At 42.1% G+C, this 144,179-nt stretch overlaps 5 protein-coding genes across 9 annotated transcripts in view; 3 read left to right on the top strand and 2 right to left on the bottom strand.

Moving 5' to 3' along the window:
• Positions 1 to 36,609: 36,609 nt before the first annotated feature.
• Positions 36,610 to 48,251, bottom strand: LOC116504427 (butyrophilin subfamily 1 member A1-like). Its single transcript, XM_032211424.1, has 4 exons — positions 48,150 to 48,251; positions 41,296 to 41,382; positions 38,942 to 39,016; positions 36,610 to 37,310 (listed from the first exon to the last, which is right to left on the bottom strand). The coding sequence occupies exons 1-4, from the start codon at positions 48,226 to 48,228 to the stop codon at positions 36,787 to 36,789; spliced, it is 765 nt and encodes a 254-aa protein (XP_032067315.1). The 5' UTR covers positions 48,229 to 48,251; the 3' UTR covers positions 36,610 to 36,786.
• Positions 48,252 to 54,967: 6,716 nt separating this feature from the next.
• Positions 54,968 to 75,871, top strand: LOC116524062 (E3 ubiquitin-protein ligase TRIM7-like). The gene is made up of 5 exons (XM_032239162.1): positions 54,968 to 55,108; positions 55,286 to 55,370; positions 69,969 to 70,055; positions 72,210 to 72,284; positions 74,821 to 75,871. The coding sequence occupies exons 1-5, from the start codon at positions 54,968 to 54,970 to the stop codon at positions 75,342 to 75,344; spliced, it is 912 nt and encodes a 303-aa protein (XP_032095053.1). The 3' UTR covers positions 75,345 to 75,871.
• Positions 75,872 to 83,176: 7,305 nt separating this feature from the next.
• LOC116502829 (16 kDa beta-galactoside-binding lectin-like) lies at positions 83,177 to 93,465 on the top strand. 3 transcript variants are annotated; one of them, XM_032208775.1, is made up of 4 exons: positions 83,177 to 83,259; positions 87,855 to 87,934; positions 89,763 to 89,934; positions 93,232 to 93,465. In XM_032208775.1, the coding sequence occupies exons 2-4, from the start codon at positions 87,858 to 87,860 to the stop codon at positions 93,382 to 93,384; spliced, it is 402 nt and encodes a 133-aa protein (XP_032064666.1). In that variant the 5' UTR covers positions 83,177 to 83,259; positions 87,855 to 87,857; the 3' UTR covers positions 93,385 to 93,465. The 3 variants fall into 3 exon arrangements, with proteins under 3 accessions (XP_032064666.1, XP_032064667.1, XP_032064665.1); XM_032208776.1 differs by lacking the exon at positions 83,177 to 83,259 and adding an exon at positions 87,111 to 87,145; XM_032208774.1 differs by lacking the exon at positions 83,177 to 83,259 and adding an exon at positions 87,230 to 87,688.
• Positions 93,466 to 116,289: 22,824 nt separating this feature from the next.
• On the bottom strand, positions 116,290 to 126,063 carry LOC116502866. Of its 3 annotated transcripts, XM_032208839.1 has the most exons (4): positions 125,922 to 126,063; positions 124,968 to 125,043; positions 123,594 to 123,714; positions 116,290 to 118,167 (listed from the first exon to the last, which is right to left on the bottom strand). In XM_032208839.1, exons 1-4 carry the CDS (start codon positions 126,034 to 126,036, stop codon positions 118,132 to 118,134), a joined length of 348 nt encoding a protein of 115 aa, XP_032064730.1. In that variant the 5' UTR covers positions 126,037 to 126,063; the 3' UTR covers positions 116,290 to 118,131. The 3 variants fall into 3 exon arrangements, with proteins under 3 accessions (XP_032064730.1, XP_032064728.1, XP_032064729.1); XM_032208837.1 differs by lacking the exon at positions 125,922 to 126,063 and having other exon boundaries at positions 124,968 to 125,044; XM_032208838.1 differs by lacking the exons at positions 123,594 to 123,714; positions 125,922 to 126,063 and having other exon boundaries at positions 124,968 to 125,044.
• Positions 126,064 to 141,859: 15,796 nt separating this feature from the next.
• LOC116502844 overlaps positions 141,860 to 144,179 on the top strand; it is a 6,588-nt gene continuing 4,268 nt past the window's right edge. The window contains exon 1 of the mRNA XM_032208799.1: positions 141,860 to 142,138. The gene's annotated coding sequence lies outside the window, so the exon portion shown is untranslated. The remainder of the gene's footprint in view (positions 142,139 to 144,179) is intronic.

Here is a 144,179-nt window from a genome sequence, read left to right as displayed (position 1 = left end):
AGCCTCCTGATTGTGATGTGAGAGCTCCAGTAAAGCCCAGTTTACATTATTTGAGAATGAACATAAGAAAGATTATGGGGATAAATCTTTCCAACTGTCTGTGCTGTTTTGAGATGCTTTAATGACAGAGATAGCTGTATGGTGATAAAGCTATTTTCCCCATTTGCAAATTAAATAAGCATCAGGATTCTCCAGCAATCCTCAGCCTTTTCCCTTGAGCACACTTGCTGCTCTTGTGCATTTGCTAAACCAAGGACTTAGTTCTGACTGTTCTGATCTTTGACCTACATATCTTGTAGGTCTCATCTCTTTTTACATTCTGATTTGCCTTGGCCAACACTCTTGGGCTTCTTTTGTTGCATTTATTAGTCCAGTTCCTGTCTTCTTAAGCCAATGCTCTTAATTCTAGACTCCTTATACTCATTATAATCTACCTTTTATCGAAATACCTCTCTTCTACATCTACTCCAAACTATACCTCCAAATTGTTGAATCATTATACCTACATATTTCTCTATTGTTCACTTCTCTATCTCCCCATTTCTATAGCATCAATGTCTACATTCCTAGGTGTGTGTGTGTGTGTGTGTTTCTGTGTGTTTGTGTGTAAAGGGGATATCTATTCTGATTTCCAACCACAGTCACTCTCTTTTATCTCTTTGGAATTCCTCTTTTCTTCTGCTCCATCAAACACTCCACTTTTCCTACAATGACCTAAAGAATAGAATAGAAAAGAAAAGAAAAAAATAGAATAGAATAGAATAGACTAGAATAGAATAGAATAGACTTCTTCATTGGCCAAGTGTGATTGGACACGCAAGGAATTTGGTGCATATGCTCTCAGTACATATGCTCTCAGCTAAAGGTGGGTCTTTGGGATCCTTCTTTGTTCACGGTTGAAGTACTTTGGGCTTCAGGAAGGCTCCCATTTGGTGCTCTCTGGCTCACCTTTTTCACAAGTCACTTGGATATCCATCAGCTGGCAGGTTTTTTTGTCATTTCTCCTGGATACTATGACAAGCCTTCTTGTTTCTCCCACTAACTCCACACTACAGCTTCCATGCAATTGCTCACCCTTCACCATCTCTCTCTCTCTCTCTCTCTCTCTCTCTCTCTCTCTATCCATCCATGTGTGTATGAACACACATATATACACAAAGATTTTATTAATAAATTAAAGTAGAATAAATTGTAAAAGTATTATGCAGTATCACAGGAAAACATTTGGATTTAATGTGATATAGTTTCAATTTCAGCTATATGTGCTTTTATTTTTTGTTAAAATTCTTATGCTAAACTATGATTTGGTAGGATAACTGAAGAAGGAGGGAGAGAGGTTTCTCATAAATTTCTGAATCATCTCCTTGCAGACCAAAGTGCTGAGCTAAAGAGGTTGAATTATTCAGTGCACTTCCAATCCAGAATAGCAGTCAGAAAACATTGGATAAAGGCTCAAAGGGGAATAGCTAACCTGCACAGGTATTTTTTTTCCTATGTCTTTGCAGCTTCCACAGAAGCTAAGACACTTCCAGCTTCATAATATTTCCAGAGATGCAGTTTATTTGGATGAAAATGGAGTTCCTGTGGCTGACTTTGATATCATGCACTGGAGAATGTTTCCCAATGCGTCGGTTGTTGGTGTGAAAGTTGGGAGCGTAGAAAGAGAAACAGCCTCTGAAGTCAAGGTGTTCAACAATCAGAATGCCATTATATGGCCAACATCATTTAACAAGGTAGCTGATGTTGCTTAGTTTTCCTATTATCTCTCCACATGCAAACACTTCTGTTCTGAAATAATTTTCATTGCGGACAATCAAGGTAACTTTCAAATAAGGAAAGATAAGACCCCATTAATTCATTAGATACCATGATTCTTTAGAACTTTCAGTAATCAAAGTGGAATCTGCCACACCAATAATTGTGTTAGCTCTTTACAGTCTACATTATTAAATGGGAATATGGTATCCTACTCAATTGTTGTGGTCCTCCAGCAGCCAGCAGAGCAAACTCAGACAGTGAGGAGGTTGGGGAGGAACATGGGCCAGTCCTGGAGTCTGAGGAAGGCTCTGATGAGGGCTCTGTATCGGAGGCAGAGATGGGGCTAGTGCATCTGACAGTTATCTGATAGTTATCAGCTACCTTCGGAGTCACATATCAGTGGGGCAGAAGAACAGCTGGAGCCTGTTCCCAGGGTGCACATGAGCAGAGCTGCCAGGAGAAGGGAACAGCTAAGGAACAAGGGCCGACTCTGGAGTAAAGGCATAGGTGGAGGGTGAATGGGTCCTCCGATGGGGAATAAAGAGGAGGGAAAGGGGAGAGGAGTTTGCAGGAGACAATTAGTTCAATTTATTAGAGTGAAGATCTGTTCCTGATTTCTTGCCAAGTAATTGCTGCTACAGAGTGGCATTTGAAAGATATCGGCCTGGCAGCTCTCCAAGCCTGATAATGGTCTGTAGTTGTGAAATCTCTTGAAAGACTGTTGGCCGGGACTTTGCTGGAGAGGAATTCCCTTTAACCTAAATAAAAGGGGTTTTATTGGGATGAGGAGTCGGCTTCATGCGTTTGGGAAGCCTAGGTCATAGCATCAATAATCTATCTTATTTTCAGAAGAGAAAAGCCAAAATTTCAAGGGAAGAGCACACATGAGAGAAAGATATCAAGTTAATAATGCAGTGAAGGAAATTAGGGCAGTTTTTTTAAAAAAGACATTTTCTTGATGCAACGTTCCATTGCAGGAGAGAAACTTTTGTCACACTGACAAAGAAAGCCAAGTTTTGGAGATTTCCTGCCAAAGCAAAGATGGAAAGTAAACTACAAGATGTAGCATTCCCACACTTGCCTAAAGAAAAATACATTTTTCAATGGAACTACTTTCCTTTACAATGGAGAATAATAGAAATAAAATGTTTCTGGATTGCCAATAGATGTGATAGAGAAATCTATCTCTTTCACTTGTTGCTTGTCTGCAGACTCCATTCCCATAAAAGGTGAATGTTAGATGGTACCCCCAATGGTTAGAAATTGAAAGTTGAAGGTTTGCTATGCTAGTACTCCTTGGTTGAGTTGATTAAATATGCTCTTTGTCATCCAGAAACCAATTGATTAAAATATTCATATATTGCCCGGGTTGATCTTGATTTTTGTATTTAGATGGCACCTTCTTCCAGATGTACAGAAAGTTGTTACCCAGGACATGCCAAACTCATTAGAGAAGGTGCCCCAATTTGCTGCTATGACTGTTCTCTTTGTATGGAGGGAACATTTTCTGTGCAAGAAGGTAGGTGGCTATGGAGACAAAAAAGAATTGAGAATGCAATCAAAATTCCTGTTTTTTTGGGAAACATTTCTAAAAATGTCCCAAAAGTACTTTTTTCAAAAGGCAACTGGGCTTTGTTTTTCCTTGAGGATGTTTCGCTTCTCATCCAAGAAGCTTCTTCAGCTCTGATGCAAGAAGAAGCTTCTTGGATGAGGAGCAAAATGTCCTCAAAGAAAACCAAAGTCCAGTTGCCTTTTGAAAAAAGCACTTTTGGGGCAACCGTAACCTGGATGACTAAGAACCTCCACAGATATCTCTAAAATTTCTTTCCACAGACATTTCTTTCCTGTTGGTTATATACCTAATGGCTAGCATGGTTTCTTTTACAATTACACAAAGTAAGAAAAAAGTTCATAAACTTTTCAAGGATTTGGTAACATGTTGCCTGATGATGGGGCCATTAAAATAAATAATGAAAGGTTGCTGCAATCTCTCAACTTGTTGCCCTCTTACTGGTTTCAGTAAAGAAGATAAGTCTTATGAATGTTGATGATCACATTTTTCTTCAGCCTTTAAAAAAAAACCTGTGTCAGGGTTCCAAGTGACACCCACAACAAAAAAAAGACTCCAAGGCTTGAGTTTCCTCAAAGTTTCATTTTATTAGAGATGCCATATTGGCACATCTGGGAAAACCTGAATCTGAAAGTTTCCAGCCACCCCCCCCCCAATGAAAGTCCATGTCCCTGCCCAGCACCCTCATGCCCATCACATGATCCATTCAGGCACCATCCAAAACAGGAGATGCCTCCCAGTTACATCATCGCAGCTGCAGTCCCAGATGTCCTTGACACTCTGAGAAAGGAATGTTATTTTGACTATATATCTCCCATACTCCATATAATCCCGCTCCCATTTTTCCACAACATTATATGCGGCAGGCCTGAAGTCCCAATTCAAAAGATGGCTTCCAGGTCTGACAACCTGATGATTATTTCTAATTAATGTTGGGTGCTTTGAATATACAGTAGAACCTCCAGTCATGACCATAATTCATTCCATAACTTTGGTCGGAGCCCAATTTGGCCGTTACCTGAAATTTGGTGTTTACCAAAATGCAGAAGGGGAAATTGGCTGCATTTGATCACCACCTGAGTATGTGTTCACGACCAGATTCAAATCTTTTATTAATTTTTTGGTTGGAACCAGATTTGGATGTGGTCAGAAGCGTTTGTGATCAGAAGTTCTACTGTATCTGGTATCTATCTCTGAGTTCCAGTATGGGTTGTTTTTTCCGTCACAGGCCAGACTTAATGTGCTAAGAGCCACACTCCCTAATAACAATGGAGAGAATACAAATCTGTACTTTACTTAAATTAATGAATGATTTCAATTAATACCATTTCAGCTCATACTTCCAACTATTTTTTCCTCTTGTGAAATAGAGACCCCTGGTGGCACAATGTTTAGAATGCAGTATTGCAGGCTAACTCTGCCCACTGACAGGAGTTTGATCCTGTCAGGGTTTGAGGTTGACTCCATTTTCCATCCTTCTGAGGATAGTAAAATGGGGACCCAGATTGTTTGGGGAAAAATGCTAACATTGTAAACTGCCCAGAGAGTAAAGCACTATATGGGGCTGCATTGTTGGAGCAATCCAGTGAGTGAATTTAATATAAGTACCCCAAAAGCATCCCTTTCCATTAAAATATGAGGAAGGCAACAACACAACAACATCCAAATAGTAATTAAGCCATTTAAAGCCAACATTCCAGATTTCTGCCCATCTGATGCCTCCTGTAGAATTCAAAACACAATGTTGCACAACACTTTTACATTTCAGGTGATATTCAGGCCTATGTTCCATACGATTTCTTCAGTATTACTTGTTCATTTATCTTTCATGAATATGTTTTCACACCATCCAACATGGTGTGAAATAATAACTAATAATAACTACAGTGGGAAAGTATTTTCTGATATGTTCTCATCTCAACCTTCTCCAATATCCTCTCTCACTCCATCACATTTAAAGAATAGTAATGTTCATGATTCCACAACTGCAGAAATAGATACATGCTGGCAAATGTTTTTCAGATGCAGCCCATTGCAGCAAGTGTCCAGATGACCAGTATTCCAATCAGAAGCGAAATCAGTGTGTCCCCAAAAATATAAGCTTTTTGTCTTATGAAGAAATTTTGGGTCTTATCCTGGCTTTCTTTGCTCTTGCTTTGTCCCTTACCACTATCTTTGTCCTGGGAATCTTCATTAAATATCGAGAAACTCCCATAGTCAGAGCCAACAATCGGGACCTCACCTATATTCTCCTGGTGTCCCTCCTCTTTTCCTTCTTGACATCCCTTCTATTTATTGGTCATCCCAAGAAAGTGACTTGTTTTGTTCGACAAACCATTTTCAGTGTTGTCTTTTCTGTTGCTGTGTCTTCCTTGCTGGCCAAGACTGTCATGGTGGTTGTAGCATTCCTTGCCACAAAGCCAGGCAGTAGGATGAGGAAGTGGCTTCGGAGGAGTCTGGCAAACTCCATTGTCTTATTGTGCTCTGGTGTTCAGGTATGCATTTGTATCATATGGCTGGGAATCTTCCCCCCATTCCCAGATTCTGACTTTTACTCCCAACCAAGACATATCTTGATGCAATGCAATGAAGGCTCTGTCACCATGTTCTACTCTGCCCTTGGCTACATGGGCTTTCTGGCTGCCATCTGCTTCTTGGTGGCTTTCCTGGCCCGAAAGCTACCAGGAACTTTTAATGAAGCCAAGTTGATCACCTTCAGCATGTTGGTTTTCTGTAGTGTTTGGATCTCCTTTGTCCCCACTTACCTGAGCACCAAAGGGAAATACATGGTGGCTGTGCAGATCTTTTCCATCCTGGCCTCCAGCCTGGGTTTACTAGGCTGCATCTTTGCCCCCAAATGCTATATTATTATTCTGAGACCTTCCATGAACACCAAAGAGCATATGATGCTGAAAAACAATGAGAGATCCTGATAATGGTGTTTTTTAAAAAAAATAGTGTATAGGTAGTGAAATAATGTATCTTGGAAGTAATTTTTTATGTGTTGTAGCTTATCTTTCTTCATTCCATGTGAATTTTGAATGATGATAATTGACTAATAAAGTTGCTGAAACAACTCAAATTGCTTTCAAGTTCTTATATTCTTTACCTTTTGCTGTCATAATTCATGTTAAATTATTTCCATTACTGAAATTAAGCCAGATAAACTTTTATCAGAGATGCTCTGCATGATGTAGCTTTAGAGGAAGTCATTGGCTATGGCTAATGGTGATGACTGTTTTTGTTACTATATTTTGAGGTTATATTTTATTTGCTTGAAATTTATTCTGAGATTTTAAAATTTCTATTAGTTTCAAATATATATTTGGCTGAAGGATGGGTAACAGGGTTGCAGGAAACAACTCTCACTGGGAATGCAACAGACAATATTCTTCTCATCTTTTTTTTATCCAGTAATATCCAGTAATATTCTCCAGTTTATCTTTTTTGTTTACATTGGCTAATAGGCACATCTTAAACTGATTTCTGCAAATTTCCTTGGTACCGCTATGTACTCCACTCTACATCTGTACTTTAGAGCTGAGTTTCTGAATCCAGACCCTCATATCTGACAGCCTCCAGTTGATTTGAATGTTCCTTAGCCATGTCACATCTGAAGTTGCCAAATAGTCTTTAAAGAAACATTCACGTACAGTGCTTTGAAATAGTCCAAGCAAGTCTATGGAGATTTTCAGTCATCCAGGTCATGATCATCCTGAATGTGCTTTTTCAAAAGGCAACTGGACTTTGCTTTTCCTTGAAGACGTTTCACTTCTCATCCAAGAAGCTTCTTCTTGTGTCAGATCTAAAGAAGCTTCTTGGATGAGAAGCAAAACATCCCGTCAGGCCTGGGGTTAAAGATTATAATCCGTCCCCTCCCGAATGATGAATGAATGTTGCTTATATTTTAATTACGTACTGTTTTTATATGTCATTGTGTGTACTCCCTTCCCTATACGTTGTAAGCCGCCCTGAGTCCCCTCAGGGAAAAGGGCGGCCTATAAATAAATTTATCTACAATTTATCTACAATTAACAAAGTCCAGTTTTTGAAAAAGCACTTTGGGGACATTTTTAGAAATGTTTCCTGGAAAACCAGGAATGAATTTTGATTACATTCATTAGACTAGACACACATTGGGTGTGTCTAGTCTAATGAAAAGAAGGACTAGCGGAGACATGATAACAGTGTTCCAATATTTGAGAGGCTGCCACAAAGATGAGGAATGTGTTTGTCAACCTATTTTCCAGAAAGCAAGACAAAAACAATGGATGGAAGTGGCTTGGTATGGTATCGGATTGGTAAGATCCCAAATCTTTGTAATTTTAGCTGACAAGGGAAAAAATAATATTAGATTGTTTCAAAGTCCTCAGTAAAAAAAATCTTCTTAGTACACAGTATTGCATAAAAATAAAACTTCAGGTATTAAAATATCTTTAAATTACAAATTTCCCATATCATTCACTGAACTTGACTTTGAAAGAAACAATTTCGCTTATTCTCTTGTTTCTCATTAATTGTCTGAGAAGTGAATTTGAGGCATAAATAATTATGAATGAAAGAAATTTGTAGTGCAATAAATTGAGTAAACGTTTAACTGATCAATGATTTTTTTTATTGCTACAAGAGAATATCACAGCTTCCTACTAGTAATCAGGTCCAGGTTCTCTGTCCATGTAAAAAAGACAATTCTTCCAAACTTCATATAAACCACCATATGTTGGGGGTGGTGCCTTCATGTCAGCATTTTGTTTTCAAATTAACAATTGAAATTGTATACATGATCTGTAAGAATTTCTTTTTAAATAATGGCTTCTTGGTACCTCAATTTCATTTATTAGGTCTAAATCAAAGCTGACATAGAAGAAAGAGAGACTTCCTTGTAGATTCTGGTGACAAACTAGCTTATTTTATACCCTGTTTCTCCAAAAATAGGCCCTCCCCAGATAATAAAATCAATCAGACATTGAGCACATGCACTAAAATAGGCTCTCCCCCAAAAATAATCCCTCCCTGAAAATATTGCAACACAGCAACAGCCATGAGGTGCATCTCAAAAATAATTAGGCCAAGCACTTATTTAGAGGGTCAACACAGTATTTCTAAAGCTTCTCTCCCCCTCTCAATGAAACATCAAAATCATGAAGCCTCCTAGTTTTTCATCATCAGATGTGTCTTCGAATTCAGATCAGGGCTAAGAATGATGATATAACATTTGGGGACAAAGATGCAGCTCAGTAAACCCAGACTGGAGGCTAGGATGGAGAAGATCTGCACAGCTACTGTGTATTTCCCTTTGGTGCTCAGATAAGTGGGGACAAAGGAGACCCAAACACTGCAAAAAACCAACATGCTGAAGGTGATCCACTTGGCTTCATTGAAGGTCCCTGGCAACTTTCGGGCAAGGAAAGCTGCAAAGAAGCAAATGGCAGCCAGAAAGCCCAAATAGCCAAGGGCAGAATAGAACATGGTGACAGAGCCTACATTGCATTGCAGCAGGATCTGTCCTGGTTGGGAATGAAAGTCAGAATCTGGGAATGGGGGAAAGATTCCCAGCCATATAAGGCAGATAACTACCTGAACTCCAGAGCAAGACATGACAATGGAGTTGGCCAGAGTTTTCCCTAGCCATTTCTTCATTCTACTGCCTGGCTTTGTGGCTAGAAAAGCCACGATCACCAGAACGGTCTTAGCCAGCAAGCAAGATATGGCAATTGAGAACAGTATATTGAAAGAGATTTGTTGAAGAAGGCAGGTCACTTTCTTGGGGCGGCCAATGAATAGAAGGATGGTCAAGAAGGAAAGCAAGAGAGCCATCAAGAGTATGTAGGTGAGGTCCCGATTATTGGCTTTGACTATGGGAGTTTCTTGGTATTGAATGAAGATTGCCAGAACAAAAGCTGTAGTTGCAGATAAGACAATGGCAAAGATGGCCAGGATGAGACCCAGCATTTCTTTGTAGGACAGGAAAGTTACATTTTTGGGGATACATTTGTCTCGCTTCTTATTGGAATGCTGATCACTTGGACACTTTTCACAATGAACTACATCTGAAAAACATAAGCAACCAATGAAGTTAGTAACACTTATCACTTTACGACCAAGCAACCACAATGTTGGAGTGTGACACAGCTAGGATATTAATTATTTATTTTAACTGTCTCATTGCCTGGACTTTTCTTACAAGACTGGTTGAGTTTTTTGCTTCACTAATCATTGCATATATCTGATTTCCCCACTCAGGAGTGCTTGAACATATCTCCAGTCCAAAAGTCTGTTTTGTGAGGCATTTTGTGGGAGAGGAAACTGGCAAGAGAGTAGCAACTGAGGTTCTTCAGAACATGGAAGTCTTTAACAGGTTTAGATTCAAAGCAGGATGAGACTTGATATGGCCATGATGGCGAACCTATGACACGCATGCAACAAGTGGCATACAGACCCCGCTCTGTGGGCATGCAAGTGATCACCCCAGCTCACCTCCACTGTGCATATGCCTCATGTGTAAATAAAACCAGCCAGCTGATTTTCATGTCTATACCCACATTTGTTGGGGGGGGATACATGTGGGAGATGCACATGCATGTGTGGGAGTGGGGGGAGCACAGGAGGGTCATGCACACATACACAAGGGGTGGGGCGTGCAGGGGGTGTCATGCACACATAGCATTATGTGCTTTTGGCACATGATGACAAAAAGGTTATGTGGTATGGATTTGTATAGTGCTCCTTCTTTACTCCTGAGCTACCTACCTTCCTTGATGGAGATAGTTCCTTCCAAACATGGAGAACAGTCATAGCAGCAAACTGGTGCTCCTTCTCTCAGGAGTTTGTTGTATCCTGGGAGACAACTTGGAGTACATCTAGAAATTGGCACCTTTGTAAATAAAGAATATCCTGGATAAGCAATTTTAGGGGTTTATTATATATCACATTTGGAAACTGCCCAAATCTCACACTCAGAATGTCTGGGTTCCAGTTAAATGAATGGAAATTACTTAATGGCCTGGTTAAGAAACAGTGCTAAACCAATGGTGAAATTCTAATTTTTTACTACCAATTCTGTGGGTGTGGCTTGGTGGGCATGGCAGGGGAAGGATACTGCAAAATCTCCATTCCCACCCCACTCTGGGGACAGCCAGAGGTGGCATTTGCCGGTTCTCTGAACTACTCAAAATTTCTGCTACTGGTTCTCCAGAACCTGCTGGATTTCACCCCTGTGCTAAACCATAGTTTCCTTAGATGGGAACATAAGCATTACACACATTACACACATTTACAAAACCCAATATACGCAGTTAGAAAGTCATTTGAGCTAAAAAGTAATCAAATCTAAAAAAGGCTTAATAGAGTGAATGAAGGAGCATTGAGCAGAATAAGAGTTGTACTGAACTTGGTTCTTAGCAGAAATCAAGGTCTTCCAAGAATTGTAAATTTTCTTAACTCAGAATGGTACTGTATCTAAACTTGTTAAATGTTGGAATTCTGCATGTCCACTTGACTTATATTTTGAAAATATGGTGTTTTCCCCCCCCAAAAAATAATTTTCTTCTTTTTCTAAAGAATACCCAGAAGTAGACCTATTTTAGCAGGATTTGACTCTAGAATTGGCTCAACATTCATATACAGCAGGGATCTTTAGCTTTCTGTTCGAAGATGATGTGATTTGGATATCAAATCCCATCATCGCTGCCCACTTCTAACATCTATCTCTTAAATATCTATTGCTATTTGTAATGCATGCTCTAATTCAGACAAAGTCTCCATTAAGACACTATACAGCTAGTTCATCCTCCTTGAAAGAGATTTGCTGAATGTCGCATTTCCCTAAAGGCTGCAAGAAAGGCTGCAAGAAACAGAAAAATTCATCTTACAAGACTGGTTGAGTTTTTTGCTAATCAGCGCCCATCAACCTGAGTGATGTTGAGTTGGCCATGCCCACCCAGTCACATGACCACCAAGCCCTGTCTACCCAGTTGGTCATTATGGCAGAGAACCGGTTGTTAAATTATTTGAATCCCACCACTGGAGAGCCCTGCTCTAAATAATCAGCCCAATTTACCGGGTTAAATGACGTTGGCCATGTGATGGCATTGCGGTCAATGGAGAGCTTGGTTTTCAAAGAGGTATCTCTTTCTGTATTTCCAATCTTCACCCCAAAAGAGGACTTGTTAGGAAATACTGCCCAGTTCATTATATCAAACTGAGCAACAGGAATTCCATTTTCATCCAAAGAAACACCATCCTCGGAAAGATTGTAAAGCTGGAAATGTCTGAGAATAAGATGAAGCTAAAGCACAAACACACACACACAAACACATTAAAAATCAAGAAAATTACCCCTGTACCCTCCCTGTTCCCACTTGAAACTTAGTCTGCAAATATTGGGTGGTGGATTGAAGTTAACTATGTGCCCCCACTCCCTCCCTCCCTTCCTCACCTTCTTTCATTGTTTCTCATGCTGCAGATCTGCTACTTCTAAGATCCTAGAGGTAATGCTGTCAGAACTCCCTATATCTACTATTCTGTTGTGATTGCAGAATATTTTCCCACTGGCCAACAATGCACAAAAATGACAGATAGTAGAAATGGAGAATTTGCTTCCATTCTGACCCATTATATCTGTGATGATGAGCCTATGGCACGCATGCCACAGGTGACACGCAGAATCCACTCTTTGGGCACACGAGCCATTGCCCCAGGTCAGCTCCACCGCGCATGTGCCAGCTGATTTTTGGGTCTCTGCTGCACATATGGAGGGGGGGTGCACCCCACCCCATGGCCCGTTTTTGCTCCCAGGAGGCTGCAGGGAGGCCTATCTACTAGGCTCAAAATAGGGCAATGTGGGTGGCCATGTACACATGTGCAGGGGGAAAGGGGATTGGTGGGGGGTGGAGCATGTGGGGGGTTGCATGTGAATTGCATTATGGGTGCTGGTGTGCGTGGGTGCTGTGACACGTACATGCATGTGCTTTTGGCATGCATAACAAAAAGGTTAGCCATCACTGCATTAGGTGTGCATAAGAGCACAAGGCCTTTTGGAAGAACTTAAAAAACAATGGCAATACATTTCATGCCTGTGCATTTTTCCCATCTCCTGGGTTCTGAAGTTTCAATTCCTCATTGCTTTATGAAATCAACTGATGGTGCTGGGAAATAGAAGGGGTGGAGGAGTTGATGGGGTACCACATTCTAGATTTTTATTTGTAATGGAGGGAAGTAGGAAAGAGCCTTGGGACTTGATTCTCCATGTTCAGGGCCGGATTTTCCTATAGGTTAACTAGGCTTCAGCCTAGGGCCTCAAGATCAAGAGGGGCCTACATTCAAATTGTTAGCAAAATTAAAATTACACTATTCTAAAAACAGTGAACACTAAAACACTAAACCGAAAATAAGGAGAAATTCTACACATATAACTAATAAACAAACATAAAAATGTATTGGTTAAGATCGTTCCAGCGCCACGGCAGTTGGGGAGCCCACCCACATTCCTGGCACCGGCGGTCGGGAGAGAGGCACAGCCGCTCCCAGTAGCCGCCCCGTCGATGCAGAGCCCACCAGCGGCCAGTCAGGTGAGGGCGAGGGGGCCGAGCTGGGCAGCTGAGCGCAGCAGGGGAGGCGGCTGGCCTCACTGCCTTTGCCGCAGAGCAGAGCCGCCCTCCGTTGGGAGGCCAGCTATATATATTGATATATATTGATATATATCACAGTAATGATGTATTTTATTGTCTCTCATGTAATTTACAAACTTAAAAATGGGAGGTGAAAGGGCCTCATAAGTGGAATAGCCTAGGGCCTCTTTTCATCTAAATCCGGCCCTGTCCATGTTGATTTCTCCATGGTAAATTTCTGCTTATTTCCAAGTTGAATCTCTCCTTTATTCCTTCTCCGGCCTTCAGGTGTTTTGTAAAATAGCTTGACTTCCTCCTCTCTGTGGTAGCCCTTCAAATATTGGAATACAGCTATTGTGTCTCCCCTGGTCCTTCTCTTCACTGCACAGTTCCAGCAACCATTCATTGTATGTTTTAGCCATTATTCAGCAACAGCCTTTCCTTCATATTCTCGTTCTCTAAGCATGTTGAGAACTAACACTAGAGACTGGATAACTGCTTTTCGGCATAGCCACCCCTACTTCCCTACTCCAAGAGATAAGGAAGGAACTGAAGGGGTTCTATCAGAGGAACTTCAAAGGGGGAAGCTCACCTGCCATGGTTGTACTTCCAGAGATATCCAATGGTTTCCAACCCTCTTTCTTCTCCTGTTCAATTGGGAGGAAGAGGCAACACTAAGGACGTGGGAGATAACCTGGATCGCAGTGGAAATGCTAGAGCCATCCTGAGCCAGGATACTTGCAACCATATCCTGGGATAGGTTTTTCCACTTCTCTCGTTCAATGAATCTTACCCAAATCTTTTTAGATAACATGGGTTTTGAATGGAAGACCTGAAATGATGAAATCGCGAACTGTTTTATAGGATGAAAAGATGTTTTTAAATTGTAATTTTGTGCTCTTCTTTTTGCCTGGGATAAGAAAGATAATAGAAGGTGTTTATGCTGCAAGTTAACGAATTTGTAAAAATATCTCACGCTTCGGTCACTCAGAACGGAGGCAATCCACACTTTCTTCCCAAACACTTTAGGAGTCTGGTCAAATTTTGATATTGCCGTGGTTAGAATCATTGCAGATTTTAAATCCAAATGACATACAATAACTTTCACTTCCTTGGGGATAAAATGAAGACTTTTCCTCATTTGTTCCTCTTCATCATTCTGTGGGATGTTTTCTGAGAAAGCAACACAAACCCCTTCCTTTATAGCTGCAACCACAAAGGAGTTTCTGAACTTTTCCCCGTTTTCATTGTCCGGAACAAAGAGGCCGATCCATGTCCATCAGAAATACAGGAGCAGTTTAACCATTGCCAAGGGAGGAGGTTCTTGTTTTGGACTCAACCGATAGAAAAAAGGGAAATGATCTTTCTGCTCAGGAATGTGGCTGATGGTCCCATAGCTGATCTAGAAAGAAACAGAGAAGACAGTTGGTTTCTCTTACAGACAAAAAGGAGTATTAAAACCTGTGAGTCCCTTGGACTGCAAGCCAATCAAAGCAGTCAGTCCTAGAGGAAATCAACCCTGACTGCTCTTTAGAAAGCCAGATCCTGAAGATGAAACTCAAGTACTTTGGCCACCTAATGAGAAGGAAGGACTCACTGGAGAAGAGCCTAATGCTGGGAAAGATGTAAGGCAAGAGAAAAGGGGGACGACAGAGAATGAGGTGGCTGGATGGAATCACTGAAGCAGTAGGTGTGAGCTTAAATGGACTCCAGAGGATGGTAAAGGACAGGAAGGCCTGAAGAAACTTTATCCATGGGGTCACAATGGGTCGGACACAACTTCACAATTAACAACAACAAAATCTGAAAATCTTTTCCTCTAAACAGCGAAATTATTTTTATCTTCCCTTGATTTTCAACCACGACTTGTGGTCTCTCTGCTTTAAGAACTTTTCTGTGTTAATAATCTTAACCTCTCATCTGATTTGCCTCCATGTTGAAGGAAGGGGAAACATAATATTTTAAAAACATCTTAAATTTACATTTTGATTGTGTGGGAAGAACAGACAAGATACTATGGCCATGATGGGAAACCTATGGCATGCGTACCACAGGTAGCGTATGGAGCCATTTGTTAGGGCACGTGAGCCATTGCTCTGTCAGCTCTAGCACATATGCATGCACTGGCCAGCTGACTTTGGCCTTCATTTGGGAGGGTCGCACACATAGCATTATGGGTGTGGCATGCCCACACACGACCCCCCTGCACTTCCCCCTCTTTTGGCACGGGAGCCAAAAAAGGTTAGTCATACTATGGTAACATCTCTCGATTTAGCCATGTCTCTTCTGGATTGGACATGATGTAACAGAAAACAATATGGTTTAAATGTTTTTAGCTGATAGAGGGAAAAGATTCACTAATATTTTCCCCATCAGCTTAGGCTTGCTTGTGCTTCGCTGCTATCTGACTGCCATGAGCTGAAATGGGGTGCTAAAGTGGGGAATACCTAGGGAAACAAATGTAAGTGTTGCATCTCGAGATGCTGCCTCAAGGTAATCCACCTGGAAGAAAGTGAGGGCCGCATACCAAATTGATTTGGATTGACCATTATGAAAACATTTTGCATGAACCAAAAATGCTTTTTCAAAAAGCAACTGGACTTTTTGGGTTTTCTCTGAAGATGTTTCATTTTTCATCAAAGAAGCTTCTTCAACTCTGACAGGATGGTGGGGAATACTCCTTGCAGAAAGTCCAGATGCCTCTTGAAAAAGCATCTTTGAGACAATCTGGATGACTGATGCATAGGGATCTTGCCTGAACTGCTTGGTTACACTATGGTGAGCAATGAGAGACAGTTAAGGGAGGGGAAAGTAGAACTTAGGAATTTTGCCATGCAATTTTCAGTTCTGGCTTTGCAATGGTGCAATACACTTGATCTCTAATAAAGCTATTCCTTCGCATCAAATGGAGCCAAGGATCATTTTTATTTAAAGGTTCAAGCTGTGGGTAATCTGACAGTCCCCTTTTCAACTTATTGAGTCTTTCTTTAAATCTGGATGGATTTTGATAAATAATTCTTTGGTCTTAGAAAGAAGTCAGAGGATTGCAGTGACTGGAAAACTAAAAGAAGAGACAGGAGAAGGATAGCCGAGTAGGATGGGTATTTCATTCAGAGATTGGGTTCCAGTGATTCTCCTCAGGCTTAGCTTGAATGCAATTCAACAGCAAAAAAATGAGGAATTTGCAAAACAAATATAATTTCAAAAACAGTGCTGTAAACTGATACCACAAGGAATGTGCACAAATGGATAGACTAGTACTTAAAGTTAAGGAAAAGAAAGACACTGAATATTTTTTAACATGGGTTTCATTTTATCAATGGTTAGCCAATAAAAAGAGAAGTTAGAAACATGGAAATATAAGGAAAAAACTAATGCTATAAGGAAGGATTGTTAAAATGGATATGCAAATCTTATTATTATTATTATGTGGTTAATCTTTGGTGAGATTCACAGCCTTTGGGGCTGGTTGGTGGCTCAACAGCTCGAGTCCTAACCAAGGACCTAGGAACTGTAAAGGTAATGTCAGAGGATATAAGCTGTCCCAAGTAGGGTGGTTTTTTGTAGAATCAGAATGTTCAAGTCTGATAAATTTAGAATTTCCAAATAGTGAGGTAGCCCTTTAGGTATTGCTCCAAGGGCTCCAATTACAATCGGGACAACACCCAATTTCTTTTTCCACAGTCGCTCAACTTCAATTTGCAAGTCCTGGTACTTTGTGATTTTTTTTCTTGCTGTTTATCTTCAATTCGTGCATCTCCAGGTATTGCAATGTCAATGAACCATACTTTTTTTTCTTTTCAACTATTGTTATGTCAGGTGTGTTGTGGGCCAAGTGCCTGTCAGTCTGAATTCTGAAGTCCCACAAGATCTTGACTTTCTCATTCTCTAAAACCTTCTCAACCTGATGGTCCCAGTGGTTTTTGCTATACTCAAATCCAAACTTTTGGCACAATTTCCAGTGAATGATCTTAGCAAAGTGGTCATGGCATTGTAGGTAGTCAGTTTGTAAAATTTTGCTGCACCCACTGATCAAGTGGTCGACTGTCTCGTCTTTCTCATTACAGAGGCGACATTTGCTGTTAGTGGTAACATGTTGAATTTTTGCCTTCATGCAGTTTGTGGCTAAGGTTTGTTCTTGAGCTGCCAAAATAAAGCCTTCTGTTTCTTTTTTCTTTATTATTGTTTCATTATTATTATTATTATTATTATTATTATTATTATTAGTAGTAGTAGTAGTAGTAGTAGTAGTATTTGATTAATATCAATATAATGATTATCATTTTAAACATTATGGTTGTGATTTCTTAAAATTATTTGTACCCAGACAACATACTGTTCACTTAGAAATTGAATTTGTATATGCAATAAAATAAAATAACATTATTAAAAAAAGAAATAAAGAATTATTTGGATGCATAATAGGAAAAGCCCCAATTATGATTCTTTTTTAACTTCTGACATATCAGTTTATTTCTTTATCTTTACCATAGTCACCGTTTAGAATATCCAGAGAATGTGCCCAGTGAAATTAGCATAAAACCTCTATTCATACCTGTGGGATTTTGTAGATACCCAGCATAGTTGAAACATGGTTAAAGAGCACAGAATCAGTTCCTTCAAGCACAGCCAAAAGATGTTTTTGTCCTCCACATCTGTAATTTGGGATAGTCTCATTCCCCGTAGAAGGAAAATCCAACATGGACTCGTATGTCATTCTTCCATTGAAAAAATTATCATAGATGTTGTAGCCCAGTGTGATATTTGGTAACAGCCTTGGATTCCGATTGATCTCACGAATGGCAAAAAAGAAAGGCAGGACATGCCACCAGGTTTGAAATTCACTGCAAGGTACAAAAAATTAATAGGCCTTGGTTTGGATTTTCATCTTAGTTTCTAAATTCTTTTTTGTCCCATTCCCTGAAGGGAATTTATAACTCACAGGTTGCATTTCTATCTTTTGACTACATCTGTGATGGTTAAGACATCTTAGTCTGATGTCAGTGGATGTGTGAGGGAATCAATCGTTTAAATCAAGGGTGTCAAACTCAAGGCCCAGGGGCCGGATTTGGCCCGCGGGTCCTTAGATCTGGTCAGTGGGACTGCCATGGAAACTGCAAAAGACTGGCCCACAGTGCCTCTGCCAGTGAAAACAGAGCTCCATTTTCACTGGCAGAGGGTTGTAGGACGCCATCGCAGAAAATGGAGCACAGGAGCCTGCTTTCACTGGCAGAGTGCTTAGGTGACCACAGGTGCCCAGAACATGAGTGACGTTGAGCTGGCCACGCCCACCCTGTCCACCACCACCACCACCCTGAGGTCAAACACAACCCTAATACAGCCCTCAATGAAATTGAGTTTGACACCCCTGTTCTAAAAGGTGGAAACAAATCTGGATGGTCTCTTGAATGGTACAAAAAGACAGAATCTCATTCTTATCAAATTGCAATGTTAGAGTTATTGCCTGCGTAAGCGGGGAACTTTAAAGGACATGCCAGTCTTTTGTTCCCAGAGTTGTTCCATTGGGTTTTGAGTTAGAAGAATTTGGGGTGCCTTTTTTGAGAGGGTTGGCTAGAAACTAAATAGCTGTGGTTAGAATTCTGATAGGGCTTTTTAAAATTTTATCTCTATCTCTCTGTTGTGTGTTTAACATTTATTGCTTAATTAAAAACTACATTATTTTTGAATCATTTATTTACAGGACCTGTCCAGAGTGATGGACTTTCCTCTCAGAATGGAAAGTCCCATTTACCCCCAAGGGAAGTTGTGTCCAAAAGGCACATGAGGAACTTTTTCTTTAGGAATTTTTTTTCTGAATGATGACTTAGTACAATTGCCTTCAAATGTGGCATGAGGACCCTTATTGTCTTGCACATTTAGCTATATCCTACAGGTCATTTTTTCTACATTCAGACATCTCTGCAATGTTCCCTCTCATTTAAGCTGCTGATTTTGCTCTACACCCTAAACCACAATGTTCCTGAATGGACTGCACCAAATTTTCTTTTTAATAAATGTGTACCTAATCTCCATAAAACTAAAAAAAACAAACAGATAAAGGATAGATCATCCTAGAGAAGGGCAATCTGTGGTTGTCATGCCTGGAAGGCATCTTTTGAATTGGGCCTTCAGGCCTGCCACATTCCATGCTGAGGGAAAATGGGAGGGGGATTATATGGAGTTTGGGAGATATACAGTCATAATGACATTCCTTTCTCAGAAAGTCAAGGACATGTTGCCTTGCATCTTGAGGGGTGTGACTGGGGGTAATTTGAATTTTCTTGCAAATGTGATGGAACTTTCATAGTGTCAGGATATTGGATCACCCATGGCCACCCTCCCTCTCAAATTCTACCTTTAAAAAAATGCATGGAAAACCCTTTTTCCTAAAAGAAATAAGGAGAAAAACTGGGACATGATCAACAACAGCAAAGAACCAGGAAATGGGAATCTTTCTCTGCTAAAAAGAAGACAGTGGAAAAGATAAACACCAGAGTTAAATACCTTGCATATCTGTGGAAGGGAGTCCGGATGAAAATATATGGTGCATAATTTCTAGCCGATGTAGATATTATTCCGTTTATCAGGAAATCTCCTGGTTTGTAGAAATTGGAAAAGTAGTTCTCTTTTAACATACTGAATCGGCAATTCATCATCAACTTCGTACAAGGAAAATAAGACACAAGGAGAAGCAACAGCAGCAGCATTTGACACATCATGAGGAGATTTTCTGCCGCAGTTCTCTTACACAGGTGCCACTGTCTTTCTTCTCAGATGTTGCCTTATGGAGAAGCACAATTCTCTCGCCAAAGAGCACAGCCACACTAACTCTGTCAAGGGAGATTAAATGCAGTCTGGTACATTAAAGGTACAGCATTAAATTTCAGACTTACATCATCTGGGCTATAGGATTCTGATCATATGGCCATCAGAGAGCTGAAGGTATTTTGGAATTTTGGTTAACATGAAGTGTTGTCAAATATATATCATGTTTGTTTGGTTGGAAAAGTATAAGCATTCTTTGCATTGGTTACCAAGATGATTGGGGAGGGAGGTGGAGGGACAGCCCATATGCCTCTGCTCTGTGTAAATAAAGTAAATCACTGTAATTTTGATAATCATCTCTACAAGTGCAACTGGAGAAAGAAAGTTTTGTGACCAGAGTCATAATTCCAGTTGAAGTGATTAATAATTCCATCAAGGAACCAATTCCAGAAAATTTATCTTTTACTCACCAAATGTGTTCTTGAGATACTAAAAGTGATAATGAGGTAAAGAAAACTGAGTAGGTTGCCAGTGGGATGTTCTGAATTCTTTCCCACTCTGTCTGCAAACACCTACCAATGTTCAGATGAGATGCCCCAAAACAATCATATCCAAGTGATAATATTTCTTTTTTTTCCAATCTTTTATTTTTATTTTTAAACATAAAAATAAAAAAACAATATTTAAAAAATGCTCTCATCCATTACATACAGCATGTCGTTTGGTTACAAGTGTTTTTGCATCCATATTCTCAAATACATTTACAATCACAGATTTTTCATCTAGTATAACTAAATACCTCACTTTCATTGTACAACGTATATTCAATTTCAATTAATATTATTATTTTTTCAATAAACCTAATTCCCTTACCTTCTTGATTGTCTATTTAATAACAGTATACCTTTATATAATCACAGATCCCAACATGAAAGAGATTTACCAACCATTTATATTTGTATATCACTGTTTTCAATTATGTATAATTCTACCAATCAACTATCAAATATGCTTATGTTCATTATTGTCCTTGTACATCATATATTCAAACAAAGATGTTATTCCTTCATTTTTCAACAAGGTATTCTAAATAGTCACTTCATATATATACCAATTTTTAATTACTTCCTTATTAAAATTATTTATCAACTACAAGATATTTTTGTAATATATTCTTAGGGTTATACATTATATCACCAATCCTCTATCAAGTATACATAAATTCATTGTTATCCTTATCCATTTTAAAACAAAAAGTTCTAAGGTATTCAATTCATATATTATCAGTTTTTCATTGTATCATTGTTAATCTATTTCACAGCATGATTGTATTATCACTTAATTCCTTCAGTTAAAACATAAGTAAAACATTTTTCATTTCCAGGTTTTTTCCCACTGGAATAACAATTTAATATTTCTTTTTGACTATGAAAGGCAACTGTTCAAAAGTTATTTTCACCAGTTTTTGCTTCTGTCAAGCCTGAAGCCGACCTGGCTGTGGCCCATTTTCTTTCTGTGGGGAGGGGGTGTCTTCTTTCCTATCGAGGTGCTTACCACAAGGTTTCAGGTTGACACAATTTGGAGCTGTGTAGAGACAGGTGTGGGGTAGTACTCAAAACAACATAGCTCTCTGATGTGTCAAGGACATTCTAAGGGCTGGCTGGCCAGAAGAAGAGGAGAAATGTAACCAGGCAACCAGCTAGTATCCAGTTTGGACAATGTGATTTATTGTTTTCGGAAAACAGGAAAGTTTTTCTTTTAATGTGGTGGAAAGCGTGGGAATATTTAGAGCTGGCTTTCCACCAGTTGTGCCAAGATGGTGTCTCTTAATAAATCTGTTCTTTGAGGAATCAACCTGCCTCGGAGTTCTGTCTATAATGTGGTTATTACTTGGAACACTGACAATTTTGTTTTCTTTTTCTTTTCTTTTTTTGAGTTTTGTATTTTAACTGTTTGAATAAAAAGGTTGATAGCAAAAAAAAAAACCAACCCTTCTTCTGATTTCTGCAGATCAAAAACCAGTCATCCTCATGTCTATAGTTAGCATGGACATCTGCCCCATTTCCAGAAGTGTTGATATGTAGCACAGAGTCCCTCAGAGGGGGTCTTCATTCGACTCATTGGGCAAATTGAAAGCTTGTGAAGGCCATTACAAAATGGCTGCTTTGGAAGACATGGGCAGTCAAAAACATGGCTGGACTTTTATTACGAGCCATGGTGGCACAGTGGTTAGAGTGCAGTACTGCAGACTACTTCTGCTGCCTGCAGTTTGGCAGTTGAAATCTCACCAGGCTCAAGGTTGACTCAGCCTTCCATCCTTCTGAGGTGGGTAAAATAAGGTGACCAGATTTTAACATTGGTAAAGAGGGACACCATTGACCAGGGGGGGGGGGTGATTAAAAAATATATTTTTTCACTTAACAAATGTGGCAAGAAAAATTGTAAAATGGGGCAAAACTCAATAAATTTCTCACTTAACAGCATAAATTTTGGGCTCAATTGTGGTCGTGCATTGAGAACTACCTGCACTTATCTTCAGTGTTACTTCATTCTGCTATAGCATTAAATTTCATCTAGAACAAGCTTGTTCTTTCAGAATTGTGGAATTATTATATAACTGTCTACCTTTAGAAAAGTTTCTCTTGAGTTAAACTCAGCTCCTATAATTTTATTGATGTCTCGTAATTTTCGTAGCAGTAGTATGGAAATTGTCATTGTTGCTTTTGGACAATTTTTAATATTTTCCTATTAAATATACAGCACTGAAATTCCCAGGTGGATTCCCCTCCAATTATTAGCCAGGTTCAACCCTGCTCATCTTTTTAAGAGCAGGCAAAAACAGCGAGGTTACATCCCTACAAATTGAAAGCTCTCTCCCTCCCTCTCTATCTCTCTGCCCTCCCTTCCTCTCTCTCTGTCACTCTGTGTGTATATGTGTGTGTGTGTCTGTCTGTCTCTCACTCACTCACTCACTTAATCACTCACTCTGTGTGTGTCTCTCTCTGTCTCTCTCCCTCCCTCTCTCTCTATCTCTCTCTCTCTCCCCTCCCTTCCTCTCTCTCTGTCACTCTGTGTGTATATGTGTGTGTGTGTATGTGTGTGTGTGTCTGTCTGTCTGTCTCTCACTCACTCACTCACTTAATCACTCACTTTGTGTGGATCTCTCTCTGTCTCCCTCCCTCCCTCTCTCTCTATCTCTCTATCTCTCTCCCCTCCCTTCCTCTCTCTCTGTCACTCTGTGTGTATATACCAGCCCATCCGGGAAGATGAGTAACATGAGGACGATCCCTCATGTTACTCAGACCAGCTGAGCCTCCCTGGACGTCGCAGCAGCAGAAGCCCCAAGTGCGCCGATCTCGGCATTTTTCACATCGGGGCGTGCTGCAAGAAGAGGGAGTGAGTGAAGACCTTTTCTAGCCAGCGCAAAGGACTTCCCCAGACTTGCTTTGCAGCAAACCAGAAAAGGTCTTCACTCACTCCCTCTTGCAGCCCGCCCCAGGCGAAAAGCGCTGAGATGTTAAGCAAGGGAAACATCTGTTGCTTCAGTTGGAAAGGAAAGCAACTTGAGAGCTACGGCTGGTGTCTGGCTGGCAAAGGCTTCCCACTGACCTCCCCACCACCACCTCTGAGTTCCTGATAGATGGAATTATTTCAGCAACATCTCCCCCCACCACGGCACCCCGCCCCACCCCCTCGCACGTCACCTCCGCTCCGTTCTCCAGCAAGCCTCATGGGGTTTTTTTGCCTTTAGGAATAAGAATGTTTAAAAGGCTTTTTAAAAACATTTGGGAAAAAAAGATGATGCAGGTTCTGCAAGAGCAAATCTCCATCGCACGGCTACGTTTTTTTCTTCCTCCAAGTAATGGTCACTGCTTATTGTAGCGAGTCAGCCTCCTAACTTCAATCCAGGCTCTGCAATTACCTTCTCTCCCCCCCCAAACCCGCAGAAACAGGAGGGAATTAGTCATTATCATTAGCACTCTCTCCCACGCCTAGCCTCCCCTTCGGAAGTAAGGGGTGGGGAAGAGCAGATCTCCCAGAGACACAAATATTCCCCAAGTGGCCACCACCTGCTTCTTATAGCTCCCCCCCCCCCCGAAAATGGGAGAGGAGTGAAATAATGTTATGCTTTGGAAACGCGGATCTCCAACACCAGGTCCATGCCAGGAGGTTCGGGGCTTCCCTCCAGGCCACCTGCACAGCCAGCAGTCGTGTCCACAGGCTCCATGGGGAAAGGCAGGTCATGGGAAAGGGGAGCAAGTGCGCTCCCCGCCTGCCCGCTCCAATCTCGCCCGCCCAGTTCCCAAACCCTCTCTTTGGAAAGAGTTCTCCAGCACCCTCTGGCAAGGTGTTTTCTCCACCCCACTCGGGCCGAAAGCAAATAAAGCAAATAAAATATAAAATGCTGGTTTACCTTTCTCTGCTGCTTCTCTCCCAGGCTGCAGCCGAGAGGCGATCCTTGTCCTAGTCTTCCTGCTGCCCTCATGGCATGGGGAAAACGGACGGTACTTTGTCCCTTCTGTCACCCCGTTGCTCAGAAAAGCAACTCTGGGAAGGTCCTTTGGTGGCGGCAGGCGTCCTAGAACCTGCCTGCTAGCAAAGGACCTTCCCAGAGTTGCTTTTCTGAGCAACGGGGAGACAGAAGGGACAAAATACCGGCCAGCTGGGATGGGTATACAGGGCTGGGGGCAAAGCAGGCTTACTTCCGGGTCCGGTCACAAAAATCGGGACTTTTTAAGACACAACCCCCCACCCGGGACACAGGACAAATTGTGCAAAAGCGTGACTGTCCCGTGAAAATCGGGACGTTTGGTCACCTTAGTAAAGACAAAGAAATAAACTGATATGTCAGAAGTTAAAAAAGAATAATAATTGGGGCTTTTCCTATTATGCATCCAAATAATTCTTTATTTCTTTTTTTAATAATGTTATTTTACTTTATTGCATATAAAAATTCAATTTCTAAGTGAGCAGTATGTTGTCTGGGTACAAATAATTTTAAGAAATCACAACCATAATGTTTAAAATGATATTCATTATATTGATATTAAGCAAATACTACTACTACTACTACTACTACTACTACTACTACTACTACTAATAATAATAATAATAATAATAATAATAATAATAATAATAATAATAAAACAGAAACAATAATAAAGAAAAAAGAAACAGGAGGCTTTATTTTGGCAGCTCAAGAGCAAGCCTTAGCCACAAACTGCATGAAGGCAAAAATTCAACATGTTACCACCAACAGCAAATGTCGCCTCTGTAATGAGAAAGACAAGACAGTCGACCACTTGATCAGTGGGTGCAGCAAAATTTTCAAACTGACTACCTACAATGCCATGACCACGTTGCTAAGATCATTCACTGGAAATTGTGCCAAAAGTTTGGATTTGAGTACAGCAAAAACCACTGGGAACATCAGGTTGAGAAGGTTTTAGAGAATGAGAAAGTCAAGATCTTGTGGGACTTCAGAATTCAGACTGACAGGGACTTGGCCCACAACACACCTGACATAACAATAGTTGAAAAGAAAAAAGTATGGTTCATTGACATTGCAATACCTGGAGATGCACGAATTAAAGATAAACAGCAAGTAAAAATCACAAAGTACCGGGACTTGCAAACTGAAGTTGAGCGACTGTGGAAAAAGAAATCATGTGTTGTCCCGATTGTAATTGGAGCCCTTGGAGCAATACCTAAAGGGCTACCTCGCTATTTGGAAATTCTAAATTTATCAGACTTGAACATTCTGATTCTACAAAAAACCACCCTACTTGGAACAGCTTATATCCAGCCTCTCAAATATTGGAACACTGCTATCATGTCTCCGCTAGTCCTTCTTTTCATTAGACTAGACACACACAATGTGTGTCTAGTCTAATGAATGTAATCAAAATTCATTCCTGGTTTTCCAAGAAACATTTCTAATTGGAACTTCATGTATGGTTCTGGACTTTTATGCCTAACAAAAGGGAAGGTACAAGTCAAGTGTAGAACAAGGAAGAAAAGCCATTAAAAGAAAAGAAGATAGATGTGATCCATGTGTTTTTCAGTGATATTTTTGAGCAGGAACTTGTAAGTGACTCATTGGATATTCTTATAATTTTCTTTCTACAATACACATACTTATCCTTTATTTAAATCAGCCTTAATTCTGAGTTTGCACTGAAATCTAAACTAGGCAAGCTGGTTTATTCTGCACAACATGCTCAGTGGCTAATACGCTGAGCTTGTCGATCTGAAAGGTTGGCAGTTTGAATCCCTAGCGCAGTGTAACGGAGTGAGCTCCTGTTACGTGTCCCAGGTTCTGCCAAACTACCTGTTTCGAAAGCACATAAAAATGCAAGTAGAAAAATAGGGACCATCTTTGGTGGGAAGGTTCCATGTGCCTTCATCATCTAGTCATGCCAGCCACATGACCATGGAGACGTCTTCAGACAGTGCTGGCTCTTTGGCTTTGAATTGAAGATGAGCACCGCCCCTAGAGTTGGAACAACTAGCACATATGTGCAAGGGGAACCTTTACCTTTACCTAATGGTTAGTACTTTAGGCCAACCCAGCCAGTGGCAGGTCTTTCTGTGTTTTGTGGCATTTATTCCCAAGTTTATAGTCCTTAATCTGGAGCTCTGTTCTAAAAGCTTTTTCAACCAGGTGGACTTCCACCTATACTAGGACAACTGTTTCCCAACTTCCCAGCCAGCAAAGCAAATGATCATGTAAGTTCTAGGAGTTTGCCCCCCCCCCCCCAATATCTGGTGAGATGCCTTATTGGGGAAAGATGCTAAATCAATGGGATTTACTTTTGAAAGACAAATGAAGGATTGTGGTGTTATTCCATATTCATATGTTTACACTGAGCCATGTTTTTGTTAACACATGGTTTTCTGTCTAAATCAGAATTGTCTGGGTTCTGATGCAGCCTTAAGCTGTAAATCCAAATTGATGCAAATGTCAATAGGTAGTTCAGCCAAACTATTAAACCATATGTTGGTTTATTAGGCTGCAGGAATCAGGTATAATAGTGGTCAATGGTGGATTCAAAATTTTTTACTACTGTTTCTGTGGGCGTGGCTTGGTAGACATGGCATGGCTTGGTGGGCATGGCAGGGTAAGGTTACTGCAACATCCCCATCCCCTCCCAAACAGCTGGGACTCAGCTGGGAGGCAGAGAATAGGTGGGGGCAGGGCCAGTCAAAGGTGGTATTTATCTGTTCTCCAAACTACTCAAAATTTCAGCTACTGGTTCCCCAGAACTGGTCAGAACCTGCTGAATAGCACCTCTCTTGCTACTATGGCTCAAGACTGGGAGTCATGGGACTGCCTTTTCCAAAATGTTTCTGTCTATTCTATCTGAAAGGGAGCACTGGCTATAGGTCTCTATCAAAAGGTGCAAGAAAAGAAGCTCTATGTCAGGGTTCCAAATAACATCCAAAAGTAAATCAGAGTCCGAGGCAAAATATTCCTCAAAGTTCCAATTTATTAAGAGAGCCATGTTGGCACATCTGGGGAAACCCAAATCTGAAAGCTTCCCGGTTTTCCCATCCAGTTGAAAGTTCAAGATCTTGCCCCCACACCAGTGGTGGGATTCAGCCAGTTCACACCACTTCGGGAGAACCGGTTGTTAACTTTCTGAACAGTTCGGTGAGCTGGTTGTTGGAAGAAATCATTAGGGCAGAGAACCGGTTGTTAAATTATTTGAATCCCACCACTGCCGCACACCCACAAGTCCATCACATGGTCCAATCTTCCACTGCTATGCTGGCAGTTCCACCCATCAGTTCTGGCCAGGTGCAGAGACAAAGGATGACCTTGGAAAGAATTTTGTTATGGCTACATATCATCCAACTGCATATAATCCCCCCCTCCCATTTTCCCACAATAGAAAATGCATAGTAGAATAATAGAAAGTGTGGCAGGCCTGAGATCCAAAAGAAAAGGTGGCTGCCAGCCTGACACCCTAATGGTGACTCTTCCATCACAGTTCTCCTCCTCTGGGACAGTTTTTGTCCCCTGACACAAGGACAGCCTTTCTGGACTTCTAGAAAGAAGTAAAAACATAGCTGCGATAGAAGGACTTTGATTAACTACAACCAAGAGTACCAAATTCTATCAAATGAATTTTAGCTGGTGGCTTTTACTAGTTTCAGTTTCAGTTTAATAGAATTTTTATGCCGCCCACTCCCATAGGGACTCTGGGTGGCTCACAAGCAAGATAAAAAAAAACATTTAAAAAATTTAAGAAAATATACAATTATTAAAATAATACACCATCCATTCAGTCTAAGTGGGGCTGGATATAATCAACAGCCCCAGGCCTGCCGGAACAGCCAGGTCTTGATCGCTTTACAGAAGGCCGGGAGAGTAATAAGGGTCTGGATCTCTACGGGTAGATCGTTCTACAGGGATGGTGCAGCTACAGAGAAGGCCCTCCCTCGGGGGGCCGCCAGCCGACATTGTCCAGTCGACGGCACCCGAAGGAGGCCCAACCTGTGCGATCTTATTGGTCATTGGGAGGTAAATGGCAGGAGGCGGTCTCTCAGGTAGCCAGGTCCTATACCATGTACGGCTTTAAAAGTAACGACTAGCACCTTGAAGCACGTCCGGAGGCCAATGGGGAGCCAGTGCAGCTCGCGGAGGATAGGTGTAACATGGGTGTATTTAGGTACACCCATTATCGCTCGCCCAGCTGCGTTCTGGACCAACTGTAGTCTTAATTAATTTAACAGCCAATTAGACTGGAGTTCTTATTTTAATTATTATGTTGTTTTTGTAGTGTATTTTATATGACAGCTGCTAAATAAAACAGCAGGCAAATCTCATAAATAAAGCACAGGCGGTCCTCAACTTAGGACCACATTTGGGACCAGACCCAAAGGTGCTTTTTCAAGAGGCAACTGGACTTTCTTGTTTTTTTTTCTTTTGAAGACGTTTCGCTTCTCATCCAAGAAGCTTCTTCAGCTCTGACAGGACAACCTTGTCCTGGATGACTGAGAATCTCTACAGATTTTTAGCTATACAATTTGGGATGAACGCCCTTTAAATGGTGCGGGAGTAGGAATGGATTTCCAGAGAACAAAACTGCAGGCTACAGGAACCATTTGCACTACTCAAGTGACTCTTAGGACACAGATCAACCTCCAAGCGCTTCAAGGACCCTCTAAATGGATGCAACTAACCAGCTGTCTGCAAGGAATATAAATCCTTCCATTCCCCCACCATCCTGTCAGAGCTGAAGAAGCTTCTTGGATGAGAAGTGAAATGTCTTCAAAGAAAAAACAAGGAAGTCCAGTTGCCTCCCGAAAAAAGCATCTTTGGGACAAAACCATGACCTAAATGACTGAGAATCTCTAGACATTTGGTATCAGAATTTCTAAGCAAGGTGAGTTGAGTTGAGCCCCGTTCTGCGATCTTTTTTTGTCATGGTTGATAAGTGAATCGTGTGGTCATTAAATGAGTCTGGATTCCTCCGCTGATTTTAATGAGAATTAATGAAAATTAATGAGGAAGTCAGATCCACTTGTAGGAAGTTAGCACCCACCCCTCTCCTAGGAAAATGAGATATTTTAGGAAATATTAAAAGGGCAGAATATTTCCCCTAAAATGGAGGCAGACACTCAGCCCTCCCTCTTTGTCAATGGGCCCTTAAGGCCTGGGCCAGTCTATTCTACATAACATAGATCTACCTCCTTCTGGCAGAGCCATAATAGGAATCCCAAAGCCCTTTCATTACATCATCACCCTTCACAGGATGTGTATCAAAGTTATAATACAAATACAAATACAATAGCAGAGTTGGAAGGGACCTTGGAGGTCTTCTAGTCCAACCCCCTGCCTAGGCAGGAAACCCTATACCATTTCAGACAAATGCTTATCCAACATCTTCTTAAAAACTTCCAGTGTTGGAGCATCTACAACTTCTGGAGGCAAGCTGTTCCACTGATTAATTGTTCTACCTGTCAGGAAATTTCTCCTCAGTTCTAAGTTGCTTCTCTCCTTGATTAGTTTCCACCCATTGAAGTGTCTTTCTCCCCACTTGGAACTGAATCCAGATGGACATTTCTTTCAACACATTCAACAATTGTGTTACTAACTTAACAACTGCAATGATTCACTTAACAACCTCACCTCCACTAGACCAATTAGATCCCACAGATTAGGCCTTCTCCGAATTCCATCCGCCGGCCAGTGTCGACTGGCAACTACCCGGAGGAGAGCCTTCTCTGTGGCTGCTCCGACCCTCTGGAACGAACTCCCCGTGGAGATTCGAACCCTCACCACCCTCCAGACCTTCATCAAAGCCCTCAAAACCTGGCTGTTCCGACAGGCCTGGGGCTAAAGAGCTGTTGCCCCCGTCTGGAATGGTATGACTGTTGTGTGTTTTTAAATTATGCATTGTTATGTTTCGTTTTTTTATTTTTTGTCTGTACCCCCCTTCCCTGATTTGAATTGTGAGCCGCCCTGAGTCCCCTTCGGGGGAAAAGGGCGACATATAAATATAATAAAATCAAATCAAATCAATCAGATCAAATCAAATCAATTGTGGAAAGGTCATAAAATGGAGGTAAAATTCACTAAATTGGCCGTCTCACTCTGCAACAGATATGTCCGGCTCAGTTATGGTTGTAAGGCAAGGACTACCTGTACTGCAATGGCTTGGGGTCCACAGCATAGGCTAAAACCAAACTTTCTTCTTTTTTTTTTCTGGTAGTGGGAATGAACTCCAAAAAGCAGTACGAGCAGGATAAATATTTACTGTAATTTAGTTTTAAAAATTACAGTTCAACAGGAATTTTTGGAGGCCCCTTGAGGAATTCCCCAACTCTTTCAGGGATTGCATGCAACTTCAAAGAGATAAATAAATCCATTGTGATTCTCAATATTTTCTGTTTACGATTGTTATTATTTTACTCCAGTACAAAGAAGTGTGCCCTTTGATGTAGTTTCTGGAGTAGACCAGCAGGAGACACAATTGAGCATCCATAGATTTCCCAGGCAGATCTGATTGGCGCCAAGGGGAACAAAATACCTGTCTTTTCAGAGATCCATCCCTATATTTCTTATAATTATGCCAACCTGATTGTGCAATTACAAACTATTAACAAACTATATTAACAAACTATATTAACAAAAGTTGAGCAAGCACTGATCAGGTGTTTTAAGTAAGGTGACCAGACGTCCCGCTTTTGGCGGGACACCCCCGCTTTCCAATGCATTTTCCCGCGTCCCGCACGCTTTTTTAAAAAGCACCCTTTTTTTGGCGCTCGCAACTCCCGCCCATCAGCTGCTAGCTTGCTGGGCTGGCTCATCGTTCTGTTCTCTATCCTACCAGATGAGCCAGCCCAGCAAGCTAGCAGCTGATGGGCGGGAGCGGCGAGCGCCAAAAAAAGCGTGCTTTTAGCCTTTTACCTACTACAAATTTAAGCCAGCCCAGCCTCCCGCTCACTGATTGGATTGGCCTGGACTCCAGCCAATTAGTGAGCTGGCTGGGATGGAAAATTTTCAGCACGCCACGTGCTGAAAATTTTCCATCCCAACCAGCTCACTGATTGGCTGGACTCCTTAGCTGAGCACGCCTGGGCGAGTCTCCCATTTCATTTCGTCTTTGTTTTGAGGTTGCAGCTGCGCTTACTCACTGGTGAGTAAATCATGTTCATGTTATGATTTGGTACCGGTGGGAATCGGGAGGTGCTGGGGGGAGGAGACAGCCCTCGTCTCCTCCTTCTCCCCCTTTGCGGAGTTCACAGCCAGCCCCTGTGCTGCGCTGGCATGGGCAGCAAAGCTCTGGAACCGAGTGGAAGTTCTTGGGCGGCTGCTCCCTTGCTCTCCTGCCGTGGAGTCCGTTTGGAGTCCGTTTCAGTCGTCAAGATAACTTCTACTCGCTTCCCGGGCTTGTGCCGCCCGGCAGAAGCCCCGAGACCCAGTGGAAATTCGCTGCGCGAGGTGAAACGGCCGGCAGCAGCCTCGCTCTCCTGCCGCGGCTTCTGTTTCAGTCGCGCAGAAAACTTCCATTCGCTTCCCGGGCTTGTGCCGCCCGGCAGAAGCCCCGGGACCCAGTGGAAATTCGCTGCGCGAGGTGAAACGGCCGGCAGCAGCCTCGCTCTCCTGCCGCGGCTTCTGTTTCAGTCGCGCAGAAAACTTCCATTCGCTTCCCGGGCTTGTGCCGCCCGGCAGAAGCCCCGGGACCCAGTGGAAATTCGCTGCGCGAGGTGAAACGGCCGGCAGCAGCCTCGCTCTCCTGCCGCGGCTTCTGTTTCAGTAGGGAAGAAAACTTCCATTCGCTTCCCGGGCTTGTGCCGCCCGGCAGAAGCCCCGGGACCCAGTGGAAATTCTCTGCGCGAGGTGAAACGGCCGGCAGCAGCCTCGCTCTCCTGCTGCGGCTTCTGTTTCAGTAGGGAAGAAAACTTCCATTCGCTTCCCGGGCTTGTGCCGCCCGGCAGAAGCCCCGGGACCCAGTGGAAATTCTCTGCGCGAGGTGAAACGGCCGGCAGCAGCCTCGCTCTCCTGCTGCGGCTTCTGTTTCAGTAGGGAAGAAAACTTCCATTCGCTTCCCGGGCTTGTGCCGCCCGGTAGAAGCCCCGGGACCCAGTGGAAATTCTCTGCGCGAGGTGAAATGGCCGGCAGCAGCCTCGCTCTCCTGCCGCGGTTTCTGTTTCAGTAGGGAAGAAAACTTCCATTCGCTTCCTGGGGTTGTGCCGCCCGGCAGAAGCCCCGGGACCCAGTGGAAATTCGCTGCGCGAGGTGAAACGGCCGGCAGCAGCCTCGCTCTCCTGCTGCGGCTTCTGTTTCAGTAGGGAAGAAAACTTCCATTCGCTTCCTGGGCTTGTGCCGCCCGGCAGAAGCCCCGGGACCCAGTGCAAATTCGCTGTGCGAGGTGAAACGGCCGGCAGCAGCCTCGCTCTCCTGCCGCGGCTTCTGTTTCAGTCACGCAGAAAACTTCCATTCGCTTCCCGGGCTTGTGCCGCCCGGCAGAAGCCCCGGGACCCAGTGGAAATTCGCTGCGCGAGGTGAAACGGCCGGCAGCAGCCTCGCTCTCCTGCTGCGGCTTCTGTTTCAGTAGGGAAGAAAACTTCCATTCGCTTCCTGGGCTTGTGCCGCCCGGCAGAAGCCCCGGGACCCAGTGCAAATTCGCTGCGCGAGGTGAAACGGCTGGCAGCAGCCTTGCTCTCCTGCGGCCAGCGTCCGTTTCAGTCGCTTCCCTTGTCCATCTTGATTGCTGGAAGCAGTAACAAACGGCGCGTCCGCTCCGCAGCGCCCTGACAACCACCCCAGCCGGCGGCTACCGGGCCTCGCTGGAGTCAATTGCAAAACTGCGTTCAGCGCTTTGAGGACCTGAGGCATCTTGGGAAATGTAGTTCCCTATCAGAAAGAATGGAGTAGCTGCGAATTTGTAACAACATAATATAACTTGGTGCTTCGCAGGTTACAAAAATCTCGTTTGATTTGCACACTGTTTTTTAAAAGTTAGATAAAGAAATTATGCTGTGAAAGCGACTAGATAGCCCCCCCTCCCCTTCCTGTGTGCGAGAAAGGGAAGGAGAGGAAGGAAGGAGGGAGGGGGGAGGAAAAGAAGAAGGGAGGGGGGGAGAAGATGCAAGGAGAAAAGATGGATGGAAGTAGAAAGAATGGAAGGAGAAGGAGGAAGATGGAAGAAGAAAGGAAGAAAAAGAAGAAGGGAGGGAGAAGGAAGGAGGTAGGAAGAAAAGGGGAAGAGAGGGAAAGAGCAGAAAGACAAAGAGGATGAAGTTGATAGGCAAGAGGAAGGGGGAAGGAAGGGAAAAAAAGAGGGAGAGAGGAAAGAAGAAAGGATGGAACTAGAAAGGAAAGAAGGGAAGGAGGGAGGAAAGGGGAAGACAGGGAAAGAGCAGAAAGACAGAGAAGGTGAAGGTAGATAGGCAGAAGGAAGGAAGAAGCAAGAAATAGGAAAGGAGGGAAGGAGAAAGGAACAGAAGCGAAGAGGAAGGGAGAAATGGAAAGAGCAGAAAGACAGAGAAGGTAGATAGGCAAAAGAAATGAAGCTGAAAGAATGGAAGGAGGAAGGAAGAGAAAAAAGGAGGAAGGGAGTGAGTGAGGAAAGGAGATGATGGAAGGAGAAAGGAAGGAAGAGAGGGAAAGAGCAGAAGATGGATATGTTGGCATGAAAGGGATCCGGGCACAATCTCACCTGTTCCAAGTAAAGTTGCCTTTTGCAATTGGCTACCGGTAATCCTCGACTTACGACCAGGATTGATCCCCCAATTTCTGTTGCTAAGGGAGACGTTTGTTAAATGATTTTTGCCTCATTTTGCGACCTTTTATTGCCACGTTAAGTGAATCATGGTGGTTGTTAAGTCAGGAACATGGCTGTTTAGTGACCAAAATTACAATGGCATTGAAAAAAGTGACTGATGACCATTTTTCACACTTAGCGACCATTTTCACACTTAGCGACCGTTGTGGCATCCTCATGGTTACGCGATCAAAATGTTGATGTTTGGCAACAGATTCGTATTTCTGATGATAGTTTGAAATGGTGACAGTATAAATTATTGCTGGTGTAATACTTAACAATGGTTTTTAAGGATTTCTTTTATTTATAGAATACCTTTTTTATTATTTTGGGGGGATTTTTACTTTTAAATTGTTTATAAAATGTATTTACTACAAGAAATGTTCCTTTTTGCAAATGTGATCTTTGCAAATCTTTGTGATGCAATATGTTCAGACCAGGTTTATGTGTCTCAAAGTGGCTGCTATTCTATGGGCAGGCCAGGTTGGTGCAAGGCAGCTTTGCCAGATTTTGTGTATTTCACCCTCATTGAATTTTATATCGTATAAAGAATGGAAGGAGGAAGGAAGAGAAAAAAGGAGGAAGGGAGTGAGTGAGGAAAGAAGAGGATGGAAGGAGGGAGGAAGGAAGGAAGAGAGGGAAAGAGCAGAAGACAGATAAGGTGAAGGTAGATAAGCAAGAGGAATGAAGGAAGAAGTGAGGAGTCTCGAGGAAGGGGAAAACATTTAGTGACCAAAGTTACAATGGCATTGAAAAAAGTGACTGATGACCATTTTTCACACTTAGCGACCGTTGTGACCATTTTTCACACTTAGCGACCGTTGCAACCATTTTTCACACTTAGCGACCGTTGCAGCATCCTCATGGTCACGTGATCAAAATTTTGTTTGGCAACAGATTCGTATTTATTCTGGTTTCAGTGTCCTGGGGTGACCTTTTGACAAAAAAATTTTTTTTAATCAAGTCTCCCCCCCCCCCCCCCCGGTCAAGGGTGTCCCTCTTTTCCAATCTGAAAATCTGGTCACCTTAGTTTTAAGGCCTTTAAAAAATAATGAAGATCCTCATTCTGCATTTGTGAATTCTGTGCTCTCAAACTGACATTCCCCCGGGGTGACTCGGACTGCAGTAATTTCCTTTGACACCTGCAGTAATGACAATATAATGACCGAAATGAAGAACCTGGTGCTTAAGTCAATCCCTGGGGGCCCCAGCGGCTTTCAAAGTTGCCAAGGGCAGCTGATTGCTTTGTTCTTTTCCAACTTTCTTTCATTCTCCCTGAGAAAGTTGAGACACTTATAATCATAATAATTAAGTGATTGGGTTTGTTTCTTTTTTTGATTCTCCATACTCCTCCTTCTAAGGCACATAGAGTTTTTAATAAGCTGTGAGAGGTAGTGACACAAAGTGTAAGGGGAATATGGCTGAAATTAAAATAAATAATGGCAAGGGGCCAAGCATTTCACATTGCACAACAGATAAATTGCCTTGTCTTCCTTGCTACACAGATGGTGAGGTATCAGCAATTAGATGAAATACAATACACGCTTAGGCCTGTCTGCGAGCAGCTGCTTTGCACGCTAATGTTAAGAAATGACTTATCAAATGAATTTATTGTATAGACTTCATTGGTGATTGCCACCTGCTTCAATGAAATGCAATGTCAGTGAGGCACACAAAACTGTATACAACTGAGACTTGGATTCAATGAATCTCATTTAAAGGACTTTGGATGCAGCAGACCAAACCATTTTTGTATCCTCTTGTAATAGTAAGAGGCCTGCTGCATGCCAAGTAGTGAAGTGTTAATACCAATTTATAATGCCTTGGTAAGGCCACCTTTGGGATACTGCATCCAGTTTTGGTTGCCATGAGGTAAAAAGGATGTGGAGACTCTAGAAAGAGTGCAGAGAAGAGCAACAAAGATGATCAGGGGACTGGAGGCTAAAACATATGAAGAACGGTTGCAGGAACTGGGCATGCCTAGTTTGATGAAAAGAAGGACTAGGGGAGACGTGATAGCAGTGTTCCAATATCTCAGAGGTTGTCACAAAGAAGAGGGAGTCAAGTTCAAGCTACTGAAATCACTGGAATAAGAGAACATGGTCGAATTCACGAATCACCTAAGTCATGATATGGTTTATTTCATTTTGGCGTAGGTAAAATGTACTTCAAATACATATCTGCCCAACTTTAAGAAAGATTAGACGTGGCTCATAGCATTAGGAATCTTCAAACAACACTTAAGATTCAAAGATGGAATTCTATCTTGACTACTCAAGGTGCTGAAAATTGAATAGTTGGCAATTTCTAACCCTTTTTCTTTATGCAAACTTTAACCTTCTCACAAATTGTTACATAAGCAAGTTGGTAGTGTAATACCCACTATTGCACGGATCTCATGGGAACATAAAATATTTATGCTCTACTGAAATCTTGAACAATTCTGCCAAAATATCGTGAGATTTCAACCACCGTTTTCGCCACAACCAACCTGTGTGATTATCATGGACCATAGAGGGGCAGGGCCAGTGGTGGGATTCAATTTTTTTTTACTACTGGTTCTCTGGGCATGGCTTTGTGGGTGTGGTGTGGCTTTATGGATGTGGTAGGGGAAGGATACTGCAAAATCCCCATTCCCTTCACACCCCATTAACCTGCTTTACAGCTCCGTTCTCCTGTTCACAATCCCAAGTAGTGCATCCTACAGGGCCACCTTCCAAATGTGTGAGACCACACAGCTCGCCCACCGTGCCCAGCCAGCAGGGTTGCTCGAGAAGGAGCTCCCTTTTCCATGAAGGGCTGGGCATTAGGGATGAAGGGCCAGCTCAGTTCCATCCCAAACCCGGAACCAGGGGTAGATTCTTTCTCCCGAGAAGGATGCGTTTGGGAAGAAGAACATGGTAGCTTTCGTTTCTATGTTGAAAAATTCTACCTGTTGATAGATGTAATCCACAAACACACGAATCCTCCAGGGCTTCTTTCCAAAAGGAAGTCTGGTGTGTTGTGGTTCAGTAAAAGCTATGTAATTTTCTCTCCCCCCATATGCTCCAATGGCCCAGATGCCTTCTTGGGGGCTAAAAGCAGTCAATCCTTTTCTCTTCACTGACCCCCTGGCAACTCCCACACCCCATTCTCCATTGTGTTTTATTTCTACCTCCCAACAGTGTTTTCCTGACTGAAACGCATTCTGGCCCAGAACCCACACCCGTCTGTCAAATCTTTTATCGCTATCTGGAAGTGGTCGTTCTTCCGCTCCCCATGACGCAGTTTTCCGATTGCTGGAAATGATAAGGCGGCGATGAGCAGTGTCTGGGTCAAAGGTCACAGAATCTACAAGATAAAAGCAAAATGGCGAAACTTATTTGCAGTCCTTCGGTACATTTTTCCTTTCAAAATCTGCATGATACAATCTCGGTTCTTCAGCTCTCTTTTCAGCAGACTCTGGAGGCTGCAGACAATATTTGGGCGGGCTCTCCAACTGCTTGGTGGCGCAGTGGTTAGAGGGCAGTACTGCAGACTACTTCTGCTGACTGCTGGCTGCCTGCAATTTGGCTGTTCAAAACCCACCAGGCTCAAGTTTGACTCAGCCTTCCAGCCTTCTGAGGTGGGCAAAATGAGGATTGTTGGGGGCAATATGCTGATTCTGTAAACCGCTTAGAGAGAGTTGTAAAGCACTGTAAAGTGGTATATAAGTCAAAGTGCTATTGCTATTGCTCAAAAAGTTTATTGTTTTCATAGCTGTTGAGCCAGTTAATTTTGAGGGGGGGGGAGTGCATCATCTGTCATTGATGTAAATTATATCAATTTCCACAAATGATGCAATTTCATGCAGATAAATGCAATTTCAATTATAATGGGCATTGGACATTCCTGGATATCCTTCCCCTACATGTTCAAGTCTTGTTGCATTATTTACATTTAAATAATGCAAGTGTCAGGTTTTATTGGCTTCTAAGAGAAAAGCTACAAATAGTGTTCATAAAAATAAATCCAAGATTTGAAAGTATTTGATGAAAATGATTTATATTTTGCTTTTTTAAGTGAGTTTATTAAAAAAGCAAAACAGTCTCAATGAGTATTTGACAGAAAATGATCTTAGGAATGTTAAGCAAACAAAAATAACTGTTAAAATTCTAAGACTGTTTTATTGTATGTACAGATTAAATTATGATCTATGGTATTAGAAAGGTTTATTTCTTGTCCAGCTCTAATAATCCCAAGGAAATCATTGTATTTATGGGGACAAGGGCATGTCACAAATCCATTTATCATTCTTGGGATCATGATATCTCAGAGTTCACAGAACCTCTGCATGATACCCCAATGTGAATGTTTGGATTGGCGTGCATTGTGTAAAATTAAAAATTAGGGTAGCTGAGTAAAATAATGTGTAATGTGTCGTGTTACTACAGTTTTTTACTACAGTATTGTAAAGGATAAGTTGCTGCAATTGTCTTTCCCAGGGCATTCAGAGAGATCTGGACCAGTTCTATATCAGCGGTGTCAAAATGGGTTTGATACCACATCAGGGTTGTGTTTGACTTTGGGGGGGACAGTGTGGGCATGGACAGGGTGGGCATGGACAGCTCAACATTACTCATGTCGAGGCGCCTGTGGGGACCTTGAGCACTCAGCAGCGAAAAAAGGCTCCCGAGCTCCATTTTCAGCTACGACTGCAACCCTCTGTCAGCGAAAACAGAGCTCATGATGGCCGCAATCCGCCCTTTTGAGCTCTGTTTTTGCTGGCAGAGGCACTTCAGGCCAGTCCTTTGCTGTTTCCAGGGCAGCCCCGCAGGTCAGATATAAGCATCCTATGGGACGGATTACGACCCTTGGGCCATGAGTGTGACCCCCTTGTTCTATATTATGAACAACTTTGATTGATTTGCTTTGGTTCTCAGTATTGTAAATCCTGATTTCCAAAAATTAACTCCCCCCCCAAATAAATAATTTAAAATTACCTGTTGCACTACCTGGGATCAATTCGCATGCATTGGTTGAAGTTGATGGGTTCAAAACACTTTTTGCCTGAAATACTTTTTTAAAAAAGCTCAGGTTATTCGATAGGAAATGCTATACATGCAATTGTTATTTCGGTTCAGAAGTAGAGCATAAATCATTCCATTTGCATATAAAAGGAAAATACAGAACAGAAGTTTGGTTTGCAAGATTACCAAAAATGCCCAATCATAAAAAAGGATTTTATAAATCTGAAATCGATGCCAATAAAGGTAATTGAAAAAGTAAAAAAAAAAAATCAATTGCAGCCCAGACTTGGTAGCTAATAAACAGAGGGGAATATTAGTAAGGAATGGTCAGATAAAGAAATCTAAATCCCAGGCATAAATGCAATTTGAGAAAACATCTCAGACAGGAAGGACCCTTCCTATTTCTTATGAAAATAAAGGGAGGAAAGGGAGAAAGCACATTCAGTTTTGCAGGGTTCTGTTACTGTAATCATATAATAAAAGTAATGTTAGGATTCCAAATTTTCGGTTTTCTGTTCTGCTCTACCTTAAAGGGCCAATGATTGGTTTCCCCCAAACCTTCAAGGAAATACAATCTTCCTGGCTATAGGAACTTAATGAAAAGATATGAGCAGGGAAAGTGGTAGCTACCTAGTGGGAATCAACCAGTGGTATCAGAAGGGAAGGGGAAGAGGGAGAGATATTAATAAAAAACAATGTTAGGGGTATCTCGTTGGGAGATAGAAAGTAGTGCAGCGGAATGTACAGCTAGAGAGAAAGAATGTTGCTAGTAGAAAAACACATGAATAGAGTTTCAGACACTGCTAGTAAAAACAAGTAGCTTTACTACTGATAATTGCTTCATAAGCAGTGATAGTAGTTATTAGTCCAAATACACTTCAAAGAACAAACAATAGCTTACGGTTGCAGTTCACATTCAAGTCATCAAGCATAGGAAAAGCAGAGAGAGTGAGCTCTCTTGACTCCTTCTTATAGTAAAGTTAATTACACTTGATAAGTACGTCCACTCATTTAAAACAACAACAACCATTTGTTATTGTATATAGATATATATTACCTATCCAACACTAGTATACTCCCAACAAACAACATTGTGCCATTACATTGTACGTAAATGCTGTCCACTTTGTACAGACAGTGTGTCATCAGCAGTGTCATCAGCAGTTTGTGTAAAAGAGGTGGAGCTCAAGGCACAGTTACACAACACTGCTTTTGTCGAAAACAGCAAGATACTATGAGGGAAATGCCAACTAGTGGAATCAGTTTAACATCCTACCTTAAAGGGCCAATGATTGGTTTCCTCCAAACCTTCAAGGAAATACAATCTTCCTGGCTATAGGAACTTAATAAAAAGATATGAGCAGGGAAAGTGGTAACTTTCTATGAAGCATCGTTGATGGTCAATCATTAATGGTCAAAGCTTCAACTATCGTCTTTTGAGAAACTAAAGAACTACGGCCATGATGGCGAACCTATGGCACACGTGCCACAGGTGGTACATGGAGTCCTCTCTGCCGGCACACAAGCTGTCTCCCAGCTCAGTTCCACCATGCATGCGTGCGCCCCTCCTGCCATCCATCTGATTTTCAGGTGTCTGCTGTGCCTGCGGGAGACACACACACATGTGTGTGTGTGTGGGGGGGGTGTTGTGCCAGCATGCATTGGGGGGCGGAGATCACACAATTATGCATGCGGGCGTGGGGGACCATGGGAGGCGGTGTTCCCCCCTCACCCTTTTTTGGTTTCAAGAGGCTTCAGGGAGGCCTGCTAGGCCCAAAATGGGTGCTGGGGTGGTGGAGGTTACACGCATGTGTGGGGAAAGCAGAGAGGGGCCACGTGCATGCGCAGGGGGAGTGCAGGGGGGGTCGTGTGCATGCACGGGGGCAGGGTGCATTGCATTATGAGTGTGGGCATGTACGTGCAATTTCAGCATGCAAGGAGAAAAGGGTTAGCCATCATTGGACTAAGGGATTGGATCAGGAACAGTTTTGGAGCTAATGAGGCCCACATGAGGTTTCCCCAGATTTTATTCCCACAATGCCAGTGGTGGGTTTCAAAAAATTTGGGAACCTCTTCTGTAGGTGTGGCCTGCTTTCCGGGTCCACTGGTGGAACCTCTTCTAACCGGTCTGGTAGATTTGATGAACCGGTTCTACCGAATAGGTGCGAACTGGTAGGAACCCACCTCTGCACAATGCCAACTCTGGGAAGTGGATTTGGTGGAAAGAGAGGGGCTGGTCTCTAGGGCTTAGCCGAGATTTGAACTTTTATCTCCCCAGTTGAAATCCATCTCCGTAACTCATTCCCCTCTTGACCTCAGATACTTACCTATCAGAAGAACTATTAGGGCCACATTCAAAGCAATGCTAACTCCCAGTATGATCCAGAGTGTGATTCGGCAGCATTTCGAAGGACCTGTGAAATTAACCTTTCGTTATGGACTTTCTGCCAAAGATTTGCAAGGTTACAAAGAATGAAAAACAGTCATAAAATCTCCCAGTCACCATGTTCTCACCGTTCTTTCCTGAAGCCTGGGGAGGGTGAAAATGCCCTCCCCTGGCCCTCTGGAAGGCTGGAAATCAGCTGCATGGAGCATGCATGTGCGCCAGAGCCAACAGCTCGCCTGCCAGCAAATATGGCTCCGCGTATCACCTGTGGCATGCGTGCCATAGGTTCGCCCTCATGGTGCTAAGTGAAAGCCAAGGAACAATGGCTCTTGCCTAATCTCTTTGCAGTTTATTAAAATAGGTTAAGGTTGTGCACACAAAGAGTTAGGAGACACCTGGCGATTGTGGCTATATTGGTGAAAATATTCTCTAATTGAGTAATGTTGGTGGTTGGCACTTATCTTCACAGTTCCTGCCTGCCAGCCAATTCTATCCATTGTACCACTCTGGGTGCATACAGACACTACTGTAACTGACCCCAATTGTTTTGTTAAAGACTGAATGCCTGAAGCTTATGATCTGCACTATATATTTCTATCCCTGTCACAAGCCCAAAACATTATGTTGTGGTTTTGCTACTATGTAAAAGTACGATGCTTATTTAAGAATTAATATAACAATTGGAAATATTGCTGTTGGGGGGGGAGGGGAAAACATCTCTATTTGTTCAATCTGTTATTCATTTTGATGAGGCAGTGTGGTGGTTGAGCACTTAAGATGCTGGGCTTGTCAGTTGGAAAGCCGGCAGCCCAGGTTCAAGACCCGAGTGCCACATGATGGGGTGAGCTCCCGTCCTTGCTCCACCTCCTGCCAACCTAGCAGTTTGAAAACATACAAATTTAAGTACTGTATTTTTCGGACTATAAGACGCACCGGTGTATAAGATCCACCAATATTTCAAAGAGGTAAGTAAGAAAAAAAAGTGTTTGCCTTCTCTCAGCCCCCAGCAGGCTTCAGCAGTGTTATGTCCCTGTTTTTGCCTTGCCCCAGCCCTGCTGAAGCCTGCAGAGTGCTGTCTTCCCTGGTACCATCACCTCTCTAAGTATTTTCTGCAGCTTCCTTGCCTTCCATTCAATCCCCAAGGAAGCCATCAGGTAGAAATCCTCCTATGGAAATCTAATTTACTGAACCTACTGTATTTTTCGGAGTATAAGACGCTCTGGAGTATAAGATTTTGGAGAGGCAAATTTTTAAAAAAAGTTTTTGTGCTCTGCAGACCTAAAAACGTCTCGTTTTTCTCAAAAAGAGGTCTTTTTTTTAAAAGGGCATGAATAGCCTTTAGAAGGCTTGTAGACTGCTCCTGGGGAATGCAGTAAACAGTCTGTTTTTCATGAAAATGGGCCCATTTTTGTCAAAAAATGGCATGCATAGCCTTTAGGAGGCTTATAGAGTGCTCTTGAGGGCTGGGGGGGGGCAATATATATATATATATATATATATATATATATATATATATATATATATACATATATATATATATATATATATATATATATACATATATATATATATATATATATATATATATATATATATATATATATATATATATATATATATATGAGAATAAATTAAAGAAAAGTATTCATCTCCTTGAAACTTAGCTTTAAAAAGCAGAAACATCTCCTATAAAGGAAGGAAAGGAACCTAAATTGATTACTCAATGAAGAAATTGTTTTGACAAAATCATTTCGGGTTTGGCAGACTTTCAAGTTTCTCTCGGCTGGCGACCCCTCGGGGGAGGGCCTTCTCTGTTCCTGCCCCGGCCTTATGGAATGATCTCCCCGTTGAGATCCGGCCCCTCACTACTCTTCCGGCCTTCCGTAAGGCCACGAAGACCCGGCTGTTCCGGCAGGCCTGGGGCCGTTGAATTGGCATCCAGCCCCATTTTAAGTAGTATGTATGTTGTGGTATTTTAAATTGTTGTATTTCTATTTTAATTTTATATATTCCCTTGTTTGTCTGTAAGCCGCCCAGAGTCCCTAGGGAGTGGGCGGCATACAAATGTCAATAAACTTCCAAACTTCCAAACTCTTAACATTGTGTAACTGGATACGTTTCTTCCTGGAAAGTTAGGCAAGAAGAGGATGCAGCTATGAAGACACTTTTCTCAAACCTTTGACATAGTTCTGAGTGTCTATTTTGGCATTTTTTGTCAAAAAGACAAAGAGAGCACTGTGTCATTTCACCACAAACTCTGCAAATACAAGAGGCATAGAACTTGTGCTCCAACAGTCTGACATTCTTTCATCAGATCCTGCTCTTTCCTGGCCACTCCTTTGCCTCCATCCAATTCCTCCTTGCCCACATAATTCACAACTATACCCTTTCTGGTTTGCTGCTGCTATCTCTGAGCTATTTATTCAGAACAGTACAGAAAAAACAGCTGGAAGGGACCCTGGAGGCTTTCTAGTCCAACCCCCTGCTCAAGCAGGAGAACCTATGCCTTTCCAGACCAGTGGTTGTCCAGTCTCTTCTTAAAAACCTCTAGTGTTGAAGCACCCACAATTTCTGGAGGCAAGTCCTTCTACTAATTAACCGTTCTCACTGTGAGGAAAATTATCCCTAGTTCTAGATTGTTTCTCTCCTTGTTTAGTTTCCTCTCATTGTTTCTTAGAATAGAATAGAATAGAATAGAATAAAATAGAATAAAATAAAATAAAATAAAATAACAGAGTTGGAAGGGACCTTGGAGGTCTTTTAGTCCAAGCCCCTGCTTAGGCGGGAAACCCTACACCACTTTAGGCAAATGGTTATCCAACATATTAAAAATGTTGGACAATTCACAACTTCTGAAGGCAAATTGTTCCACTGATTAATTGTTCTAACTGTCAGGAAATTTCTCCTTATTTCTGGGTTGCTTCTCTCCTTGATTAGTTTCCATCCATTGTTTCTTCTCCTGCCCTCAGGTACTTAGGAGAATAGCCTGATCCTTTCTTCTTTGTGGAAGCCCCTGAGATATGGGAACACTGCTATCATGTTACCTACCTCTAGTCCTTTTCATTAAAATAGACATAGATGTTAAAATAGACATTCATTGTTCATCTCAAGGGTTGCCGCAAAGAAGAGGGAGTCAAACTATTCTCCAAGGCACCTGAGTGTAGAACAAGAAGCAATGGGTGGAAACTAATCAAGGAGAGAAGCAACTTAGAACTGAGGAGAAATTTCCTGACAGTTAGAACAATTAATCGGTGGAACAGCTTGCCTCCAGAAGTTGTGAATGCCCCAACACTGGAAGTCTTTAAGAAGATGTTGGATTGCCATTTGTCTGAAACGGTATAGGGTTTCCTGCGTAGGCAGGGGGTTGGACTAGAAGACCTCTAAGGTCACTTCCAACTCTGCTATTGTATTGCATTGTATTGTTCTAACTGTCAGGAAGATTCTCCTTCGTTTCCAAGTTGTTTCTCTCCTTGATTAGTTTCCACCCATTGCTTCTTGTCCTACCCTCAGGTATCTTGTCTTGCTTTTATTTTATTCACCTCTATTTATTTATTTTATTTACTTTATTTTATTCACCATTTTGAAAGTTTGCGGTTTTTTTAAAAAAAAGTTTCCCACTCTTTCCCACCCCTCACTCCAATAAATTGTCGTAGTAATCTCTCTCATGAGCAAGGAGGACCGGAATATCAGCAAGAGCCAAATTTGCTTTGAACCTTGTAGTGAAGGATATTATGAAGAAGTTCAAAAATAACAATGTGGATTACCTAAAAACAGTGGAACAATATAACACAACCAAAATATACATAAAAAATTTCCCCGTCCATTTTGGGGTGGCAGCTTAAATGGAGACACAGAATAACATGCTACAGCAGTATTTCTTAACGGAGGCAACTTTGAGGTGGTAAATTCTGGGAACCGGACTCTACATGTTTTAAAGTTGCCAACGTTGTGAAACACAGTGCTGTAGCAGTAAACTATAAGTCATCGTTTACAAACCACAACGGCTACCTTCCCAGAATATTCGCAGTTAATAAAACAATAAGCCACAATATTATGTGCTTTGTGGTTTGTTATGGTTATAACACACAATATATATAAACCCTAAAAATAGAAGGGTGATTATTCTGAGTACAGAGTAATTAAGGGACTGTACCTGCATTCTGTACTTCTGTACAGGTAGTGCTCAATTTAACAATAGTTTGTTTAGTGACTGTTCAAAGACCCATGGTGGTGCAGTGGTTAGAATAGAATAGAAAAACAGAGTTGGAAGGGACCTTGGAGGTCTTCTTGGAACCACCTGCTCATGCAGGAAACCCTACACCACTTCAAACAAATGGTTATCTAATCTCTTCTTAAAAACTTCCAGTGTTGGAGCATTTACCACTTCTGGAGGCAACTTATTCCACTGATAGTTTTAAGAAGATAGTTTCTTCTTAGTTCTAAGTTGCTTCTCTCCTTTATTACCTCTTTACTCCTTTATTACTTTCCACCCAATGCTTCTTGTCCTACAATCAGGTGTTTTGGAGAATAGCTTGACCAGCTGGCTGGCACGTGTAGGCCTGTTTATTGGCCATTTTTGACCATTTGGGGGGCTGTTTTCAGGCTGTTTTTCAGGCCTTTTTTGGCCTGAAAAATGGCTTGAAAATGGCCCTAAAAATGTCCTGTTGGAGCCCTGTGTTGGAGCTTTCACAGCTACCAAAGACAAGCCGTTCCACTGGTTGATTGTTCTAACTGTCATGAAATTTCTCCTCAGTTCTATAAGTTGCTCCTCTCCTTCATTAGTTTCCACCCATTGCTTCTTGTTCTACCCTCAGGTGCTTTGGAGAATAGCTTGACTTCCTCTTTGTGGAAATCCCTGAAACATTGGAACACTGCTATCATGTCTCCCCTAGTTTTTCTTTTCATTAAACTAGACATACCTAGTTCCAGCAACCTTCATCATATGTTTTAGCCTCCAATCCCCTAACCATCTTTGTTGCTTTTCTTTGCATTCTTTCTAGAGTCCAAACATCTAGAACAGAATGCAGTACTGCAGGCTACTTCTGCAGTTTGGCAGTTCGGGTATTACCAGGCTCAAGGTTGACTCAGCCTTCCATCCTTCTGAGGTGGGTAAAATGAGGACCCCAATTGTTGGGGGCAATAGGCTGACTCTGTAAAACCACTTAGACAGTGTAAAAGCACTGTGAAGCAGTATATAATTCTAAGGGCTATTGATACAATGGCACTGAAAAAAGTGACTTTTGACCATTTTTCTCAGTTATGGCCTTTCCAACATCCCCATTATCAAGTGATCAAAATTCAGATGCTTGGCAGCTGGTTCATATTTGTGACCATTGCTGTGTCACAAGTTCATGTGATCCCCTTTTGCAACCTTCTGATAAGCAAAGTCAATGGGGGAAGCCAGATTCACTTAACAACTAACATCAACTGCAGTGATTCACTTAACAGTTCAGGCCAGAGAGGTCATACAATGGGACAAAACTCACTTAACAACAGAAATTTTGGGCTCAGTTGTGGTTGTAAGTTGAAGACTACCTGTACTTAGCACACTAAGAGATCATGTGGCTTCTTGTTGGCAGCCAAGGTAGTTTGTAAACTATGGTTTGTGGGTTTAGTTTGCAAGGCGAAGATGTATTGCAAAGTATTTTTTGTCAGAAGGTAACATGTGGGAAACCCTAAACTAAATCTAGCATAGGAAGAGGTAACTGACTTTGACTGCCTTTCATTTCACCAAAAAAAAGCTTAAGTTGGAATGATTTTTGGCAATTCTGCAAGTTCTGGAAAGATTTGAAATGACCTAATTTTAAATCTACCTGAAAAGGTATTGAGTATTGAGTATTGAGTAGTTTATTTATATGCCGCCCTTTTCCCTGGGGGGACTCAGGGCGGCTTACAATTCGAAAGGAGGGGAAAACAAACAAATTAACACATAAGACAGTACATTATTAAAAGCACAACATTCATACAATTCGGGTGGGTTACGGTCTTTAACCCCTGGCCTGACGGGATAGCCAGATTTTAAGGGCTGTGCGGAAGGTCTGGAGGGTGGTGAGGGTACGAATCTCCACGGGGAGATCGTTCCATAGGGTCGGAGCTGCCACCGAGAAGGCTCTCCTCCGCGTGGTTGCCAGTCGACATTGACCGGCAGATGCAACTCGGAGGAGGCCTAATCTATGGGATCTAATTGGTCGGGTGGAGGTAATTGGCAGTAGGCGGTCTCTCAAGGTGAATGATATTCTATCAATAAAGTGAATACATCAGACTAAGCACATCTTCATTTAATAACACTCAACCATGTTTTAAATTTCTGAATTCTAGAAGACTAAGAGCAGCGTAATCATTTCCTAGCCATTAACCTGGGATCCGATAACATACCAGACTATGGCTAAGATAAGATAAACATTAACAAACCACAATTATGGATTGTGATTAAGGCTTCACTCCATGGTAGTCTAATGTAAGCTTCAGACTATTTGATAAACTGATCCACAGCCCTACCATGTAACTCCAGTCACCAATCTGCTTCATTACATTGCTTGTATAATTTAGTGCTGCTTACAGAATTAGCATAAGATGAGCATCATGAATTTGCATTTTCATAATTTTATTCAAACTCTAATCCACCCTGTCCACATTCCAGAGTCATACTGTAATCACAACATACCCAGAAGGAAATTAAATAAATTGAAAAGGCTTCTGTAACTCTTCATCCCAAGTGAGCTCTCTTTATTAAGATCTATAACCAGCACTATCATTAAATAGCAAACGAAAGCCATCAGAAACTTCAATCATTACCTTCCATCTTCTTGGATAAAGCGTCCATGTAGGTATGTCTGGAAGGTTCTATTACCATGTAACCCTCTGCATCTTCCATTGCAATCTAAGCAATGCACAGGAAGCAAGCCAAACAAATGAGATACTTCCTGAACGTTAAACTGAAACACTAGTTTTTAGTTCCTCTTCAGTGGAACTGCCCCCAAATGAGTGGGTGCTTATCCTTCCCTGCTAAAACCAAAGTTTCAGTGCCATCTGGCAAAGAATTTTAAATTGGTCCTACCTTCTTCTTAACTGGCGAATGATGAAGACCCAGATTGTTGGGGGACAATATGCTGACTCTGTAAACCACTTAGAGAGGGCTGTAAAGCACTGTGAAGTGGTATATAAGTCTAAGTGCTATTGTCATTGCTATTGCTATGTCTTTAATGAAGAAAAGGCCGATAGTAAAAACAGTTTAGGAATAAAACCAACGGCCTAGGCAATAACTGAAGGAAGATGTTGCATTCAGTCATGTGTTTTTCTGTCAAACAGAGAGTTAATTTAGATGGCTCTCCATGGTTTCTCATAGTTCCATGGAAATTATAACTGTAGTATTCCAAAACGTATTCATTTGAAGAAAGTACTGGCTCAAAGTTTCAGATGGTCTGCACTGGAGATATTATCTGGTTGTCTTAAGATCCTCACCTTGTGCTTAGGATCAATATCTTTTCTTTTTCTCTTTATTAAAATTTTATTGATTTTTTTTATTAATTACATTTCTTAGTGCTTAATAAACATTATGTTGTCTGGATATTTAATTTGCTTAATAATACTGATTATATTCTTAATTTCCACCCCTTTTTTCCCCAACCACTGGTAAAATAAATTCCATGTTTGATAGTATTCTTCTTTCTGCTTAATTTTCAGTGACCATCTATCCATTTCCGCATAGTCTAGTATCTTCTTAATTATATCTTCATCTCGCAGTGTTTCTTCATTTTTCCAATGTTGTGTGAATATAATCCTCACTGCTGTTAGAATATGTAATATTAAATGCATACTTTTCTATTTTTTTCTGATGTTATACCTAATAAAAACAGTTCAGGTTTAAAATCTACATGTTTCCCTGTCATCTTTTCTAGACACCCGTGTATCTTTGCCCAACTTTTTTGTTTTGTTTTCAGTGTATCTTTTCTGAGTGGTTCTTCAGCATTTTTATTTCTTTCCCTCTAAATATGATGAGATCTGACCATAGCAGAAACTTAGAAGGAAAGAAAAACAAAAGACTTGATGAAGTTGATCACAGCATTCTGCAATGTCATCTTCGTTATTTTCAAAGTGTTCACATTAACCTTATCTGGAAGTCTCCAGATTACAATCCCATCCTTTCTCTGAAAGCACAATGGAAACTGTAGCCAGGTGCATCATGAAAACACTAGTCTGTACAATAAATAGTGCTTTTCAAAAACATCCTCCTTTTCTTGGCAAAAAAACAAATTAGCCCCGGAAAAGAGAGAGGAGTAAACAGGAAAATAGCGTATGATCACTGCAGTTACATAAAGGTATATGTAAATGGTAGTAGATAGTGAGAAGATTGTTCAGGGAAGAATTAAGAATGAAAGTGAGAGGGGCACTTCTCAGGCTGATCACAAACACACACACACACCAAGATGAACTTTGTAGAGTAACTACCGGTAGCTGGGCCAAAGGAAGACCTTGATATATTAACTCATCTCTCCTTATCATCATCCAGCTAGAGTACTGTAATATACTCTTCTCAGGACTGCCCTTAAAAACTACTCTCTTTTTGGGGCATTGCATACCAGAACAACTAGACACAAGGACAGTTTCTCTCTCCCCCAACACATACACCATGCCATCACTCTGCTAAATAACTAATTCCCACAACACTGTCAAACTATTTCCTAAGACCATATTACTATTATTCCTATTACCTGTTTCTTTTTCTATTTATGACTATAACTTTATTGCTTGTATTTTTATGATTTATATTGCTTTATTTAGTTTCTTAGTATGATTTATGTTGATTACTTATATAGTATCCTATGACTATCACTAAGTGTTGTATCTTATGATTCACGATGAATGTATTTATGATGACTATGTTCATGGTTTATCACTTATATCTTTTATGTACACCAAGAGCTTATGTATAGAAGACAAATTCCTTGTGTGTCCAATCACATTTCGCCAATAAAGAATTCTATTCTATTCTATTCTACATCTGGCAAACAAATCAATGGGGAAGCCAGATTCACTTAATATTATTAATTTAAGAACTGCACGGATTTGCTTAAAAACTGTGGTAAGAAAGGTCATAAAATGGGCTTAACAAATGTTTTACTTAGCAACATAAACGTTGGACTCAATTGTGGTTGTAAACTGAGGGCTACATGTATTAGTTCTTACTATGCGGATCCTGCATTGGCTACTGATTGCTTTCTGGATACAATTTAAAACTCTGGCTCCAGGCACAATTGATCAGATCAAAGAAGAGAAAAGAGAAAATGTTACTATCCCATAGTTTTGTGATGTTTGGGTAGCTGAAGCATGAGGGGGCTGCTTTTGGGAAGCAAAATCAATTTTGTTGAATATTCAGGGATCAGGCAAAATTGATGCTGCCACCAGTAGAGGTCGGGCTTGCTCCTTCTGTGCTGATGTCGCAGAAGCTACTAAAAACAGAGTTCTTTCAAAGAACCTACCATAGTATCACCCACTTCTAATTATACTCTTTGTATTCTTATGTTTCCTTGTTGTTTTTCTGAAAGTTTGTACTGTGGGTGTTTTGCTTGGTTGCTAATATTCTGTGTAAAGTTGCCAAGAGCCTTTGGGTTGTGGTGGGATAGAAATGTGAAAAATAAAGAAATTAATGGTAAGCAAATTATTTTTAATTAACATAAACATACTGTGTTTTCCCAAAAAACCTACCCCCAAAACAAGCCCCTAGCCCTATTTTCATGCCTCCACATAATATAAACCCTATCCCTAAAGTGATCCCTAGTTAAGCCCAGCCCACCACCTGGTTGTATGAGGTGGGGCAAGGCACATTTGTAAAACTCATGCTAGCACGGGGGTGGAGGGGCAGAGGTGGGTTCCTACCGGTTCAGACTGGTTCGGCCAAGTAAGTGGTAACTCGGCCTGCCACGCCCCTGAACCGCTTCTATCCACCGGCAGCACCATCTTGATTTTTGGTTCTGCGCATGCGTAGAACAATCTTCATTGCAAAAATGTAATTCCCCCACCCCTCTTTTTAACGTTGTGTGCATGCACTGATCATTTTAGGGGCAAATGCACATGTGTGTGAAGTGTGCGCATGCAAAACAATTTGCAAGTTGAACCAGCAGTAATGCCAGCAGCAATCTCACCCCTAGTGGGGGGTGGGGGTGGAGCTGCCCCACAGTTACCTTAGGACTGCCACAGCCAGGCCTCCCATGACCCAGTGCCAGGGGGCAGGAAGCATGGCTTCAATGGTCCCAAGGTAAGTGGGCAAGACATTCCCCCAAAAAAAGACCTGGTACTTATTTCGAGGATGAAAAGAACATGACACCAGGTTTTATTTTTGGGGAAACATGGTAATATGACACTGTATTTATGCAGAAAAAACACTTCAAACATAAACAGACAATGTTTATTGTCTGTTCAATAATAAGGTTCACTAATAATATATATGAAAAACTATTTAAGGATTTTAACAGACATGCCAAATAATATGATTTAGTGATGTGAAATGACAGCAGGAAAGGGAAATGTCACTTAGGGTTATATCTACAGGAAGATCTGCATAATACGTAAGTCCTCAACCTACAACCAGAATTGAGCCCCAAATTATGTCGCTAACTGAAACATTTGTTAAGTGACATTTGCGCCATTTTATGACCATTTTTATAGTTGTTAAATCACTGCAGTTCTTAAATTAGTAACATGGTTGGTAAGTGATTCTCCAAAGCAGCAGAAGGCAGGACAAGAAGCAATGGGTGGAAACTAAACAAGGAGAGAAGCAACTTATAGAACTGAGGAGAAATTTCCTGACAGAACAATCAACCAGTGGAATGGCTGGGTGAGATCATTCGATGGCACGGGATAAAATACCATCAATATGCGGACGACACTCAGTTGTATCTGTCCGCCCCGTGCCAACTCAGTGAAGCAGTCGATGTGATGTGCCAGTGCCTGGAGGCTGTCAGGGTCTGGATGGGGGTTAACAAGCTTGTGCTCAATCCAGACAAGACCGAGTGGCTGTTGTGTTTCCCTCCCAAAAATTTGGTTAGTATTCCATCACTCAGGCTGGGGGGTGAAATTTTACGCCCCTCAGACAGGGCTCGCAACTTGGGAGTCCTCCTGGACCTACAGCTGGCTTTAGAACATCATTTGTCGGCTGTGACCAGGGGGGCATTTGCCCAGGTTTGCCTGGTGCACCAGTTGCGTCCCTACCTGAACCGGGAGGCACTCGCAACAGTCACTCACGCCCTCGTGACCTCAAGACTGGACTACTGCAATGCGCTTTACATGGGGCAGCTCTTGAAGAGCATTCAGAGACTTCAACTGGTCCAGAATGCGGCAGCGCGAGCGATTGTGGGTGTACCTCGATACACCCACGTTACACCTATCCTCCGCGAGCTGCACTGGCTTCCAATCGGTCTCCGGATACGCTTCAAGGTGCTAGTTATTACTTATAAAGCCCTTCATGGTATTGGACCTGGGTACTTGAGAGACCGCCTGCTGCCAATTACCTCCCAAAGACCCATTAAATCGCACAGGGCTGGCCTCCTCCGGGTTCCATCCACCAGCCAATGCCATCTGGCTACGACCCAGGGAAGGGCCTTCTCTGTTGCAGCTCCGGCCCTTTGGAACGAACTCCCTGCGGAGATTCGGACCCTCACCTCTCTCCCTGCTTTCCGAAAAGCCGTTAAAACCTGGCTGTGTCGGCAGGCCTGGGGTTGATGAGCTCCCCTCCCCTCTCGACAGGTGTGGTTGTTGGTCATTTTAATATGTTTATTTTGTACTTGTATGTTTCCCCTTCCTGTTTAAGTTGTTCGCCGCCCTGAGTCCCTTTTAGGGAATAGGGCGGCATATAAATAAAATAAAACTTAAACTTAAACTTAAACTTGTCTTTGGAAGTTGTGAAAGCTCCAACACAGGGCTCCAACGGCACATTTTTAGGGCCATTTTCAGGCCATTTTTAGGGCCAAAAAAGGCCTGAAAAATGGCCTGAAAACAGCCCCCAAAATGGCCAATAAACAGGCCTACATATGCCAGCCAGCTGGTCTTTGGGTTTCTGGCGCTCCGGTGCACGGACGTTCTTGAGAGCCAAGGTGGCGCAGTGGTTAGGGTGCAGTACTGCAGCCACTTCAGCTGACTGCTAGTTCTGCAGCTCGGTGGTTCAAATCTCACCGGCTCAGGGTTGACTCAGCCTTCCATCCTTCCGAGGTGGGTAAAATGAGGACCCAGATTGTGGAGGCAATATGCTGACTCTGTAAACCTCTTAGAGAGGGCTGAAAGCCCTATGAAGCGGTATGTAAGTCTAACTGCTATCGCTATTGCTATTCCAGTTTGGGCATGTTCCAGTTTGGGCACTCGGTGCCAAAACGGTTCACCATCACTGATATAAGTTTTCCTGCCTAAGCAGAGGGTTGGACTAGAAGACCTCCAAGGTCCCTTCCAACTGTTACTCTGTTCTATTCTGTTCTATTCTGTTCTATTCTATTCTATTCTATCACAAGGTCCCTTCCAACTCTGTTTTTCTATATTTGCTATATTCTATATGGAAGATGAGAGGAATTAATGGCAAAGAACCCAGTTACATTGGGGATGAGAGCACCAGGCTTGAAAGAAGGTTCTTAGTCTCCCAGATCAAGCCTAAATACAGATAGTCCTTGATTTATGACCACAATTGAGCCCAAAATTTATGTTGTTCAGTGAGACATTTGGGGATAGATTGTCATGAAAAAAAAATCAATGTAGGTTTGTTGTTAGTCATAAAGTTGTGCCTGACCCATCGTGACCCCATCTACAACATCCCAGTCCCCTATAAAATTACCACTCTGGGCCCCATTTTCTCTGTAGAGAAACCCCTTTGCTTTTGGAAATAAACATACTGTCCTCACAGTATGTCTGGGTTTCATTTCAATTTGTTCCTGCACAAACCTTGCAACCCCAGATTAATGATTTGTCGCAAGGAAGGATGCATTACTCACATCAGGTTGTGACAGGCTTCAGATGTCATTGCTGACAAACTTGGCTGGTCCTATGTTTTAGGAGTGGCTTGAGAAGTCCAAAAAAGCTATTCCACCTGTAGAAGATACTAAGATTTTCTCAAGCTGGTGCGAGGCAGAGACACAAAGACTTAGCTTAAATTTTGTTCCATTGAAGTAGTTTTATCACACAAAATTAAAGTATGCATAACACTCTACTTTTAATCATATTGCTACCTCTACACAGGCTGTGCCTATTTCCTACTTATTTTCTTTCTGCCTGCCTTAATCTACAATTGTCCTATTGCTAGAATTTACATCAAGTTCTGCCTCATCCAATCTATGAATGTCCATCTGTCCTGTTAAGTCTACTGTATGTTTGTATTCCTGTATTCTTAGCTTGATTTCCCCAGATCTTTAACTCTTGTAGCAAAACAAGTCCATTTGCATTTGAAAAGGTCTTTTTGCTCTTTTTCTATGTACTTGTAGGATGGACTTTTCTCTCCCTCCATATCCTTTCTTAGTGCAGGTGTTTGGTGAAACTCTACACTTTTTCCCCACTATGAAATTGCTTTGGTGGCCTCTGCAGATGCTGGTGGGAATCTCCTCTTTCCCCCTCCCCATCTTTTGGCTCAGTCCTAGTAGATGATTGCCATTGAATTGCTTTCCTTTGAATTAAAGGCGGTTTCCCAATCTGTCCAGACTTGGAGACTTCACTTCCTCTTTCTCTACACACCTGCTGAGTTTGTGGTTTATCCTGAGAGGCATTCACCAGTTAAGAAGAAGGTAGGACCAATTTAAAATTCTTTGCCAGATGGCATTGAAACTTTGGTTTTTGGAGGGAAGGAAAAGCACCCACTCATTTGGGGGCAGTTCCACTGAAGAGGAACTAAAAAATAGTGTTTCAGTTTAACGTTCAGGAAGTATCTCATTTGTTTGACTTGCTTCCTGTGCATTGCTTAGATTACTATGGAAGATGCAGAGGGTTACATGGTAGTAGAACCTTCCAGACATACCTACATGGACGCTTTATCCAAGAAGATGGAAGGTAATGATTGATGTTTCTGATGGCTTTAGCTTGTTATTTAATGATAGTGCTGGTTATAGATCTTAATAAAGAGAGCTCACTTGGGATGAAGAGTTACAGAAGCCTTTTCAATTTATTTAATTTCCTTCTGGGTATGTTGTGATTACAGTATGACTCTGGAATGTGGACAGGGTGGATTAGAGTTTGAATAAAATTATGAAAATGCAAATTCATGATGCTCAGTTTATGCTAATTCTGTAAGCAGCACTAAATTATACAAGCAATGTAATGAAGCAGATTGGTGACTGGAGTTACATGGTAGGGCTGTGGATCAGTTTATCAAATAGTCTGAAGCTTACATTAGACTACCATGGAGTGAAGCCTTAATCACAATCCATAATTGTAGTTTGTTAATGTTTATCTTATTTTAGCCATAGTCTGATATGTCATCGGATCCCAGGTTAATGGCTAGGAAATGATTACGCTGCTCTTAGTTTTCTAGAATTCAGAAATTTAAAACATGGGTGAGTGTTATTATATGAAGATGTGCTTAGTCTGATGTATTCACTTTATTGATAGAATATCATTCACCTTTTCAGGTAGATTTAAAATTGGGTCATTTCCCTATAAATTCTATTAATAATTTGTTGTTTAGAGCTTGCTATAAAGGTATAATTTTGGGGGGGCCTAATGAGAGGAGAGGTGATATAAATAGCAAATAATTTTTAGTTAACTACAATAATAACAAGGAAATGTTGATAAATAATGTTTAATGATGTGTGTGTGTGTGTGTGTGTATTGTACTAGTAAAAGCAAATTGGATATAAGCTTTAAATTATGAGTTGGGGGGAAAAGGGAGGCAGGAAATTCCTAAATATTTTACTAACTGACTTTGTTTTAGAATATGTCATAAAGGTGTAATGTTATTGGAGGTTTATTGAAATTGCGAATGAATGCCAGTAGGTGGCTGTGTCTTTAAATACAAATGATTTTAGATAAAAACATGCTTAAATAATTGTAATTAAATGAGAATTGTGGTACAGTGATAGTAAAATACATAATCTTTTTTATTTAAAATGTACAATTCAGTTTGAATGAAGTATATGTAAGGATTGTAAGAAACGCACGGAATATATTTGTAACCAATTGATACGCTTTCTACAAGATGTAATGAAAGATTCTTTTTTTGTGTTTTTGTTTAATTAAAACAATAAAACTTTTCAAAAAATAAATAAATAAATAAAATTAGGTCATTTCAAATCTTTCCAGAACTTGCAGAATTGCAAAAATCATTCCAATTTAAAGCTTTTTTGGGGGTGAAATGAGAGGCAGTCATTTTCAAAGTCAGTTACCTCTTCCTATGCTAGATTTAGTTTAGGGATTCCCACATGTTACCTTCTGACAAAAAATACTTTGCAATACATCTTCGCCTTACAAACTAAACCCACAAACCATAGTTTACAAATTACCTTGGCTGCCAACAAGAAGCCACATGATCTCTTAGTGTGCTAAGTACAGGTTATCTTCAACTTACAACCACAATTGAGTCCAAAATTTCTGTTGTTAAGTTTTTGATTTTCGATTTATTAGAATTTCCCACTCTCGAGAGACTCAGGGCGGCTTACAGATAAAAACAGGGAGGGGGGACATATAAAAATTAAAAAGAACAGACATTAAAATTACACAACATTCATATAGATTAGAATGGGGCTGGAAAAATCAACAGCCCCAGGCTTGCTGGAACAGCCAGGTCTTAATCGCTTTGCGGAAGGCCGGAAGATTAGTAAGGGTCCAGATCTCCACGGGGAGATCGTTCCATAGGGCCAGAGCAGCTACAGAGGAGGCCCTCCCCCGGGGAGTCGCCAGCCGACATTGACCGGCAGATGGAATCCGGAGGAGGCCTAATCTGTGTGATCTTATTGGTCTCTGGGAGGTAAATGTCAGGAGGCGGTCTCTCAGGTAGCCAGGTCCTAAACCAACCAAGTGAGTTTTGTCCCATTGTATGACCTTTCTTGCCTGACCAATTAAGTGAATCACTGCAGTTGATGTTAGTTGTTAAGTGAATCTGGCTTCCCCCATTGACTTTGCTTATCAGAAGGTTGCAAAAGGGGATCACAGGAACTTGTGACACAGCAATGGTCACAAATATGAACCAGCTGCCAAGCATCTGAATTTTGATCACATGATCATGGGGATGTTGGAAAGGCCATAACTGAGAAAAACGGTCATAAGTCACTTTTTTCAGTGCCATTGTATCAATAGCCCTTAGAATAAGGTGACCAGACGTCCCGCTTTTGGCGCGACACCCCCGCTTTTTAATGCATTTTCCCGCGTCCCGCACGCTTTTTAAAAAAGCACACTTTTTTTGGCGCTCGCAGCTCCCGCCCATCAGCTGCTAGCTTGCTGGGCTGGCTCATCGTTCTGTTCTATCTGCTACCTACAAATTTAAGCCAGCCCAGCCTGCCGCTCACTGATTTAATTGGCCAGGACTCCAGCCAATCAGTGAGCTGGCTGGGATGGAAAATTTTCCATCCCAGCCAGCTCACTGATTGGCTGGACTCCTTAGCCTGAGGACGCCTGCACGAGTCTCCATTTTCCTTTCGTCTTTTGGGGTTGCAGCTGCGCTTGTTGGTGAGTAATCTAATCTAATTCTAATCAGAGAATTTTCCGCTCGCCGCGGCAGGAGGAGAGGGTGGGGGCAGCGGCAGCCGCCCGCACAGAACTTCCTCTCGCTTCCGGGGCTCCCGCCGCCCGGCAGAAGCCCCTGAAGCGCGTGGAAGTTCTGTGCGGGCGGCTGCCGCTGGCCCCACCTCTCCTCCTGCCTCTTCGTGAATGGGATCGCCGCCTCCGAGAGCGTGGGGGCAGTGGCAGCCGCCCGCAGAGAACTTCCTCTCGCTTCCGGGGCTCCCGCCGCCTGGCAGAAGCCCCTGAAGCGCGTGGAAGTTCTGTGCGGGCGGCTGCCGCTGCCCCCACGCTCTCGTTCGTGCAGAGAATTAGCCTCGGCTGCTGAAGGGATCGGGCCGCCACTTTAACTTTCTCCTCCTCCTCCTCCCCTTCCGCCCTCAGCAAGAGAAACGGCAGCCGGGCTTCCGCCACGCCCCCGCGCCGCCGCTTTTTCTTCTTCCCCGGCCTTCCCAGTTAGCTTGCTTGAAGCTCCGAGGAGGCGGGAGGAGGGTCGCAGGAGTGGAAGTGGGGGGAGGTCTCCCCGGCCAGGAACAGCTGAGAGGCTGCCAGCCCCTTTCGCAGGAAAGTTAACTTTTCTTGGCGAAATCCTGCCCCCCCCCCCCCGGCATGGTTGAGTGGTCGGCTGTCCTCTTCCCGTAAGCCACCCGGAGTTACCTGTGTGTGAGGTGGGCTGCCCTATGCATTTGCGTGTGTGCGCTGGAGAGAGAGTGAAAAAGAGAGGGAGAAATAATTATATTAATTAGACAGATCAGTCTTTCTCCACCTTGGAGACTTGAAAGTGTGTTGACTTCAACTCCCAGAAAGGGAGTTGGGAGAAAGGGAGAAAGGAGGAGAGAATGAAAGGAAGATGGAAAGAAGAAAGAGGTAAGGAGAAAGGTAAGGGAAGAAGGAAGGGAAAGGAGAGCAGGAAGGAAGAAAGTAGAGAAGGGAGGAAGGGAGAAAAGAAAGGGAAAATAAGGTGGTGTTATAACAGGAGGAAGGGATGGTAAACAAAGCAACCCAAACTGTATATTATAACCTATTAAATGAAATAATAAATGTATAAGAATGATAAATGTTAAAACACTTCTAACCAAATGACATGCTATATGTGATGATGGGTTTTTTTCTTTTTGTTTTCTTTTGTTTTTATTGTTGTGGGTATGTGTCGTCTATGTAACAAAAAAAATAAAAAAAGTTGATAGGCAAGAGGAAGGAGGAAGGAAGGAAAAAAGAAAAAGAGGGAGAGAGGAAAGAAGAAAAGATGGAACTAGAAAGGAAAGAAGGGAGGGAGGGAGGAAAGGGGAAGACAGGGAAAGAGCAGAAAGACAGAGAAGGTGAAGGTAGGTAGGCAGAAGGAAGGAAGAAGGAAGAAATAGGAAAGGAGGGAAGGAGGAAGGAACAGAAGCGAAGAAATGGAAAGAGCAGAAAGACAGAGAAGGTAGATAGGCAAAAGAAATGAAGCTGAAAGAATGGAAGGAGGAAGGAAGAGAAAAAAGGAGGAAGGGAGTGAGTGAGGAAAGAAGAGAGGATGGAAGGAGAAAGGAAGGAAGAGAGGGAAAGAGCAGAAGACAGATAAGGTGAAGGTAGATAAGCAAGAGGAATGAAGGAAGAAGTGAGGAGTCTCGAGGAGGGGGAAAACATTTAGTGACCAAAGTTACAATGGCATTGAAAAAAGTGACTGATGACCATTTTTCACACTTAGCGACCGTTGCAGCATCCTCATGGTCACGTGATCAAAATTTTGTTTGGCAACAGATTCGTATTTATGCTGGTTTCAGTGTCCTGGGGTGACCTTTTGACAAAAAATTTTTTTTTTAATCAAGCCCCCCCCCCCCCCCGGTCAAGGGCGTCCCTCTTTTCCAATCTGAAAATCTGGTCACCTTACCTTAGAATTATATACCGCTTCACAGTGCTTTTACACCCCTGTCTAAGTGGTTTTACAGAGTCAGCCTATTGTCCCCAACAATCGGGGTCCTCATTTTACTGACCTCAGAAGGATGGAAGGCTGAGTCAACCTTGAGCCTGGTGGGATTTGAACTGCCAAACTGCAGAAGTAGCCTGCAGTACTGCATTCTGTTCTAGATGTTTGGACTCTAGAAAGAATGCAAAGAAGAGCAACAAAGATGGTTAGGGGATTGGAGGCTAAAACATATGATGAAGGTTGCTGGAACTGGGTATGTCTAGTTTAATGAAAAGAAAAACTAGGGGAGACATTATAGCAGTGTTCCAATGTTTCAGGGATTTCCACAAAGAGAGAGTCAAATTATTCTCCAAAGCACCTGAGGGTAGAACAAGAAACAATGGGTGGAAACTAATGAAGGAGAGAAGCAACTTATAGAACTGAGGAGAAATTTCCTGACAGTTAGAACAATCAACCAGTGGAACAGCTTGTCTTTAGTAGTTGTGAAAGCTCCAACACAGGACTCCAACAGGACATTTTTAGGGCCATTTTCAGGCCAAAAAAGGCCTGAAAAACAGCCTGAAAACAGCCCCCAAAATGGTCAAAAATGGCCAATAAACAGGCCTACATGTGCCAGCCAGCTGGTCAAGCTATTCTCCAAAACACCTGATTGTAGGACAAGAAGCATTGGGTGGAAAGTAATAAAGGAGTAAAGAGGTAATAAAGGAGAGAAGCAACTTAGAACTTAGAAGAAACTATCTTCTTAAAACTATCAGTGGAATAAGTTGCCTCCAGAAGTGGTAAATGCTCCAACACTGGAAGTTTTTAAGAAGAGATTAGACAACCATTTGTTTGAAGTGGTGTAGGGTTTCCTGCCTGAGCAGGGGGTTCCAAGAAGACCTCCAAGGTCCCTTCCAACTCTGTTTTTCTATTCTATTCTAACTACTACACCACCATGGGTCTTTGAACAGTCACTAAACAAACTGTTGTTAAACTGAGCACTACCTGTACAGAAGTACAGAATGCAGGTACAGTCCCTTAATTACCCTGTACTCAGAATAATCACCCTTCTATTTTTAGGGTTTATATATATTGTGTGTTATAACCATAACAAACCACAAAGCACATAATATTGTGGCTTATTGTTTTATTAACTGCGAATATTCTGGGAAGGCAGCCGTTGTGGTTTGTAAACGATGACTTAGTTTACTGCTACAGCACTGTGTTTCACAACGTTGGCAACTTTAAAACATGTAGAGTACAGTTCCCAGAATTTACCACCTCAAAGTTGCCTCCGTTAAGAAATACTGCTGCAGCATGTTATTCTGTGTCTCCATTTAAGCTACCTCCCCAAAATGGGCGGGGGAATTTTTTATGTATATTTTGGTTGTGTTATATTGTTCTACTGTTTTTAGTTAATCCCCATTGTTATTTTTGAACTTCTTTATAATATCCCTCACTACAAGGTTCAAAGCAAATTTGGCTCTTGCTGATATTCCGGTCCTCCTTGCTCATGAGAGAGAATACTACGACAATTTATTGGAGCGAGGAGTGGAAAGAGTGGGAACCTTTTTTTAAAAAAAACGCAAACTTTCAAAATGGTGAATAAAATAAAGTAAATAAAATAAAATAAATAAATAGAGGTGAATAAAATAAAAGCAAGACAAGATACCTGAAGGTAGGACAAGAAGCAATGGGTGGAAACTAATCAAGGAGAGAAAGAACTTGGAAACTAAGGAGAATCTTCCTGACAGTTAGAACAATACAATGCAATACAATAGCAGAGTTGGAAGTGACCTTAGATGTCTTCTAGTCCAACCCCCTGCCTAGGCAGGAAACCCTATACCATTTCAGACAGATGGCTATCCAACATCCTCTTAAAGACTTCCAGTTGCTTCTCTCCTTGATTAGTTTCCACCCATTGCTTCTTGTTCTACACTCAAGTGCCTTGGAAAATAGTTTGACTCCCTCTTCTTTGTAGCAACCCTTGAAATGAACAATGAATGTCTATTTTAACATCTATGTCTATTTTAATGAAAAGGACTAGAGGTAGGTAACATGATAGCAGTGTTCCCATATCTCAGGGGCTTCCACAAAGAAGAGAGGGTTAGGCTATTCTCCTAAGCACCTGAGGGCAGGAGAAGAAACAATGGATGGAAACTAATCAAGGAGAGAAGCAACCCAGAAATAAAGAGAAATTTCCTGACAGTTAGAACAATTAATCAGTGGAACAATTTGCCTTCAGAAGTTGTGAATTGTCCAACATTTTTAATATGTTGGATAACCATTTGTTTGAAGTGGTATAGGGTTTCCCGCCTAAGCAGGGGCTTGGACTAAAAGACCTCAAAGGTCCCTTCCAACTCTGTTATTTTATTTTATTTTATTCTATTCTATTCTATTCTATTCTAAGAAACAATGAGAGGAAACTAAACAAGGAGAGAAACAATCTAGAACTAGGGATAATTTTTCTCACAGTGAGAACGGTTAATTAGTAGAATGACTTGCCTCCAGAAGTTGTGGGTGCTTCAACACTAGAGGTTTTTAAGAAGAGACTGGACAACCACTGGTCTGGAAAGGCATAGGTTCTCCTGCTTGAGCAGGGGGTTGGACTAGAAAGCCTCCAGGGTCCCTTCCAGCTGTTTTTTCTGTTCTGTTCTGAATAAATAGCCCAGAGGTTGCAGCAGCAAACCAGAAAGGGTATAGTGTGAATTATGTGGGCAAGGAGGAATTGGATGGAGGCAAAGGAGTGGCCAGGAAAGGGCAGGATCTGATGAAAGAATGTCGGACTGTTGGAGCACAAGTTGTATGCCTCTTGTATTTGCAGAGTTTGTGGTGAAATGACACAGTGCTCTCTTTGTCTTTTTGACAAAAAACGCCAAAATAGACACTCAGAACTATGTCAAAGGATTGAGAAAAGTATCTTCATAGCTGCATCCTCTTCTTGCCTAACTTTCCAGGAAGAAATGTACCCAGTTACACAATGTTAAGAGAAACTTGAAAGTCTGCCAAACCCGAAATGATTTTGTCAAAACAATTTCTTTGTTGAGTAATCAATTTCTGTTCTTCCACAGTTTCCTTCCTTTATAGGAGAAGTTTCTGCTTTTTAAAGCTAATTTTCAAAGAAATGAATACTTTCTTTTATTTATTCCTTTATATACATACATACATACATACATACATACATACATACATACATACATACACACACACACACATATATATACACACACACATACATACATACATACATACAGTATGTATATGTTTGTGTGTGTATACAAACACACACATACATACACTGTACATGTGTATATACATACACATACGAATATACATACATATACTATCTATCTACATACACATACATACATACATACATTTTGTGTGTGTGTGTGTGCGTGTGTATATGGGAATGAAGAATTTCTACTATGCACAGAGACAGAGACAGAGAGAGAGACAGAAACAGATAGAGACACAGAGAGGTAGAAATAGAGAGACAGAGACACAGGGGGGAGACAGAGAGAGAGAAAGAGAGGGGGAGAGAGGGAGGGGGAGAGAGAGAGAGAAAGAGACGGGGGAGAGACAGAGAGACAGACAGAGGGGGGAGAGAAAGAGAGAGAAAGACAGAAACAGAGAGACAGAGAGACGGAGAGAGAGAGAGACAGAGAGACAGAGGGAGAGAGAGTCAGAGAGAGTGGGGGGAGAGAGAAAGAGAGAGTGAAAGAAAAAGAGACAGAGAAAGAGAGAGAGGGGAAGAGATTGTTGTTAAGCCATTTAGTTTATTGTTGGAGATGGCCCTAGACCAGTGTTTTTCAACCACTGTGCCGCGGCACACTAGTGTGTCGTGACATAGTGTAAGGTGTGCCATGGGAAAAACACCCGCCTATATTGAATATAGGCACAGAGTTAAATTTTTTTAACATTTTCTAATGGTGGTGTGCCTCGTGATTTTTTCATGAAAAAAGTGTGCCTTTGCACAAAAAAGGTTGAAAAACACTGCGCCTAGACAGCACTGCCCTCTGTTAAAAAGCATTTCTACTACAGGTAGCCCTTGACTTATGACCACAATTGAGCCCAAAATTTCTGTTGCTAAGCAAGACAAGTGAGTTTCCCCCCAATTTTATGACTTTGCTTGCCACAATAGTTGTGTGAGTCGCTGTAGTTGTTAAATTAGTAACATGGTTGTTAAGTGACTCTGGCTTCCCCATTCACTTTGCTTGTCAGACGATCACAAAAGGTGATCACGTGACCCTGGTACCCTGCAACCACCATGAATATGAGTCAGTGGCCAAGCTTGTGAATGTGGGTCAAATGACCATGGGGATGCTGCAATAGTTGTGTGAAAAATGGTCATTAGTCACTTATTTCAGTGCGGTTTTAACTTCAAACAGTCACTAAATGAACTGTTGTAAGTCGAGGATTACCGGTACTTCGTAGTTTTCTTTTGGCTTTTCATCCATCAGAAACATTTCCATAGTTGAAAACGCTTCCTTACTCTTTATTAAAGTTTGTGCTAGTTTTTATGTTATTTGTAAAACAGGGGAGACATGATAGCAGTCTTCCAATATTTGAGGGGCTGCCACAGAGAGGAGGGGGCCAATCTGTTTTCCAAAGCACCCAAAGGCCAGACAAGGAGTAATGGATGAAAACTGACCAAGGAGAGATTCAACCTAGAAACAAGGAGAAATTTTATGACAGTGAGAGCAATCAACCAATGGAACAACTCAGAAGTTGTGGGGGCTTCATCACTTGAGACTTTCAAGAAGAGACTGGACTCCCATCTGTCAGAAATGATGTAGAGCCTCCTGCTTGAGCAGTGGGTTGGACTAAATGACCTATAAGGTCCCTTCCAACTCTGTTAATCTGTTATTTATTAAAACTTTTAATAACATTTAGAAAGAAAGACAGATGGCTGGTAAGTAAGTAAATGTTTGATAGGTAGATGATAAGTGGATGGTACATACCATATTTTTCGGAGTATAAGAGATTGGATCGGGAACACCTTTTTCCCTCAAAAAAGAGGCTGAAAATCTGGGTGCGTCTTATACACAGAATACTGCATTTTTTGCCTCCAGAAACCTCGCCCGCTTCACCAACATGGCCATGCATTGCCTTTAGGAGGCTTTCAGGGTGCTCCTATGGGTTGGGGAGGGCAGAAATGAGCAAATAACGGGCCCTTTCTTTGCTCAATTTTGCCCCCCCCCCCCGCCCTCAAGAGCACTCTATAAGCCTCCTAAAGGCTATGCATGCCCCTTTTTGACAAAATGGGCCCATTTTCATGAAAAACAGTCTGTTTACTGCACCCCCCAGGAGCAGTCTACAAGCCTTCTAAAGGCTATTCATGCCCTTTAAAAAAAAAAGACCTGTTTTTACGAAAAATGAGTCATTTTTAGGAGGTCTGCAGAGCACAAAAACATTTTTTTAAAATTTGCCTCTTCAAAATCTTATACTCCAGTGCATCTTATACTCCGAAAAATACAGTAGGTTCAGTAAATTAGATTTCCATAGGAGGATTACTACCTGATGGCTTCCTTGGGGATTGAATGGAAGGCAGGGAAGCTGCAGAAAATACTTAGAGAGGTGATGGTACCAGGGAAGACTGAATATTCAGAACCCCCCCCCCCCCCAACCTTTGGCCACTTCATCATAACTAAATAACCACAATAAAACATTCACTGAACATATCAGAATTTCACTGAAATTCTTATCACCTTTGAAATGGCAAAAAGAGACATTTTCTCATTGAAATGAACAGGTTAAAAAAGGGTAAAGAAGTCCCTGCGGATTTTACTCCGCTAGTCATTTCTGACTATAGGAGGTGGTGCTCATCTCCATTTCAAGGCCATTGAGCAAGCACAGTCTGAAGACATTTCCACAGTCATGTGACCATAAGGTGACCAGATTTTCAGATTGGAAAAGAGGGACACCCTTGACCGGGGGGGGCGGGGGGGGGGGCTTGATTAAAAAAACTTTTTTTGTCAAAAGGTCACCCCAGGACACTGAAACCAGAATAAATACGAATCTGTTGCCAAACAAAATTTTGATCACGTGACCATGAGGATGCTGCAACGGTCGCTAAGTGTGAAAAATGGTCGCAACGGTCGCTAAGTGTGAAAAATGGTCATCAGTCACTTTTTTCAATGCCATTGTAACTTTGGTCACTAAATGTTTTCCCCCTCCTCGAGACTCCTCACTTCTTCCTTCATTCCTCTTGCTTATCTACCTTCACCTTATCTGTCTTCTGCTCTTTCCCTCTCTTCCTTCCTTCCTCCCTCCTTCCATCCTCTTCTTTCCTCACTCACTCCCTTCCTCCTTTTTTCTCTTCCTTCCTCCTTCCATTCTTTATACGATATAAAATTCAGTGAGGGTGAAACACACCAAATCTGGCAAAGCTGCCTTGCACCAACCTGGCCTGCCCATAGAATAGCAGCCACTTTGAGACACATAAACCTGGTCTGAACATATTGCATCACAAATATTTGCAAAGATCACATTTGCAAAAAGGAACATTTCTTGTAGTAAATACATTTTATAAACAATTTAAAAGTAAAAATCCCCCCAAAATAATAAAAAAGGTATTCTATAAATAAAAGAAATCCTTAAAAACCATTGTTAAGTATTACACCAGCAATAATTTATACTGTCACCATTTCAAACTATCATCAGAAATACGAATCTGTTGCCAAACATCAACATTTTGATCGCGTAACCATGAGGATGCCACAACGGTCGCTAAGTGTGAAAATGGTCGCTAAGTGTGAAAAATGGTCATCAGTCACTTTTTTCAATGCCATTGTAATTTTGGTCACTAAACAGCCATGTTCCTGACTTAACAACCACCATGATTCACTTAACGTGGCAATAAAAGGTCGCAAAATGAGGCAAAAATCATTTAACAAACGTCTCCCTTAGCAACAGAAATTGGGGGATCAATCCTGGTCGTAAGTCGAGGATTACCGGTAGCCAATTGCAAAAGGCAACTTTACTTGGAACAGGTGAGATTGTGCCCGGATCCCTTTCATGCCAACATATCCATCTTCTGCTCTTTCCCTCTCTTCCTTCCTTTCTCCTTCCATCATCTCCTTTCCTCACTCACTCCCTTCTTCCTTTTTTCTCTTCCTTCCTCCTTCCATTCTTTCAGCTTCATTTCTTTTGCCTATCTACCTTCTCTGTCTTTCTGCTCTTTCCATTTCTCCCTTCCTCTTTGCTTTTGTTCCTTTCTCCTTCCCTCCTTTCCTATTTCTTGCTTCTTCCTTCCTTCTGCTTATCTACTTTCACCTTCTCTGTCTTTCTGCTCTTTCCCTGTCTTCCCCTTTCCTCCCTCCTTCCCTTCTTTCCTTTCTAGTTCCATCCTTTCTTCTTTCCTCTCTCCCTCTTTTTTCCCTTCCTTCCCCCTTCCTCTTGCCTATCAACTTCATCCTCTTTGTCTTTCTGCTCTTTCCCTCTCTTCCCCTTTTCTTCCTACCTCCTTCCTTCTCCCTCCCTTCTTCTTTTTCTTCCTTTCTTCTTCCATCTTCCTCCTTCTCCTTCCATTCTTTCTCCTTCCATCCATCTTTTCTCCTTCCATCTTCTCCCCCCCTCCCTTCTTCTTTTCCTCCCCCCTCCCTCCTTCCTTCCTCTCCTTCCCTTTCTCACACACAGGAAGGGGAGGGGGGCTATCTAGTCACTTTCACAGCATAATTTCTTTATCTAACTTTTAAAAAACAGTGTGCAAATCAAACGAGATTTTTGTAACCTGCGAAGCACCAAGTTATATTATGTTGTTACAAATTCGCAGCTACTCCATTCTTTCTGATAGGGAACTACATTTCCCAAGATGCCTCAGGTCCTCAAAGCGCTGAACGCAGCTTTGCAATTGACTCCAGCGAGGCCCGGTAGCCGGAGGCTGGGGTGGTTGTCAGGGCGATGCGGAGCGGACGCGCCGTTTGTTACTGCTTCCAGCAATCAAGACGGACAAGGGAAGCGACTGAAACGGACGCTGGCCGCAGGAGAGCGAGGCTGCTGCCAGCCGTTTCACCTTGCGCAGCGAATTTGACTGGGTCCCGGGGCTTCTGCCGGGTGGCAGAAGCCCCGGGACCCAGTCAAATTCGCTGCGCAAGGTGAAACGGCCGGCAGCAGCCTCGCTCTCCTGCTGCGGCTTCTGTTTCAGTGGGGAAGAAAACTTCCTTTCGCTTCCCGAATTTGACTGGGTCCCGGGGCTTCTGCCGGGCGGCAGAAGCCCAGGAAGCGAAAGGAAGTTTTCTTCCCTATTGAAACAGAAGCCGCAGCAGGAGAGCGAGGCTGCTGCCGGCCGTTTCACCTTGCGCAGCGAATTTGCACTGGGTCCCGGGGCTTCTGCCGGGCGGCGGGACCCCCGCACGACGTTCTGTGCGGGCGGCAGCCGCTGCGCCCATGCTCTCGGAGGCGGCGATCCCATTCACGAAGAGGCAGCTCCTCGTGGGCGCAGCGCCTGCCGCCCGCACAGAGTGAATTCAATTGGGATCGCCTGCGGCCGCGAGGACTCCTGCACGAACGGAGTATTCCTCGCGGCCGCAGGCGATCCCAATTCACTTAGCCAGGGCGGGCAATTTCTGCACGAACGGACTACTCCTCGCGGCCGCAGGAGGACAGGGAGGAGGAGGGGGCAGCCGCCCGCACGCGGTTCAGGGGCTTCTGCCGGGCGGCGGGAGCCCCTGCACGGCATGGAACTTCTCTGCTGCGGGCGGCTGCAGCTGCCCCCACCCTCTCCTCCTGCCGCGGCGAGCGGAAAATTCAATTAGAATTAGATTACTCACCAGTCAGCGCAGCTGCAACCTCTTTCGTCTTTTGTAGAAAGGAAATGGAAACTCGCGCAAGCGTGCTGAAAATTTCCCATCCCAGCCAGCTCACTGATTGGCTGGAGTCCAGGCCAATCCAATCAGTGAGCGGGAGGCTGGGCTGGCTTAAATTTGTAGGTAGTAGGTAAAAGGCTAAAAGCATGCTTTTTTTGGCGCTCGCAGCTCCCGCCCATCAGCTGCTAGCTTGCTGGGCTGGCTCATCTGGTAGGATAGAGAACAGAACGATAAGCCAGCCCAGCAAGCTAGCAGCTGATGGGCGGGAGCTGCGAGCGCCAAAAAAAGCGTGCCTTTTAAAAAGGCGGGCGGGTCGCGGGAAAATGCGTTGGAAGGCGGGTGTGTCCCGCCAAAAGCGGGACGTCTGGTCACCTTATGTGACCAGCATGACATCCTGGAGTGTTGTTACCTTGCCACCTAAGCGATACCTATTTATCTACTGTATTTTTCAGAGTATAAAACGCACCTCCCCCCCCCAAAAAAAAGAGTGTGGTTTTACACACCGAATACAGCCATTTTTGGCTTCCCAAAGCCCCGCCCCCACATCCTATTTTTGCGAAAAATGGGCTGTTTTTCAAAAACTGAGGGGGTTTTGCCTTCCCTCAGCCCCCAGCAGCAGCCCCCGGAGCCTGGGGAGGGCGAAAAACAGGCCCAACAGAACTTGCCCTCCCCAGGCCTCAGGAAAGCCCCCAGAGCCTGGGAAGGATGAAAAACAGATCCAATGGGCCAACCAAAAGTTCAGAAATGATCCATTTCCAGCTTCTGGAGGGCCTCAAAGGGCCCGAGGGATGCCATTTTCATCCTCCCCAGGAAAGCCTCCAGAGCCTGAGGAGGGTAACCCCCCCCCTCTGCAAGGGCAAGGGGAAGTTGTACTTGCATGTGCAGGGTGGGGGGTCACACGCTTGTGCAGGTGGGTGGAGCATATTGAATTGTGGGTGTGGGCGAACACACACATGCAGTAGTGCGTGTGCGGACAATTTTGGCATGCCTTTACAAAAAAGTTTGCCATCCCTAGCTTAGCATAAGGCCAGCTGTTGGGGCTTACAAATCATGGTTTATACCCTGCTGTGATAGATAACACCCAACCAATCCTAACATTTATTCAACAAATCATGTTTAAGCATGCCATGGGTTAGAACACGGTGAGAACATGGTGAATGGGAGATTTTATGACTGTTTTTCATTCTTTGTAACCTTGCAAATCTTTGGCGGAAAGTCCATAACGAAAGCTTAATTTCACAGGTCCTTCGAAATGCTGCCAAATCACACTCTGGATCATACTGGGAGTTAGCATTGCTTTGAATGTGGCCCTAATTGTTCTTCTGATAGGTAAGTATCTGAGGTCAGGAGGGGAATGAGTTACGGAGGTGGATTTCAACTGGGGAGATAAAAGTTCAAATCTCGACTAAGCCCTAGAGCCCAGCCCCTCTCTTTCCACCAAATCCACTTCCCAGAGTTGGCATTGTGGGAATAAAATCTGGGGAAACCTCATGTGGGCCTCATTAGCTCCAAAACTGTTTCCGATCCAATCCCTTAGTCCAGTGATGGCTAACCCTTTTGTCCTTCCATGCTGAAATTGCACGTACATGCCCACACTCATAATGTAATGCACCCTGCCCCCATGCATGCACATGACCCCCCTGCACTCCCCCTGCACATGCACATGGCCCCTCTCTGCTTTCCCCACACATGCGTGTAACCTCCACCACCCCAGCACCCATTTTGGGCCTAGCAGGCCTCCCTGAAGCCTCCTGAAACCAAAAAAAGGGTGAGGGGGGAACACCGCCTCCCATGGTCCCCCACACCCCCATGCATAATTGTGTGACCCCGTCCCCCGACCCCCACGCATGCATGCACAACCCCCCCACACACAGATGCGTGTGTGTCTCCCACAGGCAAAGCAGACTCCTGAAAATCAGATGGATGGCAGGAGGGCCACACGCATGCGTGATGGAGCTGAGCTCGCGTGCCGGCAGAGAGGACTCCATGTGCCACCTGTGGCATGTGTGCCATAGGTTTGCCATCATGGCCGTAGTCCTTTAGTTTCTCAAAAGACGATAGTTGAAGCTTTGACCATCAATGATTGACCATCGACGATGCTTCATTGGTTGCATTTTTGGATGTTAAACTGATTCCACCAGTTGGCATTTTCCTCATACGATCTTGCTGTTTTCGACAAAAGCACTGTTGTATAACTGTGCCTTGAGCTCCACCCCTTTTACACACACTGCTAATGACACACTGTCTGTACAAAGTAGACAGCATTTACGTACAATGTAATGGCACAATGTTGTTTGTTGGGAGTATACTCCTAGTGTTGGGTAGGCAATATATATTTATATACCATAACAAATGGTCGTTGTTGTTTTAAATGAGTGGACGTACTTATCAAGTATAATTAACTTTATTATAAGAAGGAGTCAGGAGAGCTCACTCTCTCTCTCTCTGCTTGTCCTATGCTTGATGACTTGATGACTGGAATGTGAACTGCGACCGTAAGCTATTGTTTGTTCTTTGAAGTGTGTTTGGACTAATATCTACTATCACTGCTTGTGAAGCAATTATCAGTAGTAAAGCTACTTGTTTTTACTAGCAGTGTCTGAAACTCTATTCATGTGTTTTTCTGTAGTGCTTTTATGTTGTAAATTGTTTGTCCTCCCCCCCCCTTTGAACTGTGAGCCGCCCTGAGTCCCCCCAGGGAAAAGGGTGGCATACAAATAAAGTGAAACTGAAACTGAAACTGAAAACTGAAACTTCTAATAGCAACATTCTTTCTCTCTAGCTGTACATTCCGCTGCACTACTTTCTCTCTCCCACCGGAGATACCACTAACATTGTTTTTATTACTATCTCTCCCCCTCCCCCTTCCCTTCTGATACCACTGGCGGATTCCCACTAGGTAGCTATCACTTTCCCTGCTCATATCTTTTCATTAAGTTCCTATAGCCAGGAACATTGTATTTCCTTGAAGGTTTGGGGGAAACCAATCATTGGTCCTTTAAGGTAGAGCAGAACCGAAAACTGAAAATTTGGAATCCTAACATTACTTTTATTATATGGTTACAGTAACAGAACCCCGCAAAACTGAATGTGCTTTCTCCCTTTTCTCCCTTTATTTTCATAAGAAATAGGAAGGGTCCTTCCTGTCTGAGATGTTTTCTCAAATTGCATTTATGCCTGGGATTTAGATTTCTTTATCTGACCATTCCTTACTAATATTCCCCTCTGTTTATTAGCTACCAAGTCTGGGCTGCAATTGATTTTTTTTTTTTTTACTTTTTCAATTACCTTTATTGGCATCGATTTCAGATTTATAAAATCCTTTTTTATGATTGGGCATTTTTGGTAATCTTGCAAACCAAACTTCTGTTCTGTATTTTCATTTTATATGCAAATGGAATGATTCATGCTCTACTTCTGAACCGAAATAACAATTGCATGTATATCATTTCCTATTGTATAACCTGAGCTTTTTTAAAAAAGTATTTCAGACAAAAAGTGTTTTGAACCCATCGACTTCAACCAATTTATGCAATTTGATCCCAGGTAGCGCAACAGGTAATTTTAAATTATTTATTTGGGGGGGAGTTAATTTTCTGAAATCAGGATTTACAATACTGATAACCAAAGCAAATCAATCTAAGTTATTCATATTATAGAACAAGGGGGTCACACTCATGGCCCAAAGGTCGTAATCTGTCCCATAGGATGCTGGATGAGGGCTAACAAGCTTGTACTCAACCCGGAGAAGACCGAGTGGCTGTTGTGTTTTCCTCCCAATAATTCGATCAGTGTTCCATCGCTCAGGCTGGGGGGTCAAATTTTATACCCCTCAGAGAGGGTTCGCAACTTGGGAGTCCTCCTGGATCCACAGCTGACTTTTGACCACCATCTGACGGCTGTGACCAGGGGGGCATTTGCCCAGGTTCGCCTGGTGCGCCAGTTGCGACCCTACCTGAACCGGGAGGCCCTCACAACAGTCACTCGGGCCCTTGTGACCTCTAGGCTGGAATACTGCAATGTGCTCTACATGGGGCTGCCCTTGAAGAGCATCCGGCGACTTCAGCTAGTCCAGAACGCAGCCGCGCGAGTGATTGTGGGTGCACCTCGGTTCACCCACATAACACCTATCCTCCGCGAGCTGCGCTGGCTACCTTTTGATCTCCGGGTGCGCTTCAAGGTGCTACTTGTCACTCATAAAGCCCTTCATGGTAGTGGGTCTGCGTACTTGAGAGACCGCCTCCTGCCAATTACCTCCCTGCGACCAATTAGATCACATAGATTAGGCCTCCTCCGAGTTCCATCTGCCAGTCAGTGCCGACTGGCAACTAAACGGAGGAGAGCCTTTTCAGTAGTAGCTCCGACCCTTTGGAACGATCTCCCCGTGGAGATTCGTACCCTCACCACCGTCCAGACCTTCCGCACAGCCCTTAAGACCTGGCTAGCCCGTCAGGCCTGGGGACAAAGATAACTGTCCCCACCCGAATGATGAATGAATGTTGCTTACTATTTTACTTTTATGTATTGTTTGTGTCTATTGTCTGTATACCCCCCCCCTCATTTTATTTAAGCCGCCCTGAGTCCCCTCAGGGAAAAGGGCGGCCTATAAGTATTAATAAATACTCAAATACTCAAATAATTATATCTGACCTGCGGGACTGCCCTGGAAACAACAAAGGACTGGCCTGAAGTGCCTCTGCCAGCAAAAACAGAGCTCAAAAGGGCGGATTGCGGCCATCATGAGCTCTGTTTTCGCTGACAGAGGGTTGCAGTCGTAGCTGAAAACGGAGCTCGGGAGCCTTTTTTCGCTGCTGAGTGCTCAGGGTGCCCACAGGCGCCTTGACATGAGTAATGTTGAGCTGGCCATGCCCACCCTGTCCATGCCCACACTGTCCCTCCCAAAGTCAAACACAACCCTGATGTGGTGTCAAACCCAGTTTGACACCGCTAATACAGAACTGGTCAAGATCTCTCTGAATGTCCTGGGAAAGACAATTGCAGCAACTTATCCTTTACAATACTGTAGTAAAAAACTGTAGTAAAACGACACATTACACATGATTTTACTCAGCTACCCTAATTTTTAATTTTACACAATGCACGCCAATCCAAACATTCACATTAGGGCATCATGCAGGTTCTGTGAACTCTGAGATATCATGATCCCAAGAATGATAAATGGATTTGTGACATGCCCTTGTCCCCATAAATGCAATGATTTCCTTGGGATTATTAGAGCTGGACAAGAAATAAACCTTTCTAATACCATAGATCATAATTTAATCTGTACATCCAATAAAACAGTCTTAGAATTTTAACAGTTATTTTTGTTTGCTTAACATTCCTAACATCATTTTCTGTCAAATACTCATTGAGACTGTTTTGCTTTTTAATAAACTCACTTAAAGAAGCAAAATATAAATCATTTTCATCAAATACTTTCAAATCTTGGATTTATTTTTATGAACACTATTTGTAGCTTTTCTTTTAGAAGCCAATAAAACCTGACACTTGAACATGTAGGGGAAGGGTGTCCAGGAATGTCTAATGTCGATTATAATTAAAATTGCATTTATCTGCTTGAAATTGCATCATTTGTGGAAATTGATATAATTTACATCAATAGATGATGCACCTCCCCCCCTCAAAATTAACTTGCTCAACAGCTCTGAAAACAATAAACTTTTTGAGCAATAGCAATAGCACTTTGACTTCTATATCAGTTTACAGTGCTTTACAACTCTCTCTAAGCAGTTTACAGAATCAAAACTTATTTGCAGTCCTTCGGATATTGCCCCCAACAATCCTCATTTTACCCACCTCAGAAGGCTGGAAGGCTGAGCCAAACTTGAGCTTGGTGGGTTTTGAACTGCCAAATTGCAGGCAGCCGGCAGTCAGCAGAAGTAGCCTGCAGTACTGCACTCTAACCACTGCGCCACCAAGCAGTTGGAGAGCCCGCCCAAATGTTGTCTGCAGCCTCCAGAGTCTGCTGAACAGAGAGCTGAAGAACCGAGATTGTATCATGCAGATTTTGAAAGGAAAAAAGTACCGAAGGACTGCAAATAAGTTTCGCCATTTTGCTTTTCTCTTGTAGATTCCGTGACCTTTGACCCAGAAACTGCTCATCGCCGCCTTGTCATTTCCAGGGATCAGAAAACTGCGACATGGGGAAAGGAAGAACAACCAGTTCCCTATAGCGATAAAAGATTTAACACACGGGTGTGGGTTCTGGGCAAGAATGCGTTTCAGTCAGGAAAACACTGTTGGGAGGTAGAAATAAAACACAATGGGGAATGGGCTGTGGGAGTTGCCAGGGGGTCAGTGCAGAGAAAAGGATTGACTGCTTTTAGCCCCAAAGAAGGTATCTGGGCCATTGGAGCATATGAGGGGACAACAAATTACATAGCTTTTACTGAACCACAACACACCAGACTTACTTTTGGAAAGAAGCCCCGGAGGATTCGTGTGTTTGTGGATTACATCTATCAACAGGTGGAATTTTTCAACGTAGAAACGAAGGCTACCATGTTCTTCTTCCCAAACGCATCCTTCTCGGGAGAAAGAATCTACCCCTGGTTCCGGGTTTGGGATGGAACTGAGCTGACCCTTCATCCCTAATGCCCAGCCCTTCATGGAAAAGGGAGCTCCTTCTCGAGCAACTCTGCTGGCTGGGCACGGTGGGAGAGCTGTGTGGTCTCACACATTTGGAAGGTGGCCCTGTAGGATGCACTACTTGGGATTGTGAACACAATCAGGGCTCTTCCAGAAATGCTTACTTCACAACCACCCCTACATTGCACTCTAGCCTCCTTTCACCTACCTAATACCTTTAGGAAATTTTAGGAATTGTAGATATGTCACCCGTTTGGGGAAGCCTAGCCTAGACTGTGTAAAAAGTTGCAACCTAGTTAATTCTGGGCAGCCATAAGAGTAAGAGGTGCAGATATCTCTCCAGATAGGAGTAAGCTTTTGTAATTTCAAAGTATGAGTCTTTCCAACAGAGGTCCATTGTATTCCCCAGTATTCCATGCTACAGGACCATCTTAACAGCATTATGGCAGAGGTGGTATACAACAGGTTCTTATCAGTTCTGGAGAATCGGTAGTGGAAATTTTGAGTAATTCGGAGAACCGGTAAATACCACCTCTGACTGGCCTCACCCCCATCTATTCTCTGCCTTCTGAGTCCCAGCTGATCAGGAGGAAATGGAGATTTTGCAGTATCCTTCCCCTGTCATGCCCAACAAGCCAAGTCACACCCACCAAGCTACACCCATAGAACCAATAGTAAAAAAAGTTGAATCCCACCACTGTATTGTGGGCCTCGGGCAAAGCAGTGTACTGGGGCCCCTACGACAACTACTCACAGAAATAAAAATATATAAATAAATACGAATAAAAAAGAATGTCAAGCCAACACAGAATAATATGCGGGCTCATCTCATTATCTAGAGGGGGAAAATCAGTGTTAATTTCTATTAATGCATGTTAGTATTAATTAAAAATCGCAGAAAAATGTAATAAATATGTTGCTGTATTTGTATGATACAAGGTGCATTGAAGGGTTAACGTACACAGATTAGTATGGGGCCACTATGCTCCTGAGGCCCACGGGCAAGTGCCCATCAGGCCCATGCATTAAAGACCCAGAGGTGGTATTCAGCCAGCTCTGACAGGTTCCGGAGAACCGGTAGTGGAAATTTTGAGTAGTTCGGAGAACCAGCAAATAGGCTGGCCCCACCCCCGCTGCCTCCCAGCCTCCCAGATGATCTTCTTTTGTTGCCCTGAACAGGAGAATGGAGCTGTAAAGCAGGTTAGTGCGGTGGGGAGGGAATGGGAATTTTGCAGTATCCTTCCCCTACCACATCCATAAAGCCATGCCACGCCCACAAAGCCATGCCCAGAGAACCAATAGTAAAAAAATTGAATCCCACCACTGGCCCTGCCCCTCTATGGTCCATGATAATCACACAGGTTGGTTGTGGCAAAAACGGTGGTTGAAATCTCACAATATTTTGGCAGAATTGCTCAGGATTTCAGTAGAGCATAAATATTTTATGTTCCCATGAGATCCGTGCATCATAGCAGTAGTGGGTATTACACTACCAACTTGTTTATGTAACAGTTTGTGAGAAGGTTAAAGTTTGCATAAAGAAAAAGGGCTAGGAATTGCCAACTATTCAATTTTCAGAACCTTGTGTAGTCAAGATAGAATTCCATCTTTGAATCTTAAGTGTTGTTTGAAGATTCCTAATGCTATGAGCCACATCTGATCTTTCTTAAAGTTGGGCAGATATGTATTTGAAGTACATTTTACCTACGCCAAAATGAAATAAACCATATCATGACTTAGGTGATTCGTGAATTCGACCATGTTCTCTTATTCCAGTGATTTCAGTAGCTTTCACTTGACGCCCTCTTCTTTGTGACAACCTCTGAGATATTGGAACATTGCTATCATGTCTCCCCTAGTCCTTCTTTTCATCAAACTAGGCATGCCCAGTTCCTGCAACCGTTCTTCATATGTTTTAGCCTCCAGTCCCCTGATCATCTTTGTTGCTCTTCTCTGCACTCTTTCTAGAGTCTCCACATCCTTTTTACCTCATGGCAACCAAAACTGGATGCAGTATCCCAAAGGTGGCCTTACCAAGGCATTATAAATTGGTATTAACACTTCACTACTTGGGATGCAGCAGGCCTCTTACTATATTACAAGAGGTTGCAAAAATGATTTGGTCTGCTGCATCCAAAGTCCTTTAAATGAGATTCATTGAATCCAAGTCTCAGTTGTATACGGTTTTGTGTGCCTAACTGACATTGCATTTCATTGAAGCAGGTGGCAATCACCAATGAAATCTATGCAATAAATTCATTTGATAAGTCATTTCTTAACATTAGCCTGCAAAGCAGCTGCTCACAAGCAGGCTTAAGCGTGTATTGTATTTCATCCAATTGCTGATACCTCGCCATCTGTGTAGCAAGGAAAACAAAGCAATTTATCCGTTGTGCAATGTGAAATGCTTGGCCCCTTGCCATTATTTATTTTAATTTCAGCCATATTCCCCTTACACTTTGTGTCACTACCTCTCACAGCTTATTAAAAACTCTATGTGCCTTAGAAGGGGGAATATGAAGAATCAAAAATCACTTAATTATTATGATTATAAGTGTCTCAATTTTCTCAGGGAGAATGAAAGAAAGTTGGAAAAGAACAAAGCAATCAGCTGCCCTTGGCAACTTTGCAAGCCGCTGGGACCCCCAGGGATTGACTTAAGCACCAGGTTCTTCATTTCGGTCATTATATTGTCATTGCTGCAGGTGTCAAAGGAAATTACTGCAGCCCGAGTCACCCTGGGGAAAGGTCAGTTTGAGAGCACAGAATTCACAAGCACAGAATGAGGATCATCATTATTTTTTAAAGGCCTTAAAAAACCTGATCAATGCTTGCTCAACTTTTGTTAATATAGTTTGTTAATACAGGGAATGTAATTGCACAATCAGGTTGGCATAATTATAAGAAATATAGGGATGGATCTCTGGAAAGACAGGTATTTTGTTCCCCTTGACGCCAATCAGATCTGCCTGGGAAATCTATGGATGCTCAATTGTGTCTCCTGCTGGTGTACTCCAGAAATTACAACAAAGGGCATACTTCCTTGTACTGGAGTAAAATAATAACAATCGTAAACAGAAAATATTGAGAATCACAATGGATTTATTTATCTTTTTGAAGTTGCATACAATCCCTGAAAGAGTTGGGGAATTCCTCAAGGGGCCTCCAAAAATTTCTGTTGAACTGTAATTTTTAAAACTAAATTACAGTAAATATTTATCCTGCTCGTACTGCTTTTTGGAGTTCATTCCCACTACCAGAAAAAATGAAGAAAGGTTGGTTTTAGCCTATGCTGTGGACCAAGCCATTGCAGTACAGGTAGTCCTTGAATTACAACCATAACTGAGCCCGACATTTCTGTTGCAGAGTGAGACAGCCAATTTAGTGAATTTTACCTCCATTTTATTACCTTTCCACAATTGTTAAGTGAATCATTGCAGTTGTTAAGTTAGTAACACAGTTGTTGAATGTGTTGGAAGAAATATCCATCTGGATTCAGTTCCAAGTGGGAAGAAAGACACTGCAATGGGTGGAAACTAATCAAGGAGAGCAGCAACTTAGAACTGAGGAGAAATTTCCTGACAGTTAGAACAATTAATCAGTGGAACAGCTTGCCTCCTGAAGTTGTGAATGCCCCAACACTGGAAGTCTTTAAGAAGATGTTGTATAGCCATTTGTCTGAAATGGTGTAGGGTTTCCTGCCTAGGCAGGGGGTTGGACTAGAAGACCTCCAAGGTCCCTTCCAACTCTGCTATTGTATTTGTGTTTGTATTATAACTTTGATACAAATCCTGTGAAGGGTGATGATGTAATGAAAGGGCTTTGGGATTCCTATTATGGCTCTGCCAGAAGGAGGTACATCTATGTTATGTAGAATAGACTGGCCCAGGCCTTGAGGGCCCATTGACAAAGGGGGAGGGCTGAGTGTCTGCCTCCCTTTTAGGGGAAATATTCTGCCCTTTTAATATTTCCTAACATATCTCATTTTCCTAGGAGAGGGGTGGGTGCTAACTTCCTTCAAGTGGACCTGACTTTCCCATTAATTTTCCTTGTCAGAAGGTGGGAAAAGGTAATCACATGACTCCGGGACATTGCAACCATCATAAATATGAGCCAGTTACCAAACATCTGAATATTGATCAGGTAGCCATGGGGATGCTGTAACAGTTCGTCCTTAATCCTTCAAGTTTCACATAACTATCATGGCTAATATTCTTCAGTGTGAATAAATGCTTACATGGCTAATATTCCTTAGTGTGAATAAATTATTACTGGAATTGCAAACCTGAAGTTTTAAGTTTAGCACAGGTAATTCTCGACTCACAACCATTTGTTCATTGAACTTTTGAAGTTCTGAGCAGCACTGGAAAAAGTGACCAGTCCTCATGACCATTGTAGCATTCCCATGATCATCTGTTCAAAATTTGTGTGCTTGGCAACTGGCAACCGGTACTTACAATGGTTGCAGTGTTCTGGGGTCATAGGATTGCCCTTTGTGACCTTTCCAACTGGCTTCCAACGAACAAAATCAGCGGAGGAATCCAAACTCATTTAATGACCACACAATTCACTTATCAACCATAACAAAAAAAGATCGCAGAACGGGGCTCAACTCACTCAACCACCTTGCTTAGAAATTCTGGTACCAAACGTCTAGAGATTCTCAGTCATTTAGGTCATGGTTTTGTCCCAAAGATGCTTTTTTCAGGAGGCAACTGGACTTTCTTGTTTTTTCTTTGAAGACATTTCACTTCTCATCCAAGAAGCTTCTTCAGCTCTGACAGGATGGTAGGGGAATGGAAGGATTTATATTCCTTGCAGACAGCTGGTCAGTTGCATCCATTTAGAGGGTCCTTGAAGCCCTTGGAGGTTGATCTGTGTCCTCAGAGTCACCTGAGTAGTGCAAATGGTTCCTGTAGCCTGCAGTTTTGTTCTCTGGAAATCCATTCCTACTCCTGCACCATTCAACGGGCATTCATCCCAAATTGTATAACTAAAAATCTGTAGAGATTCTCAGTCATCCAGGACAAGGTTGTCCTGTCAGAGCTGAAGAAGCTTCTTGGATGAGAAGTGAAATGTCTTCAAAAGAAAAAAACAACAAGAAAGTCCAGTTGCCTCTTGAAAAAGCATTTTAGGGTCTGGTCCCAAATGTAGTCCTAAGTTGAGGACCGCCTGTGCTTTATTTATGAGATTTGCCTGCTGTTTTATTTAGCAGCTGTCATATAAAATACACTACAAAAACAATATAATAATTAAAATAAGAACTCCAGTCTAATTGGCTGTTAAATTAAATAGTAAAAGCCACCAGCTAAATTCATTTGATAGAATTTGGTACCCTTGGTTGTGGTTAATCAAAGTCCTTCTGTCACAGCTATGTTTTTACTTCTTTCTTGAAGTCCAGAAAGGCTGTCCTTGTGTCAGGGGACAAAAACTGTCCCAGAGGAGGAGAATTGTGATGGAAGAGTCACCATTAGAGTGTCAGGTCTAAAGCCACCTTTTCTTTTGGATCTCAGGCCTGCCACACTTTCTATTATTCTACTATGCATTTTCTATTGTGGGAAAATGGGAGGGGGGATTATATGCAGTTGGATGATATGTAGCCATAACAAAATTCTTTCCAAGGTCATCCTTTGTCTCTGCACCTGGCCGGAACTGATGGGTGGAACTGCCAGCATAGCAGTGGAAGATTGGACCATGTGATGGACTTGTGGGTTGAGGCAGTGGTGGGATTCAAATAATTTAACAACCGGTTCTCTGCCCTAATGATTTCTTCCAACAACCAGTTCACCGAACTGTTCAGAAAGTTAACAACCCGTTCTCCCGAAGTGGTGCGAACTGGCTGAATCCCACCACTGGGGTGGGGGCAAGATCTTGAACTTTCAACTGGGTGGGAAAACCGGGAAGCTTTCAGATTTTGGTTTCCCCAAATGTGCCAACATGGCTCTCTTAATAAATTGGAACTTTGAGGAATACTTTGCCTCGGACTCTGATTTACTTTTGGATGCTATTTGGAACCCTGACATAGAGCTTCTTTTCTTGCACCTTTTGATAGAGACCTATAGCCAGTGCTCCCTTTCAGATAGAATAAACAGAAACATTTTGGAAAAGGCAGTCCCATGACTCCCAGTCTTGAGCCATAGTAGCAAGAGAGGTGATGTTCAACAGGTTCTGACCAGTTCTGGAGAACCGGTAGCTGAAATTTTGAGTAGTTTGGAGAACAGATAAATACCACCTTTGACTGGCCCTGCCCCCACCTATTCTCTGCCTCCCAGCTGAGTCCCAGCTGTTTGGGAGGGGATGGGGATGTTGCAGTAACCTTCCCCTGCCATGCCCACAAAGCCATGACATGTCTACCAAGTCACGCCCACAGAAACAGTAGTAAAAAATTTTGAATCCCATCATTGACCACTATTAGACCTGATTCCTGCAGCCTAATAAACCAACATATGGTTTAATTGTTTGGCTGTACTACCTACAGTATTAGCATTTGCATCAATTTGGATTTACAGCTTAAGGCTGCATCAGAACCCAGACAATTCTGATTTAGACAGAAAACTGTGTGTTAACAAAAACGTGGCTCAGTGTAAACATATGAATATGGAATAACACCGCAATCCTTCATTTGTCTTTCAAAAGTAAATCCCATTGATTTAGCATCTTCCCCCAGTAAGGCATCTCACCAGATATTTGGGGGGGGGGGGGTGGCAAACTCCTAGAACTTACATGATCATTTGCTTTGCTGGCTGGGAAGTTGGGAAATAGTTGTCCTAGTATAGGTGGAAGTCCACCTGGTTGAAAAAGCTTTTAGAACAGAGCTCCAGATTAAGGACTATAAACTTGGGAATAAATGCCACAAAACACAGAAAGACCTGCCACTGGCTGGGTTGGCCTAAAGTACTAACCATTAGGTAAAGGTAAAGGTTCCCCTTGCACATATGTGCTAGTTGTTCCGACTCTAGGGGTGGTGCTCATCTTCAATTGAAAGCCAAAGAGCCAGCGCTGTCTGAAGACGTCTCCATGGTCATGTGGCTGGCATGACTAGATGATGAAGGCGCATGGAACGCTGTTACCTTCCCACCAAAGATGGTCCCTATTTTTCTACTTGCATTTTTTATGTGCTTTCGAACCTGGTAGTTTGGCACAACCTGGGACACATAATAGGAGCTCACTCCATTACACTGCGCTAGGGATTCAAACTGCCAACCTTTCAGATCGACAAGCTCAGCGTATTAGCCACTGAGCATGTTGTGCAGAATAAACCAGCTTGCCTAGTTTAGGTTTCAGTGCAAACTCAGAATTAAGGCTGATTTAAATAAAGGATAAGTCTGTGTATTGTAGAAAGACAATTATAAGAATATCCAATGAGTCACTTACAAGTTCCTGCTCAAAAATATCACTGAAAAACACATGGGTCACATTTATCTTCTTTTTGTTAATGGCTTTTCTTCCTTGTTCTACACTTGACTTGTACCTTCCCTTTTGTCGGGCATAAAAGTCCAGGACCATACATGAAGTTCCAATTAAACTGATTTATCAGTAATCATATCTTTGCACAATCTAATCCACTAATAGTGAGCACTATCTTGGCATTAGATAAGGACCAACGAAGTTCAAGAGAAGTTGGACTTAGTCCGTTTTATGGGTACTTATTGACTCTAGGCTGACTCCTCTTCTGATTGCGCCCAGTTTCCGCCACTCCTTCTCCCACACCTTGTCTGCAAATGACATAAACCATGAAGCAGAGTGGTAGAATGAATTCAGTTTTTCAAGGGTCAGCCCATTTTTTCCTGATTGTCTATGGACTTACACCTCATTGGCTGGGGAAATGGCAATGCCCCTTCAAGCCATTGTTTAAAATTTAGACAGGGACACACCTTGGGCATTTTTGCACTCTTCCTAGAACAGAATCATCAAGCAATCCGTAAGTTGTCTTTAACAGGGCAGATGGGCTGTTGGGCATAGCAGACTGTTGAGTATTTAGTAAGCTTCCCTTTCCTTAATATATTTGTATAACGATAGGATAGATTGCGTGCGTTTGATATTATGCCAGGAGACCTAGAGATCAGATGTTCTTGAGACAAAGATTCATGATCCTTGATTTCTGGGGCATAGAAAATGATAACCTTTTGCAGTCCATTCTAAGAGTTCATTTTTTAAACTATAATGTTTTATTTTGGGATGATGTGGTAGTAAAATCTCCTTACTAAATAGCAGTAGCACTTAGGCTTATATACCACTTCACAGTGCGTTACAGCCCTAAGCGGTTTACAGAGTCAGCCTACTGCCCCCAACAATCTGGGTCCTCATTCTACCCACCTCAGAAGGATAGAAAGCTGAGTCAACTTGGGTCTAGCTAACAAACCTACTGGAAAAATACAAACAATCGATACTCTTAGCCATTTGTGTATTTTCAAGGACATTTCAAGCATAATGTGATAAACCGGATGGTTTTAACTGGTTTGTGCTTTGTACACAATGCTAAGGCAAAAATCATGGTTTATAAATTATAATAGTCTGGTTTGTAGATCCTGCTATGCCATAATGTAAATATAAATATAATGTAATTATATATCTTTCAATTTATATTGTTTTATTTTTATTTGTTTACTAGTATGATTTGATAGTTTATTAGTAATCTTGACTATCACTAAGTGTTGTATCTTTTTATTCCTGATGAATGCATTTTATTTTCCTTATTTACCCTTATGTACACTGAGAGCATATGCACCAAAGACAAATTCCTTGTGTATCCAATCACACTTGGCCAATAAAGAATTCTATTCTATTCTATTCTATTCTATTCCATTCCATTCCAATGCATTCCGTTCCATTCTATTCTATTCCATTTTATTCTATCCTATGTAATCTGTTTTTGGAGTATATACATGGTTAGCCAAATTTAGGCTCTATAGGCCATCACAATATGTTTTATTAGGTTTTTTTTAATGTTACCATACTTAGGAATTTTCAAATGTCATGCATCATCCTAACATGAGTTAGGAAGCATTGAGAATAAAACAGTAACAGATTGTGATATTTAATATATGTCTATAATACTCTGTCTACAGCACCTGACTTTTGGCCCACCCTGTATATGAATCCATTGTACTGTGTTATGACTAAAGCCTGTAGATTGGTCAGTCATTATGAGCAAGAACTGAAGCTTCCTACTAGCTCCATATTACCTAGAGTGTTTATTGTGATCAATAATCCATCTAGAATAAGATATGAAATTATATAAAGACTAATAAGAATACGGTAGTCATGGATGTTTGATTACATGTCCGAACTGCTTCCCTGAAAAATTATCACGATATTGACGATACTGTCCTTGGGATCAGAAATTAAGAACTTTATATGCTAACGTTCTATCTCAGGTGTTGTTGCAAGTTGAGTGAAATGTATGAGTTCCATAGATTGTCTATAGAAATCACAATATATGAGTTGTGATTTTTATTTTTCCTGAAATGCCTAGACAAGTCTGTTCAGGTAATGGTTTATATGAATATCTGTTGAGCACGAAAGCTGATGTTTTTACCCAAAACTAGGGTCACCATTATTGATCTACACAGCCAGACTTTCTTGCAGTTGGCAGAGGTGTCTATCACGAAAGGACAACAAAGGGTTCATTCATTGTAGGAGTAATTGAATCAGTAGGTGACTCAACAAGCCAGCCTTGGATATTGGGATGATGGCAGTGCTAATGGTCTCATTTCCTTCAGGGAAAAATATCTGACCTAACCCATCCCAAATTTACTGTTCCTGCAACCATCTTTCATATGTTTTAGCCTAATCATGTTTGCTGCTCTTCTCTGCACTCTTTCTAGAGCCTCCACATCTTTTTTACATTAACTGCCAACAGTGTTGATAACTCTTAAAAAGAGAATAGAATAGAATAGAATGGAATGGAATGGAATGGACCCTACACCACTTCAGACAAATAGTTATCAAACATCTTCTTAAAAACCTCCAGTGTTGGAGCCTTCACAACTTTACTTTTGCATGTAAGATGCATTTCCTCAGATTAATATTTAAAACAGATATTAAGATAGATATTTAAGACTTCTAAAAGATGTGGCTCTAACTAGGATTCCCATAACCGGGCTGTAAAACTCTTTGATGATAGCAAAGAGTTCAATGACCATCCTACTCAAACATACTTTGCGTGACATGAAAGAGATTCTAGAATTTTCAGACTTAGTAGTTCTTTTATCTAGTGGTTGCGCAAGGCTGTATTGGCATAGATTAACAAACTTGACCTTGAGGTGTAGCTCTGAATTTCAGGATACTACAATAGCTTCAAAGACCAAAGACTAAGCATTTCTTGAAACAAAGTCTATTGTTTGATTTGCTGATGATGCGTGTCAAAGGACCTCAAACAAATTGCTGGTTCTTTACTTATTAACCATTTGGAGATAAGGTTTATTACAAAGACCATCTGGTGATTAGGTTAATTGCAAAGTCCAAATAGAAGTTGGAATCTTACCTAAGCCAGGCAAATTTCACTCCTCAAATTTCAAACTAACCCAATTCACACATTCACAAAGATCAGATTACCTTGGTTGGGCTTACTGCTTGATGCATGAATTCAGTTGGTTATAAGGTTTTCAGAAAAATCATGGGTAACAAAACATGCTTATTTTTATAGGTAGTCCTTGATTAACAACCACAAGTGAACCCAAGATTTCTGCTGCTAAGCAAGATAGTTGAGTTGTGCCCCTTTCTTGCCACAGTTGTTAAGTAAATCACTGTGATTGTTATGTTAGTAACACAGTTGCAAAGTGAATCTGGCTTATCCATTGACTTTGCTTGTCAGAAGGTCACAAAAAGTGATCACATGACATACATACACACACACACACACACACACACACACACACACACACACGGACACTGCAATGTCATAAATATGAGTCAATTGCCAAGTGTCCAAATTTTGATCTGATGACCTGCAATGGTTGTGTGAAAAACAGTAATAAGTCACTTTTTTAGTGCCGTTGTAAATTCAGTCACCAAACAAACGGTTGTAAGTCAATAACTACCTGTATGGTACATACTTCACACATTACACTAGTACAAGCTTCAGTACAATACTAGTATACAGTATAGTACATTATATAGATGTACAGATTAGGGATGTAATCTGGCTTCACACATTACACTAAGCCAGGGGTGTCAAACTCGATTTCATTGAGGGCCGCATGGGGATTGTATCTGACCTTTGGGGCCAGGGTGGGTGTTGTCAGGGTGTGGCCTGATTGATGTCACTCATGTGAGGGCTGCCTGTGGCAGCCTGAATGCTCTGCCACAAAAAAAATGGGCTCCCAAGCTCTGTTTCTGGCTGCGATGGCCTCCTGCAACCCTCTGTCAGGAAAAATGGAGCTCGGAAGGGACACACCGTGGGCCAGTCCTTCACTCTTTCCAGGGTGACCCCATAGGCCAGATCTAAGCACTTCACGAGGCAGATCCAGCCCATGGGACTTGAGCTTGACACCCTTGTACTAAGCTATGAATTGTTGAATAGGTGAGATTCAGACATTTCAGTTAAAAGAGAATTTGACAACTAGACAGATTCTTTGGGTATTAAAAATTTCTTTACCATGTGGAATGGGAAAAAGGAATGATTTACCTTTAAGATTAGTTGTTCTGTTTGCTTCATCTAACTAAAACAAATGAAACAGGATATTTGTACCAATACCCCCTGTGGGGAGGTAAATGAGTAATGAATGTCATGTCTCTGTTTTGGGAGATTGTGTACGAGCTCTACATGACACAGGAAAGGGGTCTACGTGACACAGGAAGGCCAGGTATTTGGGGATGATCGATAAGTTGTCAAAGAGTATAAAAGACTGTACACAACTGCCATTCGGGGATATAAATAAACCTTTCCCTTTGACAAAGAGCTGTTCTTGTCTCATTTTCTGCAACACAGTAACATAATGAAGAATCTGAAACTGGTTTGAAAGTTTACACAGGCCTTTCACTGTCATTAGCGCCATTCAAATCCTAAGGATCTGGGGATGAGACAAGGGACATGGCACCATGATATGTATGACCTGATTTTGACATCGTGAGATCTAGCAGATCTATCAATACTCAAATTTCTTGACACTTCTGGCAACAAAATCTGGGCGGAAAGGCCCCAACACAACTGAAGACATGCAGTTATTGCATTCTGCTGGTTCTGATCGGTTTGCATGAACCGGTAATGGAAATGGCAGGTGGCCCTGCCCCACCCACCCCGGCTCTACGGCATCCCATTTAGGCCCTTTTTAAAGACAAAGCATATGCGCAAAAGGCAGAGTGCATGCGCGAACATGCGTGCTCACATTTGCAAACTGGTAGGGAAGGTAAGTAAATACCACCCCTGCATGCAGGTGATTTCTTGGTTTGGATTCATAGTGGAGAATGTTTCCTATCCCATCAAGTTTGTGGGGAAATGGAAATTATCTAAGTGTTTTGGCCCTGAAAGCCGTGGACATCACAACACAAACATTTGTTTGTTTTTTCTTTCAGACCATGAAAGTCTTGGATTTGTCAGTGAAGTCCGGTGAATGCATCAAACTGAAGGGGAAAATACACCAAGGGGCCAAGAGGTCTGTATAATTAATTGGCTTTAGGCAGGTCTGAAATGACATTAAGTCTTTCCTGGCTTTGAGCAAATTTAAAAGTCTTCCTTCCCCACTTCTGTTGCTCATATAAATATTATGAATGCTGTGTTTTCATTGGCAGGGAGCTTAAGAAATTCAGTTTGCGAATAGAATATCGACTTAAATGACCAACAATTGATATGAAATGACTTTGAAATGACTGATGACATTTTGGTCTTGCAAATCCTTGCAAGGATGGAGGGGACGGGACTTGGTTTTTATGAGCAGATAATATGATTGGGTTCACATACTGTACTGTGATTGGTGAATAAACCACAAAACCCACAACACTGGCCTATCTACAGCAGGAAGTTGCCCCCTAAATTCTTTTTGGCCCCATCCACTGCAACCCACACTGAAATGGTTTTGCAATTAAGAAGAAGTGGATGCTTCAAAGATTTGTTAACCAAAGTCCTGCTGAATCCAGTGCCATCATGGTGGTAAAATGCTTAAGGTATATTAGGGTCTGCTGCATTGGTGGATTCCTCTCTCCGTCGCTATTGGTATGCTGCGCACGGGGCCGGGGGTCCTGATCGTGTTCCCGTGCTGCACACACATTCACACTCCACCGCCCCCGCAACACCCAGCTGCTCGTCGGAGGTCGCACAGGCGCTGCACGCTGTGGGTGCATGCGCAATTGGCCCAGTTGCTTTAAAAACAGATATGGAACGTGGGCAGGCAGGTGGGCCAAATGAGCCATTGTACCGGTATGGAGGCCACTGCTCTCGGCTACTACCAGCACGCCCATACCTGGCCGTACTGGCTGAAACCCACCACTGGTCTGCTGCAATGAAATGATGATGTTTCAGAAGAAAATGTAAAGAAAATTAAGGGGATTGCATCAGGGTCAAGTGAGAGAATGCAGGAAGGAAGGCATGCAGGGTCCCCCATCAGGGAACCACAATGGGCCTGGTGAAAAGATAACAGTTCCTATAAGGAAAAGCAAGAACAGTTCCTCCAGGAGTCAACCCCAAGGCTTGTTTGAATGGGAAAGGCAGGAAACAGGGTGTTGTGGCCCGCCAGCTGCCAAAAGAACTGGCAGCAAACTCAGAAGATGAGGAGGTTGGGGAAGAACTTGGGCCTGTTCTGGAGTCTGGGGAAGATTCTGATGGCTGCTCAGCATCGGACACAGAGACAGAACCAGGGCCCGTCCGTCATTTCCCAGCCACCGGAGAGGCAGCTGCCTTTGGAGGTGGAAGAACAGCTTGGGCCTGTTCCAGGTGTATCTATGCGCAGAGCAGTCAGGAGAGGTGAAAGGGAGGAAAAGGATTTGACTCTGGAAGCAAAGCAAACGTGGACGCTTAACGGCCCCTCCTTGGCTGGGGAACAAATAGAAGGAAAGGGGAGTGGTGGTCATAGGAGACAACAACTTGTATTTCTAGAGATTTTGATCATTATGTTTCGTGCAACAAAGACTGCTTGCCAGAACCTAATTTGCAGCCTTTCATCCGTGAGCTCACGGGCTTACAATTATTGTAAGGAACTGATAAGTTCTGCTGCTGCAGTTAAGTCTTTGCAGGACTTTTGCCTGGACTTTCGGTGGGTGAATAAAATTAATTCTTAAGAGATAAATAAAGAGGGGCTGTTTTGTTTTTTTTACTGGCATCAGAACACAGGGAAAGAATGAATCAAACCTTGTGATGGACAAAGTCCAGTCTGAACACCAGCCCAAAGACCAGACCAGCCTTGCTACCAAATCGCTGAAAATGGGACTGCAGTTTTTGAAACTGGCTTACGAAATGTGTGTTTAATGTGTCGCCCTTCCCTTCGTTAGTTTTGCCATCAACTTAGGTCGGGATGAGTCAAACCTGGCCATCCACCTGAACGCTCGTTTTCAAGCCCAAGGAGACGTCAAGAAGTTGGTGTGCAATTCCAGATCGAATGGCCAGTGGGGTGCGGAGGTACGGCCATCGATATTCCCATTCCAGGAAGGAGCTGAAATCAAGGTCAGGAAGAACATTTAAGGCACTGAAGTGTCAGTTCAAAAGATGTGGGATCTCTTTAAAAAAAAATGTGGCTGGGTGTGTTACCTTTTCTCTGAACCTTCACCTGATCTTCCTGGCTTGCTCCATGTGAAATGCCACTAGGGGGCACCATGTTGGAAAGAATGTCAGCTGCTGCTACCAATTCACTTTCTCAATCACTCTTCCCCCCCCCCCCCCAAGATAGTGAGGACTCTCAGGTTGTATCCAATGCTTAGATTAAAATGATATTGAATAGCAATAGTGATAGCAATTAGACATATATACCACTTCACAGCCCTCTCTCAGCGATTTACAGAGTCAGCCTATGGCCCCCAAGAATCTGGGTCCTCATTTTTCCAACCTCGGAAGGATGGAAGGCTGAGTCAATCTTGAGCCAGGAAAGATTAAACTCCTGGCAGTGGGCAGAGTTAGCCGGCAATACTGCATTCTAACCACTGAGCCACTGTGGCTCTTCATATTGCCCTTAGTCATGCAATTTGATTGGTTCTTTTTATCCATTAGAGTTATGTCCCAGTTATTTAATCTGAATACTCAAGTCACTTTTTCTGCTAAGCTGGGTACCTAATAAAGGTAGTCTGCACTTAGCAGAATTAGCCTGCAATACTGAATTCTAACAATTGCACCGCCACACTCATAGATTGTGGTTGGCCATAAGGTGAGAACCAACTATTGTATTAACATAGGGATCCCCAATCCCCAGTCCGTGGATTTGCATTGGTTTGCAGCATGCCAGAAACGGGGGCCATACTAACAAGCGAAGCTCCATCCACAGGATGAAGACAGCAGGTGAAACCATGTCCCCTCCAGTCCTCAGAAGAACCTCTTCCCACAGAACCGATCCCTGGTGCCCAAAAGATTGGGGGTTGCTGTCTTAGTATGTTATGTGAAGCAGGGCAAGAACATTAAGATGTTTTGTTGTGTGTTTGCATAACTATGCTCAAGCAAGCTTCTTTTGGCAATATGCTCAGCAAAGCTTTGCATGCACTTATCCTAAGACTGAGAACAAATACGAATCTGCAATTAGAAAGGCAGAGGGACTAACATAGGTAAGAATCAAGAGAATGCCATATGCTAATCGCAGCATAGAGAAAATTGCATCGTTTGCATGATGTCATGTGCATGTGTTGTGACTTCTTCCCACAATAAAACCAGTGGCCACTTAGGCACTAAGCTTTTCCCAAAAAATCTTGAGCAGTGTTCAGACCATGCCTGCCTTCACAGCCAACTTCAAGAAGAAGACTGTAGAAGAGAGTGTATCGTTTTGAAAAGCTCAATGGACACTGAGAGGTTTTTGAAACCAACATCCAAAATATAACTTATGGCCTCCTACTATGTTGAATAGGCCTGGAGATAATAACAAAGTAACAGAGCTGGAAGGGACTGTGAAGGTCTTCTAGTCCAACCCCCTGCTCAAGCAAGAAACCGTATATTATTTCAGACAAATATTTGTCCGATTTCTTGTTAAAAATCTTCAGTGGTAGATCACCCAGGACTTCTGAAGCAAGCCATTCTGCTGATTCACTCTTCTAATGTCAAGAAATGTTTCCTTATTTCTAGGTGGATTGGAAGAGAGGGGAGGGGGCTAGAACTGGAACAGATGGGCTTTTTCAAAAACTGGTACACATCATAGTTCATTTGTTTTAAGCCATCCATGTACTCTTATAGAAAGCAAGTGATAAGATCGCCCCCTATAGATAGGCTTAAAAACCACTCTTATTTCCTAAGATTGTCACTGTGGCTCCGAGTGAAGAGTTAAAAGCCGATGCTTTGCTTTGCAGACTGCTAACCTGATTTTCATTTATTTTAAATTAAAAAGATCTACATTTTTAAGCCAAGTGGAAAAGAATACCTGGCAAGGGAATTGCCCATAAGATATTATTTTCTTGCAATAAACACATTAGCATTTGCCATGATATACTAAATCTTCTGTCTTTGTAGAAACTATGGCATTTCTGGGCTTCCCCTCCAGAATCTGAATGCTGCATTATAGCCACCTTCAATCTCGGGAGGGTAGATAATTCCTTAATTGCAAGTACAGGTAGTCCTCGACTTACGATCGCAATGAAGGCCAATATTTCTGTTGCTAAGTGAGACATTTGTTAAGTGAACTTTGCCCCATTTTAGAGTTGTTAAATGAATCATTGCAGGCATTAAGTTACTAACATGGTTGTTAAGTGGATCTGGCTTCCCCATTGACTTTGCTTGCCTGAAGGTCACAAAAAGGGATCCCATAATGCCAGGACACTGCAATTGTCATAAATATGAATCAGTTGCCAAGCGCCTGAATTTTGATCACGTGACCATGGGGAAGCTGCAATGGTCATGTGTGAAAAGCAATTCTAAGTCAGCTTTTCCAGTGTCATCATAACTTTGAACGGTCACTAAATGAACTGTTGTAAGTCGAGGAATACCTGTAAGTTCAGGGATCCAGAGAGGTCCAAGCCAGAGTAAAAATACAACATGATGACTTAAGAAAGCAAAAGAAACTTTGAAAAAAAAAAGCCATATAAAAAAAGTGAGCCACAATATTTTTAAACAATAAAACAAAAATTCTCCCATTGGTTCTGATATGTAGGTAGTCCTCGAATTGTGACCACAACTGAGTCCAAAATTTCCATTGCTAAGTGCCCCATTTTACAACATTGTCACAGTTGTTCAAAAAAAATCACTGCAGGTGTTCAGTTAGTAACACAGTTGTAAAAAGTGAATCTGGCTTCCTCCATTAATTTTGTCGGAAGCTTAGAAAAGGTGATCACGTGACCCTGGGACACTACAACCGTCGTAAATATGAGCCAGTTGCCAAGCATCCAAATTTTAATCACGTGACCATGGAGATGTCATAAGTGCGAAAAGCAATAATAAATGACTTTTTTCAGTGCTCTAACTTTGGTCACGAATCGAACACAACTAGTCTTTGTAAGTCAAAGTTGTAAGTTGTATATTTATTCCCATAATTAGAGCAATGAATGGACTATGTATTTGGTCATCCATAGGCAAAAAACTGTGTATATATTTGAAATATATGGAGTGGTGGTTGCCTAACTCATCTTTATTTAGGACAGGTGTTTCCAACCTTGGCAACTTTAAGACTTGTGAAGCTGGCTGAGGAACTCTGGGAGTTGAAGTCCACAAGTCTTAAAGTTGCCAAGGTGGGAGACCCCTGATTTAGGCCATAATTATTGATGAGTGGAGGAAGAATCTGGATTTTCACTTCCTGTAGCTCGTCAAGGAATTAACTCGTTGGCCTGTTCTTAACAGATCTGCCTCTGCTACCAAGCTGGGGAGATAAAGGTGAAGATCGATGGACAGGAAATCAGCTTCCCCAATCGTCTTGGCCTGAATTCTGCCCAATACTTCTCAGTGGATGGAGACATGGAGCTTCAGTCTTTCAAGTGTTGTTCTAAATGCTGATGAAATATAGTCACACTTCCACCCTGTGGATTTCTTCAATAAGATACAAAAAAAGGCGAATAAATGAGCCATTCTGTCTCAGTTTCTTTTTTAATCCTTTCAAAATAATAATATATCAGAAATAACACATTAATATAATTATTGTAAAAATGCATACATTGTCAAAAGGAAAGAAAGAAAATGCTTTTAAAAAGTGAAAAAAAAAAAAAAACAGAAAAAAACAAAAAAGTATCGTAACAATAAATGTTTATTTTCTAAACGTATTTATATAATTCAAATATTCATGTCTATATATTTCTACGGTAACACACACACACACACACACACACACACACACAAAGTGTGTGTGTCTGTGTCTGTGTATCTTTCCCCGAAAATAAGTTAAGGTCTTATTTTCTTTTGACCCCCAAAATAAGCGCTTGGCCTTATTTTCAGAGGTCTTCTTATTTTTGAAGTGCAGGAGGCAGCGAGCATGGTCACCTCATGGCTGCTGCTGTTTTGCAATATTTTCGGGGAGGGCTTATTTTGGGGGAGGGCTTATTTGAGCGCATGCGCTCAAAAGCCCACTTGGGCTTATTATCCTGGGAGGTCTTATTTTCAGGGAAACAGGGTACTCAGGGTATATACTGTACATACATACATACATACATGTATGTGTGTGTGTATATGTGTATGTGTGTATGTATATGTATATGAATGTGTGTTTGTGTGTGTGTGTGTGTGTGTGCGCGGTGGCTCAGTGTCTAAGATGCTGAGCTTGTCGATCAGAAAGTTTGGCAGTTCGGCAATTCGAATCCCTAACGCTGTGCAACGGTGTGAACTCTGCCAACATATCAGTTCGAAGGCATGTAAAAATGCAAGTAGAAAAACCACCTTTGGTGGGGAGGTAACAGCATTCCATGAGCCTTCGGCATTTAGTCATGCCAGCCACATGACCATGGAGATGTCTTCGGACAGTGCTGGCTCTTCGGCTTTGAATTGAAGATGACAACCGCCCCCTAAAGTCAGGAATGACTAGCACATATGTGTGAGGGGAACCTTTACCATATATATATTTATATATGTATATGTATATATTTTTGCTGATAAAAAAGTGAAGGGCAAAATCAGCAAAAATGTAGCACAAAATAGTTTGTCGTGAAAGCGACTGCCTGGAAGGCTCCTGGAGTGGAGCCGGGCTGGGGGAAGGTCCTGGGAGGCCTGAAAACTGTCACAAGCCCATAGGCCTTCGCTGGCTACAGGGTCCACTGAAGACCATATGGGATGGACTTTGCAATATTTGAAACATTGAAGGTATCAGGTTCGAATGAAGGAAATTTGTTAAAGGAATAGCCAATGTAGAAAGTTGGAGCTGAGATGAGTGTGACCAGGGAAAAGACCAGGGGGCATTCTACCAGTCGGGTGAACTGGTAGCTCTGACCATCAGCCGGGAGTGAACCAGTTCGCCCCTGCGTTTTACTCACCTATATCTTCTCAGCTGAGTTGCGCGGCAAAGCAGATTAAGCTGTTTTCCTTCCCAGCAATAATGCAGAAGGTACTTTTTCTCAAAAACTGTGCACGCATGCACCGCGTGCGTCAGGCGCGTGCATGCTCCAGGCATGTGCACGATCCCCGAACCAGTTGTTAAACCGGTAGGATCCCACCCCTGAACAAGACCAATAACCAATGGCAACAAGAAAGCTATAAAAGTTAGAAAGACGCTACTAGTAGGATGCTAGCTAAGGCATGTAGACATAAACTTTGCTAACTCTAGAGCCGTGGTGGCGCAGTGGTTAGAATGCAGTACTGCAGGCTACTTCGGCCAACTGCCTGTTGCCAGCATTTTGGCAGTTCGAATCTCACCAAGCTGAAGGATGACTCAGGCTTCCACCCTTCCAAGGTCGGTAAAATTAGGAGCCAGTTTGTTGGGGGCAATATAATGACTCTGAAAAATCACTTAGAGCAGTAATGGAGAACCTTTTTGGCACCAAGAGCCAAAACTAGAATGTAGACTAAGGTGACCAGACGTCCCGCTTTTGGCGGGACACCCCCACTTTTTGATGCATTTTCCCGCGTCCCGCCCGCTTTTTAAAAAGGCACGCTTTTTTTGGCGCTTGCAGCTCCCGCCCATCAGCTGCTGGGCTGGCTCATCGTTCTGTTCTATGCTACCACCTACAAATTTAAACCAGCCCAGCCTGCCGCTCACTGATTTGATTGGCTGGACTTCAGCCAATCAGTGAGCTGGCCAACCAGCTCACTGATTGGCTGGACTCCTTAGCCGAGGACGCATGCGCGAGTCTCCATTTTATTTCGTCTTTGTTTTGGGCAGCTGCGCTTACTCACTGGTGGTGAGTAAATCATGTTTTGTATTAAATTTGGTACCGTGGGAATCGGGAGGCGCTGGGCTGGGGGAAGGAGAGAGCCCCCTTGCGGAGTTCGCAGCCAGCCCCTGTGTTGCGCTGGAACGGGCGGCAAAACCTTTGGAACCACGTGGAAGTTCTCGGGCGGCTGCTCCCAGCTCTCCTGCCCCGGAGGGAGCAGCCGGCGGCGGCGGCGGAGGAGGAATCAGCCCGGCGTCGCTGCTCCCCGCGCGCTCCCTCGCTCGCGGCCAGGCTTTGGTGCTGCCTTTCCCGCTCTGTGCGTGCTGCCCAGACCAGACCTCTCTTCCTTCCGTGGAGTCCGTTCGTGAATCTATGGGATTCGCCGCGGAAGGAAGAGATATCGGGGGAGCGGCGCCGCCAGCAGAGAACGTCCCCTCGCTTCTGGGCCTCCCCGCTGCTGTCCCGATCTCTCTTCCTTCCGTGGAGTCCGTTCGTGAATCCATGGGATTCGCCGCGGAAGGAAGAGATATCGGGGGAGCGGCGGACGCCAGCAGAGAACATCCCCTTGCTTCTGGGCCTCCCCGCTGCTGTCCCGATCTCTCTTCCTTCCGTGGAGTCCGTTCGTGAATCCATGGGATTCGCCGCGGAAGGAAGAGAGGTCGGGGGAGCGGCGGACGCCAGCAGAGAACGTCCCCTCGCTTCTGGGCCTCCCCGCTGCTGTCCCGATCTCTCTTCCTTCCGTGGAGTCCGTTCGTGAATCCATGGGATTCGCCGCGGAAGGAAGAGAGGTCGGGGGAGCGGCAGACGCCAGCAGAGAACGTCCCCTCGCTTCTGGGCCTCCCCGCTGCTGTCCCGATCTCTCTTCCTTCCGTGGAGTCCGTTCGTGAATCCATGGGATTCGCCGCGGAAGGAAGAGATATCGGGGGAGTGGCGGACGCCAGCAGAGAACATCCCCTCGCTTCTGGGCCTCCCCGCTGCTGTCCCGATCTCTCTTCCTTCCGTGGAGTCCGTTCGTGAATCCATGGGATTCGCCGCGGAAGGAAGAGATATCGGGGGAGTGGCGGACGCCAGCAGAGAACGTCCTCTGGCTTCTGGGCCTCCCCGCTGCTGTCCCAATCTCTCTTCCTTCCGTGGAGTCCGTTCGTGAATCCATGGGATTCGCCGCGGAAGGAAGAGAGGTCGGGGGAGCGGCGGACGCCAGCAGAGAACGTCCCCTCGCTTCTGGGCCTCCCCGCTGCTGTCCCGATCTCTCTTCCTTCCGTGGAGTCCGTTCGTGAATCCATGGGATTCGCCGCGGAAGGAAGAGAGGTCGGGGGAGCGACGGACGCCAGCAGAGAACATCCCCTCGCTTCTGGGCCTCCCCGCTGCTGTCCCGATCTCTCTTCCTTCCGTGGAGTCCGTTCGTGAATCCATGGGATTCGCCGCGGAAGGAAGAGATATCGGGGGAGCGGCGGACGCCAGCAGAGAACATCCCCTTGCTTCTGGGCCTCCCCGCTGCTGTCCCGATCTCTCTTCCTTCCGTGGAGTCCGTTCGTGAATCCATGGGATTCGCCGCGGAAGGAAGAGAGGTCGGGGGAGCGGCGGACGCCAGCAGAGAACGTCCCCTCGCTTCTGGGCCTCCCCGCTGCTGTCCCGATCTCTCTTCCTTCCGTGGAGTCCATTCGTGAATCCATGGGATTCGCCGCGGAAGGAAGAGAGGTCGGGGGAGCGGCGGACGCCAGCAGAGAACGTCCCCTCGCTTCTGGGCCTCCCCGCTGCTGTCCCGATCTCTCTTCCTTCCGTGGAGTCCGTTCGTGAATCCATGGGATTCGCCGCGGAAGGAAGAGAGGTCGGGGGAGCGACGGACGCCAGCAGAGAACATCCCCTCGCTTCTGGGCATCCCCGCTGCTGTCCCGATCTCTCTTCCTTCCGTGGAGTCCGTTCGTGAATCCATGGGATTCGCCGCGGAAGGAAGAGATATCGGGGGAGCGGCGGACGCCAGCAGAGAACATCCCCTTGCTTCTGGGCCTCCCCGCTGCTGTCCCGATCTCTCTTCCTTCCGTGGAGTCCGTTCGTGAATCCATGGGATTCGCCGCGGAAGGAAGAGAGGTCGGGGGAGCGGCGGACGCCAGCAGAGAACGTCCCCTCGCTTCTGGGCCTCCCCGCTGCTGTCCCGATCTCTCTTCCTTCCGTGGAGTCCATTCGTGAATCCATGGGATTTGCCGCGGAAGGAAGAGAGGTCGGGGGAGCGGCGGACGCCAGCAGAGAACGTCCCCTCGCTTCTGGGCCTCCCCGCTGCTGTCCCGATGTCTCTTCCTTCCGTGGAGTCCGTTCGTGAATCCATGGGATTCGCCGCGGAAGGAAGAGAGGTCGGGGGAGCGGCAGACGCCAGCAGAGAACGTCCTCTGGCTTCTGGGCCTCCCCGCTGCTGTCCCGATCTCTCTTCCTTCCGTGGAGTCCGTTCGTGAATCCATGGGATTCGCCGCGGAAGGAAGAGAGGTCGGGGGAGCGGCGGACGCCAGCAGAGAACGTCCTCTGGCTTCTGGGCCTCCCCGCTGCTGTCCCGATCTCTCTTCCTTCCGTGGAGTCCGTTCGTGAATCCATGGGATTCGCCGCGGAAGGAAGAGAGGTCGGGGGAGCGGCGCCGCCAGCAGAGAACGTCCCCTCGCTTCTGGGCCTCCGAGAGCGTGGACGCAGCGGCAGCTGCCCGCAGACAACTTCCACGCGCTTCCGGGGCTCCTGTCGCTCGGCAGAAGCTCCTGAAGCGTGTGGAAGTTGTCTGCGGGGCAGCTGCCAGCGCACCCACCTCTCCTCCTGCCTCTTCGTGCATGGGATCGCTGCCTCCGAGAGCGTGGGAGCGGCCGCGAGGAGTCCGTTCGTGCAGCGCCCCCACCTCTCCTCCTGCCTCTTCGTGTATGGGATCGCCGCCTCCGAGAGCGTGGACGCAGCGGCAGCTGCCCGCAGACAACTTCCACGCGCTTCCGGGGCTCCTGTCGCTCGGCAGAAGCTCCTGAAGCGTGTGGAAGTTGTCTGCGGGGCAGCTGCCAGCGCACCCACCTCTCCTCCTGCCTCTTCGTGAATGGGATCGCCGCCTCCGAGAGCGTCTCTTTGGTTCCCTTCTCCTCCTCCTCCTCCTCCTCCTTTCTGGCGCCCCTTCCTTAAAGATTTGGTACCAAAGCAATGGCGGTGAGGTCGTGAGGAAGTTGTGTCTTTTGGATTTTGCTGCACTGTTGTCTTTCCAATGGTTCTCAGACTGGTTGAACCTTTAGCAGCTGGGGTGATATTCTTTACTGTTAAGGTTACAATTGGATGTGTTGGACGAATCTTAAAAGATGAAACTTTTATTAAAACGTTTGACTTAACTAAAAACGTCTTCCTTTTTCTTCTTCTTCTTAAATATGATTTATTTATTTATTTTTACTTCAGAAGTTTGATGACTGTTGTACAAACTAATCCAACCTAAATGTAGAGGAGGAGAAGAAGGGGGGGGATTTAAAAAGAGCAGAGGAAAAAGAAAAGAAAGCATGAAGAAAACATAAAGAAAACATAAAGAAAGGGATGGGAGGGAGGGAAGGAAGGAAGGCACTTTATGTTGAAACAGAAAATATTATATAAGGAAGAAAATGGAAATAACTTAGGAAGGAAGGAAGGAAGGAAGGAAGGAAGGAAGGAAGGAAGGAAGGAAGGAAGGAATTGCACTTAATATTGAAGGAAAAGAGAATGAAGGAAAAAGTATTGGAAGGATTGAAAGAAGGAAGGAGGAACAAAGAATTACACTTAATATTGAAATGGAAAAGAAAATATAATGAATGAAAGAAGAAGTATAGGAAGGAAGGGAAGGAAGGAAGGAGGGAAGGAAGGAAGAAACAAAGACTGTTGAAACAGAAAAGATAATATAAGGAAGAAAATGGAAAGACGTATAGGAAGGAAGGAAGGAAAAAAGGAAGACAATGTTGAAATGGAAAAGAATATAAGGAAGAAAATGGAAAAAATTATAGGAAGAAAGGAAGAAATGTACTTAATATTGAAACAGACAAGGGAATGAAGGAAAAAATATTGGAAGGATTGAAAGAACAAGGTTTTCCTTGTATGGGATTGATAGTGTCATTCTTAAATTTATTCCCCAAAATTTTTCCCATTTGTCTAGTTCAATGTTATAGCCAAAGTTCTGTGCCCATTTTATCATTGGTTCTTTTACAGTTTCCAATTTCCTCTTCCATTTGATACTTCAAGAGGAATTTGTATATTTTCCCTATCATCTTTCTGTCCAGACTTTGAATAATTTTATTCAATTTGTGTGGTTCTGTTTCAATACCATATATTTTAGTGTCTTTATTGTATTTAGTTTTAATTTGGAGGTAGGTTAGCCAGTCACCTTTCATATTCTGATCTGCCAATTCTTCAATTGTTTTTAAATTTTCCTGTCTGTCAATTAGATCTCTGTATCTTAGAATTTTGTTCCAATCTGTAAAATTTGGGTGTCGTTCTTTCTGTTGGTGATAGCCAATTTGGGGTTTTCACATAGTGGATTTTTTTAATTTTGAGCCATTGTTGCAGTAAAGTTCTAATTAAATGATTTTGAAAGTATTTGTGCGTTTTATGTTTGTCATTCATTCCATAAGAAATTATGCCAGCCTGCCTGCAGGTCATGGCCTTCTAAGATCAGAATTCTTTTATTCTTTAACTCAATCCAATCCTTCATCATTGTCATTGTTACTGCAGTTGCGTATATATAGGCTCCCTGTGTGCTTCCATCCATCCCTACGAAGATCTGCTGGGTTTTTTCTTTTATTTTTTTAATGTATTTTAAAATAATATTTTATTTATTGTGCATATGATTTTTAAAAATAGTGTTATTCTGTGTTGATTCTTTTTTAAAATTGTCTTAAACTATTTAAAAAAAGATTCTATCCAAAATAAATTGAAACAAGCCATTTTAAAAATTTCTATGCACAATACTTTGAAATGGACTCAGGAGTCATGATTGACACTGAGTGAATTTGCACTTTTAATAATCAGGAAGATACAATGGCATTGAAAAAAGTGACTGATGACCATTTTTCACACTTAGCGACCGTTGCGACCATTTTTCACACTTAGCGACCGTTGCAGCATCCTCATGGTCACGTGATCAAAATTTTGTTTGGCAACAGATTCGTATTTATGCTGGTTTCAGTGTCCTGGGGTGACCTTTTGACAAAAAAATTTTTTTTTAATCAAGCCCCCCCCCCCCCCCCCCCCCCGGGTCAAGGGCGTCCCTCTTTTCCAATCTGAAAATCTGGTCACCTTAATGTAGACACACCAGAGCCTGGAAACCAAAAGACCAGCTGACCAGGGCACATGCCCACAGAGAGGGCTCTGGATACACTTCTGGCAAGCATGCCATAGGTTTGCCATCATGGGCTTAGAGAGAGCAGTAAAGTACTGTGAAGCGGTATAGAAGTCTAAGTGCCTTTTCTATTGCTGTTGCTTCTAGAAACTAGGACTTGGCCAAGAGTAAAAATATTTAAGAATGTAACTGCGTTTATTAGTCCAATGTTGGAAATACTTTAATAGGGAGTATTATAAAAAATGTATTATAAAAAAAAATGCATGTTAGTGCTTCTTGTTTCCCCAGCCCTCAAAGATCAAAGTGGTACACAGCGGGTTGTATTTATCAACTTTTGATGCTTTTCTATGTACAAAATGGTTCCTATTGATTTTATGGCCAAATACTGATCTGACCTGAGTAGCTTAGAGATTAGGAAGTTGGTCTATGAAGCCATCAGATGATTATCTTGATTTTCATTAAGTAAATTGGATGCAAAGCCTTCCTATTCGCGGGCAAACTTTTATTTCTCATGAAAAGCAAATTCAGCATTAATGAACCTTTACCTTTATTTGTATAATTTAATCATCAGAGACTACCATCTGCTGGGAAGATTTTAGAACTGTGATCCATCAAAAAGCTTTCCCCCCAAATGATCAAATCTGCAAAAAAAAAGAGCACAGAATATAACTATGTCTTAAAAACATTAATACAAAATAATATGCAAAATGTGTTCTCTGGATGATTTAAAGTAAAACATTTATTACCTCTGTTGGAAGTTATAACCCACCCCTCTCCTAAAGAAATGAAATATTTTAGGATATATGAAAAAAGCAGAATATTTCCCCTAAAAAGAGAAGTAGAAACTCAAGAGAGGCAGAAACTCAGCCGCCCCACTTTTGTGAATGAGCCATTAAGGCCTCACCCAGTCTATTCTACATAACAAAAACCTCTCCACTTCAGCTCCAGGGTGATGGGATTAAGATATGATAGTATTAGTCACCACAGGGCACCTGGGAAGATTACATCATCACCCAGCAAGCCAAACAAGCCTGGGAGACACCTACAGAGTTCCCTGCATGGCCCCATCGGAGTCTGACAACCAATCAGAATACAAGCTCAAGATCAAAGGCAGAGAGGGCATAAAGCCAGGGACTTTCAGCATCTCTGCCCTTTTTCTTCTTCACCCAACATCTTGAAGTATGTGATTCCCCTTTTCCCCCAGGACCTCCAACCATGTGACCCTGTCCACCATTAAACCATCTTCCCAAGCAGCCTCCATGTTTCCAGTGTCTTTTTTCCCCACTTGCAACTGAACCCAGAAGGACATCTCTTTCCACACCTCTGCCCATTAGCCAGATCTGGAGGACCTATTTAATTAATTGATTTTATAGTTTGCTTTTCCTGCAGAAGTAAAATATCTCAAACAAAACACTCCTTTATTATTATCTGAACAAATAACTGAGTATAATGTATTAAGCTGGAAGATAATCTCTTCCTCTTTCTTAGATGTATATGTTCTTCCCCTTTCCTAGTAATTCAGTGTCATTACATTGCAATTTCCTTTATTTTATTCCCATAAAAGTGATGAAAGAAATGTCCTTCTGGGTTCGGCTCCAAGTGGGGAAAAAGACACTGGAGACATGGAGGCTGCTTGGAAAGATGGTTTATTGTTGGACAGGACCACATGGCTTGAGCCCAGAACAGAAAAGGTGATCACATGCTTCAATGTTGGTGGAGAAGAAGAGAAGGGCTGAAGGAGGGGCTTGCTAGGCTTTTTATAACCTGTTTATCCCACCTCTCTGTTTCCTGTTCCTGTGTAAGAAATGTATTCTGATTGGTTGTCAGACTCCCATGGGGCCATGCAGGGGCTACTCTCTAGGCTGTGTTTTGAATCCAGGTATGGATGAGTTCTCAGATGCCATGTGGAGAGTTGAGTAAAGTTCCAACATTATCATGCCTTTACTCCCATCCCCCCCTGGGGCTGCAGTGGAGAAGTCTTTATTATGTAAAGTGGACTAGCCTGGCCTTCTCAATGGCCCATTGACAAAGTGGGGATGGGCAAGAAGCTACAGGCAACTATTCTGTCTTTTAAAACATGTTTCTTTTCATATCCAGAGAAATATTCTGCCTTTTCAATATTTCCTAGGATATTTCATTTTTCTGGGAGAGGGCTGGATGATAACTTCCCACAAAAGCAAATAAGTGATATTACGGACAGAGACTGGATGACCAAAACCACCCAGTGAGTTTCTAAAGTACAGATAGTCCTTGATTTATGACTATAATTGAGCTCAAAATTTAACTGAATTATGCTGCCCGACACTGTAAAGAGGCTCATCAACCAACCAATCAACCAACCAAAAAGGAAGGAACGTTTAAATCCTCATGAACTGAAATATAAAATGAATTGTGTAGGATTCTCAACTTTTTTTAAGCTGTTATGCTATTACACGTTGTATTAAAGGAGAAATAATTATATATTTTAATTTAAATGATATATTCATTATGATCCACTATATATTCATGTGTATCCTGGATCTCACTTATAAGCTTCAGGTTGTTTTACAACTGTGGTTCAACACTATTTAATATTTAGTGTGTTAATTATCTATACGACCACAATAAACTGGAACGGAATAAATCAGTACTGTAAAATACTGTTCACACAACGCAGCTGTCTGCATTTGCACAAAAATGCACGTACATCCTCAGACTCTAAGCCTCTCTGAGAATCTCCAAGATCCACCTGCAAAATCCGGCAACCAGGTTCTCGTTACGTATGTTACAATCCCTGGCATTCGCCCAGCTTCGAAATGGAAGTGAGCATGCGCTCCATGCCTGGTAGCATTGGCTGATAGACGGAGAGGACGTGTGATACATAAGGGGAGTTATAGAGGCCGGTGGAATTTCTCCTCTCTAGGAAGAAGCGCTCTTTCATTTTAACCTTCGAATCACCGGCCTCTTGAGAAACGGCAAACGCTGAGAAGTGATCTCAAGCATAAAGTCCCGGCGTGTCGTTGGTCTCAAAACCAGTGAAAATACACAAAAATTGAAGTGATGGCAAATATTGAAAGGGTGGTGGGAGAGTCTGGGAGGGGAGAAATCTTCTAAGTTCTCTTTCCGTGTGCGGTGCAAGAAAGAAAAATGCACGGTGCAAAGTTAAAATCTGCACATGTGTAGCCCCATAGAAGGGAGAGGATTCCTCCGAGATCTGGTCGTTGCGAGGAGGAAGGGCATTCTTTTTTCTTGCAAAGCCCCGGCGAGCAAGAAAGGGGAGAGGATGCTCCTTGTGATTATTTATTTATTTGGCTTGTCAAACATGTACAAGATAACAGGTATAAGTATAAACGTGGACATGAGCACAGGAAATGGGTACGAATATGAGTGGACTATGGATTATGAATGATGAATCGATTATGAATGGACAGCCTACTTACAGGCTTCAAAGATGTTGTTAGTTGCGAACTCGTGTCCGACTCACCCTGACCCCATGGACAACGTTCCTCCAGGCCTTCCTGTCCTCTACTGTCGTCTGGAGTCCATTTAAGCTCATGCCTACTGCTTCGGTGACTCCATTCAGCCACCTCATTCTCTGTCCTCCCCTTCTTCTTTTGCCCTCAATCGTTCCCAACGTTAGGCTCTTCTCCAGTCCTTCTTTCTCATTAGGTGGCCAAAGTACTTGAGTTTCATCTTCAGGATCTAGCCTTCTAAAGAGCAGTCAGGGTTGATCTCCAGGACTGACCGGTTTGATCATCTTGCTGTCCAAGGGACTTGCAGGAGTCTTCTCCAGCACCATAGTTCAAAGGCCTCCATTCTTTGGCGCTCAGCCTTCCTTATGGTACAACTTTCACAACCATACTTTGCAACTGGGAAAACCATAGCTTTGACTATGCACACTTTTGTTGGCAGGGTGATGTCTCTGCTTTTTAGTATGCTGTCTAGATTTGCCATAGCTTCCCTCCCCAGAAGCAAGCTGCAGTCCCCATCTGCGGTGATCTTGGAGCCCAGGAAAATAAAATCTGTCACTACCCCCATTTCTTCCCCATCTATTTGCCAGGAATTGGGAGGGCCAGATGCCATGATCTTAATTTTCTTAATGTTGAGTTTCAAGCCAACTTTTGCACTCTCCTTCTTCACCCACCTCAAGAGGCTCTTTGGTTCCTTTTCACATTCTGCCATTACAGTGGTATCATCTGCATAGTAAGATCAGCTAAAAGTGTCCCTGACACTGGAAAAAAACCCTCCCAAACCTTTTCGGTGTTTGCAGCAAAACTAACTTTTGTGGATTTGATTCAGGCGTACTACATTATTCTTTCCTGCCACAATTTATTTTAAATTCCTAAAGCTATGCAGATAGATCCCTTGATTGTCTCTAGCGAATAGGTGACAGGCAACAAGGAATTTTAAAGTGTTTGTATCTCTGCCACATAGAACAGATTTTTTTTAAACGTCCCTGAATCTAAAAAGTCCTTTGGTCTTTTTTTTCTCCTTGTATGGATGTTTATTTCTATGTTGACAGTGTGAATGTTCATCGAATGGGAGGAGAGGAGAGGAGAAACTATGGGACCAGAAATAAAGTTCATATTTTCCAAACTCTGTTTAAGTTTTAAATCTCAATGTGTGATCGTTGAATTTTATTTTTAAATATCAGGGAAGACTCTTATTACCATAAAAAATCTCCTATTAACTATTTGCAACTATTTAATGCTATTTGAGTTCAAACGCTCTGTATCACAGCACCGGAAAAAATACCAACTCGTTTGTTCCCCAAAGGTGCTTTTTCAAGGGGCAACTGGAAAAAGCGTCTTTGGGGACAAGCATGATCTGGATGACTGAGAATGTCCATAGACATTTGCCAACTCGTTTCGTTTTTAATGCAGCTAAACCGAATTAAGCTGCTACCGGTAGTTCCGGCTTTCGAATCTTGAAATTCTGGCAGCTATCTAGCTTCAAAGTCGAACGGCGCATGCGCTCCTTCTCTAACACGCTGAAGGGGGATTTTGAACGCGAGGTCAGGAAGTGAGCTACGCTATTCCCCGCAAGGAGTGTTGCCGCTCTAGGGCGAAGCCCTCTCGTTTCATCCCCTGGAATGGAATGGAAGCTCGGGAAGTTATTGCGAGAATAAACTTGCGTATGTATGAGTGTAGATTTTCTCTGCACCCGTTTTGATGGCTGTGAGGAAGCAATATCCCCAACGATCAAATATCAAATGTTCATCCCCAAACATCAACATTACCTAATATTTTTTGGTATTTTATCGTTGGGGACATTAAAAACAATATCCCCAACGATCAGATTCCAGAATCTGAGCTTCAGGGTGGATGCAACTGGGAAGGGACATTCTTTATTTACTAGCGAGTGATATTACTAGGAGTGATGCCAGACCTCTTGCAAGAGAAAATAAAATGTCTCTATTGGGGACAGAGAATGCTGTTTAAGAGCTAAGTCTGCCACCTGCCGCTCAAGAGATGCAAAGAGAAATAATTTGGAGAACTCCTCTACAGAGTCGTTCCTAGATGCACATAAATAAATAAATTATCCACTTCTTAAACTGCAGGATCTGGTCTTGAGTGTGAGGGGAATGGGGAAGCTGATTCTTGCCCTGCAAAACCTCAGAAAGCAAATCAAAAGATCCTTTGATCTTGCTCAGTTTGACACTGCTCTGCATATAGGCAGCCCTCCCCCAACCTAACAGATTAACAGAGTTGGAAGGGACCTTATAGATCATCTAGTCCAACCCCCTGCTCAAGCAGGAGACCCTACACCATTTCTGACAAATGGCAGTCCAATCTCTTCTTGAAAGTCTCAAGTGATAAAGCCCCTGCAACTTTCGAAGGCAAAGCTGTTCCATTGGTTGATTGTTCTCACTGTCAGAAAGTTCCTCTTCATTTCTAGGTTGAATCTTTCCTTGGTCAGTTTCCATCCATTATTCCTTGTCTGGTCTTCGAGTGCTTTGGAAAACACCTTGATCCCTTCCTCTCTGTGGCAGCCCCTCAAATATTGGAACACTGCTATCATGTCTCCCCTAGTCCTTCTCTTCACTAGACTAGTCATACCCAGTTCCTGTAACCGTTCTTCATATCCTCACCTCAATGGACCCTGGATAATAATAGTAATTACATTCCTTCTGGAAACCTGGATTCCAGCTAACCTGGGAATGCCTCCAAGTGACTCACTGGAGCTTAATATACCTAAAGATAGGAATTCCTGTGTGTTCTCATAACATAACTGATAATCTATACCTGCTAAATAAATTATTGAAATAGTTACTTTGGTGGCTGGACAACCAGAAGCTCTGTTGTAGCCTATTCTGGCATGTTGTGCAGACCTGGTTTTTGTGAGAATTTCTGAAGTGCATTGCAGTAAAATTTTGCTGTTATATTTTTCTCTTTTCCGCTTCAGGTATAGGAAGTATCTGTGGAAACAAAAATGCCTAAAAATCAAAGATGCCCTGTTGAGGTTTATTCATATCCAATTCATGCAATTATGGGCCCATAAATTAATGGGGGTTTGGGGGGTCTTTTGTAGCAGTTTAGAGTTCAGTTTGAAAGTGGATTAATAGGAAAAGGATCTACTGCCTGAGTGAAGAGTTCTGGGCAGCTTGGGAGAAGAATGGAGCAGGAGATACAGTACACAAAGAAGAAAATGTTATTTTGGATACACCATGTCAGGACTTCGGGAATCTCCGTTACCAGGAGACCCTGGGGCCTCGAGAGATTTGCAGAGAACTCTACCATCTTTGTTGTCGGTGGCTGAAGCCAGAGAAGCTGGAACTGGTCATGCTGGAGCAATTCCTCGCCATCTTGACTCCAGAGCTGGGAAGCTGGGTGAAAAGAGTGTGGAGTGGAAACACAAATAAGATTGTAAAATATGGGAAAACTCACTTAACAAATGTCTCACTTAACAAATTTTGGGGTCAGTTGGGGTTCTAGGTCCGAGGACTACCTATATAGGTATATTTCGACTTTCTTCCACAGTTGGGACCAGAATTTCCGTTAACAAGCAAGATGGTTTTTAAGTGAGTTGTGCCCGATTTTTAAGGACCTTTTTTGCCATGGTTCTTAAGCAAATCACTACAGTTGTTAAGTGAATCAAATGGTCATTAAGCAAATCCAGCTTCTTGCATTGATTGTCAGAAACCAGAAATCTGTGATGCTGCAACCATCGTATATACTGGCTGATTGCCAAATGCCTGGATTTTGGTCAGGTGGCGATGATCAAATGCTGCAATGGTTTTAAGAGCAAGGACCAGTTGTAAATCACATTTTCCCCCAGTGCTGTTGTAGCTTCAAATTGGTCACTAAGCGAATGGTTATAAGTCGAGGGCTACCTGTAAACCAGAAGTACATCAGTTTCTTAACAATGTGATTTTAACATGGAATGTCAACGGACTGAACTCTCCACAGAAGAGGAAGAAAATATTTCATTATCTTAAACAGTTTAAGAACGATGTAATTTGTTTGCAAGAAACTCATATCAAGTCAACTGATCAAAAATATTTGATCAACTCAAAACTTGGTCAACATTTTGCAGCTTCTGCTATGGAAAAGAAGAATGGTATAGTTGTATACTTAAGAAAAGATATGAAAGCTGAATTAATAGAAGCAGATCCCTTCGGAAGATATATTGCTTTAGACTTAATCTTAGAAGGGAAAAAGACATTACTTTTGGGAATTTATGCTCCCAATCAACAGCAAGATAGATTCTATAGAAATCTTCATGCTAAATTAGTACAGTGGGACTATAGTTCCTGTATACTATTGGGTGACTGGAATGGAGTGATAGACACTAAGAGAGATAAGAAGATTTCCCGCCTAAATACCAAGATGCGAGCAAAGTTACCCAAATCTTTCTTTGACATTATGGATGATTTTGAATTGAGAGATATCTGGCGAGAAAGAAATGCAGAGGAATATGACTTCACTTTCTTCTCGGACAGGCATCAATCCCTTTCAAGGATCGATTTTATTCTAACCACTAATGATTTGCTTTCTAGGGTCAAGAAAACAAAGATTGCAGCTAGAGTCCTTTCGGACCATAACCCAGTTTGGATGGAGTTGGGAAGGGTAGTGCAGGCAAGAAGGTTTTGGAGACTGAATGAAAATTTATTTAGATATGAAAACTATATTAATGATTGTAAAAAATTACTATCTGAATATTTTGTTTTTAATATGAATAAGGGTACATCTATGGAATTTGTATGGGATGCAAGCAAAGCGTATATGAGAGGAGTTTTGATGAATATAAATAAAACACATAGAAATAAGCAAGGGCTAAAACGAACAGAACTGGAAGAGGAAATTAAGAGAAAAGAGCTGGAGTTAACAAGGAAACCAGACGATACAAAGGTTAAGGAAGCTATTAACATATTAAAATCTCAATTTGACATGTTGATCTCTGACCAGGTAGCTACTAATTTATTATATGCAAAACACAATACTTTTTGTAATGCAAACAAACCTGGCAGATGGTTAGCTTATCAGATTAGGAAAAAAAGGAAAACTCGAAATATATCTAAACTGATTTACAGAGGGAAGGAGGTGTTCCAACAGGAAGAGATTCAAAAGGCTTTCTGGGAATTTTTTACAGAACTGTATAAAGGGGATAAAATTAATGGTTTAGACATAGACAAATATTTAGACAAGGAGAAAATACCTTCAGTTAGAGAAGAACACAGGCAAAAATTGAATCAACCAATAACCTCGGGGGAAATCCTGCAGGTAATTAAGCAATTAAAGCCAGGGAAAGCACCAGGTACAGATGGCTTGACAGCGGTTTACTACAAAAACTTACAGTTAGAAATGGTAGAACCTCTTAGAGAATTATTTAATATGATTCAAACGGAAGGTAAAGTCCCTCCATCTTGGAAGACAGCGTTTATATCTTTGATACCCAAAGAAGATCAAGATACTACTCAACCCAAAAATTATAGACCCATTTCATTACTGAATGTAGATTATAAAATTTTTACTAAAATATTAGCAAATAGGTTAATGTTGGTCATTCAACAATTGATACATACGGACCAAACAGGTTTTATACAAGGGAGACAGATGAAAAGTAATGTCAGATTAATTATTAATGCATTAGAATATTTGGGAAAGAACAACCAGATCCCTGCTGCGTTTATATTTTTGGATGCTGAGAAGGCCTTTGATCGAGTTAACTGGCAATTTCTGCTGAAGATATTGCAAAAAATGCAGATAGGAGATAATTTTTTACAGTCAATTAAAGCAATATACCAACAGCAAACAGCACAAATCATAGTCAATGGAAGTTTAACAGACTCTTTTCAAATTGGAAAAGGTACAAGACAGGGTTGTCCTTTGTCCCCATTATTGTTTATTATAACTTTGGAAGTATTGTTGAATAAAATACGGGGCTTGGATGGTTTAAAAGGGATCAAGATTAGGCAGCAAGAATATAGAGTCCGCGCTTTTGCGGATGATTTGGTCATAATATTGGAACAACCGCAGGAATCCAGTATGGTTTTAATGAATACGATTAATCAATATGGTCAAGTGTCTGGCTTTAAAATAAACTTAGGAAAAACCAAAATATTAGCTATAAATATGAATATTAAACAAAAGGAAGAATTAGGAGTGATGCTAGGATGTGAGGTAGTTAAAAAAGTCAAATATCTTGGAGTTAACATTTTAACTTCAAATGGGAAATTATATAAGCATAATTATGAACCACTTTGGCATAGCATACAGACAGAGATGAAAAAATGGGAGAAATTGCACTTATCTTTGCTGGGCAGGATAGCGGCAGTGAAAATGAACATTTTACCAAAATTTTTATTTCTTTTCCAAATGTTACCTATACTTAAAAAAGATGCGAACCTTTTAGAATGGCAGAAGGGTATCAACAAATTTGTGTGGGCAGGAAAGAAGCCGAGGGTAAAGATGAAAATAATGCAAGATGTACGTGAGAGAGGAGGATTGAAACTACCTAATTTAAAACTATATTATGATGCAGTGGCATTATCTGTAATTAGTGATTGGATTCATTTAACCAATGATAGAATATTGAACATTGAGGGACACGATCTGGTATTTGGTTGGCATGCTTACCTGTTATTCAACAAAAAATTGGATAAGAACTTTAAAAGTCATATTTTGAGAAATGCTTTATTGCGGGTTTGGAAGAAATACCAATATAAATTAAATGACAAGATACCCATGTGGGCAATTCCTAGACATGCAATTGAAAATATGAATACAGCACAAAAACAGGATAGATTTACTTACAGACAGCTTCTTACCTCGGAAAGGGGGGTATTACAATTAAAATCTTTAGAGGTATTAAAAGAGGAGAAGGTAGTTCAAACATGGTTCCAGTATGGGCAATTACAGGCTAGGTGGAAAATAGATAAAAAAATTGGCTTTATTCAAGTTGAGGATAATCTGTTTAAACAAATAAGAGATCAAAGCTTAATGCATATAAAGAGGATATATAATGTATTAATACAGATGGATTCGGAAACAGAATTAGTTAAAGATTGTATGATAAAATGGGCTCAAAATATTGAGGAACCAATAATGTTGGATACATGGGAAAGAATTTGGGTAAGAAATGTGAAATTTACACAAGCTCAAAATCTGAGAGAAAATTTTTACAAGATGTTTTATAGATGGCATTTAGATCCTAAAAAGTTGGCTTCTATGTATCCGAATGTACAGCCTAAATGTTGGAGGTGTGGTTCTCTCGATGCTACATATTATCATATATGGTGGACCTGCCAAAAGGTTAAGGCATTTTGGATAAAAATATGGTGGGTCATGCAAAATGTTTTTAAAAAAAGGATAAAGTTTATTCCTCAGTTATTTTTACTAGGTATATGTACTGATTTTACAGTGGTAGAGACCAATTTGATTCTGCACCTGATAACTGCAGCAAGACTGTTGGTGGCGCAATATTGGAAGAAGGAAGACTTGCCTACAATCCAAGAATGGACATTGAAAGTAACAAACTTAGCTGAAATGGCTAAAATATCGGCATATCTCAAAGATCATTCAAATGAGAGATATAAACGAGACTGGAAAAAATGGATTGACTATATACAAAATAAATACGGGACTAAGAAATTCCAGTTAGCCTATGCTTAAGATCAGAAATGATTTAAACTGTTAAAAGTTAGTTCAGTAAGAAGAAGCTAAGTTCAATCTAGAATGTCATTAATTTCTTTATTTCTTTTTTCTCAATAGATTTTAGACTGTGTTAGTTAAAAATCCATACCGTGTACGGGTTCTGGGAAGTCGGGGGGGGGGAAGGAGGAGGGGGGATGGGGGGGGTGGAGGGAGGGAGGGGTACACACAACAAAAAAAATTGTATTTCAATGTCTTAATGATTGACAAATGATGACATATTTGTGTTTGTTTTTTTTAAAGAAAAATAAAAAAGTTCTCTTAAAAAAAAAAAAAAAAAAACAATGTGATCTGCCCTTCATGTTTGGATGTTATGATGAGGCCTAACAACCTGAGGTAAATTTATGCAAGTTTAGAAGTATATCCAATATTTTTCCACAATTGTATTTTTTGGGAGCAAAGTGATGGCGATGTTCGGTAATAACACCATTGTTAATGTATGTGGAAAAAGGATTATTTAATCTAGAAGATTATTGGGAGCTGCCCAGAGTTGTGTTTTTAAGATGGGTAGCAACAAAGATCATTTAAATAAACACGTAACTAAAACTAGCAAAGAAAGAAAGTCGAGCGGGTTTCTTTTTCCCCCCAGCACATTTCATAACAGCTGTAGAAGAAGACACAGAGTCTTAAGTCTCAGAGCTGTCTTGTTTTTCTTCTATTGTCTGATCAGCCAGGATGTGATATATGCGGATACGTAACAATGAATGGAATGTTAGATGAATTAAGTAACCAAATTGGCATATTTACTTTGACCAAGGAGGCTCAGGGTTATATTTGAAAACAATGCACGTGAACACAAAATTGTTAAGAGACAACATAAGCAAAACCAAAGCGATACAGGTAGTCCTCGACGTATGACAATTGAGCCCCAAACTTCTGTTGTTAAGTGAGACATTTATTAAGTGAATTTTGCTTCCATTTTACAACCTTTCTTGCCTCATTTGTTAAGTGAATCACTATGATTCTTAACCTAGTAATATGGCTGTTAAGTGAATCTGGCTTCCTTATTGATTTTGCTTGTTCAGAAGGTTGCAAAAGGGGAATCACATGATCCCGGGATACTGCAGCCGTCATAAATATGAGTCAGTTGCGAAGCATCTGTATTTTGATTAAGTGATTAAGGGAAATGCTACAAGGATTTTAAGTGTGAAAAACAATCATAAGTCTCTTTTTTTCCAGTGTTGTTCTAACTTCGAATGGTCACTAAATGAACTGTTGTAACTCGGGGACTACCTGTACATCAGAATATCCTGCCCACAAAACATTCAAGTGTTCAATAGGTGCAGGCTGTTCTTATCTGCTAGGGGTATCCAGAGTGCATCATCAGCGTAATATTTAAGATTTTCTCATCAGTTAATACTAGAGCAGCTAAGGAGAGTTTTGAGGGGGCTCAGCCATAACAAGACGACTTTAAATTATCTCAAGCAAATGTTGGATATGAGATTAAGGCAGATCATGAAAAAATGACCCCCCAAAAGTCATCAGGAAATACGCTGCAAATAAGCCAACTACTTTTTCAGATCTTGGCAATATAACCAGTTGAGTTCTGAGGTTAAGGAAGGATGAAATTAAAACTGAAACATTTGGAGATAGGTGCAATGAAGTATACTTTATTGAAATATGCTTACAGCAGGACTCCAGAGCAAAGTATTCCTCAGATTATATAGGTTTGGTTAACTGCATTTGAAACAGTAAGATAAAAAGAATACAATAAAACTGCCTTCTGAATGCTTTGATGAGCTATTGAAATGATTTCCTTGTTATACTTCATACTTGCAGTGTCCTTCCTGATATTATCTTTGTTAAAATATGTTATTAAAATTTAAAAAAATGCAAAAAAAACCCCTCACAACCGTAATACTATATATATATTTTTTTTTAAAAAGGAAAATATAAAATAAAAAGTGCAAAGAGGAAAAAAGGAGGAAGGGAAAAATGTATACATTTGGTTGCTTTTTTAGTATCCTTGATATTAGCTATGTGTACCTTAAACAGCAATATTGTGATTTCTTGTTGCACTATTTCATTGCTCCTCCCTAGAAGGATAACTGTCTGGATTGGGTTATAGAATTGGGTACTAATAAATATAAATATTCATTTTAAATACCACTACCTTTAAGTCATGATGACGCAGTGGTTAGAATGCAGGCTAATTCTACTCGATTCTCACCATCTCAAGGTTGACTCGTCCTTCCATCCTTTCAGTGATGAGGACCCAGATTGTTGGGGGCAATATTCTGACTCTAAACTGCTAAAAGTGAGCTGTAAAGAAACACTTAAGCAGTATATGAGTCTACGGGCTATTGCTGTGTTTAGCAACCTAGCAACGGGGGCATGTATTTTAACAGATCATATGTATTCTTGCAGATAAGCCCATCCACAATAAACTGACCTCATTTTTTTCATGCTTTAATTTTCACAATTGGTTTATCGGGGTTGTGTGTATGTCCAGTTTTAATGGTTATTTGGTTGAAAATGTGAAGGCTGACTTACCTGCAGATGGGCTTTTCCCATCAATCCTGTCTTTTCTTGGCAAGTTTTTTTTTTTTTCAGAATTCGTTTGCCATTGCCTCCTTTCTTGGCCTGAGAGAAAGTGATTGGACCAAGGACCGAAACCCATGCAGCTGGGTATCATCAGCAAAGTGGGATTAGAACTCACAGTCTCCTAGTTTGTAGCCTAATGCCTTAACCACTACACCAAACTACTTGCCGCAGATGACCTTATATTTGAGTACTCTGTTTCCCTGAAAATAAGACCTCCCTGGATAATAAGCCCAATGGGGCTTTTGAGCACATGCACACCCACGAAAATAAGCCCGCCCCGAAAATATTGCAACACATCAGCAGCCATGAGGTGACCACGATTGTTACCTCCTGTACCTCAAAAATAATAAGACCTCCCAGAAAATAAGGCCAAGCGCTTATTTCAGGGGGTCAAAAGAAAATAAGACCCTGTCTTATTTTGGGGAAAACAGTATATATGAAAAATTTTAAAAAAGTATTATGATATTTACTCACAGATGAAACTCAACCATGGATAAGCCAAATCCAATTTGGGTGGGGGGGGTCTATTTTGACTCAAATACTTGACTTATCTGTGGCTAAATACAGTAATTAGATATTTGACATTATACTCACAGTTGTCTTACTTGAAGCTAATTTTTTCTCCATTTGCTTGCATTAATTTATCTTCCTTTATTGCATAACTGCGTTCTTTGACCTTATGTGCATACCAACCATTGGTATGGAGCAGGAGTGAAATCTACTTACCTTTGCTACTGGGTCACAAATGTGAGTGCGCAGGGACTATTATCTATCAAATAGTAACTGCTGGAACACTGCTAAATCATGGTATAGAGGGAATTTGGTTAAAAGGGGAAAATATCAAATAAGCAGAACACACAGACAGTAGCAGGATACAAACAGGAAGGGATCTACTGAACTAGACTATAGTTACCTTAAGAATTGACATAAGCAACTAGACCTCAAGTTGGTCCAACCTGGTCCTTATCAAAAGGGAAGGAAAAAGTATCTATGCAGGTCACTATTGCAAGGAACTTCGTGTACAAACAATACATGCATGTTTAGCTACTCCTTATCAAGAGCCAGTATGTTGTAGTGTTAAGGCATCAGATAAAAAATCGGGACACAGTGAGTTCTACTCCTGCCTTGGGCACAAAGCCTGCTGGGTGATCTTGGGCCACCCACTCTTTCTCAGCCCTAGGAAGGAGACAATGGAAAAATACTTCTGAAATCTTGTCAAGAAAACTGCAGGGATTAAGTCCAGACAGTCTCCAGGAGTCAAAACTGACTCCGGGGAACATAGAAACATCCATCAGTTAAATGAAAATTAATGTACCATATCTTTGGGAGTATAAGAGGCACCTTCCCCCCCCCAAAAAAGGATAAAAATCTGGATGCATTTTATACATTGAATATAGCATTTTTTTGCCTCCCGAAACCCTGCCCCCTTCACAAAAATAGACCTGCATAGCCTTTAGAAGGCTTGTAGAGTGCTCCTAGGGGCGGGGGGGGGGCGGCAAAAATGAGCAAAAAATGGGCCATTTTTCCTCATTTTGCTCCCCCACCCCACCCCCAGGAGCACAAAATCATTCACAAAAAATGAGGCGTGCAAAGGGTTTGGGAGGTCAGAGTACAAAAAAATATTTTTTTGTAATTTACCTCTTCAAAATCTTGGTGCGTCTTATACTCCGGAAAATACGGTACATAGATAAAGGGGTCTTTCTTGAAATGAATTTCTCCAAAGCTAAGGTTTTAGTTTTTCCAGAATGTGTCCTAAAGCTCAGCTTTAAAGGAATAGTTAAATTGATTGGGTTAACTTCAAGTACCTAAGCATCTACTTCCTCTGCCTATTGGAAGAACCAAGTGAGTGGGTTCCTGTTAGAAAAAGTTTTTAATGCATATTTAAAACACGTGGCAATAATGATGTTCCTACAGCAATCATTGTTCAATACAATTTACCCCTCACTGAAATAGCTTTATCCCAAGTAATGGCCTCAATGAACGGGACATCCCAAACAAGGTAGCAAAAAACGTACTGCAGTTAAAATATCTGGAATGAGTTTAGGCAACCTCCATATGAACATCAGTATGGTAATTGCCAAAGTACGATATATCTCACAATGGATGACACCACCAGTGCTGAATGTATCAATTATGTTCTCCCCTTTGCCAGATTTGAAAACCATCTCTCCTTGGTCACACCGAATAATAAGGCGAGCATTCTTTTGCAAACATGATATTTCCTTGCGAAATGTATCTAGTGCTTTGTTGATTCTGTCATGGACACTCTGAGGTACTCCCAACAGATTTCGGACTTTTGTCCTCATTCCCTCCAGTTTTTCCACAGTGAGCTCATGTGTTTTACAAGGGTAAACATTCTGCTTGGAAAACATGTCCCAAGTTTGTGATTCGAAGTTGAAATCTACTTCTCCGTCTTTACTCTGTGCGATGATCTTCCAATCTTCGGAGTCTACAGATAGGCCTTGCTCATAGCAGGTGAAATCAATTTGGAGATTCTTATTGATGTCAGGATATTCAGGCAACTTATCCACAAGGATATTAAAACATGATTTGAGGCTGTCGGTGAGCAAATCCAATTGGGCTAATTCACTTTTAATTCCCCTCAAGTTGCCAACGTCCAGTGTTTGAAGAGAACACGAGAAATTCTCTAGTTTGTTGCCTAAACTTGTATGTAGTTCACGGTACTGAGGTTGCCCATTGGAATGAGTAACGTCCAGTTTGTAATCTCCTTCCCCTGAGATGAATACATATTCCACATTTTCTCCATCCATGTCAAAGCTGAATTTTATCTGGGCATTATTTTGTATTTGACTCGGTTTCTGGGGGAACCTCTGGAGTACCAACTCGAAGCAACTCTTCTCAACCTGAGTCAATGGGCCAAATGTCTCCAAGTCTCTTTTCACCTTTTCTAAATGTCCAGTGCTAAGGGGTTGCAGCCGAGAGCGTAATCTGGCCAGATATCCAGATTTTGATGGGGCTTTGACATGGTACTTGTAGTCTCCAGCAGAAACATTGATTTTCCATTCTTTTTTTCCTGAAGCAAAAGAGAGCACTTTCCCATCATCTCCCTTGAGAACCATCTGAGCATTTTTCATTACCCACGAAGGCTCATTTGGAAAGTTCTTCATTACTTCTTTGAAACATTTCCCCATCCCCTCATCCATTCCTAAATTCCTCCATTCGTTCTTCACTTTGTTTAAGCTGTCAATATCCAGGCGATGTGTCTTTGACAGTAATTTTTGCTTCTTGAAAAAAGATAAAACAATGGCCATGTTCTTTGCACTCTGAAATAGCTCCAAATTATTTGAATGAACTACATTCAAAAAAATACTCTTTTTCTCAGGCTTGATTGTTTGGGGGCTCTTTTATGAATCCATATCAAAATATTTATAGTCTCTTTTGTCTGAGATTGCAGGCCTTAGATTTCAAAGGATAATCCTTCATACTGATTGTAGATTAATGCTCACAGTTCAGGATGAACATTTAGCATGCTGTTTACCTGGAATTGTTTTTTTAAAGGAACAAAACAATATTTTATTGATTTTTTTTAAAAAAAATACATGTTTATTTAGCTGCTTATTGGTTGAATGAAAGGTGATGATAGATGTATGTATGTATGTATGTATGTATGTATGTATGTATGTACAGACAGACAGACATGGTAGGTATAGGCATAGATATAGATGATAGATAGATAGATAGATAGATAGATAGATAGATAGATAGATAGATAGACAGACAGAGACAGACAGACACACATGGTAGGTATAGGCAAAGATGATGATGATGATGATGGACAGACACACACACACACACACACAGAGATGGTAGGTATAGGAATAGATATAGATGATGATGATGGACAGACAGATAGAGAGACACGGTAGGTATAGGCATAGATGATGATGATGATGATGATGATGATGATGATGATGATGATGGACAGACAGACACACACGGTAGGTATAGGCATAGATATAGATGATGATGATGATGATGATGATGGACGGACAAACAGACACACGGTAGGTATAGGCATATATATATAGATGATGATGATGATGATGATGATGATGGACAAACAGACAGACACACGGTAGGTATAGGCATAGATATAGCTGCTGCTGCTGATGATGATGATGGACAGACACACACACACACATGGTAGGTATAGGCATAGATATAGATGATGATGATGACGATGATGATGGACAGAAAGACAGACAGACACATGGTAGGTATAGGCATAGATATAGATGATGATGGACAGACAGACAGACAGACACAGAGAGATGATAGGTATAGGCATAGATATAGATGATGATGATGATGATGATGATGATGATGGATAGATATATAGATAGATAGAGCTTGATTTACAACAGTACGTTTAGTGACCGTTCAAACTTACAATAGCACTGAGAAAAGTGACATGACCGCTTTTCACACGACCATTGCAGCATTCCCCGTAATCATGTGATCAAAATTCAGATTCTTGACAACTGGTTCATATTTATGTCTGTGTGTCAAGGTTCGGTGATCACCTTTTGTGACCCTCTGACAAAAAAAATATTCAGTGGGGAAGCTAGATTCACTTAACAGCCTGTGACAAGAAAAGTCGTAAAATGGGGCAAAACGCACTTAACGTCTCACTTAACAACAGAAATTTTGGGCTCCATTGTAGTCCATTGAGCTATAACGTAAAGGTTCCCCCTCACATGTGTTCTAGTCATTTCTGGCTCTAGGGGGCGGTGCTCATCTCCATTTCAAAGCCGAAGAACCAATGCTGTCCAAAGATGTCTCTGTGGTCATGTGGTCGGCATGACTAAATGCCGAAGGCACACAGAATGCTGTTACCTTCCCACCACAGGTGGTTCCTATTTTTTTACTTGCATTTTTTATGTCCTTTTAAATTGCTAGGTTGGCAGAAGCTGGGACACCCCATTATGCGGCACTAGGGATTCTAACCACTGAACTGCCAACCTTCTGATCGACAAGCTCAGCATCTTAGCCACTGAGCCACCATGTCCCTTCGCCACATCCCTGAGCTGTATGTGGGGCTAAAACAGAGTGACTGGTACAAAGTAACTGTCAAGTGCAGGAAATCAGGCGTCCAGGCAGATTAAATAAAGGTTTATTATATACTAATGCTCGCATGAAGAGACTCGAGACTGATGACATGTTTGATCCCTCTCTCAGGCTCAATCTGGTCATCTACAAAACCTATTAAGTAATCAGGACAAATGGGCTTGATCCTGAATATCCCTCCTTCCTCATAATAACCTCTTATCACTTCTCAAGCAACTCATGATCATGAGTTGAAACAGTGAAACTGTTAGTAAAAATTATTCAACATTAAAATTACGAAAAACTATCTGGACTAAGAACTGCATGAGCTCCTCCTGGCAATTATGAGGAATCAAGACTTTATTTGAAAGGAAGACCCCCCAAAAGAGAGGGAGCAAGAATGTAATTGATCTTAAAGTCAATCAGTCAGAATCAGTGGTAGGATTAAAAAATTTTTTACTACCAATTCTGTAGGCATGGCATGGTGGGTGCGGCTTGGTGGGCGTGGTACGGGAAGGTTATTGCAAAATCTCAATTTCCTCCCAATCACCTGGGAGGCAGAGAATAGATGGGGGTGGGGCCAGTCAGAGGTGGTATTTACCAGTTCTCCGAACTACTCAAATTTTCCGCTACCGGTTCTCCAGAACTGGTCAGAACCTGCCGAATACCACCTCTGATAAGAATAGAGTTGGAAGGGACCTTGGAGGTCTTCTAGTCCAGCCCCCTGCTCAAGCAGGAGACCCTATGCCCTTTTATACAAGTGACTGTCCAGTCTCTTCTTAAAAACCTCAAGTGATGAAACACCCAGAATTGCTGAAGGCAAACTGTTCCACTGGTTAATTATCGTCACTGTTAGGACATTTCTTCTTAATAATGTTATGGAGGTCCTTAATATGTTCAGGGAAGTGAAAGCATAGTCATGTATGAAAAGTCTGAGAGATATTCAGGAAGTATACATTGGTGTTTAGGTTGTTGTGATGATACCAAAATGCTTGAAGTAGAAACTCCTAGGTTGGTGATAATTGCCCTTTTAACTTCCAATGAAAGAAAGATGATGGAAGATTTTGAGGGGACATATTATGACACCCTGAATTAACTTGAAGTAAGAGAGAAAAATATTTTGCTAGAAAGCATAAGTAGATTGGTGAGCACAAGATAAGAATATATTGAAAAAATGACCCTGTAATGAACAATAATTGTGACTGATTGAGGACTGGCTGAAAAACTTACTTTTGAAGACATGGTTTAAGCACAAGTTCAGATGGCAAAGGAATGCAATCAATTCACTACATGATAGTTTCTGTGAAAAAATTGAGGGAATCAAATTAAAATGCAAGAGTGATGAGAGATTCTAAGCAAAGGAAAAACAACTCTTTTCTCAACTTCTGAGTTTCCAGTATTTCTAGCCGAAGTGCTTGCTGATCTCTAAAACTATAGTCTGTTCCACCAGCCAGTTCATTCTGTAGATGACTCTCTTGGCTAGTGGACTTCAATTCCCAAAATCCCTTAGCACCTATGTTGAAGTTCACATATCTTTAAGCTGCCAAGGTTGAGAAATATTTTTCTTGGCTCTCTTTGGCACCTGCTGAACCTCCCACAGCAAATTCCAGGCAACATGTGCCATATAATAAGCACTAAAACACAGAAGGCATACCTCCTGGATCCCACTAGATGGCACTGTTTAATGAAAGGAAAGCAGACAATATGTCAGACTAGGACAGTATTGGCGAATCTTTTTTGGCTCTCATGCCAAAAGCGGGGGGAACGTGGGTGGGTCATCATCCGCGGGGATACCATATCCATAATGCTATGCATGAGTGCGTGAACCAGCGCCCCCCATACTTTTGGCACGGTTTTTTCACCCTCCTCAGGCTGCAGAGGCTTTCTAGGAGCCTGGGGAGGGCAAAAACAGCCTCCTCCCCTCCAGATGCCCTCCAGAGGCCTCAGGAGCTTTCCTGAAGGCTCCGGAGGGCGAAAAACTAGTCCTAAACTGGTAATTTGGGAATGGTGACTTCTGGTTTGTCCGTAGGGGGCTTCAGGAGGTTTCCCTGAAGGCCCCAGAGGGCAAAAATCAGCCCTATGAGCAAACCTGAAGTGACTTCCGGTTTGCCCGTGGGGCCAGTTTTTCATGCTCCGGAGGGTTCAAGGAAGCCTCCAAGGGGCGAAACACAGCCTCAAAAGAAGGCTGAAATCAGCTGGACAACACACACATGAGTGCTGGCCAAGTGACAGGGCAGTGCCTCACATGTCCTAACAAATGGCTCCGTGTGCCACCTGTGGCATGCGTGCCATAGGTGCACCATGACGGGACTAGGATAAAGCTGCCACATCTAAAGATGGAGCAGGGAGGTAAGGAAGTAAAAAAAAGGGCAAAATTCCTGTCTAAACCCTTCCTCCCCACTAAAATCCCACCAGCAGCTGCCAGTCTTGGCAATCAACTTATACACAGCCTTCTTTATTAGGCTGCCAGGCACTAGCCACAGGGACAGAAGCTTCCAGGATCCAAAGACAAAGAATAGACAGACTTCTGGATCAATTTTTACCTCCCAAATCCATGTTCCTGTACAAGTAAGGAAAAGCACATCTATATTGTAACCAGTAAACTTTTGCCGTTACTTTAAATTTACTGGGTTTCTCTGGGTATTCTAAATACAGGTAGTCCTCAACTTAAAACCACAACTGAGCCCCAATTTTTTGTTGCCAAGTAAGACATTTATTAAGTGAGTTTTGCTCCATTTTACAACCTTTCTTGCCACAGTTGCTGAGTGAATGACTGCAGTTGTTAAGTTAGTTACATGGTTGTTAAGTGAATCGGGCCTCCCCATTGATCTTGCTTGTCAGAAAGTCTCAAAAGGGGATCACATGACCACAGGACACTGCAACCGTCATAAATATGAGTCAGTTGTTAATGTTTGAATATTGATCACATGACCATGGGGGTGCTGCAATGGTCCTAAGTGTGAAAAACAGTCTTAAAAAGTTACCTTTTTAATCTTATAACTTCATTTGCTCACTAAATGAACTGTTGTAAATCAAGAAGCGCCTGCCTGAGCAGGGGACTGGACTAGAAGACCTCCAAAGTCCCTTCCAGCTTTAATTCTGATTCTGAGGATTATCTGTATATGACATAAGTGCGCATTGAGATTTACAGGGAAAGCACTCTCGGAGTGTTGTGACGTTTCTGCACAATGGGCTGTGTTTGTTTAAACAAAGCAAAAAGGTCCACACCCTGCTACACTTCCTTTGGGGAATTTCCAAGGAGCTGATTTTCAAATTTGATAGGGTTGCATTCAGCAGCAGAGACAATTCCTGAGGCTGAGAATAATTCAGCTGAGAAACTCATCTATCTTACAGTCCCTGACACTCAATCCTAAAATCCCTAGGATTGAAGCATTAGAAAGACAATTAGCATTAGATGACCAGAGTTGAGCCCAATTAGCTACTTGGACAGTTGCCACCGGTAAATGAGTTTTGCCCCATTTTACGACCTTTCCTGCCACAGTTGCTAAGTGAATCACTGCAGCTATTAATTTAGTAACACAGTTGTTGAGTGAATTCGGCTTCCCATTGACTTTGCTTGTCAGAAGGTCGCAAAAGGTGATCACGTGACCCCAACTGTCAGTTGCCCAGCATCTGAATGTTGATCATGTGACCATGGTGTTGAGGATTAATAAAATCCTCCACTTACGACCGGGAGGCCAGCAACAGTCTATGCTGAGCCCTGCTTGGCTGAGGCGCAGCATAGACTGTTGCTAGCCAGCCGAACCGTTCTGATTGGCCAGGGTACTGCGTCATCAGTTGCTGGACGCTACCCGGACTCCCATTAGTTACCCTTTTAAACAAAGCCTGTATAAATACCTTGGCGCGGAAATTGATGTTTTGAATCGCTGTCAGCTCCTGCTTGCTTCCAATAAATCTGTTCTTGTTGAAGTCCTGGCTCTCACGTCGTTCCTGCTTCAATCTCTTAAACATGGAGATGCTGCCATGGTCACAAGTCACTTTTTTCAGTGCCATTGTAATGGTCACTAAACAAACTGTTGTAAGTTGAGCGCTAGCTATATTTGGTTTCGTAGAGAAATCCCCTTCTCAAATATTCATGAATGGGGTTGGGGTTAGGGTGATCTTCACAATAACATATTTACCAAATTTACATAATTGTCAAGGAGTATGATTTCTGTGGCCTACATATTTAAATAGAAATGAAACAAAATTATTGTGAGTACTTAAGTAAAAAAGGTGGGAGAAGTGCCAATCAGTGGATTAGACATAGGTAAAGGGTGCAAAAATATGCTTCCATGGAGCATCCCTAACTCATATACTCTTATTATATTCTTCCCAGTGGTGGGTTTCCAAATTTTTTAGGACCTTTTCTGTAGGTATGGCCTGTTTTGTGGGAGTGGCTTGCCAGCCATGTGACTGGGTGGGTGTGGTCAACTTGTAAAATGTGATGAAACTCACATAACAACGCTCTTGCTTAGCAACCAAAATGTTGGCTCAGAAACTCTGGCATTTGAAGCATGCAAGTCTAAAAACTGTCAAGTTACAAGGCCCTTGCACCCCTAACCCTTTAGGAAAAAAAAACCCAGGGGTGTTCAAATTTGACAGCTTTAAGACTTGTAGACTTCAACTCCTAGAATTCCTCCTCCAGTCATGTTGACTCAGGAACTCTGGCATTGAAGTGTGCAAGTCTTAAAGCTGTCAAGTTACACGACCCTTGCTCCCCTAACCCTTTAGAAAAAAAAAACCCAGGGGTGTTCAAACTTGACAGCTTTAAGACTTGCACACTTCAACTCCCAGAATTCCTTCTCTCGCTCTTCATCTTAATGATGTATGGATGGGCGGGGGGAGGGAGCTGGAACCGGTTCTAAACGGCACTGTAGATTTGTGGCAGGAACCCACCCCTGATTCTTCCACAACAGGCAAAAAAAATCCCCTTTCCCTTATTTACTTCCCAATTAACCAGTGGAACACCTGGGCTGGATTCGCCATGTGTACTCCAGCTCTGTGAATGGGGAAAACGTCACATGATGGCAACATGATGAATTTGACATCTGTAGTGGGGGGGATATACAGGAGTGTCATATCTCCTCCCCCCCCCCCCCCAGGCCGGTCTAGGATACAGGCCTAGAAGATTCTTTCCATTGCCAGAAAGGGAAGCACTGGTTTAATTCAGATCTTCATTAAACAGAAACATTTTGGACTTTACTACAAGACTAAGTTGTGATCACATACCTGAACTGGTAGTCTAAATCCACTCTCCTTCCAGAATTGGAAAAGAAAAGGCAGGAATTGTAGTTTTTGCCTTTTTCTGCAGAAGGATAAAAAAGATAACTAATTTATAACACAGAGCTTTGGTGGGAAAAAAGAGATGAACCCTTTTGTTTAAATGTTTGTCGAATAGGGAACATGATTCTCAAATATTATGTTTATACAGCACAACACAAAACAGGACATCTGTTTCCTGCCAGAAATTGCATTATTTTCCTTTCTGTTTCTCAGCTCCAGGCAGCAAATATCTTTAGTTTAGCCAAATGATACAGTAGACAAATAAATATAATATAAATATATATTATCTATATACTGTATTTACTAATCCATCCTTGGATATTAAAGTAATCCGAACTAGCCTTGAATGCAACAAACAAGCATGCAAGTTAGTTATGCGAGATGGACAACTATACAAATCGGAACAAACAAAATATCTGCATCAAGTGTATTTAAAATGTAAGGAAGTACTTGCTAACTCTAATAAATAACACAAAGCAAAGGGATTCAAGCTATTCTCCAAAGCACCTGAGGGTAGAACAAGAAGCAATGGGTAGAAACTAATCAAGGAGAGAAGCAACCTAGAATTAAGGAGAAATTTCCTGACAGTTAGAACAATTAATCAGTGGGACAGCTTGCCTCCAGAAGTTGTGAATGCCCCAACACTTTTCAAGTTTTCAAAAAGATGTTGGATAATCATTTGTCTGAGATGGTATAGGGTTTCCTGACTGACCAAGGGGTTGGACTAAAAGACCTCCAAGGTCCCTTCTAACTCTTCCCTTCCCTTCCCTTCTGTTCTTAGAATACTTTTGGCTAATCTTGTCAGGAAAAACAATCTCCAGCCCATACCTGACATGAACATTAATTCTGTTTAATAATCATTTTCTCAAAGTATGCAAACTAAGAAAAAAGAATACTTGCCTTTAAGTGCCACGGCAGGAAGTTTAGGAATCCAGGCTGAGTTAAAAACAAAACCAGTTTCTGAACAGATGAACAAAAATATGTATATAGTAATGGGTTTTCTGTTACATTTCATACTCAAAGTATCCTGAATAGAAGTGAAATGAATATCTTAGGAACAATTCTATAAACCTTTCTTTCCCCTCCTTTCTTTTTCTCCTCCCCTAATGGTGTCAATTACAGACTTACATTAACAAATGTGTTCATTTTAACTCTTAGTTCACTGCAAAACTCCCTGATAGTTTTAGAAGGCTAAGGGTATTATGCCTTTTTGTGTGCTTGCTTGTCTTCTTGTGCCAAAAAAAGGGTCTAATTTATCCTCTGAAGTGATTTGATCATGGACCTTGGATCTAAGAAAGGATAATAGGATAAGTAGCTGGAAGGGATATTGGAGGTCTTCTAGTCCAGCCCCCTGCTCAAGTAGGAGGTCCTATATACCATTTCAGACAAATGGCTGCCCAGTCTCTTTTTTTAAATCTCCAGTGATGAAGCACCCACAACTTCTGAAGACAAGCTGTGCCACTGGTTGATTGTCCTCACTGTGAGGAAGTTTCTCCTTAAATCCAGGTTGCTTCTTTCCTTGATTAGTTTCCATCCATTGGTTCTCGCCCTACTTGATGCTGCTTTGGAAAATAAGTTGCCCCCCTCTTTTTTATGGCAGCCCCTCAGATACTGAAAAACTGCTATCATGTCACCCCTAGTTCTTCTTTTCTCTAGATTGGCCATACCCAAATCCTGCAACCATTCTTCGTATGTTTTGGTCTCCAGGCTTTTAATCTTCTTAGTTGCTCTTTGCACTTCTTCCAAAGTCTCAACATCTTTTTTTATAATGTGGGGCCCAAAACTGGATGCAGTATTCTAGGTGTGGCCTTACTAAGGCTTTATAAAGTGGTATTAATACTTGATGTGATTTTGATTCTATGCCTCTCTTATAGAACCAAGGATTTTATTAGCTTTTTTGGCTTCTCCACATTAAAATTTATTTTGTGGATAGGGCCCATTGTTCAACTCTGTCAAGATCCTTATTCTTTCTTATTCTTGCATCCAAAGCTTGAGCTTGTCTTTTAGGGTGTTGGCTATTCCTGAGCCAGCCTACTGTCATCTGCAAATTAGTGGATTGACTATTTCTTTGACATTTTTCTTGTTATAAATATGTTGAAAGAAACTTCTAAGATTATATTTGACTTTTGTTACAAGTCTATTCTTTCTGAGCTTTGCTTTCCTGACTTCATCTTTGCAGATTCAGACTATCTGCTGATATTCTGCCTTAGTTATGTGTCCCACTTTCCATTTTTTTTTTTGTACTTGTTCTTTTTGTCTTTCAGTTTATTAGACAGATCTTTGGGCTGGTTTCTTTATGGATTTCTTGTTTTTCTTTTTTAGTGGTATTGTGCTGGACTGGCTTTTATGATCATATTTTTCAGATTCTCATGCTTCTTGAATTGTTTTCCCCTTTATGATTTTCATCCATGGAATCTTTCCTAGGCTCTCTCTGAGTTTGTTAAAATCAGCGCTTTTAAATTTTAAGACACTGTTTAGATTATGTTCTGTTGCTTGGGTTTGCATTATATTGAACTGCAATATGACATGGTCACTCTCACCCAAGTTTCCGGCAACTTCAACTCCCTCTATCACTTCTTCTCTATAAATAAGTCCTGTATAGCTAATAATTAAGTCCTGTATAGCTTTTCCTCTGGTTCCCTCCTCTACCTTTTGTCAGCTAGGTTGATTAGGAATCTATTGGATCTCCCACTTGCTGCAGAGTTTGTCTCCCCATTGATATCAGGGTAGTTAAAGTCTCCCATTATGACTTTGTTAACTGGTTGGCAAAGACTTCACCCATTTCTTCTGATTGGTTGGGTATACACTTATGGCAATGTCAGTCGTTTGTCCTTTTTTATTGGCCCATATATATTATAGCGGGTTCTTATCTTTGACATGTGCATTTCTGTAGATATGTAGTGATCTCTTACATATAGTGCAACCCCACCTCCTCTTTTTATAGATCTGTTTCTTTTGAACAATTTGTATCTACCCATCAGTACATTCCAGTCATGGGTTTCGTCCCACCAGGTTTCTGTAATGGCAACTACAACATACCTATCCTCGTATACTATTGCTTGCAGTTCACTCTGTTTGTTCCCCAAACTTTGAGCATTTGTATATAAGCATTTGAGACTTTTATGCCAGTCCATGGGTATGTTTCCTGCATCTCCTACTTGGTGCTTGATATCCCCCCTCCATCACTCCCTACCTCATTGTTTGATTTCTTTTCTTGGGGTTTATGATTGGTTTTGTGTTCTAGAGATGCTAAAGATTGGTTAGCCTTCCCCTTGATTTTTAGTTCAAAGTCCTTCTGATGAGCTGAGCCAGTCATTTTCTAAGTACATTTTCCCCTGTTTTTGTGAGTGCAGATCATCCCTTGCCAAGAGTCCTTCATGTAGGTCATACAGTCCATGGTCCAGGAAACCAAACTACCCCAGGGGTCCCCAAATCACTGACTTCATCATAACGTTTCAGATTGTTCATTGACCTCCAAATATTTATTATATGAAAATAATTGAATACATTCTACTTTTAGTAATAGTATTACAAACAATAGACAAATGAGGCCAGTAACATCACACAGGTGATAGGGACAACTCAAAGCCACTCTCACTGGCAGCTGACTTTGCAACGCAGGCAATACTATCTTGCCAGTGGCTACTTTCACCTTCAGGATTATGGACTGGTATGGAGCTCTATAGAAACCACAAAAGATTAATTGACCCTCCCAATTGTCCTTCTATCCTTTCTCAACCATCTATTGACCCCCAGAAATGTACTTTTGACCTCCCCAGCCATTCATCAAACCCTTGGATAGTTCCCCCGATATTGTTCACATTTGGAACTCTGGTCTAGGCTTATCTTCAGGGGTCCACACTCAACGCAGAATAACCATTTATCTCCTGGCACAACCAAAGAGGTTACCTGGCAGTCACATTGTGGTTTTTTTCCACTGCCTTGTGAAAACCATGTTATTATCTCAGGTTTTATCATCTGTATCAGTCTTTTGCTGTTTTGCACTCTGATAGTTAATCAGAGGTGAGTGGCTGGGGGTTCACAGGGGTTCAGGAGAATTCTAGTTAAGATCCTGTTCAGTTCGGAGAATCCTCAAATCCCACTCCTGGCTGGCCCCGCCTACCCAGGCCCTCCCAGGAGTCTCCACACTGACCATTTTGGATGTAGGTAAGTGAAAGGCATGCACGGAGGCTCGGGGAGGGTGAAAAATGAGCCTACCAGAAGTTTGAGAAGGCCTCTAGAGGGGCTCTGGAGTCTGGGGAGGCCGGTTTTGCCCCCCCAAAGGCTTGAGGAAAGCCTTCAGAGGTCGGGGAGGACAAAAACGCCCCCCCCTCTCCCATGGTGCAGGAGGCTGGCTAGGCCACGCCCACCATGGCTACCCAGCAACCTGGCAGAGAACCTTTTGTTAAAACTTTTGAAGCCCACCCCTGTATTTAATTATATTTGCCATTGCTCCTCATTCTTAACCCATGGTTTTCTCTGAATCTAGATTCTCTGCTGCATTCTGTGTTCTACTGTTTCATTTTCTTAATAAAATGTTTCAATAGATTCACAGAAGGAGAAAGTCCTCTCTTGAAAAAAAATTGATAGCTGGCATTAGGAGAGCTGCTCTCCCTTGTTTGACTGATTTGGGAATATGAAAAGTTTCAGCGATGGGCGCTGTCCATCAGATGTAGGGGTGTGTGGTTCATAACAGCAGCATTTGGTTCCAAAAATGTTTCCCTCACTCCCCTAGCTGCATTTAGCTTCGGAATAGAAAAATCCTAAGATTGAGATATTCAGTGTTTTATTTGATGAAACTCCAAGATTAGGCCGACTTTTGGTTGAAGGGCATAAAAAGAAAATTGGAATTTTTCAGTGGGAACTTTGCCAAACCTTTTGTTTTTAACACTATGGGGAAGAAGTTGAGAAACAAAATGAAAATAACTCTTTTACAAACACACAGGAAACTCCCTCGGAGTAGGTAGGAGTGCACTCTTACGCACACCCATTTTTTCTTCCTTTGCCACACATTAACCTTAATCCTAACTCTAACTCATTCCAACTATGCCACAGTAGCATATACACCTTGACCACAACACCAGATTGGTAATAATTCAGTTCATATTCACTATCCAGCGTCATGAGCATGAACCTTTATATCTTAATGTATGGATCCATACTCTTTGAGGGGTCCTTGGTCCTTCCCTATGTGTACTGCTTGAAAACTTCTTATTTTTCCTTTTAAGGATTGTTCCTTTGTCTCCAATTGTTTTGCTTTCTCAACAATTTGCACACATGGATTTCTTTATCCACATCCTTAATTCCTTTGATGCTAATGCAGATTCCCCAGCCCCTTTCTTTTCTTTTCCCCCTTGTGATATCATCATTGCTGTGATGCAACTGTGGGAAGCCCCCGCCCCACCCCAAAGAAAGAAATATTTCAGGAAATATTACAAAAAGCAGAATATTATATTTCCCTAAAGGAGAAATGGAGAAGCATGTTTTTAGAGGCAGAAAGCAGCCCCCAGTCTTTCTTAATAGCCCACAGCAGATGCCAGCACTTAAGAGATAAATAGCTTATTGAAAGAGGAGGACAACTCTAGATGGCTCTATTCCTAAGGAAAGCAAATACTACCAGCAGAAGCCCATTCAAGACAGGATATTTCAAAACTCCTCACAGCAAAAGTTGACAGCTAACAAAGGCAGAATGATAGGATTAGAAAGCAGCCCCTCACCCAAGATCCAACATAGGGCAAAAGCCATTAAGACACAATAGCAATTGCCCAACATCCTTTCAGAACACAAGCCCCTTCGTTGCACCCCCACCCCCCAGAACAGTTCAAACTTCAAAGTCACAGAAAACTATAAAGATCATTCAACCATTTGTTCAGCTGAGCCAGAACTGCTGTTGGTTCTGTTCATCATTAAACTTTCTTTCCAATCAGCCTCCAGCCTCTATTTGTTTCCAGCATCTTTTTCCCAGCTTGGAACTGGACCAGATGGATTTTCCTTGCAACACAACCAATCAAAGTAACCAAAGCACTGGCCCCTTTTTCTTTCATTTCAACTTCCTTTTAGGGGTTAATTGAACCTTTCCAACAATGAAGACCTGATAAGTGAAGCCTATAGAACTGGGGCTCTAATGATATATATTTATATAAAAGAAAAGAAAGAGAAACTTTGTAGTTCTATGGACAGGAAGTACTAGAACATTCTTTGGCATTATTGATCAATCACAAACTATATAACTCAAGACTGATTATTTCCAGTCTATCACACTTAAATCAGAGGTGGCATTCAGCAGTTTCTGACCAGTTCTGGAGAACCGGTAGCAGAAATTTTAAGTAGTTCAGAGAACTGATAAAAACCACCTCTGACCGCCCCTCCCCCATTTATTCTCTACCTCCCGAGTCCCAGCTGATCGGCAGGAAATGGGGATTTTACAGTATCCTTCCCCTGGAGTGGGGAGGGAATAGGGATTTTATAGTATCCTTCCCCTGCCACGACACCACACCATGCCCACCAAGTCACGCTCACAGAACTGGTAGTAAAAAATTAGAATCCCACCACTCTCAAATATATAATATAAATATATAGATATGAATAATAATATTTGATAGCTCACAGGGCTGCTCTACCTTGTTTGACTAATTTGGAAATATAAAAAGTTTCAGCAATTGTATATTGCCCATCAGATGTCAGATAATTTAGTCTTTCACAGCAACCTTTGGTTCCAAAAATGCTTCCCCCAACTGCATCCAGCTTTGGAGTAAAAAATCCCAAGGCAGAGATACTAAAGTTTGCATCTGATGCAACTCCAAGGTTACGCCAACTTTCACTTTTAGGCCATGAACTGGGAATTTTTCACTGGGCGCTTTGCCCAATCTTTTGTTTTGATTCCATGGAGATGAAGCTGAGAAACAAAATAAAAAAATGTTCCACAAATATACTGGAAATCCCCTCAGAGTAGTAAGAGTGCAGTCTTACACATCCCCACTTTTCCTTCCTTTGATACACATGAATCCCTGGCAATAGAGCCCATACTTTAAAAACACAGAATATTATATTACCCTAAAGGAGAAATGAAGAAACATGGTTTTTTTAAGCAACCTTACATCCTTTATTATAAAGGACAATCCTTTATAATAAAGCTGTCCTTTAGACTCATTTAATTTCACAAGTAGTCCTTGACTTACAACCATAACTGAGCCCAAAATCTATGTTGATAAATGAGACATTGGTTAAGTGAATTTTGCCCCATTTTACGACCTTTCTTGCCAACAGTTGTTAAGTGAATCATTGCAGTTGTTAAGTTAGTATCACCATTGTGAAATGATTTTGGCTTCCCCATTGACTTTGCTTGTCAGAAGGTCGCAAAAGCTGATCATATCACCCCAGGGCACTGCAGCTATCATAACTATGATCTAGTTGCCAAGCATCTGAATTTTCAACCTGCGATCATGGGGATGCTGCAATGGTCGTAAGTGTGAAAAATGGTCATAAGTCACATTTCTTCAATGCTGTTGTAACTTTGAGTGGTCACTAAATGGTTCATAACAGCAACATTTGGTTCCAAAAATGTTTCCCTCACTCCCCTAGCTGCACGCAGCTTCGGAATAGAAAAATCCTAAGATTGAGATATTCAGTGTTTTATCTGATGAAACTCCAAGATTAGGCCGACACTTGGTTGAAGGCCATAAAAAGAAAATTTGAATTTTTCAGTGGGAACTTTGCCAAACCTTTTGTTTTTAACACCATGGGGAAGAAGTTGAGAAACAAAATGAAAGTAACTGTTTTACAAACACACAGGAAACTCCCTCGGAGTAGGTCGGAGTGCACTCTTACACACACCCATTTTTCCTTACATACATTAATCTCTGGCAACAGAGCCCATGCTGACAATGTCTCTACATTCTTTATTATAAAAGACTGCCATTTATTTCAGAAAGCCGTCCTTTAATTTCAGTATTTATAGTCTTGATTTTGCTCTTGAATTTTATTTTCTTAAAACAAGCCTAAAAATACAAACAAACAATGTTTCTGTTAACCCTTATGGGCCTCTTTCACATTTACTCCTTTTTCAGGTTTGCCCTTTATTTTTTCCAAGACGATATGGTCACTGCACCCATGCTACTTTCTACCTTAATAAGCCTGTTTCTGCTGGCTCCATGACTACCCTTATCCTGAAAGTGGGCTTCATACCTTTATAAATTCTAACAGGCTGAGATGATTTCAACCCTCAAATCACTTACCGGTACTTAGATTTCAGTGTACTGCAGTTGCTCCCCAGGTGATGCTCAGACTTCATAGTGCTCAATAGCAATTGCCCTTAGACTTATATATTGCTTCACAGTGCTTTACAGCCCTCTCTAAGCGGTTTACAGAGTCAGCATATTGTCCCCCAACAATCTGGATCCTCATTTTACCCACCTCGGAAGGATGGAAGCCTGAGTCAACCTTGTGCCTGGTGAGATTCGAACTGCCAAATTTCAGGCAGCCAACAGGCAGTGGAAGTAGCTTGCAGTACTGCATTCTAACCACTGCGCACCCACGGCTGAGATGAGGGAACAATTGGTACTCTTTCATAGGCAACCTGTCAGGCCTGCAGCGGTTCCTTTAAGAATCTTTGGCCTGCCACATTCTCATTAAGAGCGGGGGGGGGGGATAGCAAGGGGTAGAATGTGTTGTTTTCAAAATAAAAAAATCCTTTCTAGAAGCTCAAGGTTATTCTTGAACTGGGTGGAGTCCTAGTGAGGAAAAAGAGGATTGGACCATGTGATGGATTTGTGGGTGTGGGGACAAGATCATGAACTTTAAACTGGGTGGAATCCCAGGAAGTTTTAGAATTGGGATTTCATAGCATGATGCCAACATGTCTGTTTTATTAAATTGGAACTTTAAGGATGACTCTGCCTTGGACTCTGATTTAATCCTGCATGATATTTGGAACGCTGACACAACCATGATTTGGTAATCCTGCAACGCAGCTAAGTTGTGTAAATGTCAACAGCTGCAGATGCTTTAATCGAAATGATAAAAGCAGAGTTTGTGTTGCTACATAAGAGTTCTACCTCTTCAGGATGCATGTGTGTGTGTGTTTGTGTGTGAGGTCACAACACATATACTTTCTAAAAGGGATGGGGCTTTTGTAGCATGATGATAGGATGCTGTTTTTGTCAGCCTAATTATTCCACCCCCATTTCTTCCTGACACTGCTGCTAGCTTCTGTGTGGTACTGTTATCCCCATATAGAGATAAAGAATTGAGACTCCTCACTGTTCCAACTCAAAAATATTTAATCCATTTATCCTTTGTTGGTGCATTTAAATTGCTTCTCTTCTTGTTTACATTTTGCATTGCAGATATAAATATTTCTTTTCTGGACATGCTGCTATGTTGGTTTCTGACTGTAATAAATGTTCATTGTTATGCCTGCTATTTTCCTACCAATATTTGCATGTTTTTAATCAGCATCTATATACATTCATCTATTTGCTCTAGTAGTGTTCCTTTCACTTGTTCTGCATGCCACCTTTTTTCCAGGAACTCATGATGGTTTACAGTGGATTCTTGTTTCACTTTCTCTACAATAACAATCCTGGACAGGACAAGAGGTTGTGATAAGACAGGGGTGTCAAACTGGCCACCAGCAGGCTCGATGCATCACATGAAGGCCACGGCCACCCCAGCTCCACGAAAGGGAAAAAACATCATGATATGTCATGTGACAGCAACATGATGCCGTGGGTTTGACACCTGTGTACTAAGAAAAGAGGGTTTGGTACAACGTCATTCAACGTCTAGCTATGGAGTGATTTGATTCCAGGGTCTTAGATAAATACCTTAACTACTATGCCACAGTAGCACACACACCTTGACTACAACACCAGATTGGTTATAATTCAATTCATATTCACTATCCAGCGTCATGAGCATGAACCTTTATATCTTAATGTATGGATCCATACTCTTTGAGGGGTCCTTGGTCCTTCCCCATGTGTACTGCTTGAAAAGTTCTTATTTTTCCTTTTAAGAATTGTTCCTTTCTCTCATGGAATCAAAACAAAAGATTTGGCAAAGTGCCCAGTGAAAAATTCCCAGTTCATGGCCTAAAAGTGAAAGTTGGTGTAACCTTGGAGCTGCATGATATGCAAACATATCTCTGCCTTGGGATTTTTTACTCCAAAGCTGGATGCAGTTGGGGGAAGCATTTTTGGAACCAAAGGTTGCTGTGAAGGACCAAATTATCTGACATCTGATGGGCAATATACCATTGCTGAAACTTTTTATATTCCCAAATTAGTCAAACAAGGTAAAGCAGCCCTGTCAGCTATCAAATGTTATTATTTAGATCTATATATTTATATTATATATTTGAGTCAGTAGTGGGATTCAACATTGTGGTGGTCGTGGCAGAGGAAGGATACTATAAAATCCCTATTCCCTCCCCACTCCAGGGGAAGGATACTGTAAAATCCCCATTTCCGGCCGATCATCTGGGACTCGGTAGGTAGAGAATAGATGGGGGAGGGGACGGTCAGAGATGGTATATACCGGTTTAATATACAATAGCAGAATTGTTATTTACCGTTTCTCTGAACTACTCAAAATTTCTGCTACCGGTTCTCCAGAACTGATCAGAACCTGCTGTATACCACCTCTGATTTAAGTGTGATAGACTGGAAATAATCAGTCTTGAGTTATATAGTTTGTGGTTGATCAATAATGCCAAAGAATGTTCTAGTACTTCCTGTCCACAGTACTACAAAGTTCATTGTTGGAAAGGTTCAATTAACCCCTAAAAGGAAGTTGAAATGAAAGAAAAAGGGGCCAGTGCTTTGGTTGCCTTGATTGGTTGTGTTGAAAGGAAAATCCATCTGGTCCAGTTCCAAGCTGGGAGAAAGATGCTGGAAACAAATAGAGGCTGGAGGCTGATTGGAAAGAAAGTTTAATGATGAACAGAACCAACAGCAGTTCTGGGTCAGCTGAACAAATGGTTGAATGAGTGGATGGATCTTTATAGGTTTCTGTGACTTTGAAGTTTGAACTGTTCTGGGGGGTGGGGGTGCAACGAAGGGGCTTGTGTTCCGAAAGGATGTTGGGCAATTGCTATTGTGGCTTAATGGCTTTTGCCCTATTTTGGATTTTGGGTGAGGGGCTGCTTTCTAATCCTATCATTCTGCCTTTGTTAGCTGTCAAACTTTGCTGTGAGGAGTTTTGAAATATCCTGTCTTGAATGGGCTTCTGCTGGAAGTATTTGCTTTCCTTAGGAATAGAGCCATCTAGAGTTGTCCTCCTCTTTCAATAAGCTCTTTATCTCTTAAGTGCTGGTATCTGCAGTGGGCTATTAAGAAAGACTGGGGGCTGCTTTCTGCCTCTAAACACATGCTTCTCCATTTCTCCTTTAGGGAAATATAATATTCTGCTTTTTGTAATATTTCCTGAAATATTTCATTCTTCGGGGTGGGGAGGGGGCCTCCCACAGTTGCATCACACAATGATGATATCACAAAGGGGAAAAGAAAAGAAAGGGGCTGGGGAATCTGCATTAGCATCAAAGGAATTAAGGATGTGGATAAAGAAATCCATGTGTGCAAATTGTTGAGAGAGCAAAACAATTGGAGAGAAGAAGCTGAGAAACAAAATAAAAAAAATGTTCCACAAATATACTGGAAACTCCCTCAGAGTAGTAAGATTGCAGTCTTACACACCCCCACTTTTCCTTCCACGTGAATCCCTGGCAATACAGCCCATACTTAAAAAACACAGAATATTGTATTACCCTAAAGGAAAAATGAAGAAACATGTTGTTGTTTTTAAGTGGCCTTACATCATTTATTATAAAGGACAATCCTTTATAATAAAGCTGTCCTTTAGACTCATTTAATTTCACAAGTAGTCCTTGACTTACAACCACAACAGAGCCCAAAATCTATGTTGCTAAATGAGACATTGGTTAAGTGAATTTTGCCCCATTTTACGACCTTTCTTGCCAACGGTTGTTAAGTGAATCATTGCAGTTGTTAAGTTAGTATCACCATTGTGAAGTGATTTTGGCTTCCCCATTGACTTTGCTTGTCCGAAGGTCGTTAAAGCTGATCACATCACCCCAGGGCGCTGCAGCCATCATAACTATGATCTAGTTGCCAAGCATCTGAATTTTCAACCTGCGATCATGGGGATGCTGCAATGGTCTTAAGTGTGAAAAATGGTCATAAGTCACATTTCTTCAATGCTGTTGTAACTTTGAGTGGTCACTAAATTAGTTGTTGTAAGTTGAGGAGCACCTGTATTTATGTTTTTCATTTGGTCTTGAAACTTTATTATTTAGTTGTCAAATTTTGGTACTGCCCATCTCACAGCAAAAGTATAAAGCAGGGGTGTCAAATTCAATTTCATTGAGGGCTGCATCAGGGTTGTGTTTGACTTTGGGTGGCTGGGTTTGTGTGGCAAAGGTGGGCGTGGCAAGGGTGGGAGTGGCCAGCTTAACATCACTCGGGGGTGCCTATGGAGGCCCAAACGCTCTGCCAGCTAAAACAGGCTCCCGAGGTCTGGTTTTGGCTGCGGCAGCCTCCTGCAACCGTCTGCCAGTGAAAACGGAGCTCTGTTTATGCTGGCAGAGGCACCACGGGCCCGTCCTTCAGTTTTCAGGGTGGCCCTGCGGGCCAGATCTAAGCACACCATGGGCCGTATCTGGATCACGGCCTTGAGTTTGATACCCCTGGTATAAAGTATGTCTTTTTTTGTAGGAGTTGTTCCCTTCTCCCTATGCTTCCTTTTCACTTTTCAAATATTTGTACACGTGAATTTCTGCATCCATCCTTCACCCTTATCTCATTTAACACTACTGCAGACATTTTTTCTTCCCCTTGGGGTGCCATCATTGCTGTGTTGCTGCAACGGTGATTAGTTTTTTTGTTTAAACTTCTTCTTTAGGTAAGGTGACCAGACGTCCCGATTTCAGCGGGACAATCACGCTTTATAACAATTTGTCCCGTGTCCCGGGCCATTTTAAAAAAGTCCCGATTTTCTGGCTTCATGTTGAAAGCTCAGTGGATTTGCTTAAGAAATCCTAACCGGGGCAAGACAAAAGACACTCTGTCTAATCCCTCTCTCTGTCTCAGTACTTTCATTGAAGATATTAAAACGTTAAAGCAACAAAACGGACCCCCCCCCACACCCCTTTTACCTCATTTTTTAAGAAAAAATGACCAAGTACCATAGAGCTGCAGGAAACACTTGGCTAGAGAGGTCGCAAGTGTTACTTCCTGGATTTTCCGGAGGGGAGGGGCACGGCGGTTGGAGGGCTGCTCGTGTAGAAAAAATGGTGGCTTTGAAAAATATTTCCCTGACTAATTTTGCTCAGTTCTTTGTATTAACATCTACATCATTCTGGGTTGACTTGGAGTGCAAGCCTGCTGGTAAGTGAACTGGGTTTTTTCTTTTATTTTTTTAATGTATTTTAAAATAATATTTTATTTATTGTGCATAGGATTTTTTAAAATTCTGTGTGGATTCTTTTTTTAAATTGTCTTGGACTATTTAAAAAAAGATTCTATCCAAAATAAATTGAAGTGAAACCATGTTTAAAAATTCTATGCACAATACTTTGAAATATATTGTGCATAGAAAGAATAGTTTGAAATGTTTTACTTCAATTTATTCTGTGTGGATTCTTTTTTTAAATTGTCTTAGGCTATTTAAAAAAAGATTCTATCCAAAATACAAAATACCAGCTGCAGTTATTCACTTAAGAACTGCGGCAAGAAAGGTGGTATAATGGGCTTAGTGACCAAAGTTACAATGGCATTGAAAAAAGTGACTGATGACCATTTTTCACACTTAGCGACCATTTTCACACTTAGCGACCGTTGCAGCATCCTCATGGTCACACGATCAAAATTTTGATGTTTGGCAACAGATTCGTATTTATGATGTTTTCAGTGTCCTGGGGTCATATAATCACCTTTTGACAAAGTCATGTTACTAACTTATCAGCTGCAGTTATTCACTTAAGAACTGTGGCAGAAAGGTGGTATAGTGACCAAAGTTACAATGGCATTGAAAAAAGTGACTGATGACCATTTTTCACACTTAGCGACCATTTTCACACTTAGCGACCATTGCAGCATCCTCATGGTCACATGATCAAAATTTTGATGTTTGGCAACAGATTCGTATTTATGATGTTTTCAGTGTCCTGGGGTCATATAATCACCTTTTGACAAAGTCATGTTACTAACTTATCAGTTACAATTTATATTTGTAGTTATGTTGAAATTTAAAAAAATTACAATACTATTTTTGCGTTGTTTGAAAATTTTTGTTGCTCCGTATAAAATTTTTAATCAAGCCCCCCCCCCCCCCGATCAAAGGTGTCCCTCTTTACCAATCTGAAAATCTGGTCACCTTATCTTTAGGTCCCCTGAAAATTTGGAACCAGGAAGAATGGATAGGACCAAGGTTTTAAAGATGACAAAATAAAATAAGAATTGAGGGCACAAAGTGCTGATATATTCAATGGCATTAAGCCAACGTTGATCAACTAAGAGTGTAAAGAAAATGGGGGCTGTTGAGCAGTGAAGAACATCACAGCCGTTTAAAATCCGACAGTTGTACAGGATAGTGACCAGTTCATTGAGAGGAAGGGCTGTGAAAGGCACTGCAATCAACTAGATAAGAGCACTGGAGACCACTAATTATGGAGGGTTTAAAACAGTTGCAGTTGGAAAGCAGCCATTTTGAATCAAAGATGGAAAAGTATTGGAATTAGAATAACAGAGTTGGAAGGTCTTGAAAGTCCTCTCCCCCTGCTTAGGCAGGAAACCCTACACCACTTTATTTATTTTTTTTCATTTTATTAAGCATTTATAGGCCGCCCTTTTCCCTGAGGGGACTCAGGGCGGCTTACAATAATAGGGGAGGGGAGTGCGGGACAAAACGCAAAAAGAAAATGTGAATAGAAATAATTAGCAATAAAAAAACCCAACATTCATTCAACATTCGGGAGGGGCGAGAGTAAAGTCTTATCCCCAGGCCTGACGGGATAGCCAGATCTTGAGGGCTGTGCGGAAGGCCTGGACGGTGGTGAGGGTGCGGATCTCCAATAGCAATAGCAGTAGCAATAGCAGTAGACTTATATACCGCTTCATAGGCCTTTCAGGCCTCTCTAAGCGGTTTACAGAGAGTCAGCATATTGCCCCCAACAATCTGGGTCCTCATTTTACCCACCTCGGAAGGATGGAAGGCTGAGTCAACCCTGAGCCGGTGAGATTTGAACCGCTGACCTGCTGATCTAGCAGTAGCCTGCAGTGCTGCATTTAACCACTGCGCCACCGGGGAGATTGTTCCATAGCGTTGGAGCTGCAACTGAGAAGGCTCTCCTCCGCGTAGTCGCCAGTCGGCACTGACTGGCAGATGGGATTCGGAGGAGGCCTACTCTATGCGATCTGATGGGACGGAGGGAGGTAATCGGCAGAAGGCGGTCTCTCAAATAGCCAGATCCACTACCATGGAGCGCTTTATAGATGGTAAGAAGGACCTTGAAGTGCACCCGGAGACCAACAGGTAGCCAGCGCAGCCCACGGAGGATCGGTGTTATGTGGGCGAACCGTGGTGCGCCCACAATCACTCGCGCGGATGCATTTTGGACTAGCTGAAGTCGCCGGATGCTCTTCAAGGGCAGCCCCATGTAGAGCACATTGCAGTATTCCAGCCTAGAGATCACAAGGGCTCGAGTGACTGTTGTGAGGGCCTCCCGGTTCAGGTAGGGCCACAACTGGCGCACCAGGCAAACCTGGGCAAATGCCCCCCTGGTCACAGCTGATAAGTGGTGGTCGAAACTCAACTGTGGATCCAGGAGGACTCCCAAGTTGCGGACCCTGTCTGAGGGGTATAAATTTTGACCCCCCCCAGCCTGAGCGATGGAACGTCAGCCAAATTGTTGGGAGGAAAACACAACAGCCACTCGGTCTTGTCCGGGTTGAGTACCAGTTTGTTAGCTCTCATCCAGTCTTTAATAGCCTCAAGACCCCGGTTCATCACGTCCACCGCTTCATTGAGTTGGCACGGGGCGGACAGATACAACTGTGTATCGTCCGCGTATTGATGGTATTTTATCCTGTGCCTCCGAATGATCTCGCCCAGCGGTTTCATGTATATGTTAAACAGCAGGGGGGATAAGACCGAACTTTAGACAAATGGATATCCAACATCTTCTTTAAAACTTCCAGTGTTGGAGCATTCATAACTTCTGGAAGCAAGCTGTTCCACTGATTAATTGTTCAGTCAGGAAATTTCTCTTAGTTCTAGGTTGCTTTTCTCCTTGATTAGTTTCCACTCATTGCTTCTTGTCCTGCCCCCAGGTGCCTTGGAAAATAGCTTGACTCTATCTTCTTTGTGGCAGCCCCTGAGATATTGGAAGACTGCTATCATGTCTCCCCTAGTTCTTCTCTTCATTAAACTAGACATACCAGTTCCTGCAACCGTTCTTCCTATGTTTTGGTCTCCAGTCCCCTAAAAACAAGAGTACAACTGCAATAGGCTAGATGTAGAAGGAGGCTGTCAGCCATTCCTTGCTCAGACAACAGTGAGTTTTCCATGCTGAATTAAATAGAAGTGCAAATGTGCCCTGTGTCCTACTGATAAGGAAGGGAGTTGTCCATGCTGACATAAATAGAAGTGCAGATCTGCCCTGCGTCCTACTGATAAGGAAGTATGTGAGAAAATAATTAACTAATATTTTGCATAAAATAAGAATTGTTGTTCATAAACATCCAAAAGTTACTCATTCAGTGAAAGTTGTTCCTTTCTCCTTCTTCAGCCTTCCTCATTTATTTTTCTTTCAAACAAACACCCCTTTGTGATTTCCCTCACACAAGTTAAACAAACAAGCCATCAAATCAACAATTTTCTTTGTGGTGTGACGTGTGATCTTTTTCAGAAAAGTTGTGCTAGTGGTACTTCTATGCCTCAGTCTCTGAGGTTTCTGGAAGTTAGCAGGACATGCTGTAGTTCCTTCTAATGGCTACCAGAGTTTAGAACAGAAACTCTTCCGATGACGTTACTCTTTCTGCAAAGAAGAACCTCAAGTTATTCTTCTTCCGAAATATCAAATCAACTGTCTGTCTTTTCAGGTAAGTGGCTACATTTGTATTGGTTTGGACCAGGCAGCAGAGAAAACCTTCCTAAATCCTTGTATGTAACAGGATAAATTTTAAAGTATGATATGACAACCCAATATGTAAATGAAATTGGAAAAGGACCCTTCCAATGAAAACTGTTGAAATACGTATGTTGAGGGAAAGCCTCATTGTGTTATTGAATTATCTCCCTCCCCATCTCCACAAAAGGAGCAGGCAAATGCCTGATAATTCTGATTTTTAGGTAAGAGCTGCACTTCTGGATTAATAGACAGTGTCGATGTGTTAGTGCAAAGCCATTGTACATATATTCCAACTTTTTCTCCTGAACAAATTTGTGTGTGTTGTGTGGGTATGAATGCAGGGGGGAGAAGTTGTGGAAAATAGGAGAATTATAATTAAAAGTAAAGATATATACCCTAAGAGCACCCTTTAGGAGTCAATAGAATACATTTTGGGCAGTATTGGGTAGCAAATATTTTTACTATCGGTTCGGGCACGCTCATGTGCATTCACAACACTTCTGCGCATGTGCAGAAGCATCAAGGTGGGTAGGCGGGGTCTCCTGCCATCACTACTACTGCTTCGGACGAACCAGGCCGAACTGGGAGCAACCCACCACTGATTTTCAGTCTCATGTTTGTAATTATTGCTTTTGTAAGTTCTGTACTATATATTATAAAAGCTTAAAAATGTATTTGCAACGCGAAATGACATGCAAAGGTTTTGTACGTTTCTTTCATAAGTTAATTATTAAATCTCCCCAACATTTTTTAAAAAGCATCTCACTGCATTTAAGTCTTTTGAGATGCAAATTTCTCTGATATTTAAATATCTGTCTGATATGTCTCAGCTTTTAAAGTGCCAGTTCTCTTTAAAACTTTTAATAAGATTTATTTTAAAAAGTCAGTTCCTGTTCTGTGAGCTATACTGCAGCTTGCACTCATCAATCATTTGTCTGCTTTTGGTATTCATGTCCAGAATTGCTGTTATTGTATAAACTGTATAAAAGTTATACAATACAAAACAAAGCAGAATTGGAAGGGACCTTGGAGGTCTTCTAGTCCAACCCCCTGTCTAGGCAGGAAACCCTATACCGTTTCAGACAAATGGCTATCCAACATCTTCTTAAAGACTTCCAGTGTTGGGGCATTCACAACTTCTGGAGACAAGCCATTCCACTGATTAATTGTTCTGTCAGGAAATTTCTCCTCAGTTCTAAGTTGCTTCTCTCCTTGATTAGTTTCCACCCATTGCTTCTTGTTCTACCGTCAGGTGCCTTGGAAAATAGTTTGACTCCCTCTTCTTTGTGGCAACCCCTGAGATATTGGAACACTGCTATCATATCTCCCCTAGTCTTTCTTTCTATTAAACTAGACATACCCAGTTCCTGTAACCATTCTTCATATGTTTTAGTCTCCAGTCCCCCAATCATCTTTGTTGCTCTTTTCTGCACTCTTTCTAGAGTCTCCACATCTTTTCTACATTGTGGTGACCAAAACTGATTCTATCCCTGATTCTTGATTCTATCCCTCTGTTTATGCAGCCTAGAACTGTGTTGGCTTTTTTGGCAGCTGCTGCACACTGCTGGCTCATATTTAAATGGTTGTCCACTATGACTCCAAGAACCCTTTCACAGTTATTACTGTTGAGCAAGGTACCACCTATACTGTACCTGTGCATTTCGTTTTTGTTGCCTAAATATAGAACCTTACTCTTTTCACCATTGAATTTCATTTTATTAGATAGTGTCCAATGTTCAGGTTTGTCACGATCCTTCTGTATCTTTAGCCTGTCTTCTGGAGTGTTGGCTATTCCTGCCAGCTTGGTGTCATCTGCAAATTTGATGAGTTCCCCATTTATTCCCTCATCCAAATCATTGATGAAGATGTTGAAGAGTACTGGGCCCAAAATAGAGCCTTGGGGTACTCCACTGCATACTTCCCTCCAATGTTCCCTCTAAGCTGTGCGGCTGTGTACGTAGCAACAAAACACCACGCAGCAGTTTCCAACTGCCATGCAGTGGTTTTTGTGA

This window comes from Thamnophis elegans, chromosome 2 (assembly GCF_009769535.1).
Source record: "Thamnophis elegans isolate rThaEle1 chromosome 2, rThaEle1.pri, whole genome shotgun sequence".
Taxonomy (NCBI): Eukaryota; Metazoa; Chordata; class Lepidosauria; order Squamata; family Colubridae; genus Thamnophis; species Thamnophis elegans.
Note: the sequence above shows the minus strand (reverse complement) of the source record. Positions and strands in the feature narration are given on the sequence as shown.

Excerpts from the sequence above, each read along its gene's own strand:
- LOC116524062 (XM_032239162.1), top strand. The coding sequence starts at position 54,968 with ATGATTGCCATTGAATTGCTTTCCTTTGAATTAAAGGCGGTTTCCCAA. Across the intron at positions 55,109-55,285 it reads ATTCACCAGTTAAGAAGAAG|ATTACTATGGAAGATGCAGA; the intron begins GTAGGACCAATT and ends TGCATTGCTTAG. Across the intron at positions 70,056-72,209 it reads CCTAATTGTTCTTCTGATAG|TATTTCAGACAAAAAGTGTT; the intron begins GTAAGTATCTGA and ends TTTTTAAAAAAG.
- LOC116504427 (XM_032211424.1), bottom strand. The coding sequence starts at position 48,228 with ATGGAAGATGCAGAGGGTTACATGGTAATAGAACCTTCCAGACATACC. Across the intron at positions 41,383-48,149 it reads TTTATCCAAGAAGATGGAAG|GTCCTTCGAAATGCTGCCGA; the intron begins GTAATGATTGAA and ends TTAATTTCACAG. Across the intron at positions 37,311-38,941 it reads GATCCCAGGTAGTGCAACAG|ATTCTGTGACCTTTGACCCA; the intron begins GTAATTTTAAAT and ends TTTATCTTGTAG.
- LOC116502829 (XM_032208774.1), top strand. The coding sequence starts at position 87,626 with ATGCGCAAAAGGCAGAGTGCATGCGCGAACATGCGTGCTCACATTTGC. Across the intron at positions 87,689-87,854 it reads TTTGCAAACTGGTAGGGAAG|ACCATGAAAGTCTTGGATTT; the intron begins GTAAGTAAATAC and ends TTTTTCTTTCAG. Across the intron at positions 87,935-89,762 it reads ATACACCAAGGGGCCAAGAG|TTTTGCCATCAACTTAGGTC; the intron begins GTCTGTATAATT and ends TCCCTTCGTTAG.
- LOC116502866 (XM_032208837.1), bottom strand. The coding sequence starts at position 117,940 with ATGGCCATTGTTTTATCTTTTTTCAAGAAGCAAAAATTACTGTCAAAG.